This window comes from Vidua macroura, chromosome 8 (assembly GCF_024509145.1).
Source record: "Vidua macroura isolate BioBank_ID:100142 chromosome 8, ASM2450914v1, whole genome shotgun sequence".
In the NCBI taxonomy this organism is placed as follows: domain Eukaryota; kingdom Metazoa; phylum Chordata; class Aves; order Passeriformes; family Viduidae; genus Vidua; species Vidua macroura.
Genome location: NC_071578.1, coordinates 4891812 through 5035990, shown reverse-complemented (window position 1 = coordinate 5035990; position 144179 = coordinate 4891812). Strand labels below are relative to the sequence as shown.

General features: G+C 42.1%; 1 protein-coding gene across 7 annotated transcripts; it reads right to left on the bottom strand.

Moving 5' to 3' along the window:
- Positions 1–48863: 48863 nt before the first annotated feature.
- FGFR2 (fibroblast growth factor receptor 2) lies at positions 48864–130170 on the bottom strand. Of its 7 annotated transcripts, none has more exons than XM_053983601.1 (18): positions 129828–130170; positions 125404–125657; positions 110133–110399; positions 109357–109431; positions 102316–102485; positions 96156–96279; positions 78754–78944; positions 77764–77911; positions 73707–73903; positions 65724–65875; positions 62966–63087; positions 62204–62314; positions 61260–61450; positions 58277–58399; positions 56922–56992; positions 55041–55178; positions 54171–54276; positions 48864–50616 (listed from the first exon to the last, which is right to left on the bottom strand). In XM_053983601.1, the coding sequence occupies exons 2-18, from the start codon at positions 125576–125578 to the stop codon at positions 50452–50454; spliced, it is 2526 nt and encodes an 841-aa protein (XP_053839576.1). In that variant the 5' UTR covers positions 125579–125657; positions 129828–130170; the 3' UTR covers positions 48864–50451. The 7 variants fall into 7 exon arrangements, with proteins under 7 accessions (XP_053839576.1, XP_053839574.1, XP_053839575.1 ...); XM_053983599.1 differs by lacking the exon at positions 129828–130170 and adding an exon at positions 127835–127915; XM_053983600.1 differs by lacking the exons at positions 77764–77911; positions 129828–130170 and adding exons at positions 76042–76186; positions 127835–127912.
- Between the last annotated feature and the right edge of the window lie 14009 nt (positions 130171–144179).

Sequence of the window (144179 nt, the reverse complement as noted above, 5' to 3'; positions counted from 1 at the left end):
TATCTGATCAACAGTATTCTGGCTGGTGAGAAGTTTCCTAGGAAATGTGTGTGCATATATAGGTTTTTTGTCAAACTAACATTTTATCTCTTGAAATGCAGATGATTTATTTTTTTTTTTTTTCTGATTTCTTATTCACAAAGCCAGATGATTCCTTTCTGAGTAATTTCAACCACATTCAAATATTTCATTCTGTGAACTGCATCTGCCAAGCTGCTTACTGGGACAAGCAGTTCAGGTGATTTATGGCCACTCTCTCTGTGAGATCCTGTCTGGGACAGACTGTGACACTCTGGTGGAGTCATTTGATGGAGCAGATGACTCATTTATGACCTCACTGAAGCCATGGTCCATCTCACAGGGACTTCTTGCTCGTGGTACTCAGAAATCCCCATCTGGGCTTGCTGATTCCTTATAGACACTCACAAGAGAGTAATTGGGGGTTGGAGAGAATCTATTCCCATATTTGCTCTTCCCTCCATGTCAGTTCTACCCAGCAGAGTTTCACTAAACCCTTAATGAAAGGGAAATCTGGTAGCCCAGATTTTTCTAGGCTTTTTCCATAGGATTCTCCATAGAGATTTTCTATAGGATTTTTCTATCCTATGTAGAAGCTGCAGCAGCATTCATCATACAGCTTGTGATCCATTGCCCAAAATGAACAAAATTAACACCAAAATTAATAAATAAATACGTTTCTCTGAGCAGAGAAAAGTAAAAAAGTCTCTGAATTTTGGAAAGGTGATGGTGGTAGTTAAAGGTGTCACGAGGTGAAGAGCATGGATGGGACATTCACAAACATGGGAAATAAGATGAAAAACAGGTTCACCTTATGTGAGGCTGACTTCCTTGGATGGCACCTTTGGGGTTTTCCCTTCTGCTTTGTTCTTTCCCTGATTGCCATGTGGGGATCAATATCAGCACTTTACTTTGTGGGAGAGCTGTGCCCTGACAGAGATAATGCCTCCATTTCTGAAAAATATTTTCCACCAGTATCTTCATATAGAATTCTGTGTAACCCAGAGCCCACATTTCAGTTATCCATGAAGTCGTGGGTATGTTGGGAAGGGGCTGATGAAGGCTCTCAGCCCAAATGAAGCAGAGCTGTCCCCAGCACTAGCTCAGACTCCAGACTGCAGGAATACCCAGGGCCCAGAGGACTGAGCTGTACTTACACACACTCACACAAGACCTGCCTGCTCACTTTCCTTCCCCTTTTAAACAGCTGGTGCTTTCCTCGTGCTGCCTCTTTAAAAGCAATTTGGTGCCAAATATCAGTGAAAGGATGCTGGCAACACCTTTTAATAAAAGGCAAATCCCACTTACCACTTTTGATTTGGTTTTAGTAACATTAATCATGGTGAATTCATTCAGCATGTCGCATGACTGCTGTGTGTAATTTCTTAGGAATTCCATTTTCATTTAACATTAATTAAAGAACACTTATTATAGTGTTACCAAAATTAATTCCTGGTCTGTGGGCCTGCCTGCCAAGTTTCAACCTTCAGCAAATTATTATGGGTGAGTTATAGACCCTGGGAAAATGAGGTCTATCGTGGAATATTAACCATGGTGATGCATTCCTCAGCACAGGGCAATGCTCAGGGAGGTGCTGATCCTCCAAAATTATGCACCCCCTGATCCTACTCCTGCCTGGCCCTTTAAAAGAGTTATTGGAGCCCACAGAAATTATAGATACTTAGCAAGCTTGTTTAATCCAATATGGCTTGTGAGACACTCCATCCTTCTTGCTTAGAGTCTGTTTGATTATGATACACTGATCAGACTCAGGATATTACCTCTTTGGCAATTCAGCTTCCTGCTGCTGAAGCTGCACAGACACCGTGGCAATATTTTTGATACAGCCCAGCAGAGCTAAGTGTCGTTCATTAAAAGAAGATTTATTCACATGCATCTGTCTTGAGTCTGTCATATTCTCCCTAAAGAGGCTCAAGCATTTAATACGTCTCTCTTTTTTTTTCCCCTCTATGACATTCACCATGGAGTATATAATCTTAGTTTTCCCATATTTTCAGCACCAAAATAGCAGTTTTGTATATCTTAAAGGATTTTACTGTATCCTGTTTTTGCAAGAAACCCTAGAGAGGCCATGAATTATATAACAGACCTTCCAGGAGGAGAGAAGTTTGGGCATTGCTTTTTCTTGTTGTTTTATGCAAGTTCACACACCATTATTTGGTCCCTTGTTCTGGCATCTTTCCTATAAAATTCCAAACATCTCCAAAGCCTTCCAGGCTGAAAAAATTTTTTAAAAATCAAGGCAAATAGAGTGATTTTTGCCAAGAATGAGATGGCTTTTTAATTTTTTTTTTAACTGAAGAGGGGAAAATAAATGCACGGGAAAGCCATACAAGTGAGCAGCGTGAGAAGAATCTCTGCTTTTCTTTCCAGTCTATTATTTAATATTTGTCCTTGGGAAAGTTGTTCCCCAAAAGTGGCATCTACAGAACTTCATTCCCCTAAATGCTGAATTTCACAGGTATTTTAAACCTAAGTTATAACTACAACAAATGGCAGAGAATAGTCCTGTGCTGCCCACGCAACTGGGCAGGCCAATTCCATGGTGGCTACCTAAATATCTGCTCCCAGACATGAGAGAAAACAAAACAAAACAAAACAAAACAAAAAAAAAAAAATCCACAAAAAAAAAACCCAAACAAAAGAAAAGGTACCCAACAAAACCACAACCAACCTCCACTTCTGTCTCATGTGCCAGATTCCTGGGATTTTAAATGGGATGAGGTTCTACCCTTTCATCAGTGAGGGATCCTCACAGCTCGTAATCCCATTTCCTAATAAATCAGAGGAACCTCTGATCATTCAGCTACTGACCAACAGAATCAAAGAGCAGCTGCTAAAAGATGTTTCCTGTGCCTGAGAATATTTGGTCCTGCACCTTCTCCAACCCAGAACCCAGTGCCCTGTCCAGAGGGGAAGCCAAAGATGTAGAGAGCTCAGCCCCCTAGCTTGATGTGGGGTATTTCAGGAAATTATCATTGCAGCACTTCAATGTGTAACCTAAGCCATTCTTTCCATCCTAATCCTTAGAAACTCAACATCCAGGACCCTTTTTCATTATGTATTTATCTCTCACAAAATCAGACACAATTACACAACCACAGTCTCTGTTTGCTTGGTGGGAAGGGTGGTCTCAAGGCTACAGTGGCAGACTGCTATAACCTTGGGTTTATAATAACTGTATAAAAAGAAAAAAGAGTTTCCAATCTTCAAAAATAATTCACCACAGAGGGCTCTGCAAAACATCTGATGGAAATTCACCACAGAGGGCTTTGCAAAACTTCCCAGGGGTCGTGGGCACTCTCTTGCTGCTCGAGGCCTCAAAGCCACCCAGCCAGGAAACAGCAAAGTTACATCAATAACTACTCAGGGGTTTGAAATTTAAATCTGTCCATGTCTGCACTGCTGGAGTGAGGGATATCTGTGCCAGGAAGAATCTCCAGGAGCCTTTTCCTCCTCATCCAAGACCATCCTGAGCAGTGACCCAGCAAGGGCTGATCACTGGTTTGGGGCTGATACAAGGTTTGTTCTGAGGGAGTGACAGCAGCACACCTGACATGAAACAGCAGTCTCCAGTAATGAGATTTTGGCACATCTTGTTCCCTCAAGCACTTCTCCCAAGCATCCCTCAGAGTATCTGATTTTCTCTCTGCTTGGTGCCTGTAGATCACACACCAGCACGTTTTATACTCAGCCAGGGACTTGGCAAAAGCATGACCTTCTCAAAGTAACATCATCCTGACAACAGCCCATTGTCTAAAAATCATTATTCCTTGAAAACTTCCAGCAACAGCTTACAAAGAAATAAAAGGTCTTAAACCACTGTGAGAGCAGCAACTATTGTGACACAAACTGCTCAGGAATACAAGCATGCAGTGATAAATGTAAAAAAAGGATGAGGGTTGTGATTACCAGATTGAAATACCAAAAACTGGCATGACCCTAGTCAGGAATGAATTATTAACTACTAAACTATTTGGTCCTTTATACACATTTGCTTGAAAAAAAAAAAAAAAAACATTGGAGAGAAAATTTACAGAGACACAAGGAAATAGCTCCAGGGTACAAACCCAGCTTCTCTCACACCTTAACGCTGCTAAGAGTTGAGTCACACGGGTGCTACCATTCAATCTTCTGCCAGAACACATGAGAAGAACATACATTAAGGGATTTTTGTCTTTTCTTGCAGGGTGACATCTGTCACATTCAAGCAGCAGCTTGCAGCAGTTTGCTCTAAACCACATTTTGTGAGTAAGTGCTGCAGGTGAAGATCAAAGCATGCCTCAAGTGGGTTCTGGGTCATGCACAGTCACAAATCTGAGAGGGGAGAGGTCTTCACCAACATTTACAGGTAAGAGTTTCTTATGTACTTTGCACAGACTTCCTCTAAACTCTCCAAACTCTGCCAACACGTGTCTCTGGTATGAATAAAAGACACAACCAAGGAAGTGTTTCTGTGACTAGCAGGAAATGTGCCACCACCTGATGACTCACCCCAGCAAGGACATGAATTTCACCTAATTGGTGACAATAATTCTGTGACTGTGTTTCACACCACTATTCAGTTTTAGCTTGCTTTAGGCTTCTGAGCAGTTGGACAAGCACCTAATAAATATCCTTTTTAAAGGACCCCTATAAACAGATGCCTTGTTGCTCATGGTACCTCCAAAAAGAAGAATGTTCACAGCAAGGTTATCAACATATGAAAAATAAAATGCTATGATAGAGTCATAGAGTCATTGAGGTTGGAAAAGACCTCTAAAATCATCAAGTTCAACAATTAACCCAGCAGTGCCATGCCCACCACTAAACCATGTCCCCACATGCCACATCTACAGGGCTTTTCAATCCTGCAAGGATGGGGATTACACCACTGCCCTGGGCAGCTGTGCCAATGCTTGATAACCCCTTTCAGGGAAAAAAAAATATTAATATCTGATATAAGCCTCCAGGACTGTTTCCTCTCTGCTCTATTGTATTTTCAACAGAGACCTGGTAAGCTGAAGTCCCCTGTGAGACCATGATGCCTCATGGTACCAAAACAAACATATAACAAAGAGTCAAAGGGCCACAAAAAACCCCAACATCTTTTGGGAAATAGACAATAGAGAAACCAAGGTGTCCATTTAATCTCTACTGCATGCAATATTTCATTATCTCATTGTGAACTTCTTTAATTCTATTAAAATTAAAAAAAAAAAACCAAACAAAAAAAACCCTCAAAGACCAGAGTGGGGTATGCAAAACATCAAACCTGATCCCAACAGCTGAGGTCAAACAGGCAAAGGGCCTGGATTTCACTTGGGATTGTGCCTGGATTTTCCTACCACCTTTGTAGCTTTATAGTCAGTGAAAAAGCAGCACTAAATTCAAGAGGAATTACTCTTACTAAACTCAAGCTGAATCCTGCAGGCTGCTGGCACAAAGTGAAAAATATTTAATGAGACAACTTTTACTTTGACTGAACTTTTTGTGTTTGTTTTTTTTTTTTTTTTTCCCTTTTACTTTCTTGGGAAGGAGGCAAGTTATCATCAGCCACTGCAGCAAAGGGTAAGCAAGTAGATGTGCCTGCAATGATGCATTTTCCCCACTATAATTTTTGTCTGGTCATAAAATTGTGTTTTTAAGGATTGTTTTGTGTTAGTTTCCCAGGCATTGGAAAGAGAAAGGAGATCTGGCTTAGCAGATTCCATCCACATCCAGCTAATTCTGCAGATGATATTGATCTCCTTCAAGAATATTACTAAAGAAATACCACTACAGCTCCTGATTTTTCCTCCATTTTCCCAGCTGCCTGGGGAAATGAGCCTTTTAATCTGTGCTTCAGTAAGCTCTGCTTAAATCTTATTTTTTCACACTGCAGTCTCTCCAAAGCTTTTAGTGGCCATCCAGGCTTCATCCACTCTCAAAGCTGCTGCTGCAGGGAGTGTGACACTGAAGGATTTGAGCAAATTGGATTTATAATACATTAATCTCAGACTCTGCATTCATTTCAAGACATGGATCAGGTTTTCATTTTCAGAAATACCCTTCATTTGAAGAAAGGATGTAAGGACATGCTGATATTGTGCCTCTTTGTTGCAGACAGTTCTCCATAAAGTCTCACTGTTGAAACACAATTCAGTTTCTAAGACAAGTGCCAGAAGAGTTGAAGCTGATTAGCTACTGAGATGTCATTTTACCTTGAGGTTGCAACATATTGCCTCATTGCTCAATTTCATAGGAAATGCTGAGAAATAATTATCTATGTTTACTTGGAAACACTGTCACTTTATAGGGTTTTAGACCCTTGAATATTTCAATGAACTCAGAAGGTTTATCAGACAACAGCTGTTTCACAGGCTAAACTCCCATTTTACTCACCAAAAAAAAAGAAAAAAGAAACACAAATGAATAAACCAACAATTCTGTAAATCACAGCAAACCAGATGTTACTGTGTAGTGATGAATAATAAATTTGGCTCTTTTTATTCTTTAAATCTGAGAGCTTTTACACAAAAGCTGAAGAAAATGTAGTGTCTAATGAACATTGAATTTCCATTCCTCTGACATTTCACCATAAGCATTACATTGTTGTGGAGACATTTCTTAATTTCCTTGGAAAATCCTGCTTTCTGAGCCTACAGATTCACAAGTGCCCCCTTTGGCTGAAGATCAGAGCTGCCTATGTCCCCTGGGTCACCTAAAAGCCACTTTTTTTTTTTTTTTTTTTTTAGTTCAGATTTGGTGCCAAACCCAGAGCTCCTGAGCTGGGTTCTCTGGTCAGTAGAAATCACAGAGGTTGAACTGAGGAAAGAATAGCTGGGCATACTTAGTCAAAATTGCCCATGAGGTGACAAATCAGGAGTACTGAAGGTTGGGAGATGCAAAAGAATTCCCTATTTTTTTCCCTTCCCATGCTTCAGAACTGCTTTGGAAGCTCTGCATGTCTAAGCTTCAGCTTGCAGGAGGAATCCTTCAGTATTGCAAGCTCTGACTGGTGGCTGCTGCCCTGCCTACCCTGAAAATACACAGAAGCTGCCATAAATTCCAGAGATGTAAAAGCACATTCTTTCTCCTCATTCCCTCAGATATAATAATTGCTGAATCCATGAAGGAAGGATTTTGTAGATAATGGTTTTCCAAAACAGAGCTGAAAAACCCTATGAGATGCAGATTTGGTCAGATAGAACATTTTTATGAGGAAGATTGTTTTCACAGAACTTCCATTACGAAGCTTTCTTTAGCCTCAGATGGGTTTTTCAGTCCAAACCCAGGGGAAAGGATCCACTCTAAAAAGTCTTGAATACACCTATAGATCAAAATTCCATTTCAATCCATTTTGGAAAAAATGTCATGATCACAGAAGAGTTATCTACCTCCCATTTAGGGTTTTGGCTTCTATTGCTGTCCACATGGTGGAGGTGGCTCTGCCACAAGGTTGCTTTACTCAACAACCATGCTCAGATATCAATATTCCAACCAATACCAAGAGAAAAGCTGGGAATTCTCTGTGCCAGTGCTTTGAATTGGCTTGATTCACTATCACCAGTACTGGGAGGCTCTGACTTACAGCCTCTCCCTTCATCTACGAGCAATGGGAATTATTTTCTTGCATGGAGTCAAGCCTAAGTGAATAAAAAGATGTAACACTTGGAATGTGCAGACACCACTTGGTGTAGTCGGCAGCACAGTGGTTGTTCTCCAAAGGTAAACATCAGTATCTCGTCACCAACCACTAAGAAATTGAGGTAAAAGTGTTTATCTTCAACAAAAGTTCTACAGCTGTTTCAGTTTCCCAGGATTCCTCAAAATAACATTTCCTCCCCCCCCCCCCCCACAGATTTTCAATTGAATATATACAAACACTTCTGTCTGCCTTGGCATTCACTTTAAGGTTTAATAGTTCCCACCTTTTCCCATGTGGCTCCCTTAATAAAGCACATTTTGTGTTTTACCAAAAGGAAGAGATGACTTGGGAATTATGGCTGTTTGAGAATTGTCAGTTACCACTACGCCACACTATTTGCTAACACTGCACTGGGCACTGACACATCACTGGTTTCACCTCTCCATCATTTGTTAGCTTGGCTTTCATTTCCATTTAAAACAGAGGTATTTTGGTAGTAAAAGAAGAAAATGAGACTCTTGCTTCTATAAGAGTTTTTGGGGTTTTTTTTAAACCTAAGTATTATGAAGTATCACTCAGTTGAAATTCTGCTAAGATATCCAAAATGGCAGCTTTTTCTTGCATTAATCTTTCAAAGGGGTGTTCAGCATCTATCAAAATTCCTTCCATAAACAGGATTAACATATTTCGGTTTTTAATTTTTTTTTACCATTTCAGGTAACGATGCTTGGCTTGCTCTGTAACGTGCAGGGAAGTCTGGTGAATGTTAGGGCTGTTTGGAGGAGAGGAAGTGACTGCACCATTGACACTGTCCAGGAGTGAGCGGTGATAAACCCTGGCACAGCAACAGAAGGAAGGGCCAGGCAGAGTGACACAAGGACCTGTGGAGTGCATTCTGCAGTGGGAGGCAGAAGGAACTCAAAACATCAGCAGCTCAAACAAACCCTGTCCTCTGCAAGCTGCAAACAAAGCTCAAGAGTGAATGTATTGGGGAGTGGAGTGAGATAAGAGGTTTTTCTTCTACCGCATTTTTAAATAAAAAGTCATGTCAGCTTTACTATAAGTATGCTTCACAGTACAATTAGAGCTGTAATCAGTTCAGAGAAGCTCAGTTGTAGCTACCATCTTGAATTTATCTTTCAAGAATTTCCTGCTGCTATTATCTCACGACTCTGGCAGTTTAATTGAGGCTGAATGGCAGCTCACTGCGAACCAAGAGAAACAAAAATGCACCAGATATTTCCTCGGATTCTGATGGGCTGCTCGTGTTTTAACTTTAGGCTCCATAAGTTATGTGAAGTCCTACATGGTGTTCATGCTCCCATGTGCTGCTCATGCTGAATTATGGCTGTCATTCCCCTTTTAGCATGAAATATGAGCCAGTTAATAGATTTACCCGATTTCCGTTCAAGATCAAAACTCAGAAAGGGTGGAAAGAAAAAGAGTTCTACCTATGAGTGATGAAATATCAAACAAAATATTGGTATCTAAGAATGTATTCATAAATTAAGGCATTTTTGAGCTTTCATTAAGGAAATATTAAGTTCCAATAGATATTGACTTGCCACATGCATGAATTCAATCCATCCTAATCTATCCATCTATTCCAAGTAATAGCTTGCATCCCATCACACCTAAAATAAACTTTTGCTAATGAGTTCAAGGGAATCGAAATATTTGCTTTGGCATCCTGGATATTTATATTTCACAGACCTCGCCCATTCTGACATAATCAGCAGCAGGATAGCACATTAACCTTGCCTCAGTGTTCCTAACTCAGCAACTTTGATGGCCAAGCACGAAGTCAGGTAGTCCAGATAATTATTTAGAAAAACAAGAATAAAAGTCTTGAGACAATAATATGAGATTCTAACACGTGCAGAGAAAGGTTAATTACAGATTATATTTGAGCTAGAAATGCACTGGCCTAGGTTGAATTTTTTCTCCTATCTCAATAGTTACTGTAGTTGTTTGTTCAAGCAATGCCTGATTAAGTTTTTATGCCAGTGTGTTAAAACAGAAAATTGGGATTAACTTAATCAATGGTAAATAAATGACTCAGGCACTGGTGGTACCAATAATGCAGAAGAGTTTGTCTGCCAGTTTGTGGCATGTAGATAATGTTTAGAAACATCAGGACAGCATCTCTCTACTTGAACTTGGTAATTCCTCATGAAGTATTTGTTTTTTGTGGCACCTCCTCTCTCTTTCTGACTTGTTACAACTTTTCCAAGACTTTACCAAAGAAATACCCATCACACATGGAAATATGTAACTGTGTCCCTTTGAAATCTCTTCTTTGTACAGTCCTCATCCAGGGTCTGTCACAAATTGAAAAAGTATTTCACACTCAAATCTCTGTGATAGCTTTAAAAAGATATAAAATAACAAGTATATAAAACATCAAGACAGTTCCTTTAGAACATCAAAAGAAATTATTCCACAGAGAGGCCAGCATTAACCTAAGCTGAGATAGGGTCTTCAGCTACTCCTTCTTTACTTTGTGAATTCGTCTTGGGGATTTTTTTACTGCTGGTTTTCATTGGGGGTTTTCTGAAGCTATTTTCAGCAGTTGGTTGTCAAAACTTTTTCTGGAAAGCATTGCTGATATAAACAGACTACTGATATAATCATGCAGTACCCCTGCATTTAATAAAACTTACAGTGTGTCTTCACATTAAGGAAATTTTTTAGCCCTTGAAATGTACATATAAAGCCAAACTCTTGGTTTGTTGGAAATTCCTCATTGGGATGAAGGTGATGGTTCAAAATGCCATATTTCAAAGAGTTGCCACACAAGTAAATACAAAGCTTACCTCCCCTGGGAAATATCATATAGTGGATTTAAAAGATGAACAAAATCCAGTGTTTATTCATTCTAGTGGATAGAAAGAGCAAACTCTCTGGCTTATCACAATGGTCAATTGTACAAGAAGCTGAAACAAGCCATTTCTGACAGCCAGTGAAAAGTAACATTTGTGCCCATTTAAAAAACCCAAAAAAACAACCAAACCACTCATGTTGTATTTCATGATGAAAAGCCAATAGAAGTCCCCAGCCAAGCTTTTTTTATCACTGAACTATCTTGATTTATACTTTGTTTGAAGTTCTCAAAATGAAACTTTCAGTCTCTAGCTCACTAAAAATAGCCTTGCTGTAGCTGGTTTGGGAGGCAGCTGAGGCAGGTAAGGTTGGAGCATTCAGCCCCTAGGAGAACAATTGTGCATTACTCTTTTGTTCTTTAGAAAGCAATCATGTCTTCTACACATAACAAGTCTGCAAATTCTTAGTAATAAATAGTCCATCTGAAGCTGATTTGTGAGATGCAGAACCTGAAATTTTTCTGAGAAAAGTCAACATTACTAATGGAAAAACGTGCTCTCTCTGCACATATTTCAGTTCAAATACTTGTAGTTACCTATTAGCAGTTGAACCACTGAGAGATGCTGTGAGACCCTTATAATAAAACAGTCCCTTTTCTCCACCAATTTTATTTTTTTCTTAACAAGAAGTTAGGCAAAACTCTGTCAAGACTGGTTTGCAGTAGCTGACTGCTCTGGGACCAGATGACCTCTCCAGGTTTCCACTTACCTATTCAGATTCTGAGAGTTTTCACTTCAGAAAATCTGTTACTTATATAGGTAGGTACAGCACTGCTAGTTCAAATATAATTTATGGAGTTGGTTCTGAACTCAGACAAGGCCAACAAACACTCTCAGACCTGGATGTCAGTTCCTGAGCTACACATAAAGACATTCCTGGCCCTCAGGAAAGCAGAAAAGCATCCAAGATAATATGATAATGACCTGCAGGACAAAAGACATAAAAATATGGAAAAGAAATTCTTGATCTTGCAGACACTATACACATTTCCTTAGATTTACTGTAGCTTCATATTAGTGCTGTTCTGAGGTCAATTTTGTGGGGATTCTTGATGGTCACATGTACATAACTTTGGAGCCGATATATTTTCTGCAGCCACTAATGTATGAAGGGAAAATTTCCTTTTTATCTTACTAATAAACAGCTTAGTTTACAATTTTCTATGCTCTTCCCAGTTATCTTAGAACATTATTTCTTCACCCAAAAGCAGTGCAGATTTGGAAGATAAAAAGTGGAAAAGCTGCAATATGTTGGATCCCTCCATGTGCACAGGTCCTGAAATTCCTCATTGTCCTCACCCTTTCCTACACACAGCTTCACAAGCTTTGGAAGAGCCCCATGGGACTATTTCACTCAGAATTTCACACAGCAGACAATGAGAAGGGAAGAAGATAGAGACATCAGAATTAAAGAGTGAATGTTTAAGGGATTCTGTTCAGCAACTGGGCTTATTTTAAGCCTTCATGCTGACATTGTTAGACCCAAAAAAAAAAAAAAATTAAAAAATCAGCTGCTGAAAGTTCTTTAAGGCTCAGAACTGGGATAAATGACATTTCTGCTATGTTGCAAATTCATCAGAAAAGGAGGACGTTGTCTTGCTTTGAGTGTATTCTAAATTAAAAGCCATAAGGAAACGATTGTGCTTGTGTTCTGCAGAACAAAGTACATGTTGTAGAGTATATTCCACCAATATTTCAAACTTTAAAAAGTATGGTGTTTCAAGCCTTAAAATAACAAAAGCTACACTCTTTTAGAGGTTATACCACATGGGGGTGTTCATTTCCCTTTGTCTTAGCTGCATAAACTCAAAATCAGCCCTGCACAGTAAATGATGTCTGCCCTATTGTCTTGTATAAACACTCTTTTGTTTTTCTTCAGTGCAAAGCTGTGTTTAAAGAAAGCTCTGTACGAATTCCAATAAAGAAACCAGTGTAAGAAAACTGCATTGGTAAAACGACCTAGAACAGCTCTACTGTTACCTCGCCTGGTGCTGCAAAGCCAGCAAAGGCAGATAATATTTTATTTGGAGCTGAAATGAACTGTTGTGAACTCTGACAAACCAGCACTTCAAAGCATTCTGAGCATACTGCCACCAGCATAAGGAAATTTATCGTGACTAAGAGCCTGACTCCGACCCTCCTTGCACCATCTTTGCTCTGCTGACTTCAGCTGGATGGAAGAGCAGGAGAAAGTCATTCAACCCTCTGTTGTCTCTGATTTAGAGAAACATGCCAAAACTAAAGATGGGAATCCTACTCAACACACCTATTTTAATCCCAAGAAAAAACAGCCCAGAAAAACCTCAGACAAAAATCTGGGCAACTTCATGGGTGGTCCATGCAGGACTCAGGAGAACTGATGAAAAGTAAGATGTCAGATTTGGTGATATTGCTGAATGTTTAGAAATTCAAACTTTCTGAGACTGGGACACAGCCCACATCATTATGTTAATTTTACTGAGCCATAGAAATGCATCAACATGGCTACATTATAATATAAACCACAGTAAAATTATTTGAAGGCTTTAAGAAAAGATACATATTTTTACAACCTCAAGCCCATTCTGGATTTCATGGAGACTGGTGTGCAGCAACTTGACATTATTATGATGATAATTTATTAATGATCTGTATATTTCAGTGCCCCTCTGGCTCTCCTGAGACAACATCAAGACTTCTCTCTGCTATGCATTTCACAGACATAAAGAATGGACGTTTTTGTCCTCATAAATCAGCAGAATAATGCAATTGCTGAATGCACGTAAAGGCCAGAACACAAGAGGATTGTTATAAAGCAGGGTATAAATCGTATTGCCAGTTATCCCTAAATGTTCCCTTTTTGGGGCTTTACAGGGTTTTTTTAATCTATACTGTTCATAGATATCCTCAGACATGAAAAACAGTTGAAAACTTGTTAAATTCCTTGATCACACACGAGTGAGTGAATGGTAAATATAGCATAGCCACCAAGAAGAATTCAAAGGACTTTGAGTCTTTAGATCTGATGTGTAATTCAGCTGACACATGGCACGTGAAATTTAACATAAAGTAATGCAAATTGGTTACAGAAAAGCAGTTCAGGAGTAAAAAGCGATAGGGGAAAAAACACAGAGGGGCTTAATAACAGTGGACACCCAATAAAACAATCATAGGCCCTGGCCTGCTGCCAGCACAGCACAAATATTCACATCCCTGGAGCTGATGGAGCAAAAACCCCACCAGCACCCCACAGGGGAGAGGGTTAATCTCAGCCACAGCTATGATGTCATCAAAAGCTATTATTTCGTTCCCATTTCTAAAAAAAAATTTAAAACTTGAGCACAGCCAAGAGAAGTTACACAAGGAAACTGCTCTCTCTGTACTAACATGTGCCAATGGTGTGGTGGCTGGAATGCAGATTTAGGAGAAAACAGGGTGGAATTTTTAGGGATTTATCAGCACTGTGGATTTTTCAACATTATAGTTTTGGGGTGGCTGGTCAGGGCTAAGAGAAATCTCTCTACAGTGGAGGATCACACATCAGCCCTGCCCAGAGCACCACCACAAAGCCTGTGTTCTCTGTGTACATTTTGAGGTACCCGCCCTGGCCAGTGTTACCTCCCTAGCCCAAAACCTGGCAGGATTAGAGAAATATGTGACATTTTGGGGCTGTAAATAGTGAACTGCTGGAGTCATTCTTTAAAGTTCCTTTGGAATTTTTTTTTTAAACTTTTTTTATTACTTTCAACTCCCTTCAAATTCAGATTATGTGTCTCTATTGAGATGGCATTAAACACTGTGGTATATTTGCCATTTTCTGAAGTTTCTTAGACAAAACACTTTTTCATTTCTCATTGTCCCACTATCTCCGAGCATCCAGAAACACAAACTGGGATGCAAAAATCAGCAAAAAATCTCACATTTGTACATGCAAGACAAGAGAAGTGCTTAACCCTGCCTCGCTGCAGTTGGAGCTTTGCAAAACCATGCTGCCTTGATAGTTTAAAACTTCCTTTCATTGACCACTATAATGTGCTTTTGCAAATCTCTTGATGAATCCCAGGTTAGTTGAACTGTTCAATTACAGCTTTATCCTAATCCTACTTGCTAAGCATTAATGCCAGCAACCTCCCACATCCTAATCCTGTCCCACTTGACACTGACCCACGCTCAGTCCCACATGACGTGTGTGTTAGCACAAAGCCATGCAAACAACATATTAATCAGGAATGCAACAGGAAAAGCAAAGAAATAGAGCAGGGAAGAGTTTTTCAGCGAAAAGACACCACTGGCTCCACACACAGGCTTGGCACATGCAGATTTAAATGCATCTTAAAAACAACATAAATACGTACACAAATGTGCTGAATGGTTACAAATCTTGTAGCTAGGCTCTTAGAAGGTCTCTTGATCATGATTTAAAACAAGAGAAAAATCCAGTCTGAGGGCAGATTGAAACTATTAGAATTAGATACAGCCTTAGAAAATGGAAAGACTTTTATGTGTGATAGATTCCCATCCTCTATAATTCACTGCAGACTGGGAAAGTGATTCCTTCAGATCTGCTGCTGACAGCTTAATATTCCCAATGATAATGTTGTCAGGTGATAACACAGAGCCAGCCTATACACTTTGATCTGAATGGAAAGTCTGCTTTAACTGCAACACTCTGAGAGATTCTGCTTGGAAAAAAAGAGCTCAGCTAAGCTGAAAGATTACCTGAAAAGCATCTAATTGTGGTCAAGTTAGAAATGCATCAACCTTGAATAGGTCTAAGTTGCCTTCCCTGAACAAACCCCGAACAGTGACCAGAATTCTCTCTCCAAAAAACATTACTGAGGCAGACAAAGGCACACAAGAACAATCCTAAAGAACCTCATACCCAGTTTTTAAAGTGAGTGTGCTGTCAAATGTAGTCTCTCAAATTTCAGGAACATGAATATATGGCTTGTAGAAACTCTTGGTTTAAATGTCTCTCCACAACTTTCCTTCACTAACCACAAGACCAACGAAATTCCTGTAGGTTTCTACATCCATACAGCTAAATATGCTTTCAATTATTTTCCTGGCACAGTTAAAGAAGAATTTCAATAGTGTAGGGCATTTATGTCAGGATAGTAAAGCTGTGTCTTTTAGAATGCTATCGATACTGTTCTGCTCATGCCCAACGCTGCAATTGCAGCAGTGCAAGGGGAACCTGAGCAGGAGGGAAGAGCTGAGCAGCACTCCCCTCCACACTTAGGCATTAAGGACAATTATTCCCTGCCTCTGGGCAAAAAGGCCACAGAGGACAGAGAAAATTGGTGCAGGGACATGATTCTTCTCCTCAACTACTTATCAACTTTTTGAAAAGGTAGAAGCACAATTGTAGCATGGTTAGAAGGAAAGGTGCAATTTCTCCATCTTCCAAGGAGCTCTAAACTTTCGGAGGAAAGGGCAAACAGGAATGGCCAAGTTTTGCAGTGACCTCAAGAGCAGCCCATTTGCATGTTCAGAAGTTCTCTTGTCATTCAGAAAACCCTTAAAGGCTTTCAGTGCAGAGAAGCTGATTTTTGCTGCATTTGAATCCATGCCATAATTGACCTGTCCCTGCTTTCCATGTCATGTTTCTGTTTTCAGTGTAAGGAGCATTCTGCTTGAGAGTTTGCTCAGGAAACAAGAAAACAAGTGACTGCCACCCTCTAAAGTATCACGTGCTGAAACTGAGGGATTTGAGGTGGCAAGCAATGTGGCTCTAATGGTTAAAACCCACCAACACAAACTGGAAATGGGATCTGAAAAATAACCCAACTGTTTTGGAGATTATTACGCGTTAGAAATCAGGGAATAATTTGAAAATTGCTTTCAGGTATTATGTTTACTAAAATTGCTTTCCTACCCTGGCTGAATTGCAGAGTTATTATCACCTACCACACGTACCAGATAAGCTGTAGCACTTGTAACCTGAGCATTATTCTTATCATAAGGGTTTCATTAAGAGCTTCCATGTGATACTCCAGTGTTTATGTGCACACACACGTGCCCCACTGCTCTGTGTGTGCATCATCAAATTACTTTCCTTTTAATTGCAAAACCCAGGTTGCCTTTGTGCTTAATATAGGCATTATGGAGTGAGGGAAAAGAACAACATAAGAATAAGAGAAACTCAATCTCCTGAAATTCACAGTACTACTGTCAGTGTGCATTAAGTGCACATAGCAGAGTGGTCACTTAATTGGGGGGAAAAAAAAAGAAGCAACCACATCTTTAAAAAAATAAATTCAGTGTATCACCTAAGTACAATAAGCCACTAAATAGCATAAAAACTTGAACTTCATCAAGGAGAAAGACAACAGCAGCCCTTTCAGTTATCAGACCCTGGTTTTGGCAGGAATGACAGATCTTGGAACACTTCCTCATTAAGTTGTGAATTACTAATTTTAATCCGAATACACAAAGTGAATGTTTCATCTTTGAAATCTGGACTGGAAAAAGAAATATTGTCAAAGGACTGCACCTTCATTCCCCCAGGCAGAAGGAACAAAGTCTTGGTGAGCTCAAATCATGGTGCTATTTTCACACAAAGCAGGGTGAGAATTATGTCAGGATAGTATAAAATTTATGAATTTTATTAATTCAACAGGATCTTCTCCTCACTGACCCCATGGGATTCATTTCCAGGGGAATTTCAGGAATAAACCAGCTGAGTTTTGTCTTATCTTCCTCTATACAATGGTTTAAAGTTTCTGACTTGAACATAACCTCCACAGGCAGCAAGATTCTCCCTGAAAGTGCAGAGGCCCAACAAGAAAAGCAGAAGTGGTGCAAGCTGTCAGCAAGTCTGTGTGGAGACCTCTTTGAAAGAGGCATTCAATCCCCCTCAGACTGCCACTGAACCTGCTGGCCACCTCTAGGATTCTGCCTGGACTTACACTTCCTTTTTTCTCTTGTCACCTATACAGGGGTTTTAAGTTTTGGAAACTGCTATATTTTTTCCAATTTGACCCAACAGTGGCCTAAAGGTGGTTGAGTACATATTATTATCAGCCATTGGGGAGTACTGCAGAAAAGGCTACAAAGATAGAGCTATCAAGTCCACGTGAGCTCAGTTAAAACACATTTCTTTCATGTAGAGATGATAAAAGACCTGTGGAGTAAGGGTAGGTCATGCATCACCAAAAAAGTACACATGAAAGTTGTCCCTTGCACAGTTCTCCCCTTTGTCAGTCCATTATTTACCATAAATACACCTTTTGTCACTACCTATGTCACCACCACTAGCCTGTTTATGTTAATAAAAAGCAGACTGACAAAAAGCTGCTCTCATATACACGGAGAAAATATCCACTGATTTCAGAGTGGTCCAAGGCTACTAAAACACCTTGTTTGGTTTAAATATTTACATATGGACACGTGCTGCTCCAGGTTTTCTGGATCTTTTTAAAGGGATTTTTCCACATGGTCATCTCTTAAATTTTCTGGTCTACAATGAACTTTTCCAAGCCCAAGTTAAAATCCCACCTTAACTCACCAGATAAGATGGAATCTGAGCCTTCTGAGCACCAGCAGCTCTCACCCTCTGTTGCTGGGTGTTTAAAAGTGAACTAAAAAAAAAAACAAAAATCAAACAATAAACCACTCTAGACGCTAAGGAACAAAAGTTTTCCTGCCTTCTCTCACACTTTTTACTACTCTATATTATGGATGCTATACTGCTAAAAAACATGGAGAAGGTGTTTCCACTTGTGCAGACTTATGACATATAAAATATGTTAAGTGAATGATAAAAATGGTGGAAGATTTGCCACTTTACACTGTTCTCAGCAATATATTTACTTGCCTGTATTTATTTAGCATTGATTGTTAATTTGTTTATTCCTCTTCTAGTCTTTGCAACCTCCTCCACAACATCAATCTGACAGCTCCTCATGCCACCCTTCCATTTTTTTCCTTTAAACCTCCAAGCTTATGCTCTGCTCTCTTTCTCTCAAAACTTAACCATGGTTTTTGGGAGTGTTTCTGCTCCTGGCAGGGCTGCCAGTGTCTGGTGGCAGGCTCTGCATGGGCAGAGGCTCCCTGCAGAGAAATGGCAATGTTTTCCTTTTCCCAGAATGTTGTGTCCCCTCGCTGTTCCGCTCAGTGAGCGGTTCCTGGCCAGAGGAGCACTTTGTCCCGTGTGTCATATGCTTGAGCCCTCCCTCCTTCCTGCTTGGGATCATGAGATTACTGCTAACAATAGTAACGCCAACATTCTGAATATACAAAATAAAAGGCACCGAGATGAAGCCCTTTAATTAATCCTTGAGGGGAATAATCCAGACATTGCTACCAGAGATGCTGATTTTTTTGGGATGGGGGGGAGGGGGGGAGGGGAAAGCCCTGAACATTGTTTAAAATAATTCTCAGAACATTGCAAATTACTGAAAGCTAAGTGGCAACAAACCTTCTCCGTGCTCCTCAGCAGGCATTCAGCAGCAGCAGCTGCTCAGGGCAATCCCAAATCCACTTTATGGGCTCAGGTGGGGCTGCTCTCTCCTGATGCAGGATGATGGGGTGTAACCAGCACAGAACACAAACAGGGGCTGTCACAGCTGTCACAGACACTCTCCCAAACTCAGGTGGAGAAGGTGTGTTACCTGAGCTGGTCCAAGCACTGGGGATTTTTCAGTCCAGTCCCACTTAGGAGCACCCTTGGAGGAGCTTGGGGTTATGATCATGAGAGCACAGTGTGGCACCAGCTCATGCTCCTGCCCAGGGGATGTGCTCCCTGTTCCCTTGGAAGGAACAAACCAGATTTCACTGGAGTGGACAGAAATCTTTATCCTGACCTTTAATGAAGGCTAAATTTGGTCTTTTTTCACACAGCTCCATGACTTGGTATGAGTAAGACCATTACATCTTCTTTTAAGGGTATTTAGTCACTGTTGACTTTTCCAGTATTGGTGCCAGCTTTTCTCATCTTGTTGGAAAAAAAAAAAAAAAAGCCACAGTGAAGACCCTGGCAGTGCTATAGTGGAGGTTTCATGGTTGTAGAAATCCTAAAACTATCATGTATTCTTCTAACACATGTGTTTGGGAGTGCTAAAACACTGACTTCACCCACAAATAGTTCAGCATTTTACAAAGTTCCACTTCCCTGCCCTCGAGAGCTTTCTATCTTAAACAGCAAAAACAAAAGAAGGGAAGAGAACAGAGCAGAACAGAAAAATATTTCTTTTTAAAAAAAGACTCTGGTCCTTTGTTTCATCATTTTTGTCAGTAGTTGTAAACAACTTTTATTGCTACAGTAAATGAACTAGTATGTCTATGAGAGAGTACTGAAAACTAAATGTAAAACTATGCATAATTACTGCTCAGTAATTAAATCAAATCTTTCTTCTGTCCTTCAACAAAGGTTGAAGGTTGAAAATACCTAGGAATTGTTCCCTGGGTTCTTGTAGGAGTCAGTCCAAATTCCGTTAGCTCTGGTGGGAGGTGGTTCAGACCCATGGTTTTATTCTGTGAAATGAATGGAATAATTTCCCAAGAAGATGGCACTGATTCAGGAAGACTAATTGTAGAATTAAATATGAATAAAGACATCTTTAAAGTTGTGCCCCAGTAAGGCTAGTGAATATTTCTTACCCTGCAGCAATAATACATTTCTATACTGAAAAAGTTCTATAGTGTCAATAAATGTTTACACCAGCCCTGGTTCTAAAAATATTAAGAAAAATATTTTGCTACATGAAATGCAAGGAAACACTTGGAACATGGATTTATTTGATTTATTAATTAAATTAAGTACATTTAGGAGTTTCAGTATTGAGGAATGTGTTGTTACTATTGGTGTACAAGCAGTTCTGCTCAGAGAGGGATGCTGATAGGTCTGAAAAGAAATTATCCAAAATCTCTGCAGACATGCCTGGAACAGCAAGAGGAAGCAGAGCACCTACAAATTCAGTTCCTGAGAGGAGGAGGCAATTCAGACAGCTGAACTGGTATGGGGAGCACTGAGAGTGAGCAAGGATAAAGGCTGCAGTGGACCAGGCAGGGGTCTCTGGGAGTTTTTTGCTCCATTACTCAGAACAGTAGGATTTGAAAGCATTTTTCCATTAAAAAAAAAAAAATACCCAAAATGACAACAGTGAGGCCCAGCTTTCAAGTCTGCATATAAACATCAGTGCTTGGTTTTGAGACTTGTGGTCCTTAAGACCTCCTATTTTATTTTCAAACAGCACACCCCCTGCCAAGGAGTTACATTTTTTCCCTCTTTAAATAAGCAGCTAGGGTAATGGCGTGATGAACAAGTTTCATTTCTTTCTGTTCAGTTTTTTCCATCTTTAATACAGCCTCCAGCAGGCCAGATGGCACCAATGCAATTGCTAGTAAGTCAATACATCTGGCTGCATTCCTGAAATGACAAATCTGATGGATAGAGCCCCAGCTCCTATACAAAGCCTCTTTTCAGAACGCTCTCCCTGGTACTTGTCTGCTTTAAGCAAAACCTAATGTGTGAAAACAAAATAAAATTGAGCTCTTTCAGCACCCCGTGCTAACGTTTCATTTGCAGTGTTTTTATTAACGCTGCCCTGCTCCTGTGCCTCGGCCCTGCTCTGCCCAGAGCTCACTTTTTGGCACAAGACAGGCTCTGTTCGAAGCCCTCCCTCCTCTGGAGCTGCCAGCAGTTCAAAGCAGGTTACAATAAACACTCTGGGCTTTGCTCATTAAGAGCAGCGAGATTGTTTAGGAAATTGTCCTCGAAGAGAAAACAATCTGAGAAAAGCAGAAATCGAGCAAATGTTTCTTTCAGCCTCAGTAATGTCTCTTTGGGCAAACTGGGAGTTGGAAATAGGTGTGACCTCCTGGCATCGGCAGAGCAGAATCTGTCAGCGAGGCACCGTGCTGCTGAATCCCAGCCGGGCAAGGTGCAAGGCTTGCACAGGATCCCTGGATTATTCACAGATCTGCAGAAAAACCCCTGGGGGGAGTTGTTCAGACCCACAGGAGGATGTGTAGCAGAAAATCTACAACAAGAGCAAGTCAGGTGTTACCCATCTCCAGAAAACTACAGCCACTGCACATCACGTGTTCACCACCTCTTAGGCAACAGCAAACCTCATCTTATAGGGATGACTTGGAAAAGCAACCAGCACCAGATAAAACACAAAAACCCAAAAATGTGCAACTCCACCAAGGAACTGCTCTGTCCCCATAGCTGTATTTCACCAAAATATTGTATTAAAATATTATATTAAAAATTTAAAAGGTATTTATTAATATTTTAAATGAAAAATAATATAATATAATATAATATAATATAATATAATATAATATAATATAATATAATATAATATAATATAATATAATATAATATAATATAATATAATATAATATATATTTATATATAAAATATATAATTAAATATAACTTTATAAATATATATTTATATATATTTCTATATGAATATATATTTATTATATTTGTTAAATAGAAATATATATAATTATGTATTTATATACTTTTATTTAATAAATACAATAAGTATATTTTATATATTTATGTATAGATACATATTTATTTTATTTATATATAATATATTTATTATTTTATATAATATATGTAATATATGTTTAATATATTAAAATACAAAATATATCTTTCTCCTCACTCTGTGAGGTGTGATGTTCATAATTTGTGTTTATTCATCACTGATGGACTTGTGGAAAAGGAGAATTTATTTCTGTGGTAACTGCAGTCCCTGCCATGATAAATATCAAACAACTGACCATTTTAAGTCATGTTACTTACACAAGAAGTAGCTCAGTCCTTGAAACACCCTTTAAAAAAAAAAAAAAAGCTTTTTTTAAAAAAAGTACTTTGTCTCCTGACTATACCTGCTGAAGGCACTGAGATGGCTCAGGGGTAACAAAGACATAAAGAAATCCAAATACAGAAATCAAGAAACTCATATTATATACACTCACTGCAGTAGGTAACAACTAGTGAGTAAAACGCTGTGTCCAGTGGGTCCAAGAGCCATCCTTCCATCACAAACACAAGCCCTGATTTTGGGTCTGAGCACCCCCATGGTGAGCATTTCTGCCTGCAACCTGAGCTGAAGAGTCTCAGTCCAGAACATTAAGAGTGCAACAGGCAAAAAAAATTCTGATTTATTGGGTACAGTCTTTGGGCAGAGAAACAAAAATGACGACAGTGAAGCTTTCCTAACATTTGTACTCTGCACCAGGGCTCGGATCCCTCAGAGCTCAGGGTTTTCTTCTTAAAGGGCAAACCAGCTCAGGTGGAGCATTCCAAAGACACCTCCTGCAGCTCAGAGCTCATCTCCAGAAAGAGAGCATCGTGTGCTCAGGGGCAGATCCCTTCAAAAACCCCTGCCCTATTCTTCTCAAGGCTTTTAGGATTCATTCTCTCTCAGCTATATCCCATATGGAGAATTAAGTTACTTGCAGAGGGGCCTTCTGCACAGTTCAGTAATATCAAAGTTTAACCTCTATTTAAGCTGATTTCATTGTTTTAACTTTATTTTTTTTTTATGAGTCATGGAAATAAAAGTTATTTAAGCCACAGCGGGACTCAGGGTCTGGGAGGTACAGCACAGATGAGGACCCATCTGTCCATTTCTCTGTACCACAGCATCCTTGGCCTGTTTCTCATGTGTGTTTGGGGAAGAAAGGAGAGGAGTTGTGGGTTTTTTAGTCTCTTGCTAGATGATGTGGGTAGCCCTAAAAATCAGATTCACATTTTTTGCATTTTTCGGTGAGCAGTGAAAATAAAATCCTGGGCCTTATCAGTAATTTATGTGTAAATAATTTCAGCATTATTTTAAAAACAGCAGCGCAAAAAAATACTTCACATACCTCAAATATCAGCAATCAGCAATAAAAACAAAAGAATTTTTTCCTCACCATATAAATTAGAATGTAAATATCTGTACACAGACTTACACAAGGAAAAACCCAGCCAATGGATTATTAAAAGTTATCACTGAATTTATGATACAAAACTGAGTCGTTACAGCATTGTTTCCAGTGGTGAAGACATTGAGATTTCAGACCTAAGGTGCTACTACTATTTAAAATATCACCAAACATCAGAGAGATCTATAGAATTATTCTCTAAATATTTTACCAAAGAGCTAAACCTGAGAGCTATCATTATGAGCAGTGTTTAGAAGAGGAAAATTGAGAATAAGAGAGCATCCCATCAAGTATAAGGGGGTCTAGGATTGGAAGAGAGTGAAGGAGCCTTATTCTCCACAGCTTTCCATCATGTTTCTCTGTCTTTCTGTTTGTAGTTCTCACTTCTTAATCAGTATTTCACCTTTCAATCTACTGCAGCCATTAATTATTTGACTTTTAGATTCCTTTAATTTCTCCAAGTTGCTTGTCTAGCTATCCTTTGACAAGAAATGTGGGAGAATATTTTCTATTTTCTCCATTCATTTTTATCAAATGACACATTTTAAATTGCCTCATTTTTCCATGCAATTTTTGCCTACAAATGTAATTGCTGCAAGGACTTAAATCATGTAATATTAGAACATTCTGAAATAGCAGTAATGATCTAAAAATAGAGAACGCTTTTGAAACAGCTTTCAGTTATGGAGAATCCAAATTATTCTAATTTGGAAATACATTTAAGCAAATTTGGATATGCTGTGCAGCCAGTGATTTTTCACCACTTTCATTTTGCACAGCCACATTCCATGCTGATCATCTGAAATCAAAACTTCCCTGGCCTTGTCACCCTCCTTAGCTTGCTTAGTGAAACAGCACTGAGAAATTGCCCTGTTTTTGAATATTTATCCACTGAGTCATGTACTGAAGCCTGAAACTTCAGTGATTGAGGGGGAGTCTCCACACATTAAGTCACCTTTCAGGATTTGGCCAGGGAGAAAAGGAGAGCACACTGGCTATGTTTGGAAAGACCCTGGGGAGAGAAGGAGAAGCAAAGAAACCACTTTGAATGTGCTGATAGTAAGATGAGCATGAAAATCCATGTTTTACAGGCACTTATGTCCCATTGGAGCTCTTTTTATATTTTAAATCTGCCCTTAGATACTCAGGTGACAGGAACTGTGGAAAACAGATGGTACCCAGCCCTGGGGATACTAATTACTAGAAAATTAGCATAGCTGAAAATGACATAATCCAAGTGAGCAGGGATTGGATGTTAAAGCTTAGGCATTATACAAAATAATAAACAATGTACTTGTCTTCTGGTTGAGTCACTGGACAGAGGCCCTGGAGATGGATATTGCTCTCTCCAGATTTGATACAGGCACCTTTTATCACTGGGCTTGATGAACTTTTCCAGTCTTTTCCCACTCCTGAGAGTGGAGCAGCCCCAGCCTCCACCAGAACTTCCAGCCATTACTGCAACATCATTGTTAATAGAAGAGAAATAAGTCCCAGCCACATTAGCAATGCAAATATATCTGAACTTTGGCTGGTTGTATTAGATCTGATGCCATTATGGAGAAAACCAGTAATCCCCCTGTAATCTATTCCTAGGAAATTTAATTAGGCAGTTGGATGTGGGCACTGTTGCTCCGTGATTAGCACATCACAGGGATTCACCATCATTAGCAAAGGTAATGACTATTTATCTCATCCCTCAGGATCATCTACCAGCTCTGAGAGCTTCACCTCTCTCATTTTCTAGTCTGAGTGGAGTCAGGAAGGTCTGGGAAAGGCTGTGGGATTTGGAGATGGCTCCTTGGAAACGTGCTCAATAAGGAGAGGCTCGGGCATAACTGACACGGTTTTGAGCTGAAGTCTGACCCACAAGGTTTTATTCAACGCAAGAAATGATGCTGGAATCACAGTTTGGGTCTTTGCCTGCTTGGGTTGATTTTCTTAAAGCACTGGGTGCTTTTATACCTGTTTTTCAACAAATAACACAGGACTGATAATCAGTTTTGTGGGATTCTGAGTTTTTTTGTGCAGCAAAATGTAGTGGGTAGGAGAGTCCTATCTCTGGCTCTCACTGCACCTCCTCAGATGCAGAATAAATGTCCTGGATTCAGGTGTCCTCCTCCATGGAAAGAGCCCCTTGGCACCTGATAGCCTGGTGTATCTGTGTAAGAGATATCATGTTATCAGTGCTGCTCAGAACAAAGCAGCCCATTGTTTTGGGTTCACAAGAAGTTCTATGGATTAAATCATTCACCAAAGACTGTGGTTCTGGAAAAAAAAAGAAAAGTAGCATATATGAACATAATAACTAAGTATGTGTCCCACTATTTTGGGTTTTGTTTCAAGAGAAAACAGAAAATTGGAGATCAAATCTAAGCAAAAGCAACCTGTGGCCATTATAAATAGAGGTGCTTTTCAAGGTCCATTAAGCACTAATCATACCTGAGATTAAGGGGAGAAGGGGGAACCATGGGTCTAAGATTGTTTGAAGGGTACATTTCATCCTAGTAAGAAATTTAAGACACAGACAGGTCAGGCTGAGTTCTGTTTAATTTAAAAGATACTCATCTCAAGCATTAGTCAGAGGTCTCGGCATACTGGATGTCTTTCTTGTTACAGTGCACAAGGAAAAAGTGTGGAGAAACAATTTCAGGAGAAGAAAGAGCAATACAGTCCTGATTCAGGCCTAGTTTCCTCCATTTCCACCAGAAAAACACATTTTAGGAGCCAGTTCTAGAATTATTTTCACAAATTTTCAAGCTGCTTGTCTAAAACGCAGATTTACAATACCTTTATCCTCCCTTAACTTTCCAGTTAACTTGCTGCACTCTGAAACATCCTTCTGGGCAAGTTCTGCTGCTCTGCAGGAGTGGTTTTCTCTCAGTGCTTCAGCATTTGCTCCACTCACCCAGTGACTGTCTGAAAACTGCACCCCTGCCCACACACTGCTGGAACGCAGGCAGGCATCAGGCACAGGATCCTAGCAGATAAATCAGATAAATCACATAAATCAGGTAAATCAGATAAATCCCTGTGCTGTCAAACAGAACCACTGCTTCCCACTGAAAATGGTCTTGCCAACCACTGTGCACAGTTTGCAGTGACTAAAATCTGAAATACAAGTACAGTTTGCAGTGACTAAAATCTGAAATAGAAGTACATTGATGAAGTTCTTTAAGCTGGAGAGGGACTTTTGACAAGGCTGTGTAGCAACAGGACAAAGTGGGATGGCTTTAAGCTGCCAGAGGGCAGGGTTGGATGGGATATTGGGAAGGAATTCTTCCCTGGCAGGGCGGGGGAGGCCCTGGCACATAGGAGAAGCTGTGGCTGCCCCTGGATCCCTGGAAGTGTCCAAGGCCAGGCTGGACAGGGCTTGGAGCACCCTGGGATAGTAGAAGTTGTCTCTGCACATGGCAGGGAATGGCAACAAGATGATTTTGAAGATCCCTTCCAACCCAAAGCACTCCATGATTTTATGATTCTGAATGTTCTTGAGCGAGATGTGTTGGACCAAGCCCTTTCCTGACCCAGGGATGGGGCAGCTGAGAGGTGTTTTAAAAACTTCTATTCCATTTTCAGTCTCATGTAAAGGGTGAGACAATAGATGTTATAATTCACACCATCACAATCAGAAGCCAACTATTTCCTAATTACAAACACTATAATTGTTTCTTTGCCTATCAGCTTTTGCCACACCATGCTGTAGATGCCTTAAAGCCAATCACCTAAAATTACCCCTCATGGGTCCTACCACAATGCATCTTTCATAGTTCTATTTTTCCAAAGTATCTAGTCTTTTATGCAAGGCCACCCTTTGAAACTTGTTTCTAGCTCCATTTCTCTCTCAGCAATGTCTGTCCTATTCCATGGCATTGCTAAGTCAACATTTCTTGTCTCAAGGTTTGCATACAGATGCACACTGGGTGAGCCTTCTGTCAGGCTTTGAGAGTTTTCTACAAGTTCATTTCCCACCTAGAAGGGCAATGAGCAATTTAGCCTGAGCCTAATGGTGAGGATCTGGTGATTTAACACCCAGCTCTGGCAGCCTGCTCCAAGCAGCAGCTGAATTATCCAAGAGCCAGCAGCCACCCAAACCCAGCCTCAACCCATCCCAGCCACTCAATCCCTCAGCAGTTTGGATAAGGGAAGGAGGCACTCCAGGGCCTGATCCAAACCCAGTCAGACCCACTCAGCTCCAGCCCAGCCCAGCCTGGCTGCTGCACCCTCTCACCAAACCCCACTCCCTGCAAGAGCCAAGGCAATGCCACATCCCTGCTCCTCTGGCTGGGGAAACAACCCCAAAACAAGGTCAGGCAGGAAAACGTCACCTTTGAAATAGAAGGAGGTTTCTGTAGCACATTATCACGTAATGTAAACAATAGTGACACCAGAGACAGCAGAAGTTTGCAGCTGTATTATAAACTCCCTTCCATCCCCCATGCCTAGGAATAAGTCATCCAAACAAGCCCTGGCAGTTTTGATCGCTCAAGAAGCTTTATGGCTGAGAACTGCACAGATGATTTACTGCCACGTCCCCCTTTTCCCCTCAAGCTTGCACTAAACTAGAACTTCACAATTGTTTAATGGGGGACAGCACACCCACTTTGGTTTATTTCCTTTTTCCTTCTCATGAGGACACTTGTTTTACAGTTCTTGAGAAAGAATCTGTGACGTCTGAATGGAGCTGTAAATCCAAGTCTTAAAAACAGCATCTGTCTTTTTGGTTTCTGGGGGTTTTTTGAGGGTTTTTTGTTGTTCTTATTTTGGTTTTTTGGGTTGTTGTGTTTTTTTTTCTTTTTTGTGCTCAGCAATAGCACACTTGTTTTAATGAGCCAACTGTCTAGGTATGAGAGCACATGACTGGGGAGGGAGAGGAGATAAGACAAAGCTCCTGCTGCATCCCTGTGATGGATGCTGCTCTAGCAAAGCACAGAGCTGCTACTTAAAGCTGTTTATAAACTTCAGGCCAGCTCGTTTGTGCTTGGGAAACAACCTGAAAAATGAAGCCCCAGGCCAAGCCCTGATGCACAGAGGTACTGCAGAGCAGATACCACTTTAACTACATTGCCTTCACCAGTCTGAGATCAAATTATGGAAATACTACAAGAGACTTAGTCCATGAAAATTAAGGTATGAAAAGTAATTGTTTTTGTTCTAATTTGAGTAGAAGACAACATCAAAGGAAATGCAACCACCACTTTTATAGGAACAGGTGTTTCACTGAATAAAACGCTTCAAATTCAGCACAAAATATTCCATCTCGAGTTCTGAAAACTGAAAAATCTCAATTCTCCTTTTCCCAGTTTCAGGTTTTTTCCCCTCCCTTCTGTTCTTCCTTTCTCTCTCCAGAAGGATGAAGCAGTATGAGATACTAGAAATACAAGGAAGTCCAACTTTTTTATTTCACTACGATTGTTTAGTTAGAAAAAATTACAAACATTAAGATAGTATAAAAGTGGGATTGAAACATGATTGAAATCATGTTTTCCCAAAGAAAACACGATTTAATGCTTAACCTCTAATTTGGAGCAATTTTAAGCATTTTATGTGTAGATCTTTCAATAAGATATAATCGCTCAAATAATCGCAGAACAATCAAAAAATATTCAAGCTGATTATTTTATTCAATGAAGTTTTCATTAATCTCTAAATAGCACTGAGGTCTTGGGGGAATAACTTGTTTATTTTTTCATTCATTGTGAAAATGCTTGACTACACCATGAGTTTTGCTGTTGATACTAATAATTTATGTTTCAGATTCATATACTGCTGTTTCAGAAACAATGGGGCTGACCTCTTCTGCTAAGAGCCATCAATGAAACAGCAATGTTTATTTATTTAAAAGGAAAACAGCCTGGTCTCTAACTTGCTTTGCTCAAGATAGAGCAAGATATCAGCAGTGACCCACAGACTGCATTTGATATTAAAAACCCAGAGCTACAATTTAAATCTAAATCAAGGTTTGAATTTTATTCAGAGAAAGATAAAAGCTCCTTAATATTTTTCTGTTAAATCAGAGCTTTTCCAAGATCAGCTTTTAAACCGAGTTTTCAGCACCTTGCAGATAGAACTCCAATGGTATTTACCTGTCACTTGAGTCCTTGTGAAATTTAAAGGAACTCTAAAATGAGGCCGATACCTGGTGTCTGTATATGGTTTTGTCTTAGTTTGTTTAGAAGAAAAAGAAGTAGCAGGGGACACATGATTTTATTTTTAATTCAGTCATTTTGTATAATCTTTTCTTTGATGCCTTGGAACTATATTCAGAGTGCAGCAGAAAATGAAAAATCATTTGGCAAAACCCAGTAGAGGCTGAGAATGCAGGGGCAGAAAATCCCTCAGAGCTTTGGAGAGCAGGGAGATGTTCAGATCAAAATTCACTATCTCAAATAAAGAACGTCTCTAGAAAGTACCAGAGCAGAGGACTGCCCTTCTGTGCCAGATGAGCCATTAGAGGGGACATGGATGCATATGTGAGATTAGATCCACACCCACACCAGGATTTTAGCTGCAATACCATTGTCCATAAACAAGAGTGGGTAGCAAATATGGATTATGGTACCTTCTGCAATTTCAGAATCCTTAAACACTGTATGGTGCTCTCATGTCCTCCCTACTCCCCATAAAAATATAAATAATACACATACACACCAGATCTGAACTAACCAGGTAGCCTCCCAAACCAGCCACATTAAAGTTAAACTTTCCACATTAATGGATTAATCATGAGCTAAAATAAAATCTAGGACTTTTTCACATAGACCTATTATTTAAAAAAAAAAAAAAATGTAAAGAGATTAGAATTAGTTATGTAAGGACCCAGGGACACTGTCACTGCTGGAGATGCTAAGGAGAGGAGAAACATTTCAGGCTGGGAAAACACTGCCTTGCTCTTAGGAAGGGAAACCGTTAAAGTAAACGAGATTCTCTCATTTCAGAAGCATTTGAACAATGGTTAGTTTCAGTTTAGCTGCTGAACTTTCCACAGGCTGGGTGTGCTCACAGCACAAGGTGTACCAGCCCTGGAAAACCATTCATCAAGCTGGAACGGCTCTGCATCTGCTGCTTGAGCTTTTGGACTCGGGCTGCACAATTTGAAACCAGAAAGTGTCAGAACTCTGCTTTTAGCCTGGATCTGCAGCCTTTAAAGCCCAGCACAATTTCCTGCATCCCACCACCACCATCCCCCGCACCTTTCACAACACACACTCCACTTTTACTCACCACTGCCCCAAAAAACGCTGCACACACATTTCTGGCTCCCAAGGAAAACATCAGGGAGTGGGCGTACTTCCTTCAGATTGCATTGTGCTCAAAGATAAGCCAAGAACAAAACAAAGAGAGCTTTATGAGCAACTGGAATAGCTGCTTCTGAGGTTTCCAGTGCTTCAGTAAGTTTAAAGTGAAGTGGATATTAATGACAAACAGCCACTTTCTTGATTGTCAGCTCTGGCATGGCTTTTTTTACTGGGTGAATCAGGAGAGGACGGAGCTTGCTGATAATGCTGAGTTTGTGGTGTTGGTCAGTGAGGGGAAGGTCAGAAATGCTGTGGTGCAAATACTACCTAAGAGAGGGACAGAGAGGTAAATTTACCCAGGTTTGTTACTTTTCAGTAGATATCAGAGCTCCACAAAGCCTCCCAAGAACCTGGCCTGCCGGGGTGAAACATCCTGGGCGAGATGTGTTAGGCAGGACATGCTCCAAATGGAATTTACCTATGTTGCATAAAATCTTTCATCACAGAGGGATCTAGCAAGCTTTTCTCAACAAAATCCTCTCCCACTTCTGATGTTTGCAAAAAGCTTCTGGCACTTGGCAAGCTGAGCTTCTTTGAGTTAGGAAAAAGACCTTTTATTTGTCTCATCAAATTCTTTTTGGTTTGTGTTGATATGAAATTGTTAAAAATCTCCATTTCCCTTCTCCAGCCTGCCAAAATAGCAATTAGCTGCAAAAGGTGGCTGATTAAAGTCTCAAAGCAACACAGAGCTTGGAATGATTTTAGCTCTAAGTGATAGTCTCTGCAAGTGAAACCATTTGTTTTACATTCTGTTATCTGGAATGTACTACCTAAGAGCAGCTTGTAACACACAGAGATTAAGAGCAGTGGCTTAGAAAAGAACTATGAAGGCTGCATTCAAACCTTGGGCTTTTTTTTCTTAAAAAAAGAAGAAGAAAGTCCCATAGAGAAGTTCTAGAACTGAAGTTTACTATGAAGTTGCGTAGAATAACTTGCTATCAGCTGAATAATTGCTTGCTAAGACAGCACAGAAAATCAGGGTAGTTTGGCTTTAGGGTGTTTGTAAGTATTATAGTGAATAAGTATTATAGTGAATATACCAGCCCTAACAGGAAGGGTAAGGGTTCCCCACATTGTTTTTTCCCCAATATAAAATTTGGACAGGGCTAGGATTGCCCCTCTGAAGGATCTGACTGGTTTAGGCAAGAATACACCAGAATTAAGCCCTGGAGAGATTCTGTCAAAGCTGTCCCCAAGTCATGTTGGCACTTCACATGATGCAGCATTTTCCTAGTGACAACAGCAAATCCAGTAATGACAAATGTAGAGATTTCTAAAATTACTACAGAAATACTTTCCCTGAAGCATCATCAAGCCAGTAATACCTCCAGAGTTTTAGGATCTCTGAATCCATGAGTTACACCAGATACAGGAAATTACATAGAAGTCACAAAAGTCATTCATTGGCCATTGATTTTTTTTTTTAATATCACAAATATTGGCAGGGTCAAGATATGAAAAATTAACAGTCGTGGTCCAGAGCAACTGTGCTGCCCTAAGTTTAAATATAAGGTGGAAAAGGGTGGAAGCCTTCAAATGGACTCTCATATTTACATCATGTGTTCCCATAATCCAAACCAGAGTAGAAATATCAATCACATGTTTTGGTTTCTTCTATTTTTTTAAGTGATAGTTCAGAAATACAAACCACTAAAAGGAACAAAGTAGGGCAGAATACAAGAGTGGTCAAATAATTTGATTACATGCCTTATGATTGCACATATTACATTTTATATCTATGTAATTCAGATAATTAAGCATCAGATAATCCACACAGCCTCTGCTTTGGCCACTTTACAGGGACAATATTGTCACAAGAATGATTGAGAACAACTGGCATGGCGTAATACGTGGCTCTTTAGAGCCTGCCAATACCCAAAAGTGGGAAAAAGACCCAAAAATGTGTATTTAAAATTAATGGCACAGGAAATAAAAAATGACATTCATTTAACTGCATAAGAAGGAACAACATTTCTAATAACCTATGTTTCAAATGTCTGCTAGGCTGAGACAAAACCTGACTTTGAGAAGCAAGGTACCACAGAGAATACAGGAAGGAAAGTACTGGGAGTGGAAGGAAACCACTTTTCCCTAACTACAAAACCTGTTTGTGTCCAAATATTCATCATGGGCAATCTAGGAAGACTCTTTCTTGCCACCACACTCCAGTTCTCCTAGAAAGTCAAAAATCACTGACATGCTAAAAGATGTTGTATCTATCATTCTTAGCAGGAAATCCTTAAGAAAATATTCTGTAAAACCCAGCATTTAAACATGGCTGGGTTTTGAGCTTTCTTTGACATGAATAACTTTTAGTTCTTTCTAATTTCATCCTTTTGGATGACCTGCCATGTTCTAAAAATTATTTGGTACTTTTTCTTAAAGTATCAATGTTTAGAGTGATCATATGAGTCTTCATTACAGAAAAGGTCCTGTAAAGATGAACTCTAAAGGTCCAAACTCCAGAATTTCATTAAAAAATATATCAGATTTTAGCTGTTCTAGCACCTAGCTAAATATTAGAGATGTGAAAGACAGACGAGAGGTTTTATATATTCAGGTTTAGCAATAGTGAGCTGCAGACTTGATTTTTATTGTCAGAGCAGATAATGATAGTTTTAAGTTCAACACTTCACAATTTAGATCCTCATCATGCCATAATGTAGTGACTTTGCAAAATAAATGGTGTCCTTCCAATAAGTACTTCTACTGAAAATATATATCTGAATGAGAATTGAAGTAATTATAAAGCAGTTAAATATTTAAATCTAGTGTTCTGGGATTGTTAAGGAGTTGGATTTGCATTAATAAGAATTTCTTTGAGCTGCTGAAAAATATGGATTTGAGAGAGGATGTGGAATAAAATTCTGCTTGACAAACATAAGCCACACTTGAAACCAGCTCAGAAAAATGTCCAAAATTTACCTCGAGAGCCAAGGGAGGGCTGACTGTCATAGAACAAGGCTGAAAACTGTTGGCTAGCTTGCTAAATGCAGCTCATTCCAACTCTTTGTGTATTCATGCACCACAAACATCAGCCTTGACTCCTGAATCCCTGCTCTGAGCCATCCCAGTTCCCCCTGGAGGGACAGTCAGAACCCCACCTACTGCAGGACACACAGACAAGTTCCAGTCTGTTCCCTTGATGCCTTAAGCAGCTGGAGCAGGGGCTAGATGGAGTTCAGAGGAATAAAGTGCAAATTTATTGAAGAGCCTTCAAAGGCCACACCTGGCAGTGCCTGGATGGCTCCACAATGGAAGCAAAAGGGCTTGGTCATGAGATCTCACATTTTTATAAGTTTTAGTCCATTTGCATTAGGAGTTAACTGTCCAATTAACAGCTTCAAATGATGAGGTTTCATCCTCCTTGCTTGCTTGCCCACCCTCCTCTTCTCGCATTGTTTATGCTTTGGGCCTGAAGTTTGAAGAACTTGTCCTTGAGTCTCCAGCTGGAACAGGATTGTTTTGTCTTCACCACCCTGTGAAAAGATCCTAGTGACACTTCATAGAAAGCTAAAGCTGCACACCAAAGCAGAACAGAAAAACTTAAAGCCTAAGGTGTCACCCTGAGCAGCCTGGTCAGAGCTGGCAGAGGTTTTTGAAGGCACAGCCCATGTGCACATCTCCTGTGCAGAAAAGATTCTTTGTTCAAAGCTCACTACCTCTTCTTCCTCTCTCCAGCTAGCTGCACCCAGCTCTAACTTATGGCGTGTGTGCTCTTTGCACATTTCCTCTGCTTAGAGAAAAAAGAAACTAAACCCCACACCCAACAAAACCACCACTTTCATGGCCATAAGCCAGGTCTTGCACTGATAATGGGATTTGTATTAAAACCAGCAGTCGGGCACCTCGATTCCTATTTTCTAGTGTCCTGTGATGTACAGAGCAGCCATAAGCTGTGCTACATTTGGGGTACAATATTGCATTATTTCACAGGACAAAGACTGAATGTACCCTCTGCGCCTTGCTACAGAGGGGTCATTTTGCCATGTATTTATTTCAAGTCCCAGTGTAGCACAAAAATGGGGGAAAGCAGAAGCAAGGATTAAACTGTCAGTATGGAAGGGGAGGCTTGAAGCAGGATCAGCCCAGGAGAGACTTTCAGGAAGCATAAAGGAATGATCAAAGCATGGAGCTTGCTCAGGACTTGGTTTGTTAACGTTACCACGGGTTGGTGAATGTGAGGTATGAAAAACAAACAGATCCTTTAGCCATGTGAACAGATTCCAGGAAAAATCACCCAGCCTGAGCCTCTGCACATGGCAGAGACTTCACAGCTCCACATTGCTGCATCTCCCTCATGGACAACTCCAGTTTACATAAGAAAATATTCATCTCTATAACCCCCTCCTTCATCATCATTCCAAAAGTTTTATGGCTTTATGCCAGTATGATGGCAATCCCTTATTTTAACTTACTCCACAGCAAGAATCAGGCTTTTGGACATGGAAACCAGCAAGTTTTTAGGCTTTAGAAGCTTAAAGGAAAGTGACTTTGGGAAAAATCCTCTGGGAATGGGGTATAGGTAGGCAGTGGTGGTGGTTGCTAAACTTCAGCAGGTTCTCCTGTCTTTTCTCAGGTGCCCTTGCCTGTAAGCCTGCAGGAGTCCTCATCCCCAGGCTCAGCTGTCCAAGGAGTGATGAGAAGGACAAGAGAGGAGAGACAATTATAACTCCTAATCTCCTTTGTGGAAGAATTTTAAGAATTTAGGCAAACATTCATCAGAAACAAGCCAGAGAGCTTATTTCGCCTCAACCATTTAGAAGAGGGAAGGAGAAAGGTCCCAAACACTTCTGAGGTCTCAACAGCTCCTGAAATATCCAGAAAAAGGAAAAAGAAAGAAAAAAAAAGGACCTGAAAACGCAGGTTTCAAAAATAGCTGACATACTTTTCTCTTTGCCTATAGTAAGCACAAACCACAGGAGCAAGTTGAAACTCTGCCTTTTCTTTGCCCAATTATTCAAGTGAGGCAAAAAAAAGTCTCTCTCCAAGGTGAATAAATTTCAGCCATAAGTAAAGTCCTGCTTAAATATTGACACAGAGCTGTATATTCTCCACTACCCAGTGTTTTGTTAGCAATTAAAGTATTAGATAACAAGGCACATGTACACAGCTGGATGGAGAGACCTCAAATTTCTGAACAGCGTCCCAGTTTCAAGAGTCAGCATGGAGTCCAAATGACCTTTATCTTGCCAGTGTTAACAAATTTAGATTAAGTACACAGATACCAAATTCCTTGCATGATTTATCGACTGTGTAATGCTAATTTTTGCACCCATACCATTTGTGCAGGCTCATTTTACTCGGTACTGTATGAAGTACCACGTCAAGCACGTGGCAGTGCTGAAGATGAATAGGGATGCTGGGTTTTTTTCTTGGACTGTTTTCTCCTCTAAAATAACCTGTGAGCACCCTGATAATTGGAAAATCACAGAGTACACCTTGCAGGTCAGGTAGGCAGAGGAGTCACCAAGATGCTGCAGAGCAAGGACACTGCTCTGAGTGGGATGGAGCAAGGACCTGCTTGGATGCTGCCCAGAGGCTGAGGCCAAGGTCCTTCTGCATTCTCAGGAGAGAGAAAGAGAGATAACAGATGGAAACAGCACCTTTCACTCTGTAAACTAGAAAGGAATGAGAAGGCTGACAGTGGAAACAGATCTGTTCTGCTTTTTTTAAAGCAATGCTAAGCACTAAATGACTGGCTTTGACATGTAGGTAAAAGTGAAACCCAGAATATTGCTCTGCTTTCCAAGGTTTAAAGCTCTTGTTAGAAGCATTGTTATGACATCAAATTCCAAAACAAATGTATCTATTTCCAGATGTCCACCAGTAGTACTTCAATTAAATCTGTGTTTGTCTATTCACACCTACATCTTTCTATTGAATGTTCTGAAATAATTACATTTTCATTTGTAGGTCAAGTCTGGCAATCAGGATGTAGCAACATCAGCCTTCCTCCAAAAATAAAACCAATTTTAAAGGTTTCTGCTTTCACACCCTCCTCACATGATCATCCCAACATCACTGTCCACTGCCCACCACTTGCACCAGTACAGCATTTTGCAGTGGTCTGACAGAAATCATATTGGTGAAGTCATAAAAGTTATAAAACTGAGAGCAAAAATGTGGGAGCAACCATTGTCCAGACCTGTGACTGTAGAACAGGATTCTCAAAGAGCCCTTGCTGTGATTTCACACCACTCATTGCAGAGGGAACTCTGCCAGCTGATCTGAGTCCTCACTAAGGCATGAAACAGCTCCTTGTATTTCAGAATAATTCATTATTGATCCTCTCAGCCCTACGGCATTTGAGACTCCATATCACTGTATGAAAACCCACTCCAGCTCTGTTTCATGGGGTATTACTCTTAAAGAACAGCAGAGCAGCACTGTAGTTAAAAGTGGAATATTTACGCATACTCACATTGATAAGGAGAGGCAGTTGTAAATAACACTTATATCCTGGTAAAAAGAAGGGTTTTAAGCATGGTGCTTTAGTAGCTGAGTCTTGTAGACTGGAACATGCTGTGTCTCTGGCTCTCCTTTCTATGAAAATTCAGAACAATTATTTTTAAAATTAACCAAACACAGGTCTGTATAAAAAGAAATCATTGAGGTATACAATTCCCTGAATACAGCTGTGAGGTCAGGAGGTCAGACACATGCTGTGTGCCAATAGCAAAAGGTTGGAGTGGATTTTTAAATCCATTATGTTCAAGAGTATGTTCAAAATCATGAAGAAAAGGTTTGCTTCTTACTTGATATCCTCACAGCACATGAAAATCCTGAACACTAAACATAGATTTATATTAGAAGACAGCTTCTTTCTTTATGACAGAATTATTTTGTAATCAAATGCCACAGCCAGATACCACAAGGATAACTTAATGATGTAGGAACACAGAGTTGGCACAAAATAAAGTACAGCTCACAACCTCAGGCTGTGTAAACTGATGCAACTTCCTTGGTTATCCATTTATACCCTTTTATTCATTTACTTTGGTAATTCAGAAACCCAATTTAAGATTTAATATGATCTCAGGAAAGAATCCATAACCCTCAAACATCTGCAGTGATAGTCAACTGATCAATACAATGATGGCATTCACATGAATTTCAGCAGAGCACAATTGAGGGCTTGTGCTGAGTTCTGGGATATGTGTGATAAAATATTTTGGTTTAAATCACTCTAGTCTGAAAGGTAAACCTAATCTAGCAACTCAGCATTCTGGCTTCTCCAGAAGGATAAAGGAAAACAGATTTACCAGGCTGCAGCTGGGAATCTCAGCTTTCTGCCTCATGACAGTCAGTTATTCTAGAAACTCGAGTTTATCTGTCGGGTTTTGTGCTTATTTAGGAGTGGAATGAACAACCTGATTTCTCAATTGAATGTTAGAGACAATCAAGTGTTTGACAGGTTTCACTTCCTTGACTGCAGAGACTCCATGAACAGATTTCAACCTGGATTTGGATGCTCTCCTGAGGAAAACCACAGCAGGAATATTTTCTTGTATTTCTTGATTGCCCTTCTTTCATCAGGTGTTCACAGAGCTGCTGAACTCTCTGTGCTGAAGCCATTTTCTCTGACACTGATCCACCCTTGTCTCCCCAGGTATATTTCCCAGCCACTGCTACCAGGTTGCTGCTCCCCATTCCCTTACACCCACACTTACCCTGTGTGAGACAGCCTGGGGACAAGCCCTGAGCACAGCTTGCACAGCAGCACACAAACATCACCTAAAACAACAGAAACTTTCACCAGTGGCAGCAGCAATCCTGCTGTAGAGCCCCAAGTGCCCTTTTCCACTCCCATATCATCACCTGAGATCTGCCCCTCTTTTGGCATCACATGCTGATTTCAGGATTGGTGTGACCACTCTGTGGGTGAAATTCAGCCTTCAGCAAAAGGCAGGAACAAATAGATTTTCTATGTTTTTCTTTTTCCTCACAAAATTATTCTCCTGCTATGCTCACAAGGCAAAACTGGCAGCATGATTCCCTTCCTCATTGTCACTGTTGTGATCAGACAGAAGTGCTGTACTCACTTTCTTTTGAAGTCTTGGGCAAATATCTGCAATACAAAATACAAAATTGGGCAAATATCTGCAATACAAAATACAAAATTGGGCAATATCTGCAATACAAAATACAAAATTCAACTTCTGCTGACGCAAATGATTTCAAAGGTTGCTTTCATACGTGGTCAGGGATGGCAAGACTGCAATGCTCTTTGTGTGTGAGGTCCAAAGAAGGAAGAAAAAGTGAATTCACTTCAAAACCCAAGCAAATACTCGTGGAATATTTTGGCAGCTATTCACCAGGTCTAGTCTGCATCACATTTTTAATCCGTGTCCATTTCTCATTGCCAAACCAGTGAGACACTCCTGCTGTCTACAGTGTTGTCCAGAAAGGACAACATCTTTGTAATGCAGAATTTGGAAGGGGATTAAACAAAAACCCCTCCAGAATTAGTTGCCAATGGTTAGAAGTGATTTGTTTATATTTGTTTTCTCCTCCTTGGGACGTTTTTGGCTTGAGCACTGTCTGCATCAGCATGAAGGTGGCCCCAGACAGGTAACCCAGACCCATCCTGCTGATGTAAAATTAGTTTTGTATTCAATTCATCAAGCCTATGGCCACTGAAAGAATACTGCTGAGAAAGAATAAGCAAAATATGTAAATGGAGCACACTTTAGCTCTAGCAAATAATTTACAGTGTGATCAGGAGTGACTGCGAGTTAACAGGAGATAATAATTGCCCTTCTGCACTAAAACCTGCTGGCTCCCTCTCCTCATCCTCATGGTTTTGATTACCTTAGGATAAACAGATTGTGCAGTAGGAGATAAACTAAGGACAACACCTTTGAGCTGGGAGTCTGGTTTATATCCTTAACCAGCGAGTTTGGCAACTACATTTTGTTATTTATGTCCTCTGATCTCAGTTTGCATGGCAGGACATAAAAAATCCCAACCAAAAAAACCACATATCAAAAAGCTTGTCAATACTGTGATGCTTGCAGCCATGGCTAAATAACTTTGGATGCCTCTTTAAACCCCCAAAAGTCCTCACTGGAGCTCCTTTATTGCTGCTGGCAGAGGAGGCTGCTCCATCCACTGGATCCTTTCAGACTTCTGAGGCTGCTGACATTCTCACTGCATTCTGTGCCAAGTTTGTATTACTATATCTGCAACTTAAAAAAAAAAAAATTGGTTTTAGGCATCCAGATATCCTGCTGGTCATATGTGCAATTTGGAAGCAAACATCCAATGAGAATAATTTCTCTAAAGGCAGCTCCAGTAAGTTTGCATTCATTTAGGGGTATTTTGCATGTACCTCTTAGATCCTCAATGTCAAAACTACATTTTTTATGCATCCATTTTCATCTTTATCTAAAACAAAATACAAATTGAAGAGCCAGTCTTTTCTGATACAAACAAGAAAGTTCTGGGCTGTGTATGGAGATTACTTCTACCCCAAGAAGGCAATTACTTCAGGCACTTAATTCCACTCTTATCAATTAACTCCTTTGATGGAAGGAATTTTATCTAGTGGAAATTGGACAGAGATCTGGTCTGAAAACTTCCAGCATTTTGCCAATGAACTCATTGCAGGGACACTACTGTGCATATCCAAGGTCTCCAACTATTTAAACTTTAAGAACTCCTCCAACCAAGTATAAATAAAACACATCATAAACTGTCCAGAATGTTCACAAATCACAGAGCCAGACTCAATACAATTGAAGGAGTAGCCCCATGTCCATTAAACAAGTCATCCAAAATCTTTCTTTACCACATATTCTTCTTTAAGTCTCATTAGGGGATTTGAGAAGAAATTAAATTTCTCTTCTAGAGCAAGTCATTGCTCAGACATGTCAGTAATGACAAGGATGTTGTGGTAGTACATGGAGCTCATCAGAACTTCATAGAATTGGAAAAAAAAAAAGAAACCAGGAGGTTTTTGTGCTCTATCTGCAAAGCTCAGGGACAGATGTGCCAGCAGCAGATGATACTGGTCAGAGAAGGCTGAACACGAGTGGGTCCTTTTCATTGCCTGCCAAAACAGAGCAGCCTTGGAATGTTCCTGTAGGAAGGGGAAGAATTAGAAGTGTCTCTCTGAATCCTGCTGTTCCAGCTGCTTCTCAGACTTTTGACTTCAAACTACAATCCAGCTGCTGGTGTTTTCATTCCAATTAAGTTCTGAGTGTTTTTTAAACAAAATATTTTCATAGACCAACTATTAAACGATTTCATCATGATCTGATTTCAAACAGCAAATGCTTGCTGAACTGCAGAGACGGAGTCTGAGAGATGAAGAAACGTGTTTTTGGAGATTATAAAAATGCTAAAAGGATTTAACTTGGCAAGCAGAGGCCTGAGAGCTCAATCTGACTCAAGGGATGCCAAAGTATTGAGGGCTGTGGTAAACAGTAACCCAGACCTCCTCCATAAGCTGTCCATTAATAAGGGACCTGAGGGACACATTATAAAATTAACAATTGGAAAATTTAAAACAAATCCAAGATCCAGCTGAGCATGTGCAATGTCCAGGTTATACGGTCAATGCAGTAGCTGTCTTTAGAAGATCATCTTGCAGAGAACCTGGAAGTGAGTTTTTTTGTTCTAAAATAAAAGTGAGATGAATTTTTAGGAGGTAAAGTGGGAACCAGTAATGCTAGGATAAGAGCTGCTTGCTGCTGCAGCCAATAGTCCTGTATGCAATAGGGCATAGGTGTCTTGGGGAGCTTTAACAAGGATAGGCCCTTTTGGGGAAAAAAAAGCAAATGAGGGAGAGCACAATTTCCCCCATCAGCTGCTTCTTCCTCTGGTGCTGCTGCTGCAGGCAGAGAAGCTCTGATGGGTGGTTCTGCAAGAAGCAGAGAAGATGTTCAGAGAGGCAAGATAAACCTTACAAGCAACGATTCTGTCAAGGAGCTGCATTTGGAGTTGCAGGGCCTTTCTTTAAATCCCAGCAGCCCTTCTGGAGACAGCAAACTGCTCTGGGCATGGAGCACCAGGAGCAGCAGCTGTTGGACTCCGTGGTCCAAGACTCTGGTCCAGAATTGGATCTCAACCAGCAAACCACCTGTCACAACGTGAACGCTCACCATCTCACAGGGTCACTCAGGATTCCAGAGAATCCAACACTTTTCTATCCATTATGGGAAAAACATCATGATCTAAATGTCTGTGGCCATTCCATTATCAGGAGAATGTTGTTGGTTTTTTTTTTCAAAGCAGTGTGCTTGAAGTCAAGCATTGCACCCTCCTCACCTCTCTAGGAACAGCGTAAAGTGGGGATTTAGAGATGGAGACAACTTCTCCACCACTTTACCCTGAAATCATAAGAAGCTCAATCATATGGATCCTAGCAAAAGGCTTACTTTTAATGGCATCAAATGTCCTTAGACTGCTGAGAGAGATCCTTGTTCCTTTTTTAATGGTGAGTCTGGAGTACTGGCTCCATAGCAGAATCAGAAGTAGCTCAGATAAAGATGTGTTAGTAAGGAAAAATAAATACACAAAAATGGGAACTGGCCTTTGTTGACTATCAAACACAGAAACAAGTTCCAGAAACACCAAAAGATTTAGGAAGTGACCTAACATATAGATAAAGTAGAAGGACAAAAACTTATTTTTAAAAAATATTTGTTTGCTTATTGCTGTGGAAATGGATTCCCTTTTTTTCCCCCATTTTTGGAAAACTGTCAGGATATTCTCCACTGGGTAAAGAAGTTCTTGGGACATTGCAGCTTCCCAAGTGTGTATAAGAATATATTCTTTTCTTTTTTGTAAGAATCAACCCAATATGTGAACTGCATAGGAGCACAGGCACCATTACTTGAGTGTCTTTCTCTTTTCATATTATATGAAGAGCATATAGTAATTTACATATGTTTGTAGTGGTAACAGATATAACAAAAATATTGACATTTGTTAATGTGTGCACACTCAAGGAATACCAAGCATTTCTCCTCAAAAGAGATACAATGGATGGAAAAATAAAAAGTTACCTTTTTCTGTTTCATTACCTGTATATCACAGCTGCTTTGAAGAAAAAGGATTGTTACAAAGAACAAATAAATAAATAAATAAAGTGAAATTAAGCTGCTTCTGGTTGATGATAGTTTCCTGGAAGTCAGCTGGTGGACTAAGGCTGTACACAGCACCACAGTGGAAATCCAGAACTCCAGAGCTGTTTAAGAAAGGGTTTACAAATCCAGCAGGCAACTCTGTGAAGTTTGTATTGTATCTTTGCTGTTAATTAATGAAGTGGGAATGTTCCCCCCGAAAAGGAGCAGTCTGTTCATGTCTGCTGCACCTCTTAGAGCAAAAGCAGACCCTGAGACTGCAGAAACCACACAGATTTAGTGACTTACCACTTTGCCATCTGATGCTCCTTTTACCCCCACTTCTACCCCAGGACTGAAAGTAAACCCCTACAAGCTTCTCTTCCCCTTGGCTCTTTTTTAAAAATCCATTTAGAACCTTTGAGGGTATATTTTGAGAGGCTGAAAACACCCAGGAAAAACCTGGAAAAACAAGCATCTTTCCTTTGTTTTCACTCCAGGCCTCTCGAAGCCGCAGCTCTAATGACGTCTGAAAAGGATTTCATGAGCAGAATCTGGAACCTTCAGCCCAGCTGATTGATTGTGTTTAATTGCCTTTTGGTTTCATCAACCCAGAGCCATAAATCTGCTGTGTGTCAAACAGAGGGAGTTGATTAATGGGCCAGCGGCTGTCTAGTCAGGTTACAAAGAAATCTCCACAAAATATGGGTGTTTGAGGATGTGTGTTTTTTAAACTACAGATGTGGTGGTACTCTTATAAGGGCAGGAGGTGCTGGAGGCTCCAGCAACACAGACAACAAATGTGGCCCCAGGAAAAGCGAGGGGCTGCTGCCTCTTCCCTCCTCATCTGCCTGCAGTGAGTGAAACAAAGCCGAAGGAAAACCACAGCAGATTTTTCCTCCTTTTTTTATTGCAACCCCAAGAATGAAGGGAGCTCAGCACACACGCTGAGGAGCCAGCTGACACAGGCAGAGAAACAGAGGTTACAGGATTCCAGTCTGCATCCAAGTGACATCCTTCATGTCTAGGGCTATGCAAGAGGCCAGGCATGAAATTCTGGGGTGATTTTAAAGCTTGCTGGAACCATCCTGAACCTGTTGTTTCCCAAATATTAAGCCAGATGAAGATCCAGAATAATTGTCAACAATTGAAGCAAAAAGTCAAAAGAAGGGCAAGCAAAGCACTGCCAGACACTAAGGGGAAAAAACCCAAAACACCCCACTACTTTTAACTCACAATAATAACACATTTCCTTTTTTTACCATTTCAGTCTGGTTAGTAACATTTTTATTGACCCTCTCAGAACCCTGTAATGATTATGTCTATTATGTGATTACTGAACATTTCTTTAGCATTAGTCTCCTGATGTAAAAACCTGCAAACAGGTTTTTAAGTTTCTTTACGGAATTTCTTGCACAGACCTAGTCTGCATACATAATTAGAAATAAATATAGTATTTTTAGTGAGAAATACAACAAAAGGGCTACTTGACTCTAAAGAATAAATCAACAGATTACATTTCATTGACCACTTGATAAATAAATATTACAACTCCACTGACATGACTGAAGTCTTGGATTACATCAGCTGAAGAAGCCCCACCATTTGTTATAACAGCTGTCAGAGAACAAGTCTTGGAAATTTTAAAGGAGAGAGACAACACCAATTTGAAAAAATATACAGGCGAATTTTTACTACTTACAATTCCCAGCAGAAACCCAAATGTTTGGGGGTTTTTCTCAATTCTCTGACCTGAAAAATGCAAATACTTTTTAAAAATAATCTTACTGGAAATAACTGAAATTGACTTAAGAAAAATGGTAAGAATGGAGGGTATTCATGAAAGAAAAAGTTTCAGCTTTCTCACGGCAGGCCAGGATTTCCCCAGGAATTTTTGTGGTGGTGGTAAGCCATTCTCAAGGGCTTTTGGCACTCAGGGTTTGGCACATGAGCCTTGAAGCTCTGGGACCATGTAAGAAGATGCAGCCCCAATTTCCCCAGCAGTGTCACACCTGCTCTCTCCAGCCCTGGATGTAGCTGCTTCTCTGGACACCCAAAGCATCATTCCCATGGCAGACCCCTCACTGAATTTGGTATTCAGCAGGCAATTTGGGCATCTCTGTGCCAACAAACTTTTGGAATAGAAAGTCTTGCATGCTGCTGAGAAACCCAAAAATATGTAAAATAAATAACCTAAAATAAATCATAGTTGTGCCAGGGAAACGCATCTAGACAAAATATTGCACCTTGGTTACCTTCCCTCAGATGTCTCTAAAACAGTTTTGGGGGAGTATTGATTATTTTTCACCCCATGAATTGTATTTTCCATTGGTTCCAGTATAATGGGCCATGGATTTCCCCAGCCAGCAGGGACACCAGGGCTCCTGTTTGCTGGCCTCTTTCTCCACCCTCTCAGACAATTCAGAGATTCCCCAGCAGAAGAGATGAGCTGCTCCCCTGCCACAGAGAATTATTAGTCCTCCCTGGAAATGGAGACTTTGGAAAAACTTTCCCAGTAATTCACTATTTCAAGGAAAACAACCTGGTGTCAGCACCCAGGGCTGGGCAAGGGAAATGGGACCAGGTCCATCACAAACCATCCCAAAAACCATCCTGGCCCCTGGCCTCACTCACAGCCTCTGGTTCCAGGGGACAAATGCTCGAGAATCAGGAAAAAAACTGTCAAAATACTGGTTGACAGTCTGAGCAATATGGACATCTTTGATCCTTCAGAGTGTATCCTTCAAGGAAACCTCATCTTCAGCCTGAACTGGAAATAAAACATTTGAAAAGCAAAATTATTTGTGGTACCTGGATGTCACTTAGAATTAGTCTGTCCTGGTTTGACAAAATCTAAATACTCCATTTCTTACTTTGACTTTATATGCCATTGTCTACTATTAAATAGCTGCAACATAAAATGGCTTCATTTCCTTCTGACCCTTTATCATTCTGATAAAGTCAAAATACTCAATCTTCTGCAGGGCACTTACTCTAGAAAGCTTCTGACAAAACACTGCTTTCCACTGCACAGGAATCCACTCTCAAAATTTTTGGCCAGCTGTGATAATCACAAACAAGCCAGGACCTGACATTTAACGTCCTTAATAGAGGGGGATCTCTCTTGTTAAATGCATCACTAAATTGAATTTACTGAACAATACATCCCACTGACAGCCTCCACATGTGCCAGCACAGCTTTCCAGGACTCTGCTGCAGATCTGGGTTACCTTTGGCCAACAGCACAGATTTGCAAAATCACAAAGTTTCAGCTGGAAAGGACCCTGGAGATTGTCTTGGCTTAGATCTCATCTAAGGGCCTTAGATGAGGTTATCCACGGCCCTGGCAAGCCAAGTTCTTGAATATCTACAGCCAGGAAGATTCCACTGCTTCTCCAGGCAGTTTATCCCAGTGTCCAAGTGGTCCCAAAGTGAAGAAATTGCTTCTAAAATTCAGATAGAAATACCCTGAAGCAACTGGTACCTCTTCCCCTTGTTCTCTCAGCACTGTCTCCATCTTCTCTCTCCTCTAGAGCATTACAGAAAAGGTTAACAGGTAAATCGAATAAAAAAGAAGACTGGCTGCACAGAATCTGTTGCATTTAAGCTGCTTGTAACATTCAGGACTCTGGCAACAAATGCTCAGGAGTACAGACATTTTCACAGGCAGTCTTTCCAAGAACAAACTGTTGGAGGTACCTTATGCTTCATCCCAACAACCTTATTACATTTACTGGGAAAAATCAATGATTTTTTTCTAATTATTAGATCAAATTATTGCAGTTACACAACTTCCTGATTACAGAATGGACAGATGACCTTTCAAAAACAGGTGTTGGTTGGCTTTTTTTCTCCTTTCGATGGCTGGGGGAGTTTTTTATGAATAGCAACTATTTGCTTCTTTTTTTTTTTCCTTTTTTTTTTTTCTCAAGTATGTTTGACAACTTAAAATAATGTAAATAAAACTAAAACATATTAGAGTTCCAAGGACTTGTCTTCTGACAATATTTTGCTTTTCCTAAACAGGCAGACACTTAAAATTTCCTTGACTACAGAAAAATCTCTAAAACTGGTCTTAACCTTCTCTTGGTTTAATTTATCACTTTGAGATCATTGAACCTTTCATTAAAATGATGCTTTCTAAATCTCAGGGTTCTGCGATGCTTTTCTCTCAAGGGCTAGACATGAAAATTGCTACATTGTGCACACAGCTTTGCTCATCTTGCTTCCAGAAATAAAACAGTCAATTTACTTGTCTTTAGACAAATTTGAAACTCATAACACAGCTGAACTCTTACTTTTGTAAAGGCAAAATGAACCAGATATTGGATGGTGTAACATCAACAGAAAAAAGAACAAGCTATATTCTTATCTGATGCATACAGCCTGTCCTATTTGGTATATTACAGCCAAAAATTGCAGTCTTGTCTGATAGACATCACCCCTGCTACTTGCTAAATTACAGTAAAAACGTGGAAACCCTCCAAAACAGGCAATACAAACTTGTTTATGGATTTGAGCTGTAAGAAACCTCATTTCTACGCTATTTCCCCACATATTGCACAGAGTTGATTCAAATCAATACCTAAAGGAGAGACAAAAAACAAGGAGGTGCTGAAGGGAACAGATTACACATAGAACACACCTCTCATTACCCACATCAGTGTAAATCCACTTCCTGACAAAATGCACTCTTCATCACTGCTCCAATTAATGGCAAATTTATTTTCAGATGAGATAGCAATCCCAAATCCTCAACCCTTCTACTCATGAACCATCCAAAGGTAGGATTTGGAACAAATTTCAGTGCCAGATTTTGTTCTCTGGTGCCTACTTTCCTCCTGCAACTCCACACACAGAGGATATTCTGCTTCTCCCCCAAAACAGAGGGTTTCCACAGAAGGAAATCAGTCAGCAGGCAGTGGAGAAGAAAGTCTTCAGATAGCAGGAAAGAATAAAAACTTAATCCAGGGATTACAGCATAGTTAGGACAACAGCATAACAGACTTCAGATAACATTTGTGGAACAGTGGAATACCTCCAAGGTGCAAATCTAACTCTCTGAGAGCTAAAAAAAGAACATAAAAACCCAAATCACCTGTTTAAAACAAAACCAGGGCAACAAATTACATTTGTTAACAGCACCTTTCCACCACATTTATGTATATTTTCATCCTGTTATTTTAAAAAGGTACCAAAGTAGTAGAGATGCACTTAAATCCATTTCAATACAAGCAGAGCAAGATTCAAGATCTTCTGAGAGCCTTTAAAAAAATCTTAAAACCAGACATGTGTCATTACAAACATTGTGGTTTCTGTCACAGTAGCCACCGTTGCTGCTGATTGTAATAGGGGTTGTGGGGAAAGGGAATTATAGTTTCCAGTGAAGTCAGTGGGAATCTTCCAATCAGATAATTCTTAATTGAAAAACACCAGTTTTTAACAGGAACTTTTTTAGAAAGTTTCTTAGGGTTGGCATGGGATTTTCAGTCAGAATAGAAAGAGGCAGAAAGGAACCAAAGAACAGTTTGGTGTCTGGAGCACTCCCAGAGCACGTGGTGAAGATCACATCCAACGTCCCTCTCCAGGCTACCCTGCAGCAATGTGACCAGAAAGTTCTGCCTCAAGCACAGGCTCTTTTGGGGTGTCTTCTTTCTGCTTCCAAGTTTAAAAAAAAAAAGAGAAAAAAGTACAACAGAAAACTTTTAAACTCTTGCCATGATGCCAAACTCTTTCCCTCTTTCCATCTGTTATGATTTTTTAAAAATCTCCCATGCAAATGGTCCTCCAGCCTCCCCTGAATGAATCAGAAACCTCACTAATTAAAGGATACAGCCTAAATAAAAAGAGAACGTACTTTGGGTCTACACTATGAACACTTCAAGCCATTTTCCAAAGATTGTACATGTGTTTACTCAAATAACCCATGCTATTCATGAGTAGACACTTTACAATACAGAGGCAAAAGCATCATTCCTAAAAGGATTGCTTTGTAAGATAGGATCTATGATAAGGTCTAAAGGAAGCTTTTCTGGACGTGTTCCATCACTTGATTTTTGGGAAACCATTTTGTATGACACAAAGGATTAGGAAAAATAAGCTGCATGACATTTATTTTGTAATTTTAACATTAATATCTGTAGAAACATTTTATTGTCAGTACAAAAGTTAACAGATTTTAATACTTATTTTACCCAATTAAAAAATTATTTTAAAAAAACAAAAACAAAACAAACACACCACCACATAAAATAGTGAAATTTGCATTCATATTCCATGGCCATATCAATGTGGATGTTCTGAAAGTAAAAATACAAGATTCTGTAAAAAAGATGCAAACAACAGTGATATTCTAGCAGAGGCCAGTGCTACACCTACTGTTATGGAATGGTTCAGAAGGAAATACTGGAGTCAGCATGAATTAATCCTCTAAAAAGATGCTGATATTCCTATGGCAAGCTGTCATTATAAACAATTTCTCTCTTTTTAACTTAAGTTACAATAGAGGGATAAAGGCAAAAGATCCAGGCCAAAAGGTCTGGAACCTATTATGCAACTGAGGCAAGAGAATTGTAGATAATTTGATGCATGTGCAACTCAGGGTAGAAGCTCAGCTCCTTTTAGAGCAGTCTGTTCTGCTGTGGTAATAGACCAACTCATGTCTTTCCTTACTTTAAGAACCTTCTTCAAAATGTCCTTTATTTTCTTTTTTTTGGGAGTGGAACGACTCTGCTTTTTGGACCTCATAAGAAAAAGACTTTCTTGTTAAAGGATTTGGTTTTGATAAGAATAATCATCTGACACTGCAGTTTTTAAACACAAATAAATCAAAAGTTTAATTCCCCCAAATTAGTTATATACTGTAAATATTTCTTTTCTTAAAGATCTGAAAACTAGTAAAGTCTGAGCAATATATCTACTAGTCCTCTGTGCTGCCTGCATAGAAATGCCATTTAAATTACAAAAACACAACAACCCTATAAACGATTAACTGTTTTGTACATTACCAATTAGTTAATAAATTAATGATATACCATTTTCCCTGAAAGCAAAGTATTTTCCACCTTTGGATGGTGAAAATTAAGAAATTCTGTGTAAGAACAGCATTTAGCAAATAGCTGTTAAAAAAGAGACTAATTTGCTAGGTGGATTGGGACATCCATTTTTTAAATCAATACAAAAAATAATTCATTGTAAATATATATAATATATATTTATACATATTTTGAATATATTTACATACATCCAGCACCTATATACTGCATTTGTGCTCTGTAAGTGTGTGCCAACATATATTTTCTCCAAATATTACAAAATAAACAAGAAAGGCAGACCCAGAGTTTGCCTCAAGTCCAACTGGTCCATTGTACAAACAAAGTCTGTTGCAGCTCACAGGAAGCCAGAAAATTGATAGCAATGGGTATCTAGACACAGCTCATGAACATTCTTCTTTCTTGGGAACATCTGAAAGCTGCAAGTGATGAGAATCTTTATGTAGGTTCTGACTGCTTTCCTCCAAATTGTTTTTTTTTTTTTTCCTCTTTCTTCTCTCTCTTTTTTTTTTTTTTTTTTCCGTATTTCCTATGTACAAGCAGAAACATGAAGGTCCTGGAGAAAAGCTTTTGCTTTGCATACGGTAGGTAGCTTGATGTTCTTGCCTCTTTGCTCCTCTTTTCATGTTTTCACACTCCCGTTCATGTGCTGGTACTTGGGGAGACAAGGTTCATAAGGCATCGGGTCGGGAGAGAACACGGAGTCGTCCCCCGAGGAACACGAGCTCCTCGTGTCAGGGTAGCTGGGTGAATACTGTTCCAGAGGTCCACTGAGGTCCAGATACTCCTGTGGCAAGAGGAATAAAACCCGTTTTTAGCCAGTGAAGAGAGCTGACAATAAAATGTCACCACTGCGCGGATTTTGGAAGAGAGCAGTTTGAAAGTGACGCTCGCTTCTGTGAATCAGCTGCGTTCAAAACTGCCTTGTTGCCTAAATACCTCATAAAACAAGGAGCTCAACTAGGGAAAGAAAAAACAAGCCAATAACACGGTATTTTCTGAAGTCCAACATCACCAGCATTAGCTGTGTCAGTGGGAATAAACATGGCAACCACATCAAAAGAGGGCTTTTCACTCGCAATGATAAAAATGAAATTTCAGCCTAAATAGAACCATTTTTCTTTAGCACATGGTAGTGATTTGGAGAGGGAAAGACGCTTCCAACTTTGTATGCCTTTGGTCACTTTGAATCTCTGTTTTATATTCTGTGATATTAAATTTGTGTTTCAACATGCAGTGGCATAAGTGCAAAAAAGATCTGAAGGAAAAACAAAATCAAATTCACACGATTTGGGTTTTTGACACTGCATATTTGTGTCTTGTGCATCCCAGAGTAGCCATGACCAAAGCAGTCATTAAAAAAGGAAATATCATCTGCTGAGTCCAAGTTTTGGGTTAAGACTCTTTTGCTAGAAACAACAGTTTTGGCAAGAGAATAAAGTTATTTTTCCCCTTGAAATGTTCCTTCTCTTTCAACTTCTAAAGGCAGCTGCATTCATTTAAATGCAATCTCTTCATTTACTAAACCACAAGTTATGATCGTACTGACAAGACGAGTCTTCCACCTCAGTCAGTATTTTATGCTGCTGTGCTTAGGTTTGGAGTAGTTTAGTCCTTTGGCTAACATTCCTTTTTTAAGTCAGCAATTCAGTCATTACCATCTTAGAGTTAAAAAATGGCCACCATTTTAAAAGGAGGGTGTGGTATGTTTCAAAATGCTGGAAAATTTAATAAGGACCAAAAGGAGGGAGTTTGGATCTATTGATTACTGACTATGTGGCTGCCCAGGCTCTTGAGAAATCCATGAGGGCAATCCTGATACATAGTTGTGGATTGGCAAATCAGCCCTATGTGAGCAGAAATAATCAGACATTTTCTAAATAGACAGAAGAAGAAAGGATCCCAGTCTTTGAAGAAACAGGGGCTATCAGACATGGCTCATCACATCAGAAGACTTGATGTACCTCAGATATTAATTCAGTATTGAAGATAGGATTCTTTTCCAGTGTCAATAGCCAGAGTCACACCAAGAACCAGCACCAGTTTGATTTCTGGTGCTGAGAAAGCACCACAGCCACGAGGCTGATTCCTGGTGACTACTGCTCATGTGGGTCACAGAAACATAGGAATGAGAGTCTTTTAGGGAAAAAAACCCAGCAAGAAAACACATTAAAAACCCAACAAGCAATGATTCAACATGGAAAAGAGCGAGACGTTATTATTTCAGCAGAAATCATTACTTGCACAAAAGCAGGAGAAATTATTGGCTGCCCCAGCAAAATGAGTCGTTGGGTAAACCAGACTGAGCCTGGGCCAGCAGTGTGATTCTGGGGGGAAAGGGAGAGTGGGGAGAGGATGAGCAGAAGTGAGGATCTGCACTTCAGGAAGACCATGCAGATTGCACAGAATCAGAGGTCTCCAAAGCTGTGGAGGAAAATGGGACACATTGGACTTCTCAGGAGACACCGAGATGATGACAAGCACTCAGGAACATGAAACGCGCTGCGAAGACAAGTGGAATGATTTGCTTTCTGTGTCCAGGGTAAATAGGACAAAAGCGATATCTGATGTTGAAAGATTAGAGATTAGGAAAACAAAGCAACAGGCTGTCAAGAGGCGATGCCGAAATACAGCAGTGGAGATCTGTAAGGACAAGTTACATAAACATCTGTCAGGAATGACAAACGTATAGTGGGCCCTGCCATAGGCCCATCAGATGGACTGGATGCGTTCCTAAGCTTTTTCCAGACATTTTTCCTATGATTCTAGTCTAAAGTAATTTACATAACCCTAAAGGCCTTTTCAGGTTAACTTTGAGATCATTCCAGGTCTGTGAGCAGTACGGGGTTGGGAAGGCTCGACAGTTAAACACACGCAAAAAAGAAAGCAATATCTTTTCCCAGGCTTGGAATTGCAGCCCAGAACCTCCCTCTTGAATTTGCAAACACATATTCAGTCCAAGCCACCCAGCACTCCGCAGTGGCAGCCAGCCCACCTCCAACTGGTCTTGTGAAATCATATATGAATGAGGCAGGAAGAGATGCAGGCAGTACTGGATGAGGTGAGAATGGTAACAGGACACAGAGCTACATCCATGACTCCATAGGGAGAGCATATTCCTTCCAGATCTCTCAGCCAGCCCTGAAGGTGCCACTTTTTAGAGTAAGCCTTAAAAACAGAACCTGGATAAATTTACAGCTGCTACTGAAATCAAAGAATCTTTTTCAACCAGATCTACTGGGCAAATGATGATCATAAAAAACGCCACCTCTTTACTCAGGTTCTCCTGTCATCTCCATTGTGAAAAAGCTTTCCCAAAGCTGCTCCACAATCCATTTTTTATTTCTCTGACAATTCTAAAAAATTAGAACATAATGTTGAGGAGCCACATAGAGTGATTCAAATCTCTTTTTTTTTTTTCTACAAAGAAGCAATAACAAATACAAAAATCTTGTTTTGAAATGGTCAAATCCGGTTGTTGCAACTTTACTGTGTAACTGCTTTGTTCTTTTTCTCTCCTATTAAACATTTCATTTCTCAGAAGTAATAGGAGTTTGTAGAATATTTCTGGGACACCAAGTATTGTCTCTCAAAAGAAATTTCCAGCAAAAGAATCAACATTTCCATCACTTGTGATTTTCCTCAAAGGTGCATGTGGTTCAGTGATAAGAGGACTGATTCCTGTGTGAATACCCTAATCAGTGTGTTCCTTGCTAAAACTAATAATATCTCAGACCTCTGAAAGAATGCTCTTCAAATCAAACCTTCCTGCATTCACATTCCCAACCTGAAGCAGTGCTAGGCAGGACCTTTGGATAATTGGATGGCTGCTTGCACATCCCCTGTGGGTCCTCACTCCCTCCACAGAGAGCTATTGCAGTGAACCTAATTCACTCTCAGACACATCATCTGAAATCTGCCATTGACAATTTCTCCTCTTCTGACCTACATAGCATGGCTGGGATTCAAACTGAGCCAGCAAATGAGAACCACCACGAACTCCTCATCCCTCCCTCACGTGCAATTCCTGCTGAAACACAAACACTGCCCCTCAACCTGCCACGTGCCATCCCTTGACACTAAAAACATCCAGAGATGCAGCGAGAAGTAAACAAAAACTCCTTAAAGATGTGTTTCTTTTTAGTTACATAATTCCAGGCATTATGGCAGGAGTCCGAGGATTTCATAGGATACATAGTTTAGCTGCGTGTAACCTCAGAGGACAATGACAAACAGAATAAGAAGTGAACTTGAGCAGGATTTCATAATTGAATAAATTCCATCTGTCCCCTGAACCATTTTTCCCGACCAGCAGCTTGTGGGGGGAGACAATTTACCTACCTCATTAGTTGTGAGAGTGAGAATCCGATCCAAGTCCTCCACCAACTGTTTGAAAGTGGGTCTGTGAGAAGGCACAGCATGCCAGCAATCTCTCATCATCATATAGCTGGAAGAAACACACATTTGCTTGGCTAAATTAAAATCACACGTCCTCCTCACAAACCTTTTCATGCACAGTCAGTGCTGCCCTTCACAAGGAGAGCAGCGAGCACACACAGCTCTGCTCATGGACCACTGAACCCCCAAACCTGGGCAACACTCCCTGCTCTCAGAGGGGCTTCCTACTCCTGTCTCCCCCTTGCTCAGTGTCTAAATCACCTTTTTGTGGGCCAAATTCTGTGGCCCAGCAACTTCAAAGGTATTAAATTACAATATTTTTTGCATGTCAGGGACTGCAGTCTTTATGAAGAAATTAAAATGTAAAAAAAATTAAATATAATTAAGGTCTGTATTGGAATACCTGAAATCACACTCCCCACACCACCAGGAGATATAGTTTTTTATGTATAAAAGCAGCATGATGTACCTCACATTTGATTAGTGGTATGTGCAACATTTATGAATTTCCATCTTAGTAAGATTAAAATCAAACAAATATGGGTGTAAAAACACTGACAGAGACTGGCTTGCAGATGATTTCTTCCTTCTGCAATAGGATCACAGCAGGATGTGCAAAGCAGCATCCTCTGCCAAACATTTCCTGAGATCCTTCCCATACCTTTTCCTTACACATCTATACCCTCACAAATATCCCCAGTTTTAGAGTGAAGCACTTCTGAAAATGTTTGATTCTTCTGGGGGTAGCACTGAGCACATGAACTCAGTACAGCTGTGCCCTTCAGCCCTGGGACAGCAGATCAGGGTCCTTACAGCTCGTTGGTGCAGTTGGCAGGTTTATCCATCCGGTGCCCTTCTTTAAGCAGCTTAAAAAGTTCCTCCACTGGGATTCCTGGGTAGGGAGACCCTCCTAAGGTGAAGATCTCCCACATTAACACACCAAATGACCAACTGCAAATCAAAGAGAAAACTGCATTAGTAGATCTGCCTGGCTGCTGGAAACAGAGAATCCCATCCCTCCTAGAGATGTTTAAACCAGGCTCTGCCCAGGTCTGCATGCCCAGAACAGGACAGGGATGTGGGAAGTACATCAGATGCATGGACAGCATCTAGGATGGGGACTGACCCCAGCACATTCCCAAATACCCTCTTTTCTTCAGCCTGGTGTGCTCTGAGCACCCGGGGGCTACTGCCCAGCACTGCATCTTCACAGCCTAATGACTTACAGAGCACTCACAGCTCAGCTGGAGTGCAATTATGTGGCAGGATATTTTGGAAAAAGCAGACTGTTCAAAACAAAAATATTTTGCGTCACCCTGCCTTTCTTTCTTTTTTTTTTTTTTTTTTGGTTGCTAACTTCTGCTAGGAAATGAAGAGGGATAATTTTTAAGCCAGTTTTCCTGCCTCATCCTGCCTGGCTGGCAAGCTGGGGCTCTGTGGCAGGCAGGTCTGCCAGGTGAGCACCAGCACAGAGCCTGCACTGGCTCCCCAGCTCCTCTGCAGCTCCCCCAGCTCTGCAGTACCTTATTTCAGTAAACTGTTTGCTCAAACTTACAATAATATTATCTTTAGCCATCTTCAAAGCCACCATGGGGCCAATAGTCTCCAAGTCCCAGCACTGAAATCCTCATGCTCTCTGGCTGCTGAGGAGCTCAGGCTGACTCTCAGTCCCGAGCCAGTGAAGTGGTTTACTTCACATTCACTTAAATATTTTGCCAAGATGTTATTTTAAAACACAAGTTTGATCCACCCTTAACCTGTGTATATAGTTTCCTTTGTAAATGATGTAGAAATTGCAGGAAACGCCTCAGTAAATGATTTTCTTAAGGAGAGAGCAGCTTGGAAACTGTACCCAGGTTAAAGAAAGAGGAAATACTTCTTATTTTCTCCATCCTGCCCTTTTCCTTTTTAACCCTGCACTGATTTGCATAACCTTTTGCACCTCTGCTGGGAAGCATCCAGCCCTTTGCAGTTAATAGCTTTTCTTGGAGAAATAAAAAACAGGATCTTCATCTGTATTGCATAAGAAATACACATCTTCTTCAAGCACAATGCACACAGAACTGTAATAGGAAGCAGTTGCATCAGCCAGTGGCTCTGTGCACACATTAAAAGATTTTTGAAGTGTCAGAGCCCAATGATTTCCTATTACATGTGAAGTACTGCTGGGAAGCACTTCTGAAAATCAGAGAAAACTTTTCCAGCATACCCAGCCTACGTTTATTGCGCCGAATCTTAGCACAGATTTTTATAAGAAGTTTTCAGGAACTTTTTTTTTTTTCATTCTTTTCTCTCTCCCTCTCTCTCTCCTTTTATTTTTTTTAAACCTGAAGGAAGTCCAGAGTATGTCAAAAGGCAAGCAAATTAGATAGACTCTTTGTAGCTGCACATCCGTAAATAAGTTCAAGGGGGGAAACTTCCGCAGTGACAGAAGGAGGTTAGCGTTTTCCACCTTTCATGTGCTTTGAAGCTGGGCAGATTAGTAACAGAGCACTGGTTAGCAGTCTACCATAAAATCCTCACTTTCTAAGGGCAAGTCCTGTTCCATCTATTAATATGTGAAACAGAATGAAAACTCTTAAAGGTAAAGGACAACAGCAAAACACATATGAAATACCCCAAATTTTAACAAACACAGAGCAAAGCAACCCTCCCTTCCCACCCCCAAAACCCCATTGAAATCAGGCCACTTACACATCACTTTGATGTGTGTAAACTCTGTCAAACAGAGCTTCTGGAGCCATCCACTTTACTGGAAGCCGTCCCTGTGAGTTTGGAGGGGAAGAGAAATTAAAATGGCAGCAATTTACAGAATGATTTCTCTAAGAGCTGTCTACTAAAGAAACCAGCACTTAATTTACCTTCAACATTTTCAGTGAGAGAGCAGTAAATGGGCTAAAGTACAGAGACAGTTATAAAAATGGGTATAAGCATTGAAGATAAAATTAAAAGCATTGAGAGTTCCCAAAAATTTCCCAGATTGCTTGCTAGAAGAATGATAGGATAAGCAGATCAAAATCAAAAGTATCATTCTGCTATGGCTCTTTAAAGACAAAAAACCCCACAATTAATAAACTTCTGAAAAAGAGGCCTGCCTGCAAAAATAAATTGATTACTAAACCCAGGAATTTTGTTTTCCTGTCCCTTTTGCAGTGACCCAAAGCTCACAGTCAGAGCTGCCTGTTGCTTTGCACACACAGAGCTGGGAATTGCACTGAGTCTGAAATGAAGGTTCAACCCCCTCCAACGCTGCTCTACATGGTGGTTCTGGCTTTTGGAAGTAGGTAGATGTTACCATTAAAATGCCACTAATCACTCAGTGATTTTCATAAATAAGCCACTTAACATGATTGTTAATAAGAAGTCATATTTATAGAAATAAAATCTGTAGAACTCAATGAGTTCTGCAGAGTTCCCATCAAAACCCAAGTGCAGCTCAGCAGGACCTTAAGAGATCCCCTGAGGAGGCATAAGGAGCTCAAACCAGGTATCAATGCTACATCCCAAATGTTTTATCTTCTTGATAAGGCTAAGCAGCAAAACAGTGACAGCATGGGGAGTACAAATAAATTTTCTCTATCTCTAGCCCCACTTTGAGATCACCACCACAACCTGTCCTTAACAAGCTAAGTACAGGACAGGCAGAAGGTTGAATGTGACATCACCACAAGTAAACAGGACTTTTATTGTGGTTGTTGCTGGCATTGTTTGTATTTCAAGATCCTAGGCTGGGTGCTAAACCAGCTGGGATCAGCAGGAATATTTCCACTTATTACAACTGACTGGAGTCAGGGACACAATATAAAAAAAAAAAAATCTTGTGCTTTAGCATTTCTAATCCTCCAAAACGCAGCCTCTTTGCTTATCTTTTTAACCAACTCTCCCTGTAAGAGGAGACAAAAATGCTCATGTCCTTGATCCCTGCTTTTTTGTCTGGGATGAAAAGTGAGTCTGCTGTACAAGAAGCCCATTAAGGTTACAACCAGAGTCCCGAAATGAATCACTGAAAGAAACGCTTGTTTCCAGAGATTAGAAAACCATCCACTTACATTAGTAGTCTTTTTATAATAATCTATATTGTTGATGTCTCTGGCTAAACCAAAGTCTGCTATTTTCATGACATTGTTCTCCGTTACCAAAACATTTCTTGCAGCCAAGTCTCGATGGATGCACTGGAAACAAAAAAAAAAGAAAAAAACAGCCCACTGAAATAAACTGCAGCAAAAGTAGAAGTGCTTCAACACCACAACTAATTCTCCTTTATAGATTTTAACCTAAATGACCAGGTGGGAAAGCCACACCTTCACTACAAGCCTGTGAAATATGATTTTCTTAATTATTGCAATCCATCCTCTCAGCTGGTGTTTCCAAGCTGAACAATGGCCCTAAGAAGTCCAGGATCTTAGAAAGTCCTGGTCTGCTTAAATCTTATATTTTTGCTAAGGCTGAAAGCTGGGTGGTGACCCAAGTTGTGCCAAGCATTTTGTGATCCACTCTGCTTTACATGTGCCCAGGTACAGGAATAGCAGTTTCACCCGAAATACTGTTAATGAACATTTTTATTGTGTGGCTTCTCTTAAATTATATTGTCTCACCAGAGATAAAGCCTGACAGCCAGTCTGAATCAGTGCAACTATTTTAAATAGTAAAGATATTAATATAATTGTCAGCAGCATGTTTAGAGTGTGTATAATTACTTCAACCACAAGACTATAAAAATGTAATTATGAAAAGGAAAAGGAAAAAAAAAACCCAAAACAATCAGGGTTTGAGTGTTTGTTTTTAAGACAGTTTTGATACTGAAACTAAACCTATTACCACCTGAGAGATGTTTCCTTCATGTCAGCATTATCCTGACACTGAGGGGACTCTGTGACTGCTCTGTGTCCAAGTAGCTTTATTAGGGTTGATACAAGGTGGCAGTGAGGGCATGGTAAGAAACGTTGCAACTTTGAATCCCAGCAGGATATTTTATTTATTTTCAACTTAAATATATTTCTTTTCCTTCCTCAATTTTAGATAACTCTTGACATTGTATGTTTTATTTCAGTATGTGCATAGACACACTACAAAGTTATATAACAACCAGTATTTTTTCTTGCTCTTTAACGTGCTCTAGCAAACTGCTGAGATCTCTTATCCCACATGGGTAAAATGAAGTTTCTGCTCCTCACTGGGCTAGCCATGGGGAACTGCCAGGAAAAACCTGCTCCAGCAATGCCTTCATGAGCACAGGGCCAGCCAACAGTGCATGATTTCAGCATCCCATCAGTCCCCTAACTCAGCATCAGCAACGCTGTGGTGGCAGAAACACAGGCCAAGCTTCCTACTTTTTAAAAGCATCCATCCAACATTGCAAATGCGAAATTGTTTCTAAGTACAACTGCTTGTAAGGCAAAAACTTCCTGTGAGGCAAAGGGTAGGTGAACAAATATCACCTTCACCATTTTCTTTATTGAAGTCTCAGTGAGCTCCTTATTGGACTGAAATAGCAAGAACACTGCCCTTCTCACAGCTCATGCATGATGGAAATACCATGGGAAGAGCAGATCTCTTATTATTCCATCTCAGTAAATGGATCCCTAAGGGGAGAAGAAGGGGTGAAATACAAACAGAAGTGGTGGGATATCTGGAGCACAGGAATGCACAGCTCTACTCTGTGCTGCCCCTGCTCTCCCTCTGCCTTGGGCAATGCCTCTCAATCTGTCCAGCTCAGCACAGCACCAGTCAAGTGCTTTTGCAAATAAAAAAGGCTGCAGTGGCTCTTGGGAGTGTCCTACAGCAGCACTTCAGAGCTCCTCAGGAGGACGCTTGCTCTCAAGATGAAAAGCCGATGAAAAGATTTATGTTTTCCCTTGACATCAGCTCTATTTTCTTGGGATGTGACTCACTGCCAGGCAGGAGTTGCAATAATTTCAGAAAGAGATATCCTGAGGTGTGTCACCTAATCAATACCCCTGCTTTACTCCATTAGAAGAGTTGTACCTTGCTGTCACGCACATCACCCTGCTGCACTAAGATTTACTGTTTCAAAACAAAAAGAATAAAAGCAAAATTAAACCTGGACTCCCTCTCTTCCCCAACCTCTACAAGTACAGAAAAAACTATAACAAAATCATGACTCGACACAACAGGAATGGAGGGTTACACTCAGCCCTGGTCTTTGGTTAAAAACAGCCCCATACTTGGGAGTGGACATGACTGGAAATCAGTATAAATCCCACTAACCACTCCACACCCTGCAGGAAGTACTTATCATTGCTATCTGCTGCTCTGGTTTAGCCTTTGGGTCCAAACATCACCCAGGGTATCCAGGATTGCTTGTCCACTAAGCCACAGTATGTTTACAGAGTTAGTTATACAGGGCTATTTAAGGTTTTCTAGCTATGATTTAATCAAAATGCTGGTTAAAAAGAAATGTTTGAAGATGGGTCTTAGAAATAAGTGTGTGGGGACATGACAGCATAAATAAATTCTTTCAACCAGCTCACTCTCCTGAAAACACCAGTTTACAGTAAAGTGTATAATTCAAGTGACTAATACACTCCACTTATTTTTGCCTCTTCTGCCCACTATTTTTGCCCTGCTGCTTTGGATCTTCTCAACCCTGCCTGTTGTTATTCTGTAAGTCCTTTCAGTCACTGAAATAATTTGTTTTACACCACGATGTGAAAGGATTTGGTTGGTTTGACTGGAAACAGAAGGCAAACAGAGCTTGCTGCCTCATGGGTGGAGTGATGTGACTTGTGTAATCAAGTGACCACCTGTGCTCCTGGAGTCAAACTGCAGATACCAGCACAATATTTACTTTAAATGATCCACTCCGGGCCTCATTGCAGCAATACTGCTAAACAAAGATGAAAAACCTTTAAGTGCATGAATTTTCTCACTGATCCGCAGGGGTGTGGATTGCACAACCTCTTTGAGGCAGCTCCTTCTCCCAGCTGAGAAAACTGAAACTCCTGAACGCAAACAAGACGAGGACAAAACCAAACTGAGAAAAAAGTGCTGTATTTGCTGGGTTCCACCTACTTTTTGGGAAGCCAGGTACTCCATGCCTCGTGCCAGCTGGTAGGTGCAGGACACCAGGTCCTTGAATGTCATCTGCTCCTCGGGCACCCTGTTGATGTCGAAGGAGTACTCCATGCCGGGCGGGCGGCGCGCTCGCAGGTACTCCCGCAGGTTCCCCTTGGAAGCATATTCCACTATCACATACAAAGGACCTTGGGATGGAAAGAACCATGGCAAAAGCAGGGTCAGGTACCAGGGTAAAATGGTTTTTATGTAAAAAAAAAAAAGCTTTTAGTGCGCTCTAAATAAATGAACTGAATCAACGAAATGGGAAAATGGCAAGCGCCGCTTGTAAAAATAAAAATAAAAGGTTTGGATATGGGGAAGTGGTTGCCCAAAGCTCCACAGCAGGAGTGGCAGAGCCACAATTAATGTGCCTTAAAGTACCTAAACCCTGCCCCAGTGCCTGATCCTTTCAGACCCCACCATGTACTGAAAAACAAATATTTTCAATCAAAAAATAGAGATCTCCAACAAAGGGAAAGTGCTTCTCAATTTTATTTTTTTTTAATTTCAAGAGTGTCATGCCATTCTGCATCACTTTACGTAGAGTAATTAGCCTTTCCAGGAGTGAAAGTACTGATTTCAAATTTGTGGGGTGCAAGTTCCCCTAAAGCAGGGCTGACAATTCAGAACAGCAGACATGGGTAAAGGCCCTGCAAAAGGTCATTTGTTCCTTACAGCAAGGGATTAGAGAGTTTTCATATGATATAGGAGCCTTTCTCATATTAAGGCTGCAAATATAATGAGAAACAGAAGTTAAAATATTGCTGTTAAGCTAAAGAAATACCTAAAAATCCTATCACGGCATGACTGCTTCCTTAAAACCTCTTGAAAAATTATGATTAATGAGACTTTCACAGACCTGTTGGAAAGTCCTGGTTTACTTTCTTTTCTCTACTCACCATCCTGGGTACAGGCTCCGAGAAGATTGATGATATTTTTATGCTTCCCAATCATCTTCATCATCTCCATCTCTGACACCAGGTCAGACAGGTCTTTTTCTGTGGCATCATCTGTAGAAGGCACAGGTTCAGTTCATATATTTTAGTGTGCCAGCCTCAGCTTCAGTAAGGCTCATCAGTTGGTGTAAAATATGTGTGGTTCAAAATGCAAAATATGGGATTTGTTTTCCAGTTTACACTGCACATCATATAGTATGGCCTGCCAAAAAATAGTCTCAGCCTCTTTGGTGGACTGACCAACTCTTCAGTGTTATTATGTAAAGTGGCAGCACAGCAAGAGCAGGCTTAAGAAAGCACAGCAAGACCAGACATAAAAAAGCTGTCCTTAGCTATCAAACCTCCAATAACACCACTTTTCCTGCAAACTAACCTTACAATTAAATTCAAAATAAATTGGTACTAACCACCTGGACTGAATGGGCTCAGATCTACACAAGGATAGCCTCTGACATGAAATAAACTGAAAGCAGAGAGACCCACACGATGCTAATACATCTCCTGGCTCCCAAATACTCACTGCTCAAGATAAACAGGCTGTCAAGGGTGCAGATTTACACCCCACACTGCTGAAGGCTGAGGTCAGCTATGCGCTCTTTGACCCACCCCACAACGATGACAGAGTTCAGATGCCACAAAAGAAAATTCTCTGGCTGAGAGCCGCCACATCGCCCGTTCTGATCCCTAATCACCCAATTTTCTTACCTTTCAACATCTTCACTGCCACGGTCACTGCTTCTTTTGGCCTGTCTTTGTCAATCCCCACTGCTTCGGCCATGACCACTTGCCCAAAGCAGCCTTCTCCCAAGGGTTTGCCCAGCGTCAGCCTGGAGGTGCAAACAGCAGATTAACACACAGCATCTGGTGGAGGGGTGCAGCCAGTGAAATTCCAGGGCTAAATATAAAAACCTTTCAACTAAAAACCTTTCAACAACTTGCTGCAGCATGAGGCGTTTATCATATGGAACCAATAAGGGCCTGGGTGCGCGTCGGTTTCCGCGCGCGCCGGGGTGCGTTGGAGCGAGCATCTCAGAAAGGCACATCAGTCACTAAACCCAGATTTTAAGCTCTCCTCAAGGCTGCACTTGATGGCTTGTGGGGAGATGCAGTGTGGAGGGGCAGAGCTTTGAAAGAGCATCAGAGCGTGGCTGGAATTGGGGAGCAGCCAGCAGCAGGCCAGCGTCTCCTGTCGCTGTGACACCGCTGGTCATCTTTGTTTCCACACTGACTGCAAGGAGGTGAGAGTCAAGTTTCAGCCACAGTGGCTCTTTCTTGGCTGCAGGCTCTTTGCAGCCACAAGAGTCTTGGCTGAGGGGACCAGAAGGAGCCTCCTGCCCGCAGAGCCCAGGCTCTGCTCAGAGAGGGGAGGCAGAGACTGGGAAAAATAAACTCGGTTGTAATCACGGCACCAACATCAAACCCTCCTAAAAGGAGCACTCACTAAGTGGGCTCTGCAGAATGCATTTTGTGGAACATGCTCCTGGTTGCAAAACCTGCCCAGTTCTAACAGACAGAGATGTTGATCTCAGCTTCATGAGGAAAAAGAGAAGAAATAAAAAAGAAATTTGAAAGCCTCTGGGCAAAATCTTTTTGATCCCAGCCTAAGCCTTAAGGGCCAGAGCCAGCCTCTTTTACTTGCAGAGAATGCCATGTGACATCCAGCAGCAGTGCTGTGGCAGGAATCAGGGAGGATGCTCAGTGAGTGTGATGCTGATGATGTCATCCAACGTAGGGGCCAGAATCAGACAAGCATTTTTATAAACAAATTCTTAAGGACTTGACTTTCCATGGTCAACAGGAGGATTTCACAGATATCACAGATGTAGGGACTCATTCTTAAAAGCATGGACACCTGTCTTCCACCATGAAGAACAGGGAGAGGCTGTCATGCCATCAGCAGCAATGTTAGATGAGGGATAAGTGATTTGAAACCCTGCTTATCTGCTTGGGCACGGGACAGAAGTGAGGTGGCTCCTCCCACGGGCAGCCAGCTCTGTCTGTGACATCTGGGCTCTGGCTCGAGAATTCCTCAAGCTGTTTTGGATTGCTTTCTAAAGCAAATGCAAGTTTTAAAAAGGTGCAAAGACTGAAGGGCAGCATATGCTATGCTGAGGTCACCCTGCATTTTCTCCAGAACTAAAACTGAATTTAGGGTCTTGGCAGAGAACAAACATTTGCACTGGAAACTGGTTAATTTATGTGCTATTGCCCTGCTAGGACCAAAGTAACAAACCCCTCATTGTGTGCCTGCTGCCCCCCAGCCTAATAAACTGCCTCTAAATAGCTTCCTTTCATTGCAAATCTGCTCCACCTACATTTGTGCTGAACACTGGGTTTAAATGTTTAGCAACTCTAAAATTTTCCGCATTTAGTGGATCCCCCCAGGGCATGGGCTGACAGGAGCACATATACAGGCCCCCACTGTTGACCAGAATGCTGCAGGTGGCAATTACAGCCTTTTACTCTTGTTTTCAGCTAAACCAATCAAATAATTTCCAGAACAGCTATCAGAAAGCTCAAATTTACCGTTTGTCTATTCAAAAGTTACAACCCTGACCTTCCAAAGAGAACTGTCCATGATAAAAGGTGTTCTTTTCTCAAAGTACCCTAAAGACTTCTTAAAGCTAGCACTAATTCTGATAAAGAATCATGGTTCTACCTGTGTTAACATTATCTCTCTTTTGCATGTCTTTTATTATATTAAGCAATACGGTTACAGTTTTAATTAGAGTATCCAAAAGCTCATTTTGCATGTTAGTCACAACAGGCTTTGAAGAAAATATTATGTAGCCATGTGAATTTGAATATATCAAAATTTAGTATGCTCTGCTTGAAACCCAACACTTTTAAGTCATAGAAATTGCACATACATGCACCAACGTGCAAAATGTTCCCCTAAATTAAAAAAAAATCATCTCCATTAATACATGTCAGTACAAACTCAACACCAAATCCTACCTAGAGACGTGACAGAAAGAAAAGATTGTCCAATAGCATAGTTTAGACTTTCTCTATCTCCTACATATTATATTACCTGTTTTTTTAAATATTAGCCAATTAAGTAGTTGACTAAGAATCATGGTTTAATGTTCAGAGGTATTGCCTGGGGAAATCACCATTGCCTTTCAACAGTGCTTGCACGTGGATATTTTTCAAAGTCTAGATCACACTGAATTTTCCTAACTCACCTCCTGCCAGAGGAGCTACATTTCAGCAGAGCATCTGAAAACCTGCAAGAAATCTGAAAATGTAATCTGGGCTGCAGGCAGAAGAAATTTCATTTCTATTTAACCAAACTGATTTCAGACTATTGAATTGAATCTTGATCTTCAGAGCAGCTTCAGGTAACTGAGACTTTTCTTTAAACCAGAGAAACCCCGGGAGACACGAGGAGAGATGCTTCCTCCTGCCATGCTGTTATTCAGACACAAAGAAGTGGTGCCAGAGGAAGCAAGCCACGTACTTATCTCTTGGGAACTCCCACTTTGGGTCTTCTGGCAGCTCATACTCCGAGACTCCTGCCAGCATGGGGGCATCAGCAGTGGAGGAGAGGCGGGTGGTGATCCTCACCAGAGGCGTGTTGGAGTTCATGGAGGAGCTCGAGTCGGCCGACACCTGTGGTTGCAATGCAAGATGCAACAAGAAAAAAAAAAGATGGAGATGTAATCTTGGCCCAAAATCTGAAAACCACCAGCACCTGATACCAAGCCAGCTCAGAACCACGGTGTTAGGAAGTGGCTGAATCTACAGTCTTGATCCTAGTGCTCTGTTCTCACATTTTGCCTCCCCTGTAAGCACAATACTGGCTCTAATGGCTGCCAATACTGTCAGGCTGTCCCATAAATCAAAAACCATGTAAGTTTTTAATTTATTCCCTCAGAAGGTATTTTTGTTTATCATATTAAATTTTTTTAAGTAAATTGGCAGTATTTTTACAACACTACCCTCAGATACCAAGTAAGCAGCTTATACCATGAGCAGGTGACCAATAAGTTCTCTTTTTCCACTCCTAGTTGTCCATGTTTTTTCCCAAATCAGCACATCTAGATGAGGCTCCATCTCTTCTCCCAGGGAAAAGCAATAGCACAAGAGTAAATGGCCTCCAGGGGAGGTTTGGATTGGATGTTAAGAGCAGCTCCTTCAATGGATGGACTGTCAGGCTGCCCAGGGCAGTGGTGGAGTCACCAGCCTCAGAGGGATTTAAAATATGTATAGATGTGGCACGTGGGACATGGTTTAGTGGTGGTCTTGGCAGGGCTTACATTCGGACTCAACGATCTTAAAGGTCTTTTCCAGCCTATATGATTCTACTACTTTCTATTTTCCAAGTCCTCAATACTGAAAGCATCAAAAAGCTATCACAACACTTCAGTTTTCAATTAACTACATTCTTAGCTAAAGACTCTACAGGAAATGTGGGGAAGAGGTCCTAAAAATAACTCAGTTTTGGAACTCTGGAGTGTGATTTCTCATCAGCCCTGATATGTTCCTTAGAGTACCAAAGGTACTGATTGATAAATGCTTTGAAAAAAGAGGCTGCTGCTCCATCTGTGTAACAAAATTTGGTTTGGTGTGAATCTTCTATAAGGCTCTTTCCTCAAGCCTGCAAGCAGCAGCCTGACATCTGCTGACCTCGGAGCTTCAAGTGAATACTAACACAAAATAGAAATGCTTGTATTGCCACTCTTGCCAATCCTTCTCCAATCTTCACGCCATGATCGCTCTTGGCCAAGCCCAAATCTGGCAGCCAGGCTGGGATGAAGGGTGTCACAAAGCCATCACTGGCACCCATCCTCACACCAGGCAGCAGGAGGTTCTTCTCTTGGACGTAGCTGGAAGCCTGGAGCACCAGAGTACCCACACCCTCATCACCTGGATGAGAATCAACTTTGCCAGCAGGTTTACTTATGTAAAATGTCACCAGGTTGCAGTTTTGTTGCACGGGTCTTAGATTAAAAAAAGCATCTTTCTAAAACCAGCCATTAAGAGTGGAAAGAGGTTTCATAAGGAAGAAAATATTACGGGTTGCTATCAAAAAATTAATCTTGATAACCAGATTTGCAGCTGACAGACCTTTCCTGATATCAGAAACAGCTCCTGCACACAAGATGTGGCCGTGGGAAGAGAGAGTGAAACTGCACAAACACAAGGCCACCATTCAAAAAGAAAGGTGGACTGCTTCTGCCTCATTCACCCCACCATCATGAATGCTAATATTTACTTTCAGCAAATATAAGTACCTGGCACATTCCTCTAGGAAAATAAATCCAGTGACCACTTGGGATACAAACAGAAAAGCAGTATTAAGGCAGACTATGGAGCTGTAAATAAATCAATGAGTGAATACTGAATGGAGTCCTGAGAGAGAGGTGCTGCCATGCCCAGCCTGCAGAGGGGAACTCACCTGCTGGACCAGTCAGCAGGAGAACCAGGGCTGGAATCTGATCTGCTTCTTTTTTTTTTTTTTTCCTTCTCATTTTCATTATTTCACTACAGTTTGAAAATGATGCTTCATGAAACGAACCAGCTCAGCAGCAAGAAATGTGCACATCTCCAGTGTGACAGCTCCTCTGCCTCCAACCCTACTTTCCTGAATTCCACTTTTCTGTTATTTCTGGCTTCCATTTTTTCATCTCTCACCACAAACCTATCAATACTCTATGATCACTTCCTCCATATTTCCAAAATCTACTTACTATTCTCCAGTCATTCTACCAAGATCTTTATTCGAGTCTTGATTCTTATATTCTTTATTAATTTAAATCTCCTTTTTTTCTGTGTTTCTCTTTGTCATTACAATCATTGTTTTCAAGGGACAGAAATGCATAGAAGTGAAGCTACAAAATTTAGATGCCTTAGGTATCAGAAATGATCCAGAATTCTGGGTTCTGGGGTCTTGTCGTTTGGTTTTGGTTTTCTTTTCATGAATACAATCATTGTACTAGACACTGTCTGGATCTTTTCCAGAGTTTCATCTTTTCACTAGTTTTTACACTCACCATTTAGCAGCTTTAGCCTGGTTAAAACCTATAAATATAAACTTGCAATAAACTGAAACACTCCGGTGATGCGCTTTAAACACAGAGCTTAAATAGCAATAACGTATGGAAAAAAGCAGATTAAAGGCTCTGCCAGTTTCCCTTTTAACACTACTCCACGTGTTTACTTCACAGCAGAGCTGTGTGATGGGCCAGAGATACTGGAGGTAACCAAAGTGCATTAACGTGGAGAGGAATGATGAGAAATCCAGAGGAACTGCTCCGTGTCTGGGAGAAGACAAATGGACTCTACTCCCAGGGAATATTCTCCTGATTGATTAACTGGAGCACTACAAGGAGTTACAGGAGCTCAAGGGCTATAAAAATCCGCTCCAGAAAAGATGAAGCCAACCCAGCCTGGCCTGTGGTTGGGGGGGATTTTCTGGTTTGAAATGGCCTCTCACCTTTCCTGCAATAAGAAAGAATTAACCTTTGATCTCCTCCCTTGAGCATTTTTTTTTCCACTGCCTTAGAGCACACTATAAAAGACTGAGGAAAATCCTACCTATTCCAAGGTCAGTAGACATGGTCAGCTTTAATCTACATTTAAGTGGCAGCTTTCTATATGATTTTTTTCTTTTTTCCAGCTTGCCACGTGCAACTCTGCTCTCCAAACTCTCACCATGCAGTTTCACCTGACACAGGTGAATTAAACACCTTGGGGGCCCACTCAGTGTGCTGACACCCTGTTTTAAGTGATGACACTGCTCTAGGGAGGTATTTAATTTCTTAATTAAAGAAAGAAAGGTGAAAGTCAGCTTGAATTGAGCACAGCACTGAAAGAACCATTTTGGTAGATGTTAACCTCAACAGGAAGGCAGAGCTCCACAGAAAATATTCCTTGTGTGCTTCCTTTGTGCTTTTAGCAAGCCAGGAGTGAGAACAGCACCAGCCTCGGACAGACCTTTAGCTCCAAATCTGCACTGGAGAAGGAAAAAGCCCACTGCACCCAAACCTCACCCATCAATGCATGATTATATCCTTATTTTAACTACATCTTCTTCCCCTGACCAACACACTGTGCTTCATCAGCTCTCAGTTAATGCTCTACAAGCATTTCCAAGCAGCCAAGCATTTAAAACAAACAAATCTTCGCTGGAATCTTTAAATGCCATGTGGCAAAATCAGCTGCAGAGCAGTGTGTAATTGTCTGTAATTGATTATGAAGGGTGTTTTCCTCCACTGATAATTCATACCATGTCCTGGAGCCTAGATCTGTCAGTTCTGGCACTCATGCTGGGACTTTTTAGCAGGCATGCAGTGATTTCCTATAACTGTCAGCCTTTTTGAAGGCTCTGCTGTAAAAGTTAATTTGAAATCATATTCATATTTGTATATTATAATTAGTAAATAATACTGTTAGCTGCTGGTAGAAACAGCCCATCTGAATGACCAGATGCAGGAAAATACAAGGTTAAATGCACTACACAGAACTGAGTAATCCTAATGTTAAGTACTGACATTTAAAACACATGCAGCACCCCTCCATGAAAAGCACTCATTTGGAAACACTTAAACACAAAATCATATCCAGTAACTACCACTAAACAAGACAGTGGTTTCCATTAAAAAAAATCATAAAGAAAAAATAAAATAAATATTTAAGGCAAATTCCATTCAACAATATCTTACTGACAATTGTGTATTAATCTTTGTACTTTGTCGTCTATTCCTCTAAAAACGTTATGATTTTACTGCTCAATATTACATGAAATACTGCATTACTTCCCCTTTTCCTGATCACTTTTTTTTCACACTCCAGCTGCCATTATCATTTTGAATTATTGAACTACCATTTTGAACTATTCTGCTGGGTGAGCTCAAGCCTTGCTTTAAACTGATCAGTCTTTGTTCAAATACACCCATTATATCTTTATGAAGGATTAGACTCCACAACAACAACAATAGACATAAATTAATGGGAGTGTATTTTAAATACTAAGCATTAAAAAGATCACTGCTTCCTCTTTAAGGCACATGCATATTGAGGGGCTCCAAATTTGACAGATTGACCGTGACAGGCCTAACAAAAACCTTTAGTGATGACAAACATTTGTACTTGACTTTGAGCAAGTCACAAGCGATGGCATTGTCTTTTTGTCTGCCTCAATTACAATTTATCTGTTAAAATAAAGGTTCTACAAAGTAGATGTACATCCTATTGGAGTACTCTTTTGGTTCAGTGGCCCTCTAACTTAAAGCCTGTCCTGCAAATCAGCTTGTGAGGCTCAATCCCACAAATTCTTCATCCCCTCCCTCTCAAGCTGGTACCTCCATGCAGGTAACACTTAACTGCTTTGATGAAAAGAGAATCCTGCTGGATTTCCCTGGAAAAACCTGAAAACTAAGTACCAGATCCTGGTGAGGATGAGGATTGTAGGGGGTGGGAACTGATAATTCCTGACTTCATCCTGACCCTTCCTGCGAATGCGAATAGAACTGCATTTTGGCAGGGAAAAAATGCCTGCATGCGGGGAATGATAAAATCCTGTGGTGGCTCAGGCTAAACAGTGCAGGAGGATCCAAACCAAACCATATGTTACTCAGCAAGACTCTTCTCCTGCTTAGACAAGATGGCATCAGAGCTGTGCAAATGTCTCTCTGTGAACCAGGATTATTTTCCAGCCCAGATCCTCAGGGACCCTGACCCAGCAGCAGAGGAGCTTTTAAAAAAATATCAAGAATTTCCCAATCTGTGGCGTCATTTCTCTGGAATTCCAACAAATCCCATCACCCAGCCCTGGATCCAGCCCCATGCTCACAGCCTACCTGCCATCTTGTTCCCTCCCACCTCATCCCTCCCTCACACAGCACAAAGGGAAACCTCCTGTGATCCACAGATAAATAAAGGTTTAGTGACAAAACCCCACCAAGTTTAAATGCAATCCCCTGAAATACAAATAAACTGACACAAAGTGAGCTTGGTGGCACAATAAAACAGGCTTGAATGATCCAGAAACACACACCCCTTAAATAAAACATCTGGATTATTTTTCAATTCTTTGCTTGTGACAACAGCCCTGAAATCCAAAACCAGATTTAAAAGATGCAGAAACTGAAGAGCTTCTGCAGCCTCAGCACCAAGGAGAAATGAAGGAATATTCACAAGCAAATCTTCAGGGACTTCTTGTCTCATCCTGCCTTTGCAAACTGACCAGTGAAATCATCAAATCAGAAATACAGATTTCAGACAATGCTTACAGTAGTTACATTTTCTTCCATGCAGACACAAAAGCAGAGAGACCTTCAATGAGCAACTGCTGCTAACAAAGCAGTACCAGGAACAATTGGGAGTAGTGGGATTTTTGCTTAGGGGTTGAAATAGCATTTGCACTATCAAATATAAATCTTTTTTTAAAAAAAAGTATTCCCAGTTTTAAAAGCAAAATGCCATTTCAGCTAAAAAAATATAAAAATACTGAAATAAATTGATAAAACCCAACGTGACAAACATGTTGTAAGACAGTTTCTTTCCTCTGTGAAAACAATAGCTTTGGAGAAGGTCCATATTGCATCATTTAAGGATAAATAGCTAAAGTGAGGGCAGTTGGTTGGCACTGCTGTCACATGAAATGAAATAACACTCTGCTCCCCAAGGAACCATTTCCAGCTGACACAACTGAGCTCACACCAAACCCTAGGTATTTTTTATACCATCAACTTGTCTCTGAGTCATTTTTATATTCAGGCTTTTATATTCAGGCAAAAATCTAATAAATGTCTTCTATCTAAGAAGTTGATATGTATCTCTCTCTCTGGCTAAGCACACAACATCTGAAAGGCCTCCTTTGTCCAGAAAGCTACAGACACGGATTTCTAGCCAGAGAGATGTGTGAATATTGAGCTGAGGGCTTCTCATCACTCTTTCTGACACACTCAGAGTGAAAAGTCCCTCTTTGTCCCATTGATACTCAAGCAAATGAGTAAAATCAAGTTACAAAAAACAAAAACAACAAAATTAAAAAAAAAAAAGCCACAAAAAATCCCCAAAAAACATCCTAAAGTGGCAATAAAAGTCAGGTAAAGAAAAGAATTAACATTTTTTGCACATAAGACAAATCAAATATCTTTCAGATTGAAAAAAAAGTTCAGGTAATTCAGGTGCCTCACCTCAAGATTCTGTAAAATACTGAATTCAGAGGAAGGTAGCTAAAGCATTCCACTCCCTGGTATTTTTAACCAAGGAAATTCAGACACCATGAAACAAAGGTCCAGAAAAATGTAATGCTGTTCAGAATCTCCCACTCTGAGTGCCCATGCATGTCATTTCAAACACTTACCCACGCTGAAGAACCCTTTTTAAGGTACATGTATTACTCAGACAGTGACAATATTCTGGACAGGCTGTAAAAACAAATCTGCAGAAATCCTGCACCACTTACTCATGGTGCAGATGGACACAAAGTGAACCCTCACATCCCAGTTCCCTGGCCAGAGCCTGGATCCAACCCCCATAGACAGTTTTTTTGGCTGCTGAGGTGAATCCCAGCCTCAGATTCCAACATCCCCCACCCTGCAGGGCTGAAACCTGGGGGTGCAGAGGTCTGGCTTCAAGACCTATTGCAAGAAAATCAAAACCTATTAAGCTCCAGCTTCTAAAAGCACCACAAATCCTTCAGGAGAGGACAGTGCGTGGGAATGGAGGCTGTTTTGGCAAGTGGTGGCCTGTGATAAAGCCAAAGTCCTGTTACTTGTTTAACTGGTTTGTTGCTCGTGGCATCACCCTCTCCAGAATTGCTCATTGCCAGCCACAAACAATTGTAAAATATATTTCATGTGATGCTGTTGTGTGAATTTTAAATCTGGCACTTGCTTTTGTTTCTTACTCAAAAACATCATTATCTTAATCAATCTGTCCAAGATCTGATATAGTATCTCCCCTATTTTTACTTTATTACAGTCTTTTTTCTATTTTGGGGTGTTTTCTGGAGGCCTGGCTATGAAACTCCCTACCTTCAGTCTTCAAAAGTCTCCCTGAAAAATACCTCTCTGTATCTGGTACCTAGTTACCACAATAATAACCACCTTAGAAACATCATAAATAGACAATTAAACAGGATTCTGTTCCAAAGCCCATTGAGGCAATAACATTTTTTCCATTGACTCCTACAAGCTGTGGGATCAGGCCCCAAAATACTTGAAATACATTTTTTTTTCCTGGCCTACAGACTGCTAATACAGAAAACATTTCAGTTTTTGCATTTCTCCCCTCCCCAACAGCCCTACCCTGATTTCCTTGAGACACCCATCGCTGTGCTAAGACGTTCTCTCTATCCCACCTCTACCACAATCTGCCGCCATTTATTAATTCCCTTCTTCACTTCCCTTTCCTCAGCAGGAGGACGTGCTGGCTTAGTGGTTGGGGTAAAAAAAAAGTTTTTTGAAACTCTTTATCTACTTTCTGTTACCTGTCTGCGCAGGGGGATTCGCTTGGTCAGCTTGTGGACAGCGGGCTGGCTGCTGAAATCCGGCTTCTTGGTGGTGTTCTTCATGCGGCACAGGATCACTGTCAGCACCATGCAGGCTATCAGGAACACCCCTATGCAGTAAATTGCTATTTCCAGGTAGTCTGGAGATGTTGGGTATTCCTTTTCTTTCTCAGGAGCTGGATGGGAAGGTTTCAGGAGGGAACAATCATGCCACAGGGTTAGCAAACAGGGCAGCGTTCGGCACAGCACTTGGAGCAAGTAATGGTAAAATATAAAATATAACCAATTCTTGTGTGATATTCAGAGCACTGGATGTTTAGGCCATCTTGTAAACTGAGAGTAATTCTTTTTTCCAGATTACTGTTTTGATTTTTCAGTTTGCACTGGGTGTGAGCTTGTGCATCTACATATGCATACACAAACATATACACGTGTCTGCCTAGGTAGGTACATACATATACATTGAAATATTGCATGATCAAGGATAATTTTAGAGGGAAGAAAAAACTGTTCAAACTAGGCTCAGGTTCATTTTGTTACTCGAGTTAAAATGCAAAAGCACTGCAATTCTTGTGACCCACACAAAAGCACATCTAAAGATAAAACTGTGAATTAGCTAGCCTGAATGAAAAGTGTCTAAATTTGAAAATAAATGTTTGCGCTTGAGCCTGTTTGAGTCTGCCTGTTTATTCAAAATTTGCAGTAGGATCTCAAAATACAGAGGGGAGGGAGGATGAATCAGTCCCCCATCATGTCTATAAACTCAGCTTAGGGGTTTCAAAAGGGTTTCAAGGAGCTGGCTGTCCAGCTGTGCTTCATGCTGGGTGCCCAACTCCCCTGAGGTCCTTTGAGGAGCCCAGTGCTGGATTAAAAAGCATAATTGAAGTGAAAAACGAATTGGCAGCAACACGTTAATTAACGAGCCCTCTTCTGTGAGGACTGCAGTAACCTCATCAGTGGTTACTGGCCTATGAGATTAGATTTGGGAGGGAGTGGTTCTACAGAGCTGTTACTCTGATTGAAACCATTTTGAAGCTATCTCCAAGACAGTTATATGTGCAAACAGTGTCCCTAATCCCTTATCTGGGATTCAACCCCCGGATAAACAGCATTCCACAGCCATCAGCGGTCACTCCGCAAGCAATGCACGTTTCAAGCTGAAATTTTCTTGTGCCTTTCCAGGCTTAGAAAAATACTTTGTTCAAGAAAATTGGTTAAAAAAAAAATGCTGTTCAAGCACTTGCAAAATGCAAACACTGCCAGCAGAAGCAAGCTCTACACAAGCACTGCTCTGCCTGCTTGGTGACACCTCACAGGCTCAGGGTTCAGGTCAGAGTGAGATGGAATAAAGCTGCCTTGTTCAATATATTTCAATAAAAGGTAAGAAATTATCTGCAGACAGTGGGAACCTTTAACTCCCACACTGTGAGCCTCAGCAATACGCACATGCAGGTTTTGTTGTACCTCTTACTTAGGATTAACAATTAATAAATGTTAAGCACAAGATGACCCAGCAAACCTCAGGTGGTTCATGTTTTTTTCCAAAGGAACTCCTGAGGCAGCTGCCAACAGTTTTAAATGAGAAAATTTGACTAATGTCAAAACCAACTACGGTTACATCTTCTAACAGCTGATAATAATTTTCAGGCAATAAAGCACATTGATGTTTGTTTCTTTTAAGGACAGAAACATCATCAACCCCAGAACAGCAAGACATGCTTTGCAGTAAAAGCAAATGGCTACTTGTTTCCTTAGAGCATGCAATGTTTAAAGATGCACGGAGCCGATTCCCAAGATATGGAAGGCACTGCTTCTGTACATGATCCTCTGGCATTGAAATTCGAATTTCCATGAGAGATTTGCATGATAGGTAAAAGTGAATTGAAGTACACTGAACAGCTCAGGCATTTTAATGAGCCAGTGCATAACTATGGCCAAATTAGTTCCAAACTTCATAACAAACTGAATTTCATCCTCTTGACAAAGTTTACAATGATTTAAGGGCTGATTTTCAGTTGTCTCACTGAAGTGCTAAGGAAATGCAGCTCCTTAGCATTTCTGATGATCTAAAAGCATTTCAATTAAGTGGAATAGCTACACACTCCACTCCCTTTTTGGTTGTTGTTTTTGTTTGGTTTCTGGAGTTGCAAACACATAACAGAACAACTCGCTAGAGAAAACCATGCTTAAAAAAAACCAAAATCATTGTAAAAGTCCTTTTTTTGAGACAGAAGCCGTGCTAATTCTTCAGCAATCAACAAGGGGAGGGGGGGAAAAAAAAGAGGAAAAACCACAGAAAGAGAGCAGTGTATACCTGGCAGAACTGTCAACCATGCAGTGTGAAAGGATATCCCAATAGAATTACCCGCCAAGCATGTATACTCCCCAGCATCCTCAAAAGTTACATTCCGTATATAGAGAACCTCAATTTCTTTGTCCGTGGTGTTAACACCGGCAGCCTAAAAAAAAAACAAGAGGGAAGCAAGAGAAAAAGCTAGACACTGAGAGAATTTTTGTGGATAGGGAGATGGAGCCACAGGGCTTTGCACTTGGTAAAGGCAGAGGTGGAGAGATGCAAAGCTCCTTCCCCATCCACAATCCCTCATCCAAAAGGCTTTTACCAACAGGTCCCAGCTCACCTCAGAAAGTAATCAACACCCTTCACCAGACCTAAACTCACCACCTAAACATGCATGCAATGAAAAGACATGGAAAAATTCACCCACAAATCTTTTTTTTTTCCTTTTCCTTCTTCTTTTATGACAAGAAAAAGTTGAATGAAAACATAGAGAAAACAAAGTAGGACAGAATGTGGGATCCTTCACGTGTAGAGACCTGTTTCAGAGGAAAGAATTTACCATAAAAGTATACTCTAAAATGATAAAAAAGGGGTGAATTCTGTTCAAAAGACAACTTTGTAGCTGTCTTAGATTGTACGATCCGTGCATCACCCGCTGCACTGCACTTTTGAGTAGTAACTACTACTGTACAGTGTGAAGAGTTGCCAAATCTTGTTTAAATCTCAAATCTGGAAATATTTGATGGCTTGCCTAGAAGCACAGTGAAAAGTATCCCAACTCTTGCTCAGAAATCAGACATCTTGTTCAGTTACGGCTCTCACAGGTGGGAGAGAAAAGACTTCAAAGGTTTGAGAACAAGGAGATAGAAATAAAATATATTTTTCTACATCTTAAAGATTGAGGGGAAAAAAAAAACTCTGCACGTTTTGCATTTTTTACTAGTCATTTTCCAGACTTATTGCTTGACATTGTGCACCAATCCAAGTACCAGTGATTATCCAAACTCATACAAATGGAGTAAATCTTAGGCCTGGAACTTCCCAGCTGCGCCAAGATGGGCACATCAGGGCATCAGCATCAAGATCTCAGTGATGGAGGTTTAGAGAAATTAATGTTCGCTACTTTTGAACTCTATTCCATTCAAAAATGTTACTTTGAAATACACAATCAGGGAATAAATACCTTTTTATTGGACAATTTTGAGGTAAATTTAATTGTGGGCTGCAGTCACACGGTTGCCTGCCTTTATTGTTACTGCTGAGTAAAACCCAGTTAGTAATGGGTGAGTAAGACCTGGAAAAATCCTCCCACCTGCACAGTCACAGTTTAGTCAGTGACTAAACTGACCTGACTTGTGCTCCAGGGGGTTTTTATGTGAAAGGTCATATATATACACACCTATGTGTATATATAAATACACACGGCTAGGCTGTAATTACATTATTCAAGGAGTACCCTTGGTGTGAACTGTAGAGTATGCAGAATCAACAAAACTGTTCAACACACGCAGACACAAAGACAACAAAGAGAGAATAAAGATCAGCAAACAGAAACCAAAGCAGTGCTTCTGGTACAGAGAATATTGTGGGAATTTTTCCATGGCTGCTGGTGTAACACCAGCTGCATCACCAAAGGAGGATTGCACATATACCACCAAGGCCAGAGAGTATCCTACAAGCTGCCTGCAGTCTCCCAAAGCACCATTTTTTCCAGCTTGCTTTAAAAAACATTGTTACCTTGTATGCTTGGCAGAACAGAGAGCCAGGCAGACTGGTTGGCCTCCCCTATATAATTGGAGACCTTACAAATATATTCTCCAGCGTCCGCCTCTGTCACATTGAACAGTGTCAGCACTTCAGCATTGGAACTATTTATCCCCGAGTGCTAGAACAGACCAATAACACAGGAGAACAACGTCACTGCTGCCCAGAATGGACACCGATCTGTCTATGGTCCCACCACCAACACGTCACCAGAATATTCCACATCAGCTTCTAAACATTGAAAGGTTTGGGGTTGGAATTTGTTGTTTTGGTTTTTTTTTTTTTTCCTTTTGGTTGTTGTTGTTTGGTTTTCTTACATCCGCGGCATCACACGAGGAGTTAGAAAACAGCAGCGTGGGGGGAAAAGAATCCACCTAGGCAGGTACTGCGTGGGACAAGCAGGTACAGAGCTGGCTGTCCTGCCTGACAGAGTTTTGGCAATGCCACCCAGCTTAGAAAGCTTCAGTTTCCCTGGTCAGGCTTGCTCCAGACTGGCAGGTATGACAGTACCAATACACTGCTCCAAACCAGACATCTCTGCAGGCTCAGCATCCAGACAGTCCAGTCCTCCAGCAAGCTTTTGGCAGCAGCTGCCATGTTTCTTTGAAATTAAAAGGATGAAGAAACATGAAAGAAATGGAGTAGATTGTCCCAGGTATGTTTTGGATGCTTTCTACCCATACAAAAATGCCAATGATGTTCTTTAGAAGGATTTTCATTTTTTTCTGAACAAAAAGTCATGCCTGAAACATTCAGATATAAAGGATTTTTCATGGAAGCAAAAAGGAGCAAAACAGTATCTATAAGTTGCACAGTTAGCATTCAGACAAGCAAATGTTCATCTAACTCATCATTTCACTTCTAACATCTCCACTTTCAAAAGAAGCTCAGAACTCAAAATCCTTGGATTTACACCACGCTGTAAAGAAGGCATCACCGCTGCCGGCATCTGCGAATCCTCACCTTTAAAACCTGGAGATAAGGCAGCCCATCTGGCCCGTATTTACTGCCGTTCCTCTCCACGTGCTTTATCCACTGGATGTGGGGCTGGGCATCGCTGTAGACCTTGCAGACAAACTCCACGTCCCCCCCGACCACGGCGGAGGCGTTGGCGGGGAGCCCCGCCTGCAGGATGGGCCGGTGCGGGGAGCGCTCTGCTCCAGCAGGGAACGGCGGAGAAGGAGCAAGAGAGAGAGAAATAAAGATGCATAAATAAGCAGGGCTGCCAAGAAAACTGTAAGTGAACCCCAGCCAAAAAGCCCTGTAAGCCTGTTGGCTGACTCCTCCGAAATAACACCGCAGCCAAAGCGTGTAACAAAACCTGCAGTTCAAAGGACATGGCTTGAGCGCTACACTTGTAATTTAAAGAATAGCCATTTGGGGGGAGGGGGGAAAACCCTGCTTAAACACTTTGCTCATTTTCCATGGTTTAACTCAGCCATAATTAGGTAAAATATCTCCTTTTGGGTTTTTTTAAGCTACCGTAATTAAGTTACCTCTGAGTTCTAAAGCGTCTTGACCCGACTAGACCTCCACACATTAAGAAGAAATATTATTGGTTAATTTTTGATTAATTAATTGATTCTTTTTGATTAAGAAGAAATATTATTGACACACATTAAGAAGAAATATTATTGATTAATTTTGAATAATTATTGATTTAAAAGGTGTTAAAATAAGCCAAAAGGAATTTCTCAAAAGTAGTGTCAGAAGCCTCAGCGTGCAGGATGCACAAGCTAGGCAGCTCAGCTTCCTAAAATGCTCCAATCAGTGCCACCACCACCACTACCCAGACACAGAAGCAGAAACACTGCTTCATTCTTGTTCTCACCAAGACACAGGCAAATACAGAGCTCTCTGGAAAACTGAAGTGTATTTAATGTGAGCTAATTTTGCTTCTAATCGATGCCCATGCATTAGCATTTCTCACATGTTTTCAGGCAACTTCTCATGGGGAGCAGCTGAGGGAATTGGGGTTGTTTAGCCTGGAGAAAAGGAGGTTCAGGAGGGACCTTCTCACTCTCTACAACTCCCTGACAGGATGTTTTAGCCAGGTGGGAGTCGGGCATTTCTCACAGGTGGCAGGTGACAAGTGACAGGAAGAGAGGAAGTGGCCTCAGGTTGTGCCAAGGGAGGTTTGGATTGGATATCATGGAAAATTCCCTCACCAAAAGGCTTGCCCAGCTTTAGAACAGGCTGCCCAGGGAGGACATCTAAAGGTCATGTGTGTAGATGTGACACCTGGGGACGTGGTTTAGTGGTGGCCTTGGCACTGCTGGGTTAATGGTTGGACTCAATGACTTTAGGGGGCTTTTCCAACCTAAATAATTCTATGAATCTATGGCTCACTGGCCATCCCCAGCCTCAGCTCCCCATTCTCCCCTGCTCCAGGAATTCTTCCAAAAATAAGTAAAAAATAGCAGACCTAAATATTTATTTTTAGAGGCTATACACTGTAAAAGCTCTGACATTACAAGCCAAATCAGCTGAATTTCAAACCAAGCATTCTTTCTTAAACATACTTGTCTCCAATAAATTGTTTCACAAGCAAACATTGTGAGTATAATAGCAAATAATGATGCCATTGAACAATGGGATCTTTTATACAGTCCAATATATTTGGCATGCAGCAAACATCTACTGGGAATTTATTCACTGAGGCTATGCTGGCAGCACACTACAAAGCAGCAGTCTTATTTTACTTGTGGCAAAAGTGCATTTGAATTGCAGTTACTAAATTATTCCATGGCTATGTGTGTCATTTTCAAAGATCTAGGAACAGTTTCATATTTTTTAATTTGTAAATTGCAGTAGAACATATAAATTATTATTTTACAGTTCTGGAGAGAACTTTTAGTTTCTCACCTTATACTAAATAAGCTCTAATTCTATCACCCTCATTCCTTCATTTGGGTACAAAAACAGCAAGCAAAAATCTCTCTTTAATAGAAACCTTACACCATCTTCCAAAACTTATTACAGCTGCCTTTGGTATAAAATGAAACCTTAGAGAATGTTATTTAAAATGTTTTTTAGAAGTCAGTAGGCCTCATGTTTCATTTCTCCACATCAGGGTTTGATTTCCTTTGTGACCTTATTCTCTGCCCTTTAACAAACCAGAGAATGAGGCCTGAAACATCTTGGAAAAGTTCCTACTATGCCAGCATCCACACAAGAGATGTGTTTCGTTTATCCTGATAGCCATCAACGATTTAATCTTTTATTGATGACTGTCAAGCATTTCCTCTACCAAAAAAGAGGAGGCAAAGCAATGGAGTAAAAGCAGAGTTCTCACACTCTTGGCTCCCAATTTCATTAAAAAAATTAAAGTGTGTGCATGTGGATGGGTATATATGTATGGCCATTTGTGAAATTTCTTCTCTAAAGGGAAATGTGTTAAAAATAAACTTTTGTTGCCCTCCCCACACGGATCAGTGTTCACCAACTCTTCCACTTCAGCAGAGGGGAGTAGTCCTGTGCCCACACAGGCCAACAGCACAGGAGAACAAAACCATCACCATTAAATCCAGCAGGGTTTCATGGCAAACCTGGGGTCCAAAGAACCCACAAAATACATTCAGGACTGGGGAAAATAACTACAAAGAAACTTCCACTAATTACCAATGACCAAGCTTAATTCTGTACAGCACCTTTTCCTGGAAATACTCATTTCAGGACATTATCCAAAAACATCCTGACGTTATCCTATTTCTCTGCAAACCCACACACATCTAAGGACTCTGTTAGCACAGGTACTGTCAAAGCCATATTCATAAATCTCACATCACTATTCAGCATTTAAAATACAAGCTGTACATTTGTAAGCAGATATCATCACTCAAACAACTAGCTGCACTAATATGAGATGGAAACAGCATGTTCCTTTTTACTGAACACCAGCAAAGGAGTCAAAGTTGCCTTTAAAAAAATCTTTAAGGCTGGTGAAAGTGATATTATCATTATCTAATAATTATAATCAGGATCATCACTAAAACATTGTGACCATATACATCTCTAGTCATTTAAACAATATTTTCATACAAAACAAGCTGGCAGCAAATCTCATAGCTCTGGAGCCTGATTTCACTATTCCTCTTGCTGATTAATTTTGAAGAAACACCTTGAGAAATAAATATATGCTGCCTGAGCACTGACATTTCAGTGTTACAACCTCACTGATGACACGATTTGTTATAAAATCAAGTCAAAAACATGTACTGTAATACAGAAAATCACTCCCAACATGCTTCGTGCTGGATCCCACCACAGGAGACAAGATACCAGTTTGCAGTTTAGATACAAACCCAACATCATCCCCATCTGAGGAATTAGTTATCTACAAAACACAGAGTCAAAATGATTGCTCACATGAGATAGATCAGAGTCAAGGCCACAAGCACCTAAATTTTACACCACCATAAAAGTGCCCAGGGCTTGAGCATTTCTGCTCACTTATCTGTAGACAAACAGAGTTGCTATCTGAAGGGATACTGACAAAGAGACCTTGCCCAAAAGGCTTAGAGGAAACTGTCATTTAGCCTGTTAATGTTAAAACTTCCAAATACCTCTCTCCAAGAGATAAAACTACAAAGAATCCAGGAATTCTGGAAAATGCCAAGTTCCAAAAAAAAAAAAAAAAAAACCAAAAAATAAAAACCACAAAAAACCTGGCACAATGGAAGGAGCTCCCCAGGAAGTTCCAAGCACTGCAGGACCCCTAGAGATGCTGGGAGCCTGTCCTGCTACTGGAAATGACTGTTGGAGCCTACACACTTCACAAGGAATCCTGAGAACAGGCTCCTTAAGGAATTTAAGCCCTGAACAGAGGATTCCTACAAAAGGGGCTCATGTCTTCCCCATCCTTGGCTTTATTTCCTTTTTTTTTTTTTTTTTTTTGCTGGGCAGGGTAATGGAGAGAGAAGAGAAAGAGGACAGTGAAGCAACCCAGGAGGTGAAGATGCTGGGGTGTGGAGGTGGGTGGCAGGTGCCAAGCCCCAGCTCTCAGAGCCAAGGGAGACCAGCAGACACAAGCCCATCACTCCAGCCCTGGAGCAGGATGGAACAGCCATGGCAAGGGAGGCTGCTCGCCAAGCACGCCGGCAGAGGGGAGATGCAGGGCAGGAATTGCTGCTGTCAGAGGCCAGTGGAGAGGGATTGTGGCTGAGAGAGTGGCACTGCTGCCACCAGAGAGCCTTGGCAGGGACAGCAGACAAAAACCCCGGAAGGGGGGAGCTCCAGGACCTTGGCCAGTCCAAGTCTCCTTAGCAACCTGGCTGTGCCAGGGGCTGAGAAGAGCTCTGGGAATTGTCTCTCCAAGCCTCCTTGTCACCCTAGCACAGATAGTTCAGGACCTTTCACGGGGGCTAAAAGCCAGAACCAAAGCCCATTGAAGTCAGGGGGGAAACTCACATGGAATTCAATGGGCTTTGCATAAGGCATCCGATTCATTGACAAAAAAGAAAATGAAAACTACTCTTACTTTCTGCTTTTGAATGTGCTTGTTTCCTCTCCTTGCAAATGTGTGATTCAAGTGTGGGCTAGAAAAATAAAAGCTTAATAGCAAATGCAAGACCAAGCATGAGTTCTGGGGACAATGGAGAAATCCTCAATTAAGGGGGGAAGTGAGGGAGAAAAAAAATTACCTAATTTTTAGCTAGACACATTTATCACAGCCTTTAATCACATTTTTGAAATGTTACTGACTTCTAAGGATTCATCTTGATGGCTGCCACTGAGCAGCTACAGAGGGATCCCTCAAATGATGCCTCTGAGCACCAGTTCTGAATCAATAGCTCCTGGGAGAGGTTCTGTGCATTCAGTCATCACTAAATGAGAAATGAATTCTAGCTGTCACTGTATTGACTGAAAACACAGTCATACCCTCTTCTTGCCCTGGTCAGCACAGCACCCTCAGCTCTAGCTGCTTATTTTGCCTGACTCCAAGCTCGGGAAATATTCAGCAGCAGCCTGGACCCTGTTTGGAGAAAACACTATTCACTCCCAGCCACCTTCCCTCAGAACCTGCAACATCTGTTGCTTTGGAAGATGCTAATTATGCTGTAAATTATGGGTCTCAAAAACATCCTCCAGCATTTTAGGCCAGACTGTAATCACAGCCTCTTGCATTGGCTTTGGCTTCACATAGTAAACTTTCAAATTGAGTTGCAAGCCTTAAAAAATTAACCACAGCCTTTTCATTGCAGGCTTGGACTGACCTCATGTTTCATCTTCACCAAGGAGCAGCACTTTCCCACCATCACCACTGGGCCATCTACCTAACCCAGGAGATCTCAGAAGGCTGCTGGGTCTGGGAGCAGCACTGCTGATGGAGGAGCACAGCTCCGTGCCTGAATTAACAGCACATCACATCTGGGCATTCCCTTGGGAGACACTTTGGGATGTAAAGCCACCTGACACATCCCTTGTGCCACCAAGTGGCCCACAGACCTCACCGAGTGAGAAGCCAGCAGTGCTACCCATCTCTGGGACACCCAGAGCCCTCTCCAGCAGTGTCACCCATCTCTGGGACACCCAGAGCCCTCTCCTGCAGTGTCACCCATCTCTGGGACACCCAGAGCCCTCTCCAGCAGTGTCACCCATCTCTGGGACACCCAGAGCTCTCTCCAGCAGTGTCACCCATCTCTGGGACACCCAGAGCCCTCTCCTGCAGTGTCACCCATCTCTGGGACACCCAGAGCCCTCTCCTGCAGTGTCACCCATCTCTGGGACACCCAGAGCCCTCTCCTGCAGTGTCACCCATCTCTGGGACACCCAGAGCCCTCTCCTGCAGTGTCACCCATCTCTGGGACACCCAGAGCCCTCTCCAGCAGTGTCACCTATATCTGGGACACCCAGAGCCCTTTCCTCATGCCCTCATCCAGCCATACCCATGGGATTACCAAAACTGCTCCATCAGGAAGGGCAGTTCTATGGTAGGTAACTTTTCAGGTGACTTAACCACTGAAGGCAGGAAGGTGAAACCTCTCGGGTGTAGCTCCAGCTTCCCACAGTGCACCCCACAACACCTCCGAGCTGAAACTTGATTTGCTCCCAGAAGTGGCACTAGTGACCATTTCAGTCACAGTCTGAGGGAACAAATCCCTCCATCTATGCAAGCCACTCTCTCTCTGTGCTCCTTTTTTGACATCCCTATTGAGACTGTACATGTAGGCACTGTTACTGCTGGCTCTGCTGCTGGTTTTGGTGATAGGGGTACCTGCTACAGGATTGGAGCATTTACTAAAGCCAAAGGGTCAGCCACAGGATATCAGTGCCTGATCAGCATCTATTTGGGCTAAATATCAACCATTAGAAGAAAGATTGTAAGATTATTAAACCCTTGCTGTTTGGTGAGCGATGAGTTTCAGGTTTCTATCCTGTGCTAGCTGGCTGCAAAGGAGCCAGTTTGCAAGGATCACCACCCTTCGTGAAAGATCCCACCTACACTAACTGCAAATCCATTCACAAGCACTCAGAGGCTGAATTAATCATTGTTCTCTGAATTAGAGAGCCTTTCTGAGGTGAGTTCCAGGAGCAACTCCAGCATGAGGAATTGCAGCTTGGGTTTCTGTATAAATCCAGCATTTTCCAAGTTCATACACTGGACCCCATTTGGAACCACACTTGCACTCCACACCCTGAGGCAGAGAGGTGTAGAAGGGGTCCAGCCAAAGACATGCCAGCCCCTACAGGAATTTCCTCCTTCAAGGTAGCTCTCTACACACGAGCCAAGCAAACCTCCACTTCCTCTCCCCAGCACAAATCCATTGCTTAGGGGAACCTGTGCGCTCTGAAATCCTGGAATCAGAACACTCCTAACTCCACCATTTGCTCCATGGCATGGAGGAGGAAGGCTGAGTGCTGGCTGCTCTTTCAGAAGATCAGAAAGAACCAGGCAGGTGTAGGCAGAACACCTCTGCTAATAAATGTCACGTGCCAGACGTTCCTGGGCCAGGAGCTGAGCAGGCTCCACCAGCTGCATGTCACTTTGGGTTTCTCTCTGCACAAGATGAGGCTCTGCATGTTGTTTTCAGCCAATTCAGAAGTGCTGCTCAACTGTCATGTTCCATTTAAACAGACACACAGACAAACCCCTCCAATCATCACTTCCTGGGTAATTTACACACGCTAAGGTAGAGCCCACAGCAAGTTAGGGATGATGCTCTCTTCCCAAACTCTGCAAAATCACAAGATGCTTGAAGGCTGGAAGGATTAACATCACTGTCATAAAACAGCAAGAGATAAAGACCGTCCCTGGCAAGAACACTTGATAAAGAGCAGGAGCCTCTCAGGCAGACTTGCAGAATAGCTTATGGATCAGACCAGCACTACCAGTATGGATGATATCACACCTTACAAATTTTGGCATCTTTTAACCAGCAGGCATTAGCCAACAAATGGTTTGTGCTACTCCATGTTCCAGAACAGCAGGAGTCTCCATGTGCAGCACTTCCTACTGGCTCAACACTACTTGAAGAAATCATTTTGGTGGCCAAAGCTCAAAGGGGCATTGCTGCAGCTGGAGCTCCAGTGAACCTGGCACAGGGACCTGGGGCCAACCTCCCTCACCATTATCTTTGTCCTTTAATTTAGAAGCCTTTTACACAAATTTGAGGCACTTCTTGCTGCTTTGTGTCTTACTCTGGGCCTCACCACCCTGCTCTGCTCTGATTTTTGGGCAGTACCAGCAGTCAGCACAGAGTGAGACAGCAGGGAACCAGGTTCCACACATCCCAGCTGTCACTGAATACTTTCATGAGAAGTTAAACATTTGAACATTATTAGAGAGTTTTAATGCTAAAGATTAAAGTTCTGTCACATATATCAAAGCAGACCCATTTGTTACCCATAGCAAAGCTTCTGCCACTCCATCCAACTGCCTTGAGACACTCAAGCCCTTCTACTCACCAAGGCCAGCCAAGTAAAAGGCAGTGCCTTTTAAAAAGCTTTACAGAAGTTAAGCAGGTGTATTCAAACTCTTTGTCCTTGGCTTCACCACCTTCACCTCTAATTTTAAGTAATGGCACTGTTTCCCAAGCAGGTGAAGTTCCCACTGATGTTATCCCATCTGTCTCCTTGGATAGCTGTACAGCAGAGCTTCAGCTCTCTGTCCTACCTGCATTTTAGCTAAAAATCCATCTTTGCACACCTTTACACCTCTTCCTCACAGGGCAGGAAAATGGGGAAGAGACAGCAAGCAAGACTGACCTATTTGGCTTGATACAAAGCCCATTGATGTCAATGAAAACAGTACCAAAATCAGAATCAGAACTAGTTAAAAGCTGTCCTTTCAAATCACACATATATCTGAGGGTTAAAAGAGACAGGGACATCCACCAAGCCTGAGGCTACGGCAGGAAACATGAATGCTCTTGTTTTAAAACATGAAATTATCAACAGAGTTTTAAGACCAGTTTGTCCTTAAAAGCAAAGCCCTATTGTCAGGCTGACAGTGTGGGCTTCATCAGCCCCAAGGAGCAGAAAAAGTCATAGCAGCAAGAGTTGTACAACACTAATTTTGGAGCTCCCTTTCAGTGTCCCTCACACAGTGCATGCATAAGCAAATGCTTCATACATGTCTGAACAAAGGATGGAGAGGCCTTATTTTAGTGTGAAAAAATTATGGGAAACAGAACAAGAGAGGCTATAATTTTCATTGATATTCCTTTCAGGGTACCCAGAAAAAGGCTACAAGAGAATATGAAAAACAGCTTGTGACTTCTCACAGACAAGTGGTAAAATTTTATTGTTCTGGCTGTTCCCAGAGACTGCATTAATTTTTACACCCAGAGATATCATCCTTTGTACTGTGCACAGCTCCCAGCACTCAGCTGCTGTATAATAACCAGAGACAATGCTGGGTCCAGCATCACTGGAATGGGCTCTCCAGTAGGCTCTGCCAAAGGTTTACTGCATGCCTGGCAAACAGCATCCCTCCCACAGGGATGATGTCCTCTCCCAGCTGCAGTGGCTTTAGCTCACCAGTGCACCCAGTGATGCCATAAAGCACACGGGGGGAGTTATTATTTCTCCTGGTATTGTAACCCCAACTACATATTTCTCATCTGCCAAATTTCCTTTCCTGAAAACAGCTCTGCCTTTAAAGTAAAATGGAAAAGATTATATAAAGCTTTAAAAGCACTCCTTACATTTCTACACTTCTCCCCCCTTTTCTTACACAGCACGCTTGCTCTATTGAGCAATGCAGGTGTGAAATTATTGGAAGCACTGTGGAATTCACCCTTCCCCAGCTCCCTGCCAGACACAGCCTACCAGCAGCTGACTGACCATACCAACTGTGCAGGTCTCAGTGCAGAAAAGAATTTCAGTGCTGGACAGTCCTGGCTCAGCCTCATGACATGTCAGTGCCAGCCCTCATGGAGCCCTTTGGGCTTCCTTTCCCTGGTGGTGAAGTTTGGAGACATCCCTCCATCAGCACCACATTCCCCTCTGCAACACACAATCCACTGCTCTGAAAGCTGGGCCAGATGCTGAAGAAGACTGCTCATGGGAAGTCCCTGATTATACATATTTGTCACTTTATTTCCAGTAATTTGGGTCAATCCAAGTAAATTTCACTGTGCAGCAGCATTCACAGGCTGGCCACGCTTGGACACAAACTTGGTGCTCCAGAAGTACAAAGCTGATTTATTAACTTTCCACAGCTCTTGTCCTGGTTCTGGCTGGGGTAGGTAATTTTCTTCCTAGCACTGGTACAGTGCCCTGTCTGGATTAAGGATGAGAATAATGTTGAGAACACACTGATGCAGCTCTCACACTCAGTCAAAGACCTGTCAGCTCCTCCTGCTGCCCTGCCAGGGGGGATAACTGGGGGGCACAAGGAGCTAGGGGGGGACACAGCCAGGAGAGCTGACCCCAGCTGACCAAAGAGATATTCCAGACCGCATACTCAGTGCATAAATCGTGGGGAAAGCTGGCCAGGAGCCACTCAGGAACTGGCTGAGCACTGGTCAGTCAGTGGTGAGCAACTGTTTTTCATTTGCATCACTTGACTTCCCTGAGTTTTATTTCTCTCTCTTTTCCTTATTTTCTTTTTCATTATTACCATTATATTTAAGTTATTAAACTGTTTTTATCTCAACCCACGAGTCCTCAGTTCTGCCCTTCTGATTCCCTTCCCCATCCCATGGTGAGGAGTAAACAGGAGTTTTGTGGGGCTTGGTTGCCTGTTGGGGAAAATCACAACCCCCCCATTTTCCTGCCTTTCAGCAAAAATGGACAGCTTCCTAGGAAGCAGGGACAGGAGCACCACCAACAGCCTCTGGCTGAGCAGCAGGTGCCAGAGCTGCTTTCTGAGAAAATGTCACTGAAAAGCAGTTGGGGCAGTATTCCATTTGCTGGAATATTCACTCAAATATACACACAGGTATGCTCACAAACACCCTAGGTGCACAAATATCAAAGGAAACCAACTGCTGCAATGAAATCATGCTGCTCAGTAATGCACATAATCCAAGTGAATGGCAGAAACAGTGCTGCAGGTATAAACAGTAAGGAATGCATGGAGATTCACTTATAAATGCAGAATACACAAAACAACTGATGCTTTGATCACCTTATTTGTGATGGTGATTAAAAACCCCCTAAAAGTATATGTAATTTTAGACTTCTATAAGCATCCTGTAAAAATGATAAATTACTTTATTCCAACTAACACACTGTCATGTTGGGTTCTTCCCTTTGCTAGAGTTCTGACAGCATCAGTGTTTTACTTTCATGAAAAGTCAAAAATTTCAACATATTCACGCTACCTTTGAAAGAGCAATCTGAAAAAAATAAACTCAGTATCTTAAATTTGCAGAGCAGTTCAATATTCAAATGTGTTTACCTAACTCTGATTTTTAATGTGCCTTTTTATGTTTAAATGGAACAACAGCTGTGGAAGCGGCACCAGAGGAACAGTAGCAATCCAAAGATGACATAATGGCTTAAAACCCTCAAAAACCCTCAAAAGCCGTAAATCACAGCCACCTCTGGATGTCAGGTCACACAGTGGTCTGCAGAGCAAGAGAGGAGAGGAGACCAACACTAAGGTTCTAAAAGTGAGGCCTTTTTCTTTATTTTTTGCATTTTACTGATTTGTCCACGCTTTTCTACTGCCAGATTCCTCACCTTCTCACCTTGGTACCTTAATATTTTTTTTTCTCCTGGATTGTAAACCTTGTGTTTGTCTTCAGTATGTCATCATCCAACTTGTATCACAGTTCATTTACAACTTTTCTATATTTATAATCATTTTTTTATCTTCGGTTTTTTTCTGTATTTTTAAGACATAGCTTTACCAATTTGCTGCCAATTACACTTCCATTTTTTCACGCATAAAGCTGTGAGAAAAGCCTGGATCAGGTCAGAAAGCTCCTCCTATTAGGCACAGATATCTTTTGACAGATGCCAATTGCACATTAACAAGGAAACAGTCCTGTGTTTGCATTTTCAGACAACTCCTGCAAATTCCTACTTGCACTTCCACAAGTAGGATACAACACAAATTAGAAGGCATGATTAAAAATTATAATAACAGAGCTGAAACAATATCCTGTTCATCACTCATCAAAAGAAAGAGAAATAACTGCCTTGGGGCTGTAATAAGACAGAAAGTGGGACAGGGAGACCAGTCCTCCCCAGCAGACTCTGCAGGAAGCATTCCAAACATGACAAATTCACTGTTCACCCAGCAGATGAAGTAATGACACCAGTATTTGTCCATAAAATGTAATTTAGCCAGGCTACTCCAATGAAATCAGAAGCTTTAATGCTATAAAACTACAGGGTTGGAATATTTTTACCTTATTAAGGGAGCAGAGTGGGGGAACCCATAAGCTTTCATTTTGCCTGAGCTGAACCATCACAGTGTGGGCTTTGTTTTCAGGAGCAAACCACACAGCCCCCAGCGCTAAACAATTTGCGTAATTCCTCCTGCGATGCACGCACCTTGCCAGGAGCCTGGTGCCAGGTGTAAAGTCCACACTCTGGGCTTATCAGCACATTAAATAAAAGCATCTTCCCTCTCAGCCTAACCAGATACCTGAGGGCAGGCATCAGCCTGGATTCCTTCGTGCTTTCTGTCCCTGCCTCATCTTGTCCCACGCCGCGAGCGCCGCGGTGAAGACATCAAGCCAAAGCTTGTCCTTGTAAAGAGCCAGTCAACAACTACAAGAACATCTGCCAGAAATGCAAGTTTAGGCTTGGTTGTAATACCTGCCCTTAACTCCTGCCAGACATTAATGATGCAACACCCAAGGCATGTTATTGAGTTGGTGTCAGTTCCTTTCTTCATATGTAACCCGAATCCTAAAAACAATTCTCTGGAAATCAAGGGAAGAACTATACTTGAGTCAAACTGATTCTGAACTTTATTTCAACAAGCCTCAGCAAAAGGCAAACAACAATCCATATGTTTTTATGAATTTGGGAATGACAAAATGGAAACATGTCTTTAAAAAAAAAAAAAAACATGCGCTCATGCCGTGTTCGCAGCTAGAGACTGGGAGAGCACATGAAAGTCCAAAAATAAAACTTGACTAGAGGCAAAAGCAGTTTTTCCTTCTGTCTAAACGAAGGGAAACATAAACAGTGAAGTACCAATAGCAAAATGTCGATTCCATTTTAGTAAGATTTTTAACAGTATGCCATAAAAAAACAAGAACAAAATTTAATCTATAGCAAATAGGATATCTTATAATGTCCTAAAATATATCCTCTAAAACCAAGAGTTCAGAATAAAAGTGTTTTTCTGCACAGCCATCAGTAAAATCACTCATATGTGAGATTTCTGAGGCACAAGCTTTAAACTGAGAGTCATTTAAAATGCTTTCTGGGTGAGAAGTTACTCTCACACTGGTTTTATATGAAAATATGAATTACTCTTAAGGGACAGCTGCGTGGTGCTCTGCCATCCCTGGAGCTCACTCCTCAGCAAAGAGAGCCAAAAGCATGGCTATTAGGCAAATTAGGAACTGTGTAAAGTACTGCTAACCTGGCTGCAGAAGGGCTTCTTTTGGGAAAAAAATATATTTGTGGCATATTCATTTTTATAGCAAACAGCAGGGTCATCATCTATTCTTTGTAGAGGTGTTGTGCTATAGCAGCTGCGTATAAATACCACTAAATGAGGTAACGTGGCAAACTTCACCTGAAACCAAACCATCCTTTGTCTCCCCGGACGACAACATTAAATAGGGCAGAAATGGCTACCTGGAGCAGGACTGCTCAAAGAGTAACCTTTTTTTTCCTTTTGCCGTTAAAACCCAAATTCAATTAGCTCCTCCATGCTCAAACAGAACTGCCGCTGCTGAAATTGTACTCCAGCAATAATTGCCATCCAAGAGTGATCTAATTATATACAAGTCTCAGTGGCTGCAGTCCCACGTTGCTTCCTACAACCCGGATTCACTACAATCCAACTCATGAGTGAAAACCACCTCGTTCTCATTCCTTCTCCCTCAAGATTGCACGACTTTATATGCGTGTACTGAGAATGGAGTTAGTCTATTAGTAAGCTTGCCATAAAAAACCCAAGTTTCTACCTACTGTTAAATACAAAGGAGGAGAAAAGGCACTTCAGCTGCATGTAAAAAAACAGCTAATGGGCTAAGCTATACAAGGGAAAGAACATTCTTTTAATTAAAGTACTGGATTAGGATTCAAAGACCAGCTTTGCTTCTTGGCTTTGTCACCAGCTTCCTGTGTGACCCAGGGCAAGAAATTTCATCACTCCACAGCTCAGGTTTTCATCTCTAAAATGGACAGTGACATTTCCCTCTCCTGGTAGTGTGTATTTCTGTTGTAAGCAATTCCTATGTGCTGGCATGTTGCCCTGGACAATAAGTATCCAATATTAATTGAAGCCTCTGTGTACTACTCTAATAAAAAGCTAAAATCGACTTGTCTCCCTTTGACAGCATCCTGGTGGTTTTGTATCACCACTGTTTGCCACTACTGCAAACACATCTGAGTCCCTGAGCAAAGCCCTGCTTCAATCCCCACTTGGAAATGGAGAAGGAAGGAAAAGGCTGTGATTTTTGGGATTGGGGTATCCCAAACATTCAAAGAATAACTTTGTCCAGCACAGAACATCCTGGCCAACTTGAATGGGCCATTCCCTGCTAACACAGTCACTGTGCACAAGTATTCTGTGCAGTACAGAGGCTGCCAATGACTTGCTGCTTTTTTTTTTCTTCTGTATTTTCTACTCCCACTGTTAAAAAAAAAAAAAAAATCTGTACAAGGGTTTTGCCAGGTCTGTAAATTTGAACAAGACCATCTGAGCTGACTCTTAAGAGTTCTTGCAAGTAATTACAAGGTAAAAATGAGAATACTTCACACCTACATTCTGACTGAAAACTTCTCAGCCCTGCTGGCTCCAGGCTTTTAATTGTCAAAAGAGTTCAAGGTTTGGAAAGTTATTGGCATATTCCTAACCAGCATTGTGTCACTATTTGGCACAATTTTTGCTGGGATACCTCCCAACTCTGTGACATAATCAGAGGGTTCTCTACATTACACCATATAGTTAGATGCTCATGTTAGTGTAATATGTTACCATGTTTAATACCATTTGCTCTTACTTACACTTAATCAGCTCTGGAACCAGTTAAACCATATAGGAAAAGTAATTTCAGAGGCTTTCAACTGACAGTTTTCTACACAGAACTTGACCTAAAATTACGACCTGAAGTTCGTAAGATGCCGTCTACGTAGGCAATTGCCTCTAAACAAACATTCATAACTCTCCACAACCCTGTGGGAACTGAAAATTCATATGAAAATAGAAAAAGGGGCATAAAGTTAACTCTGTAGAACGGTCTCAACTAGAAAAATTGTCAGAGTTTCCCCTTCTGGCCAGCCTTAATTTACTGCTTCAGCAATTTTATGCTCCACAATTACTGCAAGCCTCCAGCCACACAGGAATGGCTGAGCACTCCAACATCAACCCCCCTTTAGGTTAAAATCCCAATCTCTTGAGAGATTCACACTAAACTCAACCCAAGGTGCACATTCCCATGCACAGGTTTTCAAACAGACTCACAATTATACCCTTGAACTCATCAAATTAAATTTAAAAAAAAAGAGTGGCAAAATTACTAAGTATGCAGGACTCCAAAACTCAGGTTGTGACTTGCAAAAGTAATTTTTGGACTTCTGGTTTCATTTCTTACAGGACCAAGCAGGGTCCTCTGGGTGCCATCAGCTGGGTACCCAGCACCCCAAACCTCTCATCACTTTTGAAAACCTCATTATTTACTTTCCTGCCTCTCTATAGGAAAGGACTAGACATTTAAATAAATGACATAATCCTTACTACCATTCCATTCATTCATGCAGGCCACTATAATTTACTGCAAGGAAAAATAAACTTCTGCAAAATATTCCTCAATGCAAGACATTCAAAAGGCTCAAAGCAGGAGAGGAGGTGAGAGGGCTTCTAACAAATATTTGCTCAAGTGACCGCATCATCCATGAACACATTTGCTAGGAAAAAAAAAATGGGTGAAGAAATTTATGGTCAACACGAAACACGCCAGGCTGGGACAGGAAAACTAAGAGGGGGTAGAGAAGGGGAATTTTTAACCAGTTTCATTTCATCAAGGAAATGTTTTTAAAGCCTGGCAAGCCCCTGCAGGCAGCTTGAGCCCTGGGAGAGGTGGGCAGCAGAGAACCACACCATGCAGAGCACAGCTTCCTACCACAACTGACACCCATCCCCGGCAGCCTTGCTGCTGCACCCTCCATAAATTTTGGTTAAACAAGTGTTCAAACAAAAATGGCTTTGCCAGCCACCCAGCTCACCTCAGCCATACCCAGAGCTCACCCTGTGACAAAATATTGCCAAGGCCATGAAAATCCTCACTGCTTTCAGTGTTGACTGCCCAGACTTGAGTACAGGTGAGCTGGGTGGTTCACGGGCTCTGAAGACTTAAAAGGACAAGTGGTGGTGGGGCTTTGGTCTGATGGCATCCTCATCCCAAAGTGATCTTTCCCCTCCTCTGCCCCACAAAGGCTAGCTCTCCTCGGCATTTTCACAGGGAATGTTTTCCTCTCCTGCCACCCAAGAAGCTGGCACTTGTTTTCTCTTGGATTTGGGGGTTTTCGCAGATTTAGGTGGTCTCAGATGAAACAAGACACTACTTTTAAAGACCATCCAAAACAATGCAAGGGATATATTTTTACTCATGTAAAACCAATCAAGAACTAGGGAAATTATCATTTTGTCACCATTTAAGTCCTATAAGCCCTTACAGTAAGATATAACACGGTAAGATATTCCACAAAGAATCTATGGAGTTGGGCTGTCTGTTACCAGCCAAATATAGCATACAATAATCACATTTTTTTTTTGCTTTCAGTAGTGATTTATCAGAAGTTCTATTCACAGAGCTGGCAATGCTCAGATCACCTCACAAAGGTGGAGAGAGCAAAGCCCATTCAAGACATACTTCAGAAACCATGACTCAGATCCCTAAAGGTCCTATAAGAAAAGCCACACTGGTTATTTTGGACAATGCCTTCAGAGTCAATAAAATTGTTCACACCTATCCAGGCTAATCAGAAAGACTAGAGGTGAACAGAAATTATTCCTGAGATTTCAAGCTCTAATTTAGCTAACCACTTAAATAAATATCTGTAAGCCTTATTAAAGTCAACAGGATTTAGGTATTAATAAGGTAGTATTATTAAGCCTGTGTTTAATAGTCCTGCGTAATCACAGCTTTGCTACTACTTAAAAATTCACAGAGTTTTGTCCTCAGGTAAAACACTTCTTCTGAATTTTTATCATCTGTGTTTTGGGGACTGCTCAGAGCCCACCCAACAGGCTCCAGTCAGATCTCTGTTAGACTGCTCTGAATCCAAACTGCCTTTCGTGAAGCTCCAGATCTGCTCTAGCTGCAAAGTCAATATCTAGCTTTTCATTAAAAAAAAAAAAAAAAAAAAAAAAAATCAGCTATAATAACAGGATTCTAAAGGATTGCTTGACAGTTTTCATAACTGCAGTTATTGAAGTCTGTGTGAGTACAATTGTACAAGTAATAATTAAATTGTAACGCTAATGATTAAAATTGCATCAGCATGTATTATGTGGTCGTCATGGCAAACTTGTGGGTGGATATTGCACATGGATATTGCACTTTTTGCCAAGGCAGGGGTAGATTAATCCTACAGGCACAAGTGAGACAGATGAATATATAAAGTTATGAAGCAATTGGCTGTGCAGTGAAATCTTATCTTTAGAGTACTGTGAAATCATCTCCAAAATAAACGCGGAATGCATCAGCTCAGTTCCAAATGCTTTAATAGAGAAAGCCATTAGTGAAAAACATTGTCCTGCCCATGAGAGCTTCACTTACCAACCACGTCGAGGTGGTAGGTGTGGTTGATGGACCCGTACTGGTTCTCCACTATGCACGTGTAGTTCCCCTTGTCCGACGGCACCACGCTCTCCATGATGAGGCTCCAGTGCTGGTTACGGACCTGGGGGATGGAACCAGACAGGTCGGGATCTTCTCAAGCAGAGTTTTACCCTCTCCCCTTCCAAAAGAACTGCTCCCTGAATAATTAACCCGGTGCAATCCACAGCTGGAAGCCTCTTCTGCACTCGTTTGACAGTTCTGGGCACTGAAATGATTTATGCTTGATCCAAGGCAGCATGGCTGCAGAGTGAAAGCTTTCACACCCTCTGCTGTAAATCTACCTGGCCCCTGCTCCAAGCACTGCAGATGTCAGTGCACATTCAGTCCTCCCAGGCTGAGCAGGATGGCAGCAATTAGCAGCAGTTGTCTTACTGGACTTTACCTTTCAATCCACTCTAAAGTGAATGCACACCCTCAGGGTATTCCCCATCTGTCTCCCAACAGCCACCTGGTGATAACTACCCAGCAGCAGTACAGGATGGATATGATCTCCTAAACATCCAGGTCTTCACCCTTCCTAAAAGCTCAATGATGCAGCTCACATTTTAGAGAAACTGAGGGGTGATGTTTGGGATTCCTCCCCCAGAACTCCTGCTGCTCTGGGGTACCCCAAGAAAGAAATGAATCCTAGAAACATGCTGCCTCATGAAAAATGCCTGAAAAAAATCCTCATGGAAACAGAGCGTAAGGACATACATTTATCTCACAGAATCCCTCTCAGACAGAATTTATTAAAGGTACTGATTCCGTTCCCATTTGAGCTCCAAGGGAGCACTGGCTTTGGTCTCACAGAAAATAGGATCCAGCCCAGTACTGGAAGGATACAGAGCCATCTGGTACATAGATATATTTCCTGCATCAGAAGTTGGCTCCCAAAATGACCTTTTGCTGGCTATGGACTAATTCCTTGTTTTAGCATTACATTTTTGACAAAGTGCTCAGAAAGCTTAACATTCTCTGTAGCTGCAATGTACAATTCTTCAACAGCAAAGTACATATTTCAGCAAATGGAATAAAACACAATCTGCTACAGTCATTTTAATCAGCCAAATGGAAAGCAGTAATTCAGTGCTGTACACCAGAAAAATTTATGGACTATTCAGTGACACTTCCAGTAACCATACATTCTTAAAACACCATTACAACTATAGCTATGAAATCCTGCATCATGCCTGACTATTTTGTAGGTCCTTATCCAGCAGGAAAAGCTGCACAGGGCCACATCCCAGTGCCAAGAGCACTTGCTGGAGGTAAAAATTCCTTCAGTTCAAAGCTTGGAAAAGTTCTCTCTATAGGCAGCTCCTAGCTTTCCTAGTTGCCCCAGCTAGTAATTATCTCAATAGCTGGATATGTCTCTTATTGCTCAGTTGTGGGCTAATAATATTAGCTAATGACTGGCCATGTGAGCTTTGAAAAGCAAAGAAAGTGTAGACAAAACTCCAGCAGCAGGAGAAGAGAAGATGCTATGCCAGTGTCAGAGAAATGTGTGGCACGACCTCAAAATCTTCAGCCCAAACTTAAGGCTTCTCTCCTCAGTCCCTCGTGCTGATGGTCAAACAATTATATTGATTTCATCAAAATGTCTTGATTTTTCTTCACACTGTGAAGAGCTAAGGATAAGTTTATAGAACTAGAAAGATTTTATCAGTGTTATTTTAACATCTCGTTGTTCTGTTAAGCAGCTCTGAAAGTCAAAGTTTGGGTCAGGAAGAGCTGCTGTCATAAACTGTTGGTAAATAACAAATACAACAGCTTCATATTTTGAGTATTAAATACTTCTTTGTGATTTATTTTGAAGGACACTTGGTCAAAGTGACCTGAACTTTCTGCCATAACAAGTTAAAACACACTTCTTGGAATCAGAGCAAGAGTTTTTAACCCGTGTGATTGTAAAACAGGAAGACCAGATCACAGTTCCACAAAAGTTAAAACAAATAAAAATTGTAAAAAAGCTGCAGGTAATTAATTTGACAGGAAAACACAAGAAATTTTTTATGTTCAATAGGAAAACATGTCTAACTTACAGCCACAAGTGGATATACTGGATGGCAATATTAAAAAGCATTTGTGCAATTTCCCTTCTTGTAACTCCATGGACAGAGATAATATCTTTAAAACAAAACAACAGCTTAAGCCACTTTGGTTTAAGCTAAACAACTGCTGTAGAGGTCCAAAGCAGTCATGACACATTGTCAGACAACTGGATTTACATCAGGGATCTGGATCCAACGAGATTGTTAGCTTAGTGCTTTGTGGCTACAAGTGCATCATTGCAAAGTCCAGGAAAAAACCCCTTTGCTGGGGATGAGCAGCCTCTTCTCCCACTGAAGATTTCCAAATTCAGCTTTTCATTCTCAGACATGCAGCACTCCAGCCGTATCCCTGCACCCACATAGCTTGAAACACAGGCTTTGGTAATGTGATCTTTTTATGTGGAATGCCACATCCCTTAGTTCAGTTTTTTTCCTGACTAGTTATGGACACTTCTAGCAAATTACTGTCAGCTTTACTGGTGGGAAATCTTCTCCATTAAGGTTTTAACCATTCCTCCAAACAATCTCTCCGAAAGATTTGATTTTTAAACTGAATTATCAGTACCAAATGCATACAAACTGCACTCTTAAGTTATAGCTTGGAAGTGGGAAACAAACTGGAATCAAAATGCCAAGGAACATTGGTCAGAGAACTGGGAAAGGGCAAGGAATTTTTCATATAAACTTTTTGCTTTTGGAGTATCCTGTAAAGAACAGTGGATGGTTCTGTTCAGTCTTAAAATGTGTGTCTTCACTGGAGAGATAATGTCATGAAAAGTTGTCACTTAGCTAAAAATTGATCAATTTTAAACTAATCTCAAAGGAAAGAAGGATTAGAAATGAAAATACAACTCTTCACAAAAGCAGCACAGTGGTACTGCTCAGACAAAGAGAACAAGTACAGAACACCCCTGGCAAAGGCCACAGGCTTGTGCAGTTGTTCCTGTAATCATAAATTTTCTTACTCTGTATTTACCTGGCTGAATTTAAATGTGCTTAAGACAACTGCAGTGATGAAGCTTATCCAAATGCATAGGTGCAAACACACATGTGTTAAATGCTTAAACAGTAACAGCTGATAGAAATGCGTTTGCTTTCTGGGTGGTGTACAGGAAAGAAAAGGCTCCCGTGGTCTCAGAGAGGATTTAGATTATCAACTCAAAGAAAATATAAAATGCCTCCAAAGGCACAAACAGGAGTTATCATCACTTCGAAAAATCAGAGTAAAAAGGATTTAGATATTCAATAACTGATCCTGTTCTCTTTATTTTAAGGAGGTTGGGTATATCTTGAAAGATCATAAAAGGATCGATTTTGAAATTCACCACCCAGAATTAGTCACAGTGCAGGAATTCCGCCCTGGAAGCTATCTTGGCCAGAACATACACCCTCCTGCTAGCCTGCCTGAGTGCAAATTGACTCAAGACATTCCCCAGTCCTAGGGACAAAGTGCTACAGGCCACTATCTGATTTTGATAAAAACAATACACCAAGGGATTTCTCATTCTTAGCAGGAAAGAGGTGGCTGAAGGATTACTGGGAAGCTTCACATTTTCTTTCCCTTCCCTTTGTCCCTTAAGGCTTCAAGGGATGTTTGTCTCTTCTGTCAGATATGGCCAGGTTTGGTTCCAGCTATTCTATCCCAAATATTGTGAATATCTCCAGCAAAAATGCCTTGCAGAGAGCAACACCCAGATTCAAGACAAGCTAATGTGCAAGATTTAACGTGAGCTGCCATGATACCTGGTTAAACACAGACCAACACTGATAGACTCAGTCCTTTCTGAGGCCTCCTTGATTAAAAGTTCATTGGCATAGTGGTGTCAAGAAAATACAATTCTCTCTATTCTAGTGTAATTTTGCATGAGCCCACAGTGACTTCATCCTGCCCCTCGAATAGGATGAGGACACAGTTCAAAATAAAGGGCTCTGGAGTCCTCACTCTTTAACACCCATTCACTAGGAACAAGCTTCCACCTTCAAAGATGATTATTCAAAATGACAGAATATAGAATATACATGGATTTGGTTGATTAGACAATGGTAAGTAAATCCTACAAGATAATTTAAAATTTAATGTCTTTATGAGCAACAAGGAAGTCTGAAATCCTCAGCTGTGTGTCCTCTTTTTTTCCTTTGGACTAAAGAGATATAAGAAGTTATGATTCAGTATTAGAGGTATAGACTTCACATATCCAGCTGGCTTTAGGAACAGGCATCTGTGGTTCCTTCCCAGAGTACATACCTACCTAGGAAACTGCATGCATTTAATACACATGACCAAAAGTTTAATTTGTGCCACTTAATGGGCACAACTCTAAATGATCTCACCCAGCTCCCTAACACAGACTAACAGTGGCAGCACAGAGCCCCACACAAGCTGTTTTACCCCACCAAAGATCCCCCTCCCAAAGCAGACACCAGGTATCTCCATCCTGCCTCTCTAGACACACATTTTCCTTCATGGTCATCAAGAGTGATATCTTCATTTCCCCTTCATCAGATGCAAAGTGTTCAGAATAACAGCCTGGTTACTACCAGCAGAGTTACTATTATTTTCCAAGACAGGATTAGTTTGGTTGGGGATTTTTTTTTCCTTAATTGGTGCTTTTTTTGTTTTTAAAAAAGCACTGAGAAGGGCAAAAATCACTGAATGGGAGCCAATTCATTAACACTCCACAGTGTTATGAAAGGCAGAAGGTGTTGCCAGGTGTACACTCATAAGCAACAGAAATTTATGGTGTAAGCAAACATAGATGGAAAAGTCTACTTAGATAATTAGTGCTCATGCGGGGAGACTTTCTGGGCTCTGCTCTCTGCTAACACAAATGTTGGAAAAATTGACACTTTCTACAGTAAATCCAGCTAGAGAGGAAAGGAGACTGAGGCTTGTCCTCCTCTGTACTGGAAAACAGATTTTTTGCACCGGGCAGGACCTGAATCGACAGCTCACAGAGCAATGGCTCAACCAAGGCAGCCCCCCAAAAACACTGCAACCATGGGGGCAAGGCAGTGGTGCAGGACTGGGGGGCAGCCTCAGGACTCAGAATTGAACTCCGTCTAGCAAAGACAGTTAATTTCTGTCTAACGACCATGGCAAACTACTCAGAGCAGCTCAGCACAAGCTCCAGGATGGGGATTCCAACCCTGACACAAGGGCACTGCCTCAGAAACTTCTCCTCTTGAGGGAAGAGCTGCCGAGGTGTTGGGGACATGAGGAAACCGCTGAGAGAAGATCCACACAGGAGGTGAAGTCAGAAATGGCAATGCTTGAACAGCAATTTGCCACCAAAGTCACGCATTCCCAGTTCCTTGGAGGAGAGGGATCAGATGACCGAATCCTGACTTCTGACCTGACCCAGGCAGATACCACGAGGTTAAAGGTCTGTGCACTAACACACAGAGCGAGCTGGCCTCCCTAAAACTCTCTCTTAATCAGTAACCACCAACTCAGAATAAGACATCTAATCTGAAGCTATTTAAAATTCAAACAAACCCTTCCAAGTAATTGCTGTTACTTTCCCTCAAATTCTTCTTCCCATTTCAGTTTCACAGGCCATAAACTCTATAGAAAATAATAACTTCTTACTTCCAAAAAACTGCCTTACGCTCACCAAAGCGGATGGTCATGTTTTTAACAATGCAGCCAAAAATGAATAGAGCAAAACAGTCTTAATCTGCTTCGCTAAGTCAGTCTTTAGTTTTCCAAATACGTCTCTATAAACAATCCTTAGCTGCACTGCTAGGCTAGAAGCTTGAATTTCAGAAAAAAAATAAATAATTAGTGCTCAGTAACTGCCAAAGAAACCACCCACCTTCCCCAGAAGAAAACAACCACCTCTTTTTGCTTCCACATTTGATCCAAGGCCATTAAAAGATTTTTCTGTTGACTTCAGCAAGTTTTTGGTGGATTTTTGGTTTTGATTTTTTTTTTTTTTTTTTGAGGGGGAGGAGGACTGGCTTTGGGTTGTTTGTGGTTTTTTTCTTGTTAGGTTTTTTGTTTGTTTTTTTTTTACAGCTTTGGTCAAGAAGAGACATTACAAAATGCCATCATGAGCCCTTACCTTGTACCCGCCAATGCGATGCTCCTGCTTGAACTCCTTCCCGTTTTTCAGCCAGCGCATGGTCGGCGTTGGGTTTCCCATGGCCGGGCAGCGGAACTTGACGGTGTTGGCGGCCGGCACGGCGTGGAGCCTCTTCTCCATTTTGTCCGTGTGTGTCCAGTAAGGCGCCCCTGTTCCAAAGGGACACATCCAGAAACATCAGCACTTGGAAACTGAGCTGCCCCTCCAGCCCCTTCCGCCGGCGCAAAGAGCCGCAGGAACCCGTTTTAGGCACGGTTTTAAAAGAGCACACGACTGGAGATCAGCTGCTGCAAGTGTCAGCCAGGGTTTTGCAAACGGCTCAGTCTGCTGCTCTGGGTATTTAATTTGTGACAAAATTCTGATAATTAGCCACAGACAACTTTTGTTTTGCCTGTGTCAAGTAAGACACAGGGACTGGGTTTTATCAGACGCTTTGGACCTCGAGCTGAGTTACTGTGATGGTTCAAACTCAGAATTTTTGGCCCTCAGCTGTGAAGCCAGACAGAACAAGACAGAAGATGCTTGGAAGCATCAGCCCTTTCCCCTTCTGTGAGAAGGGGGATAAAAACACCCACCTGTCTGACAGGAGCTAAAGCCTGCAGTGTGTGAAGCCAAGATGAACTGTGCTGCTACTGCCACAGAAACCACTGAAATTTATTTACAAATGGAACATACTTCTGAAATCTTAACCCAAGCAGATGGAATCAAATGAGTAAACGTGGATCAGCAAAATCATTTATCATTTTGGAGGGGTTTCCTACACTAATGAGATTCTTAAAGTCCAAAGGGTCAGAGACATCCAAAAACATGGCACAAAATGAGAGTGCCTCTCTCTCAACACACATTTTCTGGGGTGATCATTCTCCCAGACCCTGACATGGCTCTCCTGGCTCTCACTCATTCCTTCCCATGTCCTTGCCCAGCCTGTGCCCACATGAACATCATGAGAAGCACATTTGTCATGTACCAGTAGAGGAAGCACAGCAGAACAAAATTTACAACTGCCCATATGTTTTTACCCTCACAGAATTAAACTTGGATATGTAGGCCCAAAGACAAAGTTATCCCAAATTCTGGGTCCTTGCACCACTTCATCTACATTTCTCAATGACTTCATGGCATTGCTTCAGTCATCTCACCATAAAAGTTTTTTTTTTTTAAGTTAAAGATTCAAGATCTATTTAATAGTAGGAAACATTAATTTCTTTTACAATGGAGTTTTCCTGAAGCAAATCAGATTAGCGTGGAATTTTTAGGACTAGAGGGGTCCAGAAGAATAACTCCATTTCTCTCAGCCCTGTTTCATTTCCTTCATTAGCAGGCCAACACTCCACTATAAATAAATTCTTCCGTTCCTCAAATATTTATAGCAGTTCTTACAATCAGTGCAAACTCAGAAATCCTGCTACCCCCCCCCTAAATAAAAATACAGCTGGACAGAAATTACAGGAATAAACCTTTTAACAAAGTCTCTCTCAGTATAAAGAAAGTATTCTAAAAGCAAGTCCTATAATGATGCTATGAACGATAAGTGTTTGGGTTTTTTTTTTTTGCCTGAAGTGGCAATTAGTGTTAAAATTAATGAAGTAGAAAAGCAAAGCAAATTTATGCATGTAATCAAAACAGAAAATCAAGTAACTATTGAAAATTTAACTGCAACACTAAGAAATTGTTACGCAGACTAAAGTGAATTAGGGATGCAAGGAAAATCACTGTTAACATTATTTGCTAAAAGCAGGATCAAATTAAAACAACAGAAGACTTTAAACAAAGCCAACCAGAGGAATTAACTGCTACACGCAAAGGCCAAATTACAGTACAAGTACACCAGGCAAAGGCAGAATTACATGCTGGTACTGAAGGACTAAAAAGCTGTTTGCCCTGGACTGCTAAAAAGTCTTCCACAAGGCAACCCTACTCACAGCTCCCACGAAGTCAAAGCAAACTAGAGCAGGTCACAGACAATCAACCATCCAAACCAGTTGTATCAGCACCCCAGCCAGTGCAGAGGGCTTGCTTTAGCCCCAAATGGGCACTGCCAACTCTGCAGCCAGCACAGTCACTTCTCACCACATCCATCACATGAACCTCTCTCGAACGTATGGAGCACAAAGAGCTCACATGCAGCCACTGGCAAGTACATCCTCTGAGCCACGAGCTCCAGAGCTCACCCATGGCAAAGCTGCCCTGCAGCCCACGGGCTGGAAGGGCCAAGCTCCGGGATGCTCCCATCAGACTGCAGACTGGGACCAGGGCACTGGAGTTGGTCAGGATGCAGCCTCCAGCTGCTCCCCAAACAAAGCTGCTTCACACAGCCAGGTTTGTAGTGCTATAGTGCAGCCTGTCCTCTGGTTTTCTCGAAAATAACTATCCTCTCCATCAACAACCTGCTCCTGGAAAAGCACCAATACAACAAATGCACAGAGGGAAATCCCTGACAGAGATGGGTCAGAAAAGAGACCAGGCAAATGCAGGCAGGAATGAAGAGAAGCGGCTCCGTTTTGTGCCACAGGAAGGGAAAAGAAACACCCCAGACTGGGAGAAAGATCTTTTTGGAAAGCTTCCCCTCACCCAACCCTCAGCATAACCTTCAATGCTCCTAAATTACAGGTCAGCTTGGAGAAAAACATGCAGACATCACATATGGAAAGCACCATCTGAAAATGCTTCAAGACATCCTACATTTGGCAGCTCCTCAGCATGTTCAAGGAAAAGGGGAAAAGGCAGCAACATCCACAAACCATCACACTTGCCCTCAAATTGTGCTTTCATCCAGTGATTGATCTGATCAACACACAGCATTCTTCTTTATAGATTAAATCATCATAACCTAAAACACCTATTGTCTTGAGAGGAAAAACACCGAGCTTCAGTAAAACCGATAATGAACACTGTTAATGAGTAGATAGCACCAGGTGCTGACTGCTCTCACGGGCCATGACCATCACATCCCATCACTGCTAGCAGGACAGGTGAAGTAGGTGGCTAAAAGTTCACAGTAACCACAGGGCAGACTCCAGCATGAAGCAGCAACAAGCAGCAGGGGAACGGGTGGGAATTCCTGATTGCTCGTAGAGTTCTCATTAGTGAAGAAAATATCCTGCTGACCCACACTGCACAGACATTACATCTAATCAGCCAAATCTCCTGCATGTGAAATTGAAATTAGGAAGCCCAGGGGACCACTTCAGGACTCTTCAGTTTTTATTTGGACTTATCTAGTACAAAGGAACACAAAAGCAGTCAACTCCAAGCCTGCCTGACAAGCACCTCAAGCAGGCAATAGAGCGCCACAAGTGACCACATCAAACCCCTCCAAGGTTTTCAGTACTATTGTATTTGACCTTTAATTAAAAAACACTTCTAGGCAACATCCAATTTTTGCTGCTCCCCTGAGTGGGTTTCCACTCTACAGGATTTGATGAATTTGAACCTTGTTTCATCCTTTCTGAAACTCTTCAAGGCATGAAAGGAACAGCATGTGGATTACATTTAGATACTTTTTGTTCTTGGTGCCAATTTACCATTGCTTGGCCCAGAAGAAATTGTTTAAAGGGTGATAAGAAAAAAAAAAAGTCATAAAGCCTCCAGTTGCCTGACCAGAATTCAAGGCAGAGCAGCAGCATCTTCAGGGCTGCCCAGAGGTCTACAGAATAAATTAGCTGGTGGACTTGATTGTAACCACCACGACAGCTGCTGCCTTGTCAGCATCAAGTCAGGATTATAGAAATCCCTCAAATTAGGGCTACCTCCCAAAATCACGAGGACAAGGCAGTAGGTGCCAGCAATGTCTTTTCCACTGCTGCCAGAATGATGATCAGCACTTAAGTTTGTAAAAGCAAGTCCTTGGAGATGACCCTCCAAGAACCAAGCTAAGGCCCATCTTTAGGGCAACAAAGGGAAAACTCAAGTTGCCAACAAAGCCGTTTTGTGGAGAAAGGGGACTGTTTTGCAGTGGAACCAATCCTGCACCTTCTCCATGAGCACTAATCCCTTCAACAAAAGCTGGAAGTAATAAAAAGCTATTCAGGATGCAGTCTGGAACAAATCTACCACAGTGTTTTTTCAGACAGTTAAAGTATCTGTCAAGCTGAAAGGACAGCAAACGCAGAGCGAGATCTGCTCTGCGTGCCTCTTACTGAAAAATACACACAGGGCCAGTAGTCAAATGCACATGGGTACACACCAGTGCCCTCCTCTCCCAAGGAGGAGCTGCTCCTCAAATCTACAGAGTCACCTACAGACTCCACTGACTTCAAAAGCAATTGCATTTTCTGGGCAGCCTTGGAAATTACACTAGATTTCCACAACAGCCTCTCCACCTGCATTCAGAAACCTTGGCCTCTGAAATATGTATTTGCAACAGAGGCAAAGAAAATAAAACAGCTTAAAAGAATACTTAGCAGTGTAAATAAAACAGCTCTAAAAGGTTTGTTTTAGTTTTAAGTATGCAGGAATGAGAATGCCAAGGTTCAGCTTCCTGTTGAAGGCACTACAGCCATTTCCTGCTTCATCTCATCATAATTAACATGCCAAGACAGCTGGACTTTATCAGAATTGTTTCATCAAAAAGCAACAATCTTTGAAGACTATGGCCTTTTGTTTCCATCAGTAAAGCCATAACCAGGCCAATTTCCATTGCTTATCCTTAATGATCACAGCTATAATTTGTATGTAAATTATCAGTTAAATCATTTGAGATCTGCAAAGCTCAAACCACTGAGGAAACACTTAAAAGAGTTCTGTAGAAGAGCAGCTGCCAGGGACTATTGTGAGGTCCTGGACTTTGCCAGGCAGGGGAGGGTAAAAGGCATTTGGCCATTGTGTACCACTGCCTGCTCCACAGCACACACAGGGAAGACAGCTCCTGGTTCACTCCTCCATCTGCCTTGTAACACAGTACCTTCAATTAGATGTGGCCTCTTGGATGTGATAGAAAACTTGGAAGAGGAGAAGAAGGCTTACAAGGCACTAGGCACACAATACAAAGTCCCATCCCTGATTTTCACACATAACTTGCCAAATCACAACCCTCTTTCAGCAGCCTTGCATTAATCCAAGGGAGTTACCATGATGCAACTTTTCACTGAACACAGAATACTTGGAGGGACATGGTGCCACAACCCTTCAGTCATCGTCCTGCTTCCAGCTCAGACCCTGGGAGGCTGTTTTGCTCCCTCAGCAGACAGTGGGCACCTTCTAAAGAGCAATCCAACAAGGAGTTGCTTGTGGAACGCTCTGCTCAGGCCCAAATCTGTCTTTTGCCGTTTCCTCCGTTCCATCTCTGCGGCTGCACTTTCCCTGCCATCCGCGATGTTTAAACGTTCACGCCTGAGAGGAATCTTTCACTCAGAGCAGGGAAAGCCTGCTGGCCCCTGCTGCAGCACACAGCCCTGTCCCAGCAGATGGACACCGTCAAGGGCCTTTCACCAGCTCCCCAATCAAGATTGATTAACAGTAGCTTAAAATGATAGCTCGTTTTACAAGAACGTCATTAGCGCAACCGCTGGGCACTGCTCCCTGTCACTGGAAGGGCAGGAATCCTTCTGAGGCCACTACAGAACACAGCTGCCTTGAGAGCAGGTCCTTCACTTCTTCCAAAAGCCATTTATGCTCACAATGGATCACCAAAGCCACCACTGCAGATCAGAAGCACAATTGTCACCGAAAATATCACAAGCCCTTTTCTGACCAATACCAGTAAAGCTTTAAGGAACAGCAAACATCAGAAAAGTTTCCTAAAAGGAATTTCTAACCACGGGTCCGTTTCAGGGCAGAGCTAACACTGCCTGGATTGGTGGGTTTTGCCTAGACAACCTCTTTTAGAAGCAGTGTCCCTTTTCCAAGCTCTCCAATTCTCTTTGCCACTGCATTCCTCTGTCAGGGCAGCCTCCAGCTGCCTGATCTCAGCCCCTTCCAGAGGCACCTGTGCAACAACCCGGGGTTAATCACACTAACAGATGGCAGAGGCCAAACAGGCAGCTAGGAACTTATATCACTTTAAGTAGCATCTAATGTTTCACAGCTTCAGACCGGGGGGCAGCCGCACACAAAAGGCACTAACCAGGGCAGCCGGGATCAGGCCCGCAGTCTCACCTGAGCAAGTGTCCCAAGCTGCAGTGCAGCTGCCAGCTCCTGAGCAGGCTGAGCAGCAAATACACTCCCTGCCCGCTGTGGGTGCTGCTCACTGACGTCTCCCCCGAAGGATTTCTGTGCTCTCTGTGTTATTGACTTTGCCAGGCACCAGCCACAGCAAACCACCAGTCACCGAGGGGGTTTTGCAACGCTGCACAGTGGCATAAGGAGCCAATATGAGTTTTACATACTTTTTTTTCCTCTTAGAGAGTGTTCTATTTAGAGCTTATTAATAGCTTTACGAATTCTCTAAAGGGGACGAAGTTTAATGCATTCAGATAGGTCTAAGACTCTTTTAGCCCATTTTCATCACAAGTAACATAAAATGTGGGTTTTAGCACTGAATCGCCTTCTTTGCAACAAACCTTAAGGTCCTTTGTAGACAAAAGAACCTCATTGTCTCCAAATCCATTCTCCCTAGGGAGATTTCTGCTGAGATTAGGGATTGAAGGATTTTCCTCATTACAACTTAATTTTTTTTTAAAGTTTTCATACCACCTTTTAACAAAATGAGCTGGATCTTTGTTTCTTCTGTTGAATTTCTGCTCAGGTTCAGGAAAAGCTAGTTGATCTGTGAGAGTCTAAACCAGAGAAAGACCAAACTTCTATTCAGAAAGAGAGGAAACTGCAGAAATACCAGGAAGAAGGGAAAAAAAGAAAGTACAGACCAGAAAAGCACGTTCAGAAGAGTATTAGTTTATTTTTATTTTTCTTTTCCAAATTACGAGCTACATGAAACAGAAAACAGAGGAGGACAAAGATACCACTATTTGACAGTACATGCAGTTAACAGTCAAGAAGCTCTGAAGACAGGAGTGCAAGAGATGGGACATAATTTTCCACGTGAATCTTGCTAGTGACTTCTGGCAGTTCGCTGTTACTTACTCATCTGGTTGCTGTCATTCACAAAGTCCTCGGACCCATCATTGTCGTCTTCATCATCCCCAGAGGAAAGAGCATCTGCACATTAAAAACAACCAAGTCTTTAAACCAGCCTATTTTTTTTTTTTTACAGAAAAACAAATTGATAAGCTACATCTTAGACTATATATTAAGAAGAACAAGTGTTTATGTTAGTTGTGCAGAAGCTAGAGAAAAAGAAAATCCAGCCACAAAATGTGCTATTTCCATGTAAAATTGTAACAAAACTAGCTAATAGTCCTGAAGTGCTACAGAGTTTCCCAAGGGAGTTTGCTAATCGCTTTCCACTTAATATTTTAACTTCTGTTAAAGAAATGCAGTTGAACAGAACTGAGCATCTCCAGAACAATTTCTCTCTAAACTTGAAGGATGTAGAACACACATGATGCAGGGGACAAAAACCTGTATTCATTCTACTGGCTTTATCATCATCACAGCAACTCTGTCTAATTTAATCCTGTCAGAGTGGCATAAAACAGAGAGCTCTACAGCAGCTGTTAGTCTCAGTAGAGCCCATGGAGCAAAAAGGAGTAGATACAAACTGAGCCTATTTCAGGGTCAGGACAAGGAGAAAGATCCCCAAAAATCTGGTGATGCAATTTAAAATTTGGGGATAAAATTTACAGCTACAGAGCTCATCTTAACTCACTGGGCCCTAGTGTTTCATGTTGGGTCATTATTTATCTTAACATCACATCTTACAGCTTCTGCATGCAAAAACCTGTGTTTGACTCACTCACCTGTAACATTTACAATGAAGTACAGAGTATCACTGTCTAGGGTCCTAACAGCAGTGCAAGCATAGAGGCCCGAATCTCTGGCTGTGGCATCCTTAATTTGTAAGTACTCCCCAATAATCACTGTCCTATTGTCAGGCCCCAAAGGGAGCCCATCCTTAGTCCAACTGATCATGACGGCGTCTCTCAATTGACAGCGCAACTCAAGCGTCTCTCCTGGAAGTGCTGAGTAAACATCTGGCTGAGAGATTTGGTATTTGGTTGGCGGCTCTGCGAAGGTGGAAGGAAAGGAGGAAAAAATAGAAGAAAGAGAAGGGAAAGGAGAGAATTTCCAACACAGGTCAGTGAAGGCCCTTTTTATCCACAGAAATCAAGTTGCGTTAAATTTAAAAAAAAAGTTTTGTCCAGATTAGCCCAGTGTTCTGTGTTGTTAAACTTAACCACATGCAGGTTATTTTCAAGAAGTTCACCACGAGTAAAGCTCAGGCAACTTTTGATCAGTGTCTTGGCATGTCCCTTGTCTCCAGTGCCATACCAACACATTACTCCTCTCATTGGTCACAGAGAGCAGGGGACAATGAGGGTTGCAGAACCTGGAGACTTCAAAGGCCTTGTAGGAGATGGAGGAGTTCAAAAGGCAAATTCCGTTTTCTATCTTAGTGTCTGGGCCCACAATTCAAATGAATAATCATCTTTCCCCACCTGATTTTATTATAAGTTGCTCTTTAATTGTTACAACCTGGGAAATGCTGTTTTTAAAAAAAAGGATACCCAAAACCCCCTTCGCTCACTAAGCTAATAAACATGAGTTCCTATACACAGTATATATGATGCCTTTTATTTTTCTCCCTGTGGCCATCACAGAGTCTCTACATTTGCCTTCTATGAAACGAGCACTTCTCTCCATGGCAGTAACTTTTCCCTTTAAATTCTTTTTTGCTTCATTACTTATTTCACAACCTCTCCCAAGTGAATACAGCAGAAACCCAGGAGCACAAGCAAAGCTTTCAAAGTCGAAGTATGCGCAGAAGTTCCGAACGAAATGGTTCATCCGTCAGCTCCCTTTGGTAACAAGAAGAATGTCAAACCACAGTCTTTTTCCAAAAAAACATCCTTGGAAAACTACATCTGCCTATAGTTACTAGAGCTTCATTCCCCCTTGCAGGGCCAGCTCTCAGCAGGGGGAAAGGAACTGCAGCCCCGGGCACTCCAGACTGTCTCCACAGTGCAGCAGGACAGCCCAGCACACCTACGATGAGCTCAGGCTGTCCCACAGACAGGCACTGCTTCTGCAACTGGTTTCTCCCTACCACCACACTATCCCTCTCCCAAGGGCCTCACCAAGGGTGGCAGGAATGGTAAATAAAGGAAAGAAGCACAGAGGCATCTTCTGTTTGTTGATGGGGAGGGTCAGAGCACAGAGACATCTGCTCCCCGCGCACCCCGGACACGTCCTGCCCTGCACAGGCACCAGCTGTGAGCCTAGGAACAAATAAAACACCTCTCTGTCTGCTTGGGACTCTGAGGGTGCATACTACCCTCTAAGAATGCCAAAATCCTGAAACCAGTGTTCCTCCTCCTTGGATTGTCATTTTTTGTATCACACTTTCAACAGGGAAGCCTGAAAAAAGCACCACGTCTGAGCAGGCCTGGAGATGGGAGTCTGGAAATGCTGAAGTTCTGGCAGCTGTTGAGCTTTGTGCAGCCCTGCAAGGAGCAGAGAGATGGACTTGATGGTCTCCATGGGTCCATTCCAACTCGAAATATGATTCTGTGAGCACCAGAAGGGTCCAGCACGGTAGGGGACTCATTTAGGTATCAGGTTCTACTGATGGACTTGAGACCCAGTTTCTCTCCCACTCATCCTGCAATCCTGTCATTACAGGAACGTGCCCTATCAAAGCTTCTCCTGCCTTTGCATTAGGGCAAACATGTTTTCTCAAAGAACAGATTTGACACACACATCACACCAAGGTGGCACGTGGAGCCCATCCCAACACAACCAGTTACAGAGACTGTAGAGTTTTTAGGATTTAGATTTTATAACAAGGTCTCTAAACTCCCTAGCGTGCAGAGTTCCATCTCAAGAGTCTAGGACAGGCTCCAATAGAGAGTTATACCTCTTCTAAATTAATTCAGTCTTGCTGATACAGTCACGAACCCACAGGTCTGCAATGCAGGTGTTTCACTGAGGTGTTTCACATTATGCTCTTAGAAATCAAATTTCCAGAAGGAGCACGGGCTCCTTTCTACATATATTTCATCACAGTAATGAGTGTGTTTGAGTCTGCTTGAGAATTTTTTTAATTAGATTTCACTGTCAAATAAAAAAGGTACCTGAAGCCAGTTACCTAATTTACTTTGAAGTTAAATAAGACTTCTTTGTAATGCCCTACCTGCAAAAAAAATTCTTTTACAGAGTTTACACTGTGACAGCAATGTACTGGAGACTAAAAATGTCTTTGTTTAAACTTCTTTAAAAGCCACCTTGGGTGATGATACCTCAAACCTCCTTTAAGTGCATTAGAGCCTTCTGCTGAACAGTGCCAGGAAACTCACAGGATGAGCCCACACACAATTAAAAGGAAATTAAAATGAAAATAATTTTTTTAATTCATATCCCTGATTTCATCTCTTTTTAAACTACTAACTCCAAATTTGCAGAGTCTTTCAACACAAATCCAAATCCAAACTTGATAACAGTCATTTATTTCAAAACTACAATTTAAAAAATCCTTTTACAAAGAAAATCACTAGTACACTAAAGAAAAACAAGTTTCAAACAGGTATTAGCATTTGGTATATATTATCCTCCTCCATTTCTTTCTCTCTAGAGTATCAGGGAAGATGCAGCAAAGTGTTGTCATGATATAATGAAGTCATGTTTGGAAATTGTGAGTTATTTCAGGTAAGCCTTTGTGTTGCCAAACTAGAATGTAGCAGCACTTAAGACTGTCACTTTTTATAATGTTTGCCTATAAACTTTTTTCCAGTCTGGGTTTGAAATGGTGCCCAAAAGCAAACAGAGAACAGGTGGGAATCTGAGGCATGAATCCACCCAACAGTTTCACTGCGAAAATCAACCAGTTCAAACTGTTCAGAAATTCCCAGCAGCACATAAACAACCCGTGCTGCAAAGTTAACTCTCCCTGGGACACTAGATGAGGATTTTTGCACTGCTCTGAAATTTAGGGACAAAGTTTGAGCTCATGTCCCTGCTGTACCACCAAACCAATGGCTCCCCTGTGGCTGACAGCAGGGCTCTGTCCCTGCTCTCCAGGCAAGGCTTGGTGACCTGCCATCACATCCAGCTCCTCCAGCCCTCTTGGAAGCTCTGCCTTGGAACTGGATCCTCAACCATCACCAGAGGCCTGTGACCCAGCCCTTTGCTGGGTTTGTCAGGTTAGATATAAAGACGTTTCTACAATGAGGGTGGCACTGGCACAAGCTGCCCAGAGAGGCGGTGGATGCTCCATCCCTGGAAACATTTGAGGCCAGGCTGGACAGGGCTCTGAGCAGACTGGTCTGGTTGAAGATGTCCCAGCTCATTGCAGGGAGGTTGGACAAGATGGCCCTTAAAGGTCTCTTCCAATCCAAACCATTCCTTGATTCTAAGGAGGCACAAGATTCCTTTTTAAGCAAATCCTGCAAATCCTGTAACTGTGGCATTGGTTCCTCCTGCAGAGATGCACTACCTGAGGTGAATCACACCTGTCTGTCACCCCTTAGAACACCAAACAAGCAACAAAGGCACATGCAGAATGATTCTGGGTGTTCTTAAACACTGCAGGACAGGGAACACTGCTTCTGCTATTTTCTGCTCTCAGCTACATCCTTATTTGTAACAGTGGCACACACAATGTATTTAAACTTTATAGGTGGAGCTGTTGAACAATACTGCCGTGGAAAACCAAGCTGCTGTTAAATAAACAGCTGTGAACTTTTTCTCTGCCTGCTCATACAGCCTCACAGCATGGTTTATGCCATCCAGCCATCAAGTGGAGTAAAGACTGTTTGTATAAAAGCCATGACCACAATAGAGGACTGGGGACGCTCTGACTGCTCTATTTCAGATTATTAAGATATGCAATTGTATTCTAAATCATGTTTCTGTTCCAATTTCAGTCACTAAGAGGTTTCTACTTCCTTAGGTTTTAAATTATTATCATTATTATTAGTCTCTATTTAATAAAATGTTAACAAAGAGCTGCTTATCTTAAGTCTCAAGTCATTTAGTTACTTAGTTACAGAGCCAAATAATGAAACGATCAGCTAATAGCTAACTCCAGCAAAGATTCTCACACAACTCTCCAGAACACAAAAGCCTCAGACCCCATCAAGCCACTTTCACTTCAAAAGGCTTTAGTAAATAACTAAACACTCACCACAGTGTGCCCAGAAGGGTCAACAGACCTGACCTGTCAGGAATCCAAGAGGTTCATTGCAAAACTGAATGTCCCCACAGGGAACGCCAGGCTGCCAACCACCACCACCACTGCTGCTTCTCCTACCCCTCCTCATGGTTCTCCTGTCATTGAGGGAAGTCCAGCAAGGCCACGCTGGATGAACAACATGGAATGGGGATGTCAAATAGGTCTCATGACTTTGCAAGGCAAGCCCAAGGCTTTAGGCTCTCTGCAGGAGGCAGCCCAGGTATCACCAGTCAGGTGTGCAGCCTTCCCTCACCCCTCCCAGGGGTAAGAGGATGGGACTCTCCCCTAATTCAAGCTGGCAGACCAATGTTAAGAGGATCTCCATGCCCTCTTCTGACAATGGAGGATAAAATCAGCCTGCAAAAGACGCAGCCACCAGTTTAAGAATGCAGAGTCATTCCTGGCCATGGTGACCATCTCCCATTAGCCAACAGCAAAACAAAGGCTCCTTAGACAAAGGGGCACAAAACAGTGTTTGCAATTCATCCATCAGCTGCCCCAAAGCCACAGGGTTCCTGCTGTCCCATTTGTACTGTTACTGTCGGCCAGCTGCCAGCTCTGCCCAGCTCTGCCTCCACCAGGCACCATCAGGAAGTCTCTGTTCTGATAAAACACTTTCTAAATTGCTATAGTTCCTCCCGTAATTTTAAAACACTAACAGTTTATTATTTTTTAAACCCCTTGTCCCTGAACAAGACTCCAAAGAGCATGAACCATTTCCCCCCCATCTAATGTATAAAAATATTAGTTGGTCAAATCTGATTAAAAAGATCTGGGTCTTGTAGAAAAGCTTCAAACACAAAATTTGAAAGAGCTATCCGTGATGGTTACAAACATAAATATATGGCAGATTCTAAGTCTTTAATCATTCCTTTACCAGAAACTCCTGGGTTGATCTATTTGATAGACTTTCACAAAATGAAGTGCCAGATTCTCCAAAATAAGTTTTTCCTGGCATGTTCATTAGTATTGTTATCCTTATGATCTGATGGGTAAAAAGGTAAAACCAGTCCAAAAAAAACCAAAACAAAAACAAAATTACATAAGGAACAGGAATAATCCTCTTGCCCTGGAAATGAACATTTGCAAAATAAAATTGCCACATCATATGTGGCTGGTGCTCCAGCAAGTGTGGAGCTTCCAGCCACACTGACCTGCTGGAGCTTGGACCTCTGCACCACGTCAACTCCTACTGAGTGCTACATATACTAAAACCATCTAAAAAAAAGTGAATCTCCTCCAATTGCAATAACTTGCCAATGTCATCATGGGCGAGGGAAAATATTACACTGCACTATATCTTGTTTTCCTAAGCTTTGAAGGCTTAGAAAAATAAAAAATTCTGGTGAGCAACAAAGCATTTTGCCACTTGCCAGATTCTGTGGACAAGAAAAAAATCCTCTGCTAAAACCAAAAATTATCCCCATGTGATTATATCCCATCTGTCTTGGGTCATACTCCTTGGCAGCAGGTAACAGCCCCCAAGCAGCATTTGGCCCTGGCTACAGCCACCCAGACCTCATCACACCCAGCAGAGGAGAGCAGTGGGACCAAACCTCATGAGGACGTTTGCTACCAGGGCTGAGGGACATGAAAAATTTCATCAGGGCTTTGACGGCTGCCAAGCAGTTGGGTGGATGTGTCTCACTCACCCCGTGGTTAAGGAAAGATTCATTCCCAAAGAGAAAGAAATTATACTTGTCTAGGCTTCGAGCAGAGATTAAAAATTCCTATAACTCGTAGCCTGCTTGCTCCTACCTGTCTTTATAGACGTGACTGTTGAGTTACGGCTGCACAACCACGCAGCCTGCGTCAAAAACGCCAAGTATCACATGCTCGTGGGCTTGGCCGGGTGCTCTGTGCTGCTGGAAGCCAGGCCAGGGACAACTCAGAGCATGCCAAGTTCAAAGTAAACAGCAGGGACCAGCGAGGCCACCTCCTGCTGCTGGGAACTGCCCTGCCACTTCTTCCTGTTTGTCCCCATTCGGCATGGTGTGCTCCTCGCAGGATGGAGAGTTCTTTATACAGCAGCACCGTAGGACTGGCCTCCAGATAGGGCAGGAAACAGGAAAGCACCAGGATGGCTTCTGCAGGAAGACTTGGCAACCATGGAGGGAAAGAGCATCCCCAACCTTGAGGACCCACACCAAACTGTGCTGCCATCTGTAATTTCATCAGTTTGATGAGAAACTAAAGGCCATCTTCAGGATGTGAATGCTTGGTTCCAGGCACCAAATCTTGACCATTTCTGTTCAAGTTCCAAACTCCACCATCTGCCTAAATGAACAGAGTGAGACTTTCTCTGCTAAGTGAACTGAGAAGTACAACAAACCTAACACACTTGTAACACAATCTCAAAAATAATTAACTGCTCTTCAAACTCATTACAGAAGAGTCTTCTCATGTAATCTATTATACAATACAAAGGGGAAATGAATCACATTTTGCCAGAACCTCAAATGAAAAGCTGAAAAAAAAAAATAATCTTCTCTTTCTAAAAAAGCAGAATTTGAAACTAGGAACATTTTCTTATTGTTTCCTCTTTCAGCAAGAGCAGAACTTTAAATCTCCCTGACTGAGCTCTGCACGTAACCAAGTGGCAGAGCAATTAAACCAGCTCCTGTTGTTCAACCCAGCCTTAAAGTCTGCTTGGGAAAGGCTCCATAATAGGATATACAGCCTTGGAAAAGCGTACAAGCACATATATTTGGTTGCAAAAGGTTTTTCTTGGGTTTAGTATTTTCTTCCATCTATTCCAATCTGTAGCTCTTTTTCAGGTTCTTTATTTGCATTTCAAGAGCAACATAAAACCTGAACAGAACGTAGCATAGATCCAAACATAAAAACAGAACCTTTTTCTTCCAGGTTTGCCAAAGTCCGTACTCAAGACTATTACTGCTCAATGTGCAAAAGAAATAAATTACAACTGGGAGGTTAAAAATTGCACAATTCAATGTTGCAGTGTTAGTTCTGGATGCAGAGAACATCTATTCAGATTCCCTACAAGCAAGTCAGCAGTTGTTTCTTTTGTACACGGTCCCATTTTTACTTGACTATACAAATCCTCTTAATTTTAGCAGCTCGTCTGGAAGTCTCATCTTGCCTGTTCCCCTGAAATTCATCTCCCCCCACTTCCTACAGCGGGATTTGAAAATAGGCACTGGAAACAATATCCCCAAAACATCCTCTCAGCACTTTTGAGAGTCTCATCCACAACACACACGGGTATAAACCACGGGATATTCTCCAAGCACTTCAAAGCATCAAGGCATACCAGGCTCCCTTTCAACCGAGAGCAATATTTAGGCAAGAGGCATCATAACTTGTTTAATTCCAGCTCCACACAGAGGACACTCTCCAGTGGGACAAAGAAAGAGCAGCACAAGCCCTGAAGTGAAAAGCCAGGCTGGCTACCTGCCTTTCCAGGTGGCAACACAATGCTTCACCTGAACTTGCAGACACCTCCGTCACTCCTGACAGTACCAGTGGCTCCTGGGCACTTTGCCATGCTAATGGAAGAGGTTCAAATGCTTCTGAATTGCCAGAAGTGCTATTACTGAGCTGTCCTTCACTGCAGATTTATTAGAGCCTCCATGTTAATCCTGCACAGCTGAAATACCTGTGTTACCCTGCTGAGTAAACAATACCAGGGAAATCTGGATACTTCAATATTGTAGTATCTCAACAGCACTAATTTTCATGAATAAACAATGTTTAACAAAACCATGCTCAAGAAGTACTTAAAATTTGAACTGGGTGTTTAAAATTATTTTCAAGAACTGTCAGGTGGCATTCAGGATTAGAAGTCATATTACTTTCCTTGAAACAAATTAAATATTGCAACACTGAGCCACTGAGCAGGGCACTTTCCAAACTTGCAAAGCCAGTCTCCCAGAGCAGGTTCTGCTCCTGCCCAGCAGCAGGTCCTGCCAGCAGCTCACCTCTCCACTCAGCCCGTCCTAAAGGAAGCATAGCATGAGGCTTTTTACCCCTCAACTTCTTATTACTGTTTAAAAACGAAGTTGTTTCGTGGTGATCTGATCAATTTCTGTCCCTCCAACAACAGAACTTCCTACAGTCTTGTCCTGGTGGGTGCAGCCCACCAAGGCATCCCCAGCCACAGCATCCCACTCCAACCCCACTCAGAAACAGCCACAAGTCCCCTGGGAGAAAGCCTGAGGTGTCACAAAACTCTTTTCCTACCTTTTCCTTCCATGTAACAAAACTCTAAGCAAAATAGAATAGCTAAGAGAAAAAAAAAAAATTCAAATACAACCAAACTATGATTTTCTCATCCTCAACCAGCCTCTCATGCTCATTTTTCTCCCTTCCCATCCTCCATCACATTTCTCTTTCCAGTAAACCCTCACAAATGCAAGCCATTTGCTTGGTACAAAGGAATTTTCCCCTCTTCCCACTTCTTGTGGTTTTGCTTGACACGGTCAATGTCCCAAACTGATGAGCCAGTTCTTTTGTGGGGGAGGAAAAGCAATAATTACACACAACCTGCAAAACGTGTGAGGAGGGGAATGAAAGTAGGTCAGGTCTCAACTCCTCAGCTTCACTGGGGTTCACCAAATGCTTTCACTTACAGTCACTTTAAAAATACAATTAAAATAATAATAGCACAGCAAGTGAACAAAGCAGCACTGTAGAATTCAGCTTTCTGTCCCTTTCTTTGATATGGATAATTGCATTTGTGTGGTGACAAGAGGCAAAAAAACCTGAACCAGCAGAAAATGAAGCCCGCAAGATGCATCCCAGTATCAGGTGCACTGATATTCAGAAGTCCAGGAAAAACAAACCCATTAAAAAAGGGTTCTTTGGGAAAAAAAAAAAAAAAAAAAAAAAAAAAAACCAAATAAAACAAAGAAACCACCAGTGATAATTAAGAGATGGGAAAGGACAATCTGGAGACATACATAATCAGTTTATGAATTATATAGTGGCTTTGAAAGAAAAAAAAAATCCACATAAAAAAAAAATCCTCTCTTACAGAATCTATTGTTTTGCAACTGTCCTGGTTGGGAAGCACAGTCCCCAAGGAGCAAATGCCAAGGCAGTTCTGCTGACGCTCCCAGCTCCCACTGAAACCCGAAGGGCCAAACTTCCAGAACAGCTCTGGCACTCCCAACGCACGTTTCGTAATTATAACAGGAGCTGTTGGCTGCTGAACTCCTGCAAATCTGGTCCTTATTTAACATCTGACTCTTACAAAGTCGCTCCAAAGTTGCTCAGTTGCTCCAACTTCTCTTTCAATCAGTTTAAAAGTCAGTTTAGTCCCTGGTACTGCAAGACGGCGTCTGTGATTTGGGGAGCATGCTGTGCCAAGTCTCTCAGAAAAAAACCCTCTGCAAACACACCCTGCATCTTGCTGAACCTAAACTCAGAGGTCTGAGTTCCAAATCAGTCCCCAAATTGCTCAGAGGATGATTTTACACTGGAAGGCTCCGTGCCAAACCAAATACTGCCCCGTTTCCCACCGCCACCACTAATACAAATCAGTGTCCTCTGTAGAAGATGTTCCCACTTGTCCAGCTGGGATTCACGGTCCCTTTTCAGCCTCAGTTTTGCACTTCTTTAACTTCTTTAACTACACTGAAATAAATTTTCTCCTCTAGTCAAACCAGGTGTGCTATTACACACAGACAAGACATAACTTGCTGAAGTGGGTGATGGTTCTTTTAGAAACACAAGATTTAAACTGCTCAAGGAGCACTGCTTCGAAGAAAGTCTCTTTCACTCTAAAGCTTCAATACTGAAGAGTCTCAAAACGCATAACACTTGAAAACCTGACACTTCCAATGAGGAATTTTTCTCTGTAAATGACAGAAAATGACATAGTTCATATTTTTCTAGCACTCCCATGCAATCCTAAACGAAATACTCATTTTAAGAAAACACTACTCTCTGAATGTTTTTGTTTAAAGCCATTTAAAGATCATTTTTTGTGAAGCTGGGAAGCTGGATATAGAAATAAGCTCATTAAGAGCTACGCTATGGTTATTATTAAAATACCACAATAGTCCATCTTCTCATGCATACACAGCCTTGCATAACTGGAGATGTCAGCGTTTTCATTGTAAATTCTGCTTTCAGAAGTTTCAAACTTGCCTGTAAAAAAGTTGCTATGGCCTGAAATTTGTTGCTATTTCCCTGCCAAGGAAGAACTATTTTAATATTAGGAAACTATGCATTCATTGGAGTCAGCCGCCGGTTTGGAGTTTTATCTTTACAAGTGGTTTTTAAAAAAAGAATAAAAAGATAAAAAAACCTCACAACTCAGCATCTTTCAAAATCTTCTGGCTAAAAAAAAAAAAAAAAAAAAAACAACCAAAAAATACAAACCCTCACTAAAGGAATCAAATTCCCAGAAGTTAATAACTATTATACTCCTTCAAAAAGGTTCAACTGTATGGCAGATAAGCCTAAAACATGCAATTATTTCTGCTACTTTGCAAAATAGTAGCCACACTGAGAGACTCCCAACTCCCAGTGTCTCATCAACGCTGACTGTAAATAACAACCCTACCCATGTCCAATTAGTTTGAAGCTCAAGACCATGCCCCTGCTAAAGGGCTGCAGATTTTAAACACAGAATGGACACATTAAGACTGATTTAATCTGGCTGCTTGTACAATTCCCCAGAATCTCAGCTAGCAAATCCTGTACTGGGCCAAATAACTTACTGAACCAGATCCCTGAAAGGGCAGCCAGCCCTCACCCAAAGCTGTGGGGATGTCACATTCCTCCATAATGGGCTTTAATAATTGCCCTTCCATGAAATAAAATTAAAAGGAAAATAAATTAAAAAGATGAAGCTGACTCTGATTTAAGTAATTGGTTTGAATCCTTAGTTTAACTCGCAGATATCAAAGCCGCTCTTCTTGTTTAAAAAAGAAAAAGCCAAAATAAAACACTCAAAAGTTTGGGTGAACCATTTGCTTTATTTTTTTCCTGCCAAACTAGAAGCAGCATTCTGGTGCTTCTACACCACCTCTGTCCCAGGAAAATGATGGATGTGCAGGGTCCTCCCAGCCCTGTGACCTCTCGGCAGGGTGGCACTGTCTGGAGAGGACCCATGGGGACACCCCAGATTAGGAAGTGGGACAGAGGACATGCCACCATCACAGCATCCCTCCTCCACACACTGGAGCACCTCACAAAATCCCACATCCTGACCCAGGCAGGTCACAGCAGCTAAAGAAGGATCTCCAAGTGGACAGTGCTGACCACTGTGACCACAGATGACATTAATCTTTAAGCACTGCCAACATTTTGACAAAAACAAAGGTACGTTGCTCAAAAGACTCAACATTTTTGCAGAAAGGCAGATACTCTGCTGAACATACTTATTTTTGGATGTTGTTTAGTGTCAGCAAGTGGCTACGACTGATTAAATCCCATAGAAAAACTCATTATTCACTTCCACCATAAGCACACATCGCCCGCTAAAGGGGGTCTCTCCCCTTCCCTGCTGCTCCTGGGAATCTCCCAAATGTAGGACCATTCTGAACTACTCTGTTTTCCACAGGACACAGAAATAGGCTGTCCCTTGTGGAAAGCTTAAATTAATCCTTTGAAATTTGACCTAAATTAAAAGAACTGAAATGTGTTGTCGCCACACCGGGCGGGGGCTCTGAGTGGGTGCTCCAAGGATGGTGTCAAGGCATTGCATGTGGGTAAGAGACCAAATTAGCTCCCCAGCAGGATGATAACACACAGCCTGGGCAAGGGGAGGTCAAGGGAGAGCTCACTATTTATCAAATATATGTCTAAACTAATTATTCAGTTCACAAAGTAACGCTTCAACCCATGTGTGCGGTCAGAGCCCTTGTGAAACGCTGGCTATCATCAAAGGCCTGGGCACACACAGGCTGAGAGAATGGTGCCTTTGTACACGCTGGGGGAGGCTTGTTTCTAAATATTTAAAAGCAGAAAAAGTCTCTCTGCTCCCTAGGACAAAAAACATGTATGTAAACACTTGATGTGAGAGATAATTTGAGAGCTGACAGTCCCCACAGAAGTCCTACAGGTCCTGTTTCTGCTCACACAGCTCAACAGCCCTGAGTTTTGCCATCACTGCTTGGGAATAAAGCACCACAGCTGAGATCCACCACACTCAGGATCCTCAGAATCCCACATTATCAGCACCAACATTACCACTCACAATGGATCAAGATGCTATTTTCAGTGTAAACACTTTCAAACGGACCAGAGTAATACCCAATGGTCACGGAGGGATATTTATTTACTCAAGGCTGACTGAGAAGAGCCAAAAGGCACAGCACCCCCTTAATGCATGACATCTTGCACATATCCATCAGCTGATTACCCTGCTAGATAAATACTGCTTGAACTAAACCACATACTTTAGCATTTTTTATATATAGCCAGATAATCTGAAGAAAATGATTGCAAATGCCCCTAAAGTTACGCACAGCTGAGAGAAGGTATTTTCTCTGTTACACCCAAAGGAACAAATCTCAATTCCCATCAATGTTGTGTACAGCTTTTCCAATAGTCTGAGTCACTAAGAAAATAAGCAATAACAATCCAAGCACCATGTATTAAAAATAAATAAATAAATACAGACAATTCAGGGCATGTCCATGAAGGAAGACTCAGGAGCAGATCAGCAAATGTCACCAAAGGTCATGGCCCTGCCGACCTTCTCAGCTGGCATGAAATGTCATAGCTCTAATGACTGCAGTCAGCAGCCCCACTGAAAATTTACATTATTGGAGCACCTGACCCCCCAAATTAGCTGTGTCCAAAACGTTTTGGCATTTACTAAATTAAAAAAGAAGTCTGCTCTGTCTTTGAAGAGATCTTTTGAAGGGTTTTTTTTGGTTTGGGCTTGGAGAGCTTGTGGGTGGCAGTGATAGAACTCAGAGAAGGTGATTGTGTAAAAACTTGGTTGTGTTTTGGTTTGTTTTTTCTTATCAAAGGGTTTAATGAAATACATAAAGGAGGTTTTATTTCCCAAATCTCAGATATAAATCCCACACAGTTCCCTGTATTCTGCAGCATAAAAGCTCTTATTATGCCATTAACTTAGAAGCGTTTTCTGATTTTTTTTTCTTGTTTCTGGTAATGATTTGAGTTCTCACATCAAAAATTGTTTCACATCAGTAACATTCCTTCCCAGGAAATAAGTTTTAAATCTTTTTTAACAATTTACTCTTTGATAAAACCCAGATTCCACCCCCTACATATCAGTGTGTAAGACACATATATTCTCAAATTGTGCTTTCCAAAATAATGAAAGCTATACTTTCCCTGAAAAGTTGCAAAATTATCAGTCACCATTCAAAAAATATTACTCTTCATCCCATAAAACACTTCACCAATCTTCAACCACATTATTTCTGACTTAACCCTAAAACTAGGGGACCTCACTACAAAGCCAGTCTGAAACCAGAATTAATCATGATTTTGTTATTCTCCTGGAAAAAGGCACCAGATGTTCAATTAACAAATCATACAGTAAGTGGCAACAAGAGGTTTTTTTTTTTTTAAATCTCAGGTTACCTTCAAAAGAAAAAGAGAAAAAAAACCCAAGCATTTTTGCTATCAACAATCTCTGTGCCTGACAGATGACAATATTGCTATTTTTTGAGAAATTTTTTCAGGAATGTTTGCTAGGGAAGAGGGCTCATCACCTCTAAATAGTTCATCCCCTGCCATCAATAAAAATGTACTTGGAGTGGATTCTAAAAATGTGTTAGCTGGTGACGTCTATTTTTAGAGGCAGTGGATAGAAACAAATAAGTTTTGCATGAATTTTTATTAAATAAAAACGAAGCTGCATCCATGGACATGAGTAGTAGAATGTGTAACGGCCAAACTCTCTGCAGCGAGCTTGCCAGGTCAGAAATGCTCTGTGGACTATTAGATCAGCTTGACAGCTGAGTTATTAGAACTGTGATCACTCCTCCAAAAGGCAGATACAACCTTATGAAAGAAGCCTCACTTCCTCCCCCAGATGCTCACAGAGGAGGAATGATCCAGCACAACACAGTAAAATCATTCTTCAACACAATCAGCTCACAACAATAAAAAAGCAGCCTCTCCTGAGCTCTCCAGAGAAGAAAACCACTTTGCAAAGCTTGAGGAACAGATAAACCTAGAAGAACATACCAACAAGTGCAGGCTAAAAGTAGGAGATTTTATCAAAACACCTCTTTCAACGTGAAGGTCTAGTAGATTGGCCTTTGCTCTCACAGCAATAAACTCCAGCCCTTCTATTGAGATCTCAACATCCACACTTTCAGAACTTGTGATCCAGACACTGCACCACCGATTGTGCCTGGATAGTAACAGCAACAGGGAAGTTTGTCCTGAGTACAAACACCAACAAAGCTGCAATAGCATCTCTGCAGCGTGCCTGGCAAAACTAAACATTCACAAATGAAAACTACTGAGATTCATTCTTCTCTGGACTCCTCAGGTTAAGACCATCCCGAAGAGCAGCAGCCACTCATCCGCTTTGCTCCTTGAGAGAGCAACACACAACAGCACCAAAGTGCCACAGAGTGATTTCCTTAAAGACCCATTCCTGAAAACTTTCATCTGTACACTTTGATTATACAACGTGATGACAGTCCCAAGTGAAATCACTGACACCACTGGCTTGCACAAGAATAAACAAACGCACGCTTCTACAAACACAGCCCAGGCGAGAGCAGGGAAAGTCAGAAACCGTAACTCTCCAGGGCTGCTCTGTTACTTGCCTTAGATTTACCAGAGCGCATGGAAAGATCTTGACTTCTATTTCACATGTCCAAGCATTTAAAATAAACTTCTTTTAAGGAATGAAGTATTTGAGAGTGATTTACCTTCGGGTTCCACCGTGGTGTCTTCAACAACTAAATTAAATGAAGGTCGAGCCAGGGAAAGTCCAGCCATGGTGACCACCACCAGGCAGATAAGGCAACCCAAATCCCAGCTGACCATCTTTTTAGAGTAAATTCCTGGTCCATTTCCATATCTCCATGTGGACTTTAATCCCATCTGAACACCTCTAGAGAAGCATGGAGAGAAAGCCGTGCCTTCGGCCAGGGTAATGCCTCCTCCCTTGGAACGACTGCTGCTGCGGGGAGGAGAGAGATTGAACACTGTCAGCAAAAACATCTCCAAACACAAACCAAAAACCTTCATAAAGCCTCAAACAGAGCTGAGGTGAGAGGGAGGGGAGCAGGAGGATGGGAAAAATAGTTTTCCAGCTTCAAGAATATGTGAAAAGTGAGTGACTTTTCATCTTCTGTTAGCAGTTTCCATCATCACCTGAGGCGTAACCAAGTCCTCCTTGTTTTTACAAAATCACTTCTCAGCACATATTGAGAGCTATTTTACTGACAGAAAAACATACAGGTTTTCAAAAATGAGAGGCACACACATGTGCAGGCATATAACCTGTAATGCTACAAAATTACCACAATTATACAAATTATATTCTTGTTATTGTTTGAAGGTTTATGTAAGTTTGCCTTGTTTTTCATTCCTTCACCTAGGCAGTTCTGCAGCCAGACGAATTTGCAGGAATTCAGTAATTTTCCACAAGAAACAGTTGAACAAATATACTGCTTAGACTTGGAAAAATCTGTAAGACTATTTCAACTCAGGACTTCCAGCTCCCCCATGGATGTAACTTCTTCTGACTCAGTTTAGTTTCCTTTGGAAGCCCCTGAGTCCTGGTCAGCTGAAAGGCTCAAGTCTTTGCAGTGATATTGGTTTGCTACACTGCATTACAGGTATTTAAAATCTGTATAAAATATGGTATAGATTGCTGTTTCACAATCACCACTTTCCATCCATACATGCCAAGCTATGTGCACAAAACTTCCTTTGCTCAGTCTCTCAATGATGCTTATTGAGATATATTTTTCAGAGGTGGGGAAAAAAAAAAGAGTCTATCTTATTCACAATAAAACAAATTTAAATGGATGAAGTTAAGTGATAATCCAGCCACGGTCCAACAGAGAAGTGGCACCAAAGGAACTGGCACTCCCTTCAGGGGACCCTCTTGCCTCCACACTGAGATGCCAGGTGAGGGTCAGAAGAGCATCCTCCTCACAGGGTGATTTAACAGCTCAAGCAGAAAATTAGACCTGATTTTCCGCTTCAGAAATAAAAGTAAAACCTCAGTCAATGGATAAAACAAGTAACTGCAGCAATTGTTCTAATCTGGTCAATGATTCATCTTAGATGTGATGAAACTCAACTGAAATTTGGAGAGCACTTGTCTGGAAGGGGTAAAAATAACACAAAACCTCTTTTTCCCTCCTGCCCTCAACACTTGAAAATTAAAAGAAAAAAAAAAAATGTAAGGGAGTGTGGAGATAAAGCAAACTTTCTCCAAACTCCTTGTCATTAAGATCTGGTGTGGTACCTCAGCATGCTGAAACAGGGACACAGATTCTCCTTGTATAATGCCAACAATTTAAAAAGTTGATTCTGATTTTTATTAGCCTTGTGCTAGCTGCTACAAAGTTCACAAATGCTGTTGAGGCATCTTCTATCATGGGTACTATACACAGTAACTTCTGGAGACTGTAGAAACAGGTTTTGGATGACAGAAATAAATTACTTGAGGAAAACAATACAAGGTGAATCCCTGCTACTTCAGGGCAAGCTTTTTCCAACTCCGTTGGTATCACCTCAAAGCCCTGTCCCTCCTGTAAAGATTTCAGCCTGGCTCCAGCATCCCAGACCACAAGCTAGCAACTACCATTAAATTTCCAGCGAAAACACCACCAGACCACTGCACAAACATTGGCAAAGAGCTTGCCCAGCCCTTCTCTAAATAAGCACAGAGCAGGTGTAGAGCTGAAGAGAGCTCTGTCTTTGGGACCGCTCTGTGTGTGGAGCAGGAGCGCAGCAAACCCCCCTGGATGCCACCACCCAGGTCCACTGCCCACCTCGCTGTCTGGCAGCCTGTTTAGCTCAGTTTATCCAGCTGTAAAGTGGGTAGAAACCCCTAATTAACGGCCTGGGTGTAATGCTGATTTAATTCCCATAAATCATCCTGTAAACTCTGATTAAAGTCTATGTTGATAAATGCAAAATCCTATCATGGTTTTGCAGAAAGAAAACATACCAGAACGCCAGCATGTATTTCAGACTCCAAGAGCATTAATTCCACTGACATTCTTGCAGTTTCAGATTTTCAGACTACACTAAACGCCACTGAAAGCACATTTGTGGTTCCTATTCTCATCCTAAATCCTGAAGTGCGGCACAAAGCTACTTGGCCACGCGTCTCCTCACCTGAAGATTTTTGTTGCCTCCTGCACCTCAACATCTGCCAGCAGAAAGAAAGGATTCTTCATCCACAGGGCAGCAGCAAACCCAAACTCCTGGCTTGCGAAGGTGCAACAATGCAAAAATCAGAGCTCTGCGCCCATCCATGGAGCCAAAGCACTCTACCACCAGGACAGCAGACAGGCTTCAAGGATTGCCCTCTCCCAAAAGAAGTGGAGTCCAGCGAAGATGAAACGAAACCAAATTCTTTTCATAGTTTAATTGCCACAGTTGCTGGGGGACGAATCCCTGGAAAGACCTCCTGTGCTGGATAATTATGTACCTCTATCTCAATGTTTGGAACACAGCCCCAGCATGCTTTTTGGCCTCCACAATTCTGGCTTCCTGACTACAATACCATAATCCCTCCTGGAGTCTCAGACTCAGTGAAAGCCACACGTAGTGTTTATTTTTCCCCTTGAAAGGGAACTCTGTCTCTCTTCTCAGCCTACACTTTGGGGAGGAGTTGTCAGCCCCCAATGATTGATGGCTCTCCTTGCCACTCGCTCATCAAGTCAATTTTCACCTCGTCACATACCTGCCCAAATTTTCTTTGCCAAACTGACAAGCATGGGAAAGCAGACTGGTTTGGGAGCCCAACCAAATTCCTCCAAGCTGCACTTCAGTTTAAACACACTCGCACACACAAACAAGTAGTACTTGTTCAGCAGTGGCATTAATTAAATTCAATGCTCAGTGTTCTTTTTAATCTACTTGCATTGTTGTTTATAAGATGTTTATCACTCCCCAGGGACAGTACGATTTGTAGAGTATGTTAACCAAATCAATACATTGCTCACTGTATAACTTTTCAGCATCTTTCTCAATTAGGCGGGGAATAGCAAAATCTGAGTGAAATATGGATCTTCCCTCCACAAAGAAACCTCAAGCTCTCTAAAAGCCCAGTAGCTTCGTCAGAAAAATCCAGGTAGATGAAGCTTTAAAGCTATCAGCTTTATATACACAATTCCACTAACAGAGGAATTGTGTATGGACAGAAAATGCAGAAATATACATCCGCCTATAAAAATATACATAGACATATATATCTAACAAGACTCTTCAGCAGAGTTCAATCGCCAAGCAAATCTGAGCATCACAGCTATTAAACATTAATTCTGAAGGACTAATGGGAACCGGCTGGCAGCTTCAGTACTTTTTCATTGTTTGAACTTCTTTCATTTGCTTTCCAGGACTATCCTGTTTTTCTCAAGTCTTTTGCCACCAAGAGATCGGGGAGGGGGGGGGGGAAATCTGCATTTTAATTGACATTCCAGAGAGCGGGAGAAGTCCAGAGGCTGCTGATTGCTGTCTATTCAGCCCAAACAGGCTTTTCAGATGAAAATGAGAAAAGGCTAGTGGAAGATTTACAGGGATTTGGTACAAAGGAGACAATAAAGTTTTAAATGTTGATAGCGTTTCACACCAAACGCATAATGGGTCCCAGTTTGAAGGGGCCGTTTTGCATTTAAATATATATTTCATTGACGATTTCTCTCCCCCCTTATCTCAGACGGGGCGGTTGTGCCCCGCGGCCCCGCTCCCGCAGCACGGCGGGGCAGGACCGGCCTCCGACCCGGGGCCGGTACCGAGGCGGGGCTGCTCCTCCGGGACCGAGCCCCCCTTCCTCAGCCTGCGCTGCCCGTCCTGCTGTCACCGCTGGAACCATCCCCAAAGACACCCACGGGGATGCGGGAAAGGCAGGGGAACAGCGCTGCTGCTCGGGCTTCCCCCCGCACCGCAGCGGCGACCGAGCGACCACATCCCGACCCGCAGCTCCACCGGGGAGCAGAACGGAGCCCCGCACCGGCACATCCCGCCCCGGGCAGCCCCGAGCCCCGCACCGGGGGACCCCCGAGCCCCGCGGAGCGCTGGAGCGCGCACACGGCTCCGAGAACGCGGCGGGACCCCCAGCCCTGCCCCGGGGCCGCCCCTTCCCCGGCCCGCCCGCTGCCTTTACCTGCGGCGAGAGCGCCGGGCGGGCTCCGCTCCGCGGCGGCTCCCGGGCTGGGGCGCGGTGCCGAGCGGCGGCTCCCGGGACGGGGCGAAACTCCCGGCACTGCGGCCGCGGTCACTGCGCGGGCGGCCCCGGCTGGCGAGCCCGCAGCGGCGCAGCGCCGCGCATCCCCCGCGGGACGCGCCCGGGGCAGGCAGGAGGGCGGCGAGGCGAGGCAGGAGCCGGCCCGGCGCCCCGTCCCGTGCCGTGCCCTGGCTCGGCCGCAGCGGCTACCGCCTCAGAGGGGCGAGCCCGCCGTGCCCGGCGCCAGCTGCCTCCTCCCCCGCGCGGGCATCGCCGAGCAGCGCGCCGCGGGTCCCGCTCCGCTCCATCCAGCCGCCCGCCCCGAGCCGCCGCAGCTTTGTCACGCCGACAGCCCCCTCGGGTGGGAGGTGGGTTTTCTCTCCCCCCCTTTCCCCCTCTCGGCGCACTCCTCCGGCTCCTTCCTCCTCCCCCGGTCACTCCCCCCGCTGCAACCCGAGCCGTTTCCTGGACGGCGCTGCCGGGCTCTGCCAATCGCCGCCGAGCCCCTTCCCCCGCCCGGCCCTCGGAGGTGCGGAGCCGGGAGCCCCCACCCCGCCCGAGGGTCGCGGATGCCCCCGCGGCGCGGACCTGGCGCACTCGGCAGCACCGGAGAGGGGCAGGAGGGGAGCAGGGGATCCCCAGCTCCGGCCGCTGCCGGCCCGGGGAGCGGGACAGCTCATCCCGGTGAGACCGCCGGGCTGGAGGGGAGGAACCCCGCGCAGCTCCCGGACGGTCGCTCCGCCGAAAGTTTTCCAGCGGGTTGGAAAGCAAAGGTGGGGAGCGCGGAAAGCGCCACCGCAGTGGGTGAGCCTGGGCTGCGGCACCGCCACCCCGGCACTGGGCAGCATCTGCATCCTCACACAAAAATGGTACCAGCTCAGCAGCGGTCCCCGAAAGCTCTCCTGAAGTGTTTCTGGCTCAGAAGCCACGGCTGGCCTGTGGCCAGTTCCATCTAGAGAGGGCAGCTGGATAACACCCGCTCCAAAAATCACCCTCAGGAACTTCTCAGTCCAAAGCCTGATTCCAGCTGCCCCGTGAATTGGTCTGACAGTGCACTTTTAATACCTGTGTGGTGCCCAAATGGGAAAAGTTGTCGAAATGTTATGCAAACATCATTTGTTTGGACACACAGATTTAAAACTGCATAATATGGGCATTCAGAATTCAATATAGCTTAGCCTGATCCTTGCTTAATAAAACATTTTCTTTAGATACCATCAACTAAAAGGTTTTGAATATGGAGTCTGTGTAATGCTTGTGTAGAGTCAGCTTGACAACAAAATCAATAAGTGGTGGTTGCCTCAAATTTAATCAGTGTTGATCAATTTAATGTTACTTTATTTAAGCTCTACTGTACATTTCATATGTTGTGTGAGATATTGATCAAGGGGATTTTCAAGGACTGAGGCCACACATCATAGTGTAAGACTATTTACACATACCTAGACACCAAAAACTTGAAAACAAGTTTTCTGTAGAGTATGTACTTACCTCCCAGCATGTATTTTCCCACCACTACTGCAGTCTTTATGAGGGATGGCAGACAAATTTGTAATTGATTGGAAACACAGGTTTAGTTTTTTGTTTTTGTGGGGTTTTTTTTTGTTGTTCCTTAAGCGACAGACATCTGAATGTTCTAATTGAGAAGCTGAGATGTCACAGTCAAGATCCAATTTTCCCAGCACCAGGCATGTCCATCGCCCATTGAAAACATTGTTAACACATTCTCACATAAATTATTGTCTGGCACAGGAAGCTGCAATACCTTTCCCCATTCATCGATATCTTTGCATACTCTGAAAGAAAAGGAAGCATTCCAGTAAAAATGACAAATCAGAACACCTATTTCCAAGGTCTGGAAGCACTTGTCAGAATTTATTCTTTTGGAGGATGAAAAGATAGCAGTCTATCAATGGCAGCCTTTTCCCTTAAATGAGCCACATTCTCCTAAAGTGGCCCACAACAGCCCAGCTCCTCAATCTGAGAAAAGCAGAAGCATGTTTGGAATTAAAGGGGTGGGGGGGGAGATCAATTCTGTCATCATATTTAGGCTTCAAGAGATCTCAGTGGGCCCAGGGAGCCTTTCATAGCAGTTAGGCTGCTGAATGAGAGCATAATCTCTTTACAGTTTTTTCCTCCTCCTCTCAAAGTGGCTGGGATCCTTTCTGTGAGCCCTCCTGCACGTGAATGGTGTGGCTAATAAGCCTATTAATGAGGTTCCACAGCAGAGTGTGAATAGGTAAATAAGCCCCAATCTGTTGAGGTTCAGGAGCAAGGGCAGTAAAGCCATCATGAACTAAAGGTGACAGTTTGAACTGAAATAGGAACAACAGCTCCAGGTTTCAAGCGAAAGAATAGACAGACAAGGCACACATTCAGGCTCCTTCTACCCCCTACCGAGTCCTATTTTCTCTCCCATTCTTCCTCCTTTATAAAATGTCTTGAGTAGTCACCCATTTTTTCAAAAGCTCTTGAGACGTCCTTTTTCATCCTGGCAATGATACATCAATAGGGAGGAAGGAAAATGAGGACACCAATGCTCCTTTGCCCCGCAAGTTTCAAAAGCAGGAACAGCGCTGTGTGCCCTCGCATATGGAAGCGGGGGAGGAGAAAGAAAGTTAAATTGAATCTTTCAGCCTGCCAGCTCTTTGTCGCTGCTGTCAGCCCAGCTCCAGTCCTCCCTCTGCACGCAGGCAGGGATACAGTTAATGTTCAACAGGGGCAGGGGCTGAGCCCGCTCCAGCTGCAGCGGGGGCACAGCTGGGCTCGGCCAAATCCGCAGCGAGGGGCACGCAGAGGTGAGGAGATGGATTCATTCCCGCCCAACATCTCTTTTACCTGGCGGGGTAAGGTGAAGATGTGCCTGACTTGAGGCTGCTCCTGGGCTGGGCCCAGCAGAGCCCAGCTCATCCACCAGAGCCCAGCTGGAAGGGCTGAAGGCAGAAGGTTCAGCAGGTGGCAAACAGCTCGTGTCTGCGGAGAGATGGGGTGAGACGGGCAACCAGCGCCTCCGAGTAATGGGGGAAAAGTCACCTCGGAAAAAAGCGCAGCACAGAGCTGCCGAGCACTCTCAGTTCTAATCCTCGCAGACTCTCTGACATTTCTTTTAAGTGCTGGAGATATCAGGGCAGCCAGAGCTCCACGGGAAGCGGCTCCTCCATGGAATTCCAGCGAGGAAGCAGCCCCGGCTCCTGGCACGGTGCAGACAGATGGCAGGGGAGGCCACGGGTACCCCGGGGAAGGAAGTTCTGCAGCACTTCACTATTCTCCAGGTGCAGGACCTGCCAACACGCCACGGTTCCATCTGATGAAAACGGGAATAAAATACAGGAAGTTAAATTAGGAAAAAAAAAAATGAAAGAAAATGAAAGCCCACATGTTCAAGTTTTAGAGGTCTATGGGGAGAAATCCTCTAGATCCAAATTCAACCACACACATCACCGAGGGTTTTCTCCATGAAAGACAATGGAAATCAACAATTCTTCCCTGTTATTCCAACTGTCCCATCCCAAAATTTCTCCTGCTCATGCTGGATATGATTAAATGCTTGTCTAAGACTTCTTTTTATTTTTTATTTTTTTTTCTTTGAAGTTCTTCCAAAGCTAAGTGTCTAAACCCAAACTTTGGCAGTTAAAATATTTACCTGGTTTCAAAAGTGTTTATAGTTCTCTTTCCAGGAAGCTTCAAACTTTTTTTTTTTGGGGTACCAAAGAACAAATAATAGGAACCCACTTCTGAATTTTTTTTCAAAGACAGGCAAAGTTGCTCTATAGATTTTTCAGTGTCTTAGGGAAAAGTAATTTCATACAAAAAAACCCTGTTCTAAAATAAAAGCTATTACTAAAAGAGAGGCTTCCATCACTAGTTATCACCAGATATTACTTCAAGAGGCTGCTAAACTGAAAAACTGAGATAACAATTAATTATTTTAATACAAATAGATCCAATAATTATCCATGAAAGTGTGAAGCAGATGGGCTACCAAGTTCTTTTGCAGGAAAATGTCTATGGGAAGGGGGAGCTGCAGTTCCTGGCCCATCAAAGGATGGTTTTACTGGGTGTTTATCAAACAAGGAAACCTCATTTTGGTTAAGCTAGAGAAGGGGACAAATTAATTGCTTTTGTCTATCAATTTTTGATCTTCCTCCACATTATGAACAGCTGAATATTCTAGGAAATACTTCTCCAGGCAGTAAGGCTAAACAGTTGAGAAAAAAATCTTATTTTGACTGCTGCTGTGTCAATGTCTTGTAATGGCATTTGAGTATCAACACTCCCCTTGGATTGTTATGCCTTGTAGCCATGTAACCTTTCTGCTGCTCCTCTCATTTTGTGTGTCTTAAGGAAAATATTCCAAACAAATATTTGTTGTTTTCATTACAGTGTTGCAATATATATTTAAACAGGAAATATGGTGTGTTTTGAGCAGGGTATTACACTGGGATCCTGGACATTCGATGGTTTCTGCCCTTCTCCATTGGCTTTCCTGGGAAAGGCACTTAATTTGTCTGTGTCCAAGCTCTCCAGCTATGAAATGAGAATAATAGATGCTTCCTGCCTCCCACCCTTTATCCAGTTCATCTATTTAGATGGTAAGCTCCTCATCTCTGACCATGTTTTTATGCATGGCTTAGAACAATAGGGCACTGATCTCAGCTGGAACCTCCAGGCACTTCCATAATGCAAATATTGAATACTAAATAATCAAAATAAAAGAAAATCCTCAATTTATTGTGTATTCCCTCATAAAGGATTTGTCACACACTGTCCTGGTAAAGCACCCCTGGCTCTTGGGGAACAGTATCATTTCTAAAAGTGTGGAAAGCAGCATCCATCGGAGAAGATCTTTGAGCAGTGATCTCCTTTAAAGCAGAATGCAGAGAAACCCTGTGAATGAACTTCTGACAGAGCCAGACTTGTAAAAACGAAAAGACAAAGGCTGCAAAGAAAATTTCTCCTTCTGTTACAGAACTTGGGTATATTTTGCTTGTTGGCCCCAACACTTCTCATTTCTGTTTCCAGCTGATCAATACCCACTGGTTTGTTTTAGTGGAGCCCTGTGTCTCACTGGACCAGCTGGTGGCTGTGGCAGCTTCCCCTGCAGAGTTACATCAGATCAGATTCCTCTCTGGTGACACCGCAGGGTTCAGCAGAGGTGCTCCAACCTCCAGGCACAGCCTCGGAGCAGGAGGTGTGAAGTCAGCCTTACACCAGGGTTCGTGTTACACTTGAAATCCTGGAAGGAGCAGGAAACTGGAAGGCAGGAACCCACAGTGTGGGCACTCTGTTCTTTCTGGGTCTTTCTGTGAGCCAGCTGTCCCACAGCACCAAATCCTAACAGATCCCTCCTGCTTCCCAAATTCTCTGCTGCAGTGCCAAGCTCTGCGTTTCCAGTTCTCTCTCCCACAGGCCCAGGTGCAGACACAAGCAGGCACAGTCACTCTGTAGCAGTTAAAAATATAAAATAAAAGAAATTTTTCTGCTTCCCACCTTTCCCTGCCTCATTCTTCTTAACCCTCAATCATCTTTCAAGTCAGCATTCTCCAGGCAGTCAATATTCTTTCTCCTCTCCCCATCCTTTGCACATAATTTCCTTTCCCTATCTCCTGCCATAGTTTTCACAGGAATTTGCTTCTTCCTTTATGTGTGTCTCTCAGTGTAAGCCATGCCTTTTATCAGCTGCAGTCCCCACTGGAAGGTGGCCTCCTCCTCCACTCTGCCAGGTGATTGTGGTACCCACAATTTCACTGGATTGCCTTGGAGAGCAGCCAGTGATCTGCCCAAGAAAGTCTCCACATAAACAGAGATGCATCAAGGTTTAACAGCCCTCATTTGTTAACTCTGTAACCACGTTCACAAGCTGCAGTCCCCAAAAATGGCATGGAAAGGTGATGGTCAGGCAGACAAAGTCCAAAGACAGTTTGATACGGGCATGGGGGTTCCTTAAACCGAAGTCACAGAAAGGTTTCCCACACACAGACCCGAAGTGTTCTTTTTCCCTGCTCTCACAGACCCAGAAACACCCTTCTCTCCTGCATTCTTTTCTGTTTTAAATAAAGGGTTGCAGGGAAGCTTGCTTTGCATGAAATCCAGACTTGTATTACTGAATATTCATATGCATACGAATGAATATTCATATATGTATAAACACACAGCCATATTTCAGGGCTTGAAGAGAAGGCCTGCTTTTGATTTAGATAGCCAAGTTGAGGTCAGATTTCATTTCTTAAAGGATAGCAAAGGTTGTGTTGGTGATTGCTGGATGAGAAAAACCCCAAAACCCTCATGCTGCTCTCCTGATGCCAACTGAGCAGAGACCCTGCTGGAGACTCCCAGGGCTGCTGAACTCAATGGGTCAGGAAATGTTTTGCACTGTGGGTACAAGTAAAGAGGCCAGAAACTTGATTACAGGGGAGACTTAGTTAAATATTCACTGGGATTCATTATGTGAAAACCACTAGAAAGGAACAAGTTTCTACAGGAAGGGTAGGGCTGTTTTATTTTTCTGCTGCCGTGAAATGCTCCTGGTGGCTGCCTAACCCAGCTGCTGTCCTCTAGTGGGAGGAATACAGCAGGTCCGTGAGGATGTGCAGCAGTGCTTTTGCTGGTTTTTAATCCTGGTGCTCCTTTAATTTGCCAAAGACAGCCTTGCAGACCCAGCCCTGTCCCACGGGTGTCCTCCACGGGGGTTTCATGGTAAATAGCCTCTCCCTACCTTCCCGAGATGGATGGGTCCCAAAATTTTGCAGGTCCTTTGAAAAGGGCAATAATGTTGATTGGTGACAAATGATAAATCTCAAAAATCTCTTTAAAAAGGGAGATTTTAAATAGGGCTTCAAATTTTTACTGGAATATTCAGCCTCCTTACATGCAAATCAGAGCAGCAATGCATCTGAAAGCAACAAATTCAATTTTGGCCACAGAGGACAAGAAAAGAGTAGTAAGGAGTGAGGAACTGGAGAAATATTGATCCCAGATTTACAGAAAGCATTAGCTCTGAAAAGAGGTTTTCATGGCATGCAAAGGGTGAAATCCTGTGTTGGCCAGCGACGTAGCTCTGCCTTAAAAACATACAAGGCAATTTCTCTCCTGTAAATTTTATTCCCTGAAGCCTTACATTCAGCAATCTACTTTCTGAGAGAAAAAAAAAAAAGAAAAAAAAAAAAGGGCATCAGCAGTCCCACCCTGCTCCACATGTAGCAACAAGCTCCTGGTTAATTCTAGAAAACAGAGAAACTGAAACATTTTAAACAGAAACTGCCGTGATCGCCAGAGTACAACCCAGGGTGGGGGGGGAGGAACAAGCGGTGAAAAATTGAGCTAAAAGCAAAGGACCTGCATTTGTAATTGTGTTCAACAGGAAAAACATCATTTACAGATAAGAAATAATGCAGGTTTAACCCTGTCTCTGCAAACAAACAGGCAGGAGCAACTACAAGCAATGGGTCTCTTTCCATGCCACAAGGGTGCCCAGGGGTCAAAAGAAGGGACAAAAGGGAAAAGAAGCTGAAGGAGGAAAGGAAGGTGCTCATATGGGGCTCTCACTAAAACTGTCATGGAGCCAGGACATGATGGGGAAATACAAGGTTTCTTTGGGGAATACAAGGTTTCTTTTCTTTCTTCATTCCTGCCTTGAATACCCAGGTTTCTGTTGGTTTAAAGGGTAAGGAGCAGACCAGGAGTGTTTTCCAGAGACATGTGAAAAATGCTTTTCCCAGTTTCCTCAGGGAGCATCTTGCAAAAGATCCCAGAGGAAAATCATGCTATGATCCCATGTGCTTAGAGACAGCCAGCTGCCTTGTACTCCAGGAAAATCTGTCTGGTCATGGGATATGTTAAATGCTGGGTTTAGTACTGAGACTTCCTTTTCTTGGATGCCGAGAAGATCAGCAAACTGGCCCAGCAGAAAATACCTCCAAATGCCCTTGCATCCAAAACTCTGACAAATTTGCCACCCATTTGGAGCTCTTCTGTTAATAGGGAGAATGGTGGGAGAAGGGAATTAACTTCACCAGAGGGAAAAACTCTTCCAAAATCCTCATATCCATGTCAGAATCATGGAATGGTTTGTGTTGGAAGAACCTTTAAAGGTCAGCTAGTCCAACTTCCCCTGCCAAGGGCACTTTCCACTGTCCCGGGTTGCTCCAAACCCTGTCCAGCCTGGCCTTGGACACTTCAGGGATGGGACAGCCACAGCTTCCCTGGGTGCCCTGTGAGTGCTGGGTCATGTCCAGTTTCCCTCCCCCTTTCCAGCCTGCAGCACAGAGCTCCAGCTCCAGGAAGGGATAAGGCCACTGGCCTGATGCTGGAGGAGAGGCAGGAGGCTCCAGGCACTGCAGACCCCACTCCTGGGGGGCTGTGCTGCCTCTCCCCATGGGATCTGTGGGCTGGGAGCTGAATCTCATCACCAGAGGAGTGAGGAGAAGCAGTGCACAGCTGTTTGCATGATACATATCTTGTGAATAAATAAACCCCATCTCCAGTGCTGCTGCTTTCTAAACATCTATAGAGGCGTGCATGTACTCCAAAATTCAGAAAATAAACAGAAAGGGAGCTGCTCAGTAAACCCTCCTCCAGCCAAAACCCAGCCCTGCAAAAATGTCATCTCTCAACAGAATCCAAAATCTCATCAGACCCTGAAATTTGTCTTTTTAAGAAATGCTGTCTTCATTCTCTGATGCAGAGACACCTCAGAGGCTGTAGGCTTATGTTTCCTAAGCCTGATGAATGTTTTTCCACAAATACTGGGAGGCAGAAGGAGGTAAAGAATAGTTAAAGGCAGCACAATTGAAAATTAGCTCAAAATGCCTCAAGCTGCAATTCAGATGGATTACAAGATAACCTCAGTAGTTTCAAGAATGTAGTAAGAACAGCCCTAAATCAACATAAATACTTGCTCAACCATTTTCATCTCAGTATTAATGTCAGATTTTTTTTTCTTTTCTCTTGTGGCATTAAAACCATTTTCCAGCTTTTATTTTTTGGCAAAGTATTTGTGGTTACTGGGAAAGGGGGATGAGAATGGTGATGAGGCAAGGGAAGTGGGGTCTGTCCCTCTGGAGAGTAGGAATGGAGCTGGGCAGGTGAAGGCTGGTGCTGGTGGGTGCACCTGGGGGATTGGCTGGGGTTTGAGGGGAGACAGGCAGATGCCTCCTGCCAACCCCTCTTTGGTTTTGCCTGCTCAGTTTTGTCACGAGGCAGCTCTGACCATTTTCAGTGCTTTCTTGAAGGTTTTTGTTTAAGTCCTGGTGGGCCATACCCACAATACATTCCCACTCACGCTCAGCAGCACTGACAGCCTCAGAAGCCCTATATTCTGGGGTAACTTCTGGAGATTTCTTTATACTCAGAGGAAAAAAAATCCCAAGAGAGCCACCTGTGGCCTTGGGGATACATTTCTGCTTTATGGTCGCCAGCAAGCTGGCCTGGAGACACACCCTTGCTTGCTGGAGTACAGATAAGCTTCCAAGGACTTCAAAGGGATTGCTGAAGCAGACTGCAGTGGATTTCTGCAGAAATGTAATGCACAGCATGTGTCTGAGGGGATGGAGAAGAGCCGGGGTGGTTTAGATTAGATAGCACTATTTGGCTTTTGAGGGACTTGAGGAAGTGAAAGACACGTAATTGTCTTTTAGAGTGTAATATTTGACTTCAGTTCACCCAGAATTGCAGAAGAGCTTGTAGATAAGCAGGAGAAATTATTTCCTTGTGAGGGCTGGCTACCACTTCCATATGACAAATCTCCCTTAGAGCAGTTTTCCATCCAGGGTGTCACTGTGCTGGGGGAAGGCTCACTTATACACTTGTCCAGTCCTAGAAATTTATTATTGAATTTATTATTGCTACAGAGCACCCCAGGGCTACATCTTCCTTTATTCTTTATAGAATTACAGAGTCCTAAAATATTTGGGTTGGAAGGGTCATGAAAGACAATTTCATCCCAACTCCCAGCCATGGGCAGGGACAGATTCCACTAGACCAGGTTGCTCCAACCCCAACCAACCTGACCTTGAACACTTCCAGGGATGGGGCAGCTTCTCTGGGCTACCTGGGCCAGTGTTTCACACACTCATTGGAAAAAAAAAATCCTTATATCAACCTTCTTTTAGTTTGAAACCACCCCTGCTCAAAAGCTCATCCCCACCCATTCTGGGCCATTGCTCATTGCCTCATCTACTGCAAGTCTTCTGATGGTCTTTATTCATTGCTTGGTTCCAGCTCTGCTCTCTGGATACACATAGGATTTTACACATTTTTCAGGAGATTGTGGTCTGCTCTCAATGTTTTTTCTTTCTATTTAAAGTCAATAATATCTTTCAAGAGTTAAACAGAAGGACGAGTTTCTTCTCCTGAAGGAAGATACACCCAAATAACCAATAGCCAACCCAGCTCCTCCTTAGGTGAATATTCCCTATTTGATATCGAGATTTATTTTCCTTGAAGAAATGTGCCAGACCACGCCAACAACATGAAAAATCACCGTGAATTTGTCAGCAGAAACATTTGCTCTGGAGTGAGTACGAGCTTGAAGAGCAGAGCCAGAGTCAAGGCTGGGACTGAAGATTAACTGCTTGTTCCATTAAATAATTTACTGGCCAAACACAAAGCATTGTAAAGTGTGTGTGTCTCAGGCCAACAAAGAAACATCTGCCCAGCAAAATTTACCTGCATGTACTCCTCAATTGCAGGCTTTGAAATTCCTTGTATAAATCTCATCTCCTTGCCTACCAGAGGGTATTATTCCCACTCTCCTGGTGAGTTACAGTCTTCAAATGCCCCCTTGTGCATCTCTGCTGATGAAAGCCACAAAGGCAGAAGAAAAGAAGAATTTTCACAGCTGCCAGCTCACAACCCACCAGAGTTTTTCAGGTCTGTGCCTCACCACCAGTAAACAGAACCTCTGTTAGTAAGATTTTTCTGTCTATTTTCAGTAAACACAGCGAGATAAACATATGCAGTTTTCCCCAAAACACTCTTCAGCGAAGTACTGGTTTTGCTTCAAAAAGTAAAATTCTTGCTGGTAAATAAATTTGTTTCTCCAAAGTGAGCAGCTTTCTAAACAAAAGCATGAATTTTTCTGTTCATTTCAATAAGTACTGGGCAGTAAGGTTGAAAACCCAATAATTTGTGAAGCTGTGTTGTACACAATGAAGAATAATTTAGCATTGGCAAAAGGATGGATCCTGGCTTTTGCATGCTGACAAATGAGAGAATAATTTTTCAGTATTTTATCCCTTGGACATTGCCTGCTGTTCACATGAAGTAAATTGGTATTTCAGTACTCCTCTGACCCTGCTTTGCTCACAGGTTAAAAAATATAACATTTATTAGAATGAGCTCCTAAAGCACAAGAGAGGGAGTCTGACTGATGTCATTGTGGGGACGTGGTCTGAGAGTTCATCAAACCCACGGACTGAATAAATAAGTGTATAATCATGGGAAATACTGGAGTCACTACATCTATGTCCCCAAAAAACACTTTCTTGTTTACCTACTAATTCCAGAGTATTAAGAGAAGACTCATTATTCACAGACAGCATAATTAAGTTTGGCATTCCCTGTAGACATTCATTCACCACTATCACAGAGACAGAGAAAAGTCAAGTAGACCTCACATACAGGCCTTTATCTTCATTTTCCTTCAAGGTCCTTGTACAGAAACAGCTGAAACCAGCACAAGGGTTCATCTAGATCATAAACACTGGATTAATTTAGCAGATTTATTCAGTGCTGGATGAGTTTGTAGGGTACTCTTGGGTTGTGGGAGTGGTTTCTATGGGATTGTATCAAAGGTCCTCTTCTTACTTACTTTTTTTTTTTTTTCCCTTCTCACCACAAGCCTGCTGCTGACTGTTCAGCACTGCTGTGGTGACAGCCCTGGCACCTCCTGCCAGCCCAGGTATTCCCAGGGATGTAGAAATTTTCCATGCCCATACCCTTGCCAGCTCATCTGCAGGGGCCCAGGAGCCACTTGGGCAGGTAGCAGTGGTTTGGATGTCACTGCAGTTCAGCCACAGCTCCTCCACAAGAGGCCAGGAGGAGGAGGAGGAGGAGGAGAAATCCTGCTCCAGCTAGGGAGGTCTGTGCCCTGCCCACCAGAGGGGCTTTTGTAAAATTCCCCTTTATGCTAAGGGAAGAGAAGAAAAATATACTTAGCAACTCCAAAAGTCACTACCACCACTGTATTTTGCATTCCTTAAATATCTAAGCACACAAGGATTGTTTTTGCAGGAAAATGAGTAGAAAGAGGGCTGCTGTGCAGTTCATTGCTTGGCCTGGGGTATTTCCTGGTGAATTATCCCTTAGCACTGGTTTTCCATCAGGCAAGCAGTAACCCATTCCTCAGGACAAGAAAAGGGATCAGGAGGCTTTCTAAAGGTGAGACAATTCCCTTTAAGCCAAGTTATATTTAATGGTAGGGAGAAGTTATTGGAGGAATAGATACAGAAGTAAAAGCACATCACAGAAAAATTCAGAAAATGCCATTTGTTCTCACTTTCCCCCCCACTTCTTCATGCAGGAAAGATTGAGGTAAGACTTAAAGCATGAAGGTAAGCAATGCTTTAATACAGCATTTAAAACATTTTATTTCACCCAAGTGGAGACTTGCAGTGTCTCGTCTGAACTCCTGCATTGCCTGGGTCATGTACTTGCTACCAGAACCTCCAGCATTAAGACCATAACTTCTGGTTGAACCAGATTGTTCAGAAAAAAAAAAAAATAACCCCATCTTAATTTAAGTTTTCAAAGAGGGAATTCGTCATATCCCTAGGCAAATTGTTTCAGATATTAAATTCTCCAGTGGCCAAGAATGCACACCTTATTACTGGTCTGAATTCTTCAGCTTCAGCTTTCAGCCGCAAAACCTCATTATAATCTTGCTTCATTACAGAGCCCTTTCCCCACACCAGAACCCTTTGGCACTAATGGTTTGTCACACAGGGAAGCATGGGGTGATGCACACTCTGTCAGGGAGAGAATGCACGCAATAGCCAGTAAACTGTGCAAATTTGCTACATTTACAGGAATTTCCTGAGTAAAAGTCAGTTATCCAGTCTCTTATTTAGGCCAATTAAACATTTGAAAAAAAATAAAGCATGTCAGTTGTACTTTCAGCATGCACCAAAAGGAGGGACAGCACCGTATCAAATATCATTAGATATTTATGGGAAGGTTTAGGTTGGGTATCAGTAAAAGGTTTTTCACCCAGAGGGATGGTTGAACACTGGAAGAGGAGCAGTGGTCAGAACACCAAGCCTGACAGAGCTCAGGAAGTGTTTGGACAATGCTCCTGGGCACAGGGTGGGATAGTTGGGATGTCCTGCACAGGGTCAGGAGCTGGATTTGATGGTCCTGATGGATCCCTTCCAACTCAGCACACTCTGTGACTCCATGAAACGACAATATCAACACAAACCTGTAGCACCATGGCGTGGCACAGCTGTGGCTGTCCCCACAAGCCCAAAGCGCACAAAGCCCCGAGCTGCAGAGTCACAAACCAGCAGAGGAGCACGCACTGCCAGTGGGCCGCTCCTGTGCCTGTCCGCACCTCACAGCGCAGGGAATTTCTGTTGTGTTTGGCACGGGACGTTTGAAGGCAAACAATGCAGCACCCGATTGTTTTTTTCCACTGGCCTTTGGGAGGCTGCAGAAGGAGCAGTGGGGTGAGGCCAAGCCGCGCCGGGAGCGCCGCCGTGGCTCCGGCGTGCTGCAGCTTGACGGCTGCGGCGCGTGGGCCCTGCTCCTGCTCCGAGGCTGGCTGGCACCTCCAAGCCATGGCAGAGCACGAAGTTAACTCCCCGCCTGCCTCCTGGAGCACCACGCGGGCTGGAAGTATTGGTTTGCTGGCCCCACGTTGGGCTTCTCCCTGGGGGCTCGCCTGGAGCAGTTCTGTGTCAGGAACGAGAGACACATTGGACTTCTTCAGTCTCCAGCTTCTGGTTGTTACCTTATTAAAACTTCAGCATGGCGTCTGCACCAGACCTTGCATGCAGGAAAACAGCATAAAATGGCCACAGATGCACTGTTTCAAGGTTTTTTAAGGCTGAACTAAAACTAAACTACCCAATTAAAAAATGACACCTAGATTATTTTCCCTTTTAACCCAATAACTGATCCCTCGAAGCCCACAATGCGGACTTTTTTGTCCAGTTACAAAAGATCACCCAAACCCATGAAGAAGGAAGAAGATGAAAAAGAACAACCTGCCTTTGCCCTAAAACCTCCATCTTGCTTCATATCCATTACTATATTTTAAAAACCTAAACTCTAAATTTTCCACCCTGTGATATC

Coding starts and splice junctions, on each gene's coding strand:
- FGFR2 (XM_053983599.1), bottom strand. CDS start 127,896: ATGAAGAATCCTTTCTTTCTGCTGGCAGATGTTGAGGTGCAGGAGGCA. Junction 110,400..125,403: donor CACCACGGTGGAACCCGAAG/GTAAATCACTCT, acceptor CCACCTTCGCAG/AGCCGCCAACCAAATACCAA. Junction 65,876..73,706: donor GAATCCCCCTGCGCAGACAG/GTAACAGAAAGT, acceptor TTGCAACCACAG/GTGTCGGCCGACTCGAGCTC.